Source organism: Scleropages formosus, chromosome 17 (assembly GCF_900964775.1).
Source record: "Scleropages formosus chromosome 17, fSclFor1.1, whole genome shotgun sequence".
Taxonomy (NCBI): Eukaryota; Metazoa; Chordata; class Actinopteri; order Osteoglossiformes; family Osteoglossidae; genus Scleropages; species Scleropages formosus.
The window spans coordinates 21329749-21473927 of record NC_041822.1 but is presented as its reverse complement, the minus strand read 5'-3'; the positions used below and the strand labels follow the sequence as shown (position 1 = coordinate 21473927).

Sequence of the window (144179 nt, the reverse complement as noted above, 5' to 3'; positions counted from 1 at the left end):
TCAATTAAATGGATAAAGAATAATAACAGTCTTAAATAGAAGCGTCAGTTAAATGGATATATAATAACGATGATTTTGAAGAAAAGTTTCGGATAAATGGAAAAATAAAGCAATGATCCACCTGGATGTTTCCCTGTTGACTTACAGAATTCTTTTCCCTCCGAGCTTCATACTTTGACCGAGGCCCAAAAGACGCCGGAAGTTTCCGAAAGCCTTTACCGGCACAGCCAGACACTGCAGTCAAGGCAGGCATGCTGTCATATTTCTGATTAGTGCTGACACAAAGGGCACAAGCTGATTCTTATGACAGTTCCAGTTTCATGTGATTAGAAGGAGAGGAGAGCAGAGCAACAGATTGTCTATGCAAATGAGCCTAATTGTAGGGCTGTGCCTCTATTAGATTGCGGCTCCCTTCTACAGCTCCGCGCCTACGGAGGAGGCCCGTCCCTCAGAAAAGCAGACAAAATACATTTGTAGTGACACGACTTGTAATAATGCACGTTGGCTAATTTGATTCCCCCTCAAATTCATATGCATAATCAGTTGCAATGAATTAGGGTGGCGTACGATCGGAGAGCTACACGGCGGCGGAAGTAATCGCATTAGCGGTGAAGAGTTGCTTTCATAGGAGAGAAAAATAAGCAATAACATTTTGAGCTTTTAAGCGTCTCATATTTCAGATCTATCCCCCTTCTCAATAACAATGGTAATGAGTTTTGTTTATTAATTTCTACCATTTCCGCTTTATAAGATCCCCTCCATCACTTTGAGGCCTATACCGAAGTGAGAGCTGTTCGCTTGTTCCGTTTCCATGTAAACAGGCTGCTTGAGGTGCAGCAATCCACAATGTACCGTAATGTAACAATACTGTATATCGTGCACTTCACATGGACAAATTTTGGATGAGTTTATAGCTGGATGTGTATGAGAGAGCTATTCATGGGTAAATATAGAGCAAGGAAGGCACTTTTCATCGGGCCAGGCTCTGTCCAGCAGGGTAGAATATATGGTGTTTGGATACAGACCGCTGTTTGTGGAGTGACGATTTTAAGATCCTGTCTACGTTCGGGCCGGGTTTCCTTTGAAAGCGTTTATTTGCTGAAGGTAAACATGTTCATAAAAAAACGGATATGGCGAAAGCGAACTGGACTGAGCGCGGTACCGCGGTGAGCGATGTATTTACTGCCCAGGTTTCAGTCACTGGTTTTGGCCTTGGGAAAATAATAAGTGGTGCTTCAGAAAGTGTGTTACTTATTAATGTCACACATATTTATTCATTTAGCTGATGTTTTTCTCTTAAGCAGCTTACAATTATTGACCCATTTGAGCAGCTAGGCAACTTTAGGGTAAGTATCTTGGTCAGGAGTACTACAGCTGGAGGTGGGATTCACACCAGATACCTACAGCCATTCTAACCACCACACTACCAGCAGTTCTTCTATAGCTGCTGCTGCTCTGAAGGTTGCTGGTTCATTTCTCACCTATTGCTGTAGTACCTTGTAAAAATGACCCATGTGTATCAATGGGTAAACTGATTGAGGTACTTTAACATTATATACATTTACGTTTACATTAATTCATTTAGCAGACGCTTTTCTCCAAAGCGACGTACATCTCAGAGAAAATACAATTTGTGCGTTACATTAGGAGAAAGAGACATAGTCTTAAATAAGCCTAGTTTGTTTCTTTCCACTTTATGCACCGATGTTCATCGCTCGAGTAGGTTCACAAAACTCAGAATAAACAATTCCTGATTGCCTTCCTGCATTTTTTTTTTTAAGGTACACAAACATTTACATACAATACAGGAGTAGCTGTGTAAAGGCTTATCTGGGGACGACCATGAAGTTATGGTGGATTTACACCATACATGAGCTGGAGAGATCTTGGGCGAAGTGGGTCCAGAAAAGATGAGTTTTCAGACCCTTCTTGAACGTGGACAGAGTCTCAGCAGTTCTGAGTGAGAAGGGGAGCTCATTCCACCACAACGGAGCCAGAACCGAGAACCTCCGTGCTTTACTTTTCGTGCGCGGGACACCCAAGCGAGCAGAACTAGATGAGCAAAGCGGTCTGGCTGGGGTGTAGTGGTTGATCAAGTCTTGTAGATAGCTGGGAGCAGTTCTACTGATGCATTTGAAAACAATAACCAGGGTCTTGAACTTGATCCGGGCAGCTATAGGAAGCCAGTGCAGAGAAACGAGTAGAGGAGATAGATGGGAACGCTTTGGCAAATCAAACACAACTTGTGCAGCAGAGTTCTGTATCAGCTGCAGAGGTTTGATGGCAGTAGCAGGAAGGCCACACGGGAGAGAGTTGCAGTATCCTGACGGGATATCACCATGGCCTGGGCAAGTAGTTGGGCAGAGTCAGCTATGAGGTAAATTATATGTACTTACAATGTTAGGTTTGTACACTAAGCTACTTACAGTGGTTGATGCATTTATACAGCTGGGCAATTTGTACTTGAGCAGTTCAGGGTAAGTACCTTCCTTAAGGACAATACTGCAGGATTCAAACTCTGGACCTTTCAGTGAAAGACAGTGGCTCTAAGCACTATGCCCCCTGCTGACCTAACGCAAGTATGTGAATCGCAGTGCTGATCTTTAATTCAAAGGTACTTTTCCAGGTATCTGACACAGTGAGTGACCTCTTTCCAGCTGTGTTTTGCATCTAAATCTTCAAGCAATTTCCTCTCAAATTTACATTTATTCCCTTATCCTGGCTCACTGGGCTACTTACACCAATCTACCCATTTATACAGCAGGGCAAATTTTACTGTATCAGTTCTGGGTAAGTACCTTGATCAAGGGTACTATAGCAGGAGGTAGGATTTGAATAGTGTCAGACCGCTGGTGGGTCCAATGTGATACCGTGGTACACATTTTGCTCGGTGCTGCCAAACTATAAGGAGAAGCTGGTCTCCCCCCCCCCAATGACTGTCACTCCCTGATGGATTGTGGGCTCTGAATGTTATCTGCCACGTGTTTTCCTCCAGCGCTCGGGTGCGAGTGACAGTTTGGCAGCTCCGATGAATATCTGACCTGATCCAGGTGCAGGTGGGCGAGCAGCAGGAGGACCAGAACCGCTTTGTCACCGCACGTGATCCTGACGGCGCGCCGTGTCGAACAAGCGGGCCGCGCCGTCCGCGGCGGTAAGTCTCTATTAAAAGCGACACGCCGCCGGGTACCAAGCCAAGGCGGCGCGATTAGAAACGGCTCCGCTGACCTCGGGGGGGATGATCGAGATATTGATAAAATTTCAAACAGCTTCCTAATCAAAGGCTTGCCTGTTGAAGTCTTAATCTTCAGTGAAGCAGGTCTTTGTTGCGGACTGCACCCTTCACTTGACCAAGAATTCCATCCAGGTAAGCTGAAGGCGGTGTTTGTCATGTGTGGGGGATCGGGGGGGCTCTCAGGTGGTGGTGCTTAGCAAAGGGGGGAGGCCCTTGAGCTCAGAGGTGCCTCACTGTTGCTTTTATTCCAAGTGACTTGGCAATTTCTTCCCTCCACGCCCCCTCCCTGGGTGATCTCGCCCCTTCGAGGTCTTGCTCTCAGGTATCAGTCTGTAAGAGCGGCGGCCCTCATCAAAGAACAAGAGCCTAACTTAAATCAAATTAAATATACCACTATTAAGTTGCGATCAGGTTTTCAAAATTATGATTATTACAGCCGTTCGTTTGTTATTGTTAACTGGTTATCCAATGCAGGGTCGTGGTGATCCAGAGCCTATCCCAGAACCAATAGCCATGAGGCAGGCTACACGATGGAGGGGATGCCAGTCCTTCACAGGGCAGTATGATGAAATTACGACTAAAAAACGATTTTATATTGCTTCCGATTTTTTGGGAATTCTTTCGAAACAAATATGAAAACAATCTGCAGTTAGTGAAATTGTACTGGACTGTGTTGACAGAGAATTGCTTTGTCATTGGTCTTTTCTCCTTTTTTTCCTAGATCTTCGTTATTTTGTTTAGGTAAAATTTCAGTAATGTTTGTACTGTCTTAGCAACACTAATCATAATTAATGACGGACATTTTTGGGATCCACTTACATTTCAGGGTTCAATCATTCTCACTTTAGCTGTAGTATTTGTGTAATTCTTAAATTTTATGTTTTTAATTTTGTTTCCTTTTTTGAAATTTATTCAGCTATTTATTGTCTTTGTACAACTGCAGTTTGTTACTATCTGTTATGCCTCTTATGTGTCATGCTGAGTTTCTATGTGTGAATTTCCCTGCAAGAATTAAATTGTTTTCCTAACTGTCCTATCCTATGTCTTTATCATAAAATAGCAGTAATGTAAAGGAACTAAACAGCTGTTATTATGCTGGTTGGACTACAGATAAATTATAAGATGTAACCCAAATAAACATAATTAAAATTGCTGCTTACAAACAGCATATACATTACTAAACTGGTAACTATGTAATAAAAAAAAATAGCTGATATTGAACTAAAAGCTCACAGTCCGAAGCAACGAATATGACGAAAATGAAGGCAGATGTCTATTTAAATGCAACGCTGTCGAACAAAAGGCGCCTCTGTCAGGGAAAGGATGCGCTGCCCTGAAAGGGCCACACTATGGGGATGGCGACTCGTGTTGTGACACCGGAGACAAAGGGTGGTGTTTGCACAGCTCCGGATGGAGTCGGGAGATGCAGTACAATGGCGGCCTGATTGTGCCTTCTCCGCGTGTGCTGCTGAGGCGCTCCCCCGGGTGCCCGCCACGGCGACCCCGCCGATCCGTCATCTGCGGCCATGGGCGAGTGACGCTAAGAGGCTGAGCACATAGAGAGGTAAAGAGAGCTAGCGAGGCGAGCCGGCCTTGAGGCACGACACGGCCCAGGAGCTTCGCATGTGGCCCTGCTGCGGGTTCGAAGGGGAGGGTCGGCAGGTGCAACACGGGCCGCGTCTCTCCACGCGGAGGCTGGCTCATGTGACACGCCCCCACCGAACACGGGCATCGTGCCCAAGTCCAGCTGTAGCTCACACGCCTGTGCTTTACTGGGGACACAAAAACAAGGCTGAATAGGCTAGTGAAAGGCATTATTATTATTGCTTTTGTTATTATTATTATTATTATTATTAGATGAAAGTTTTAAAATATCAACAGCTTTTCTAATGCAAATGTAAAGATATGGGAAGTTGCCCTCCTGTCTTTATTAATGATTCAGATTATAGGTGGGGTTTGTCACCTGCCAGGTAGGGAATCTTCGTGATTGGTTACCGATCAATAACTTTGTCTGTGATTGGTCACCTGACAAAAATTGCATGTGGTCACATGACAAACCTGCTGCATTTATGACTGGTTATCTGACCTGCAGAGTATGTCTGTAATTAGTCACCGACCGTAAGTCTGCATGTGTGATTGGTTGCATCTCACTCAGTCTACACTTGTGATTGGTCACATGTCAAACAGTTTCCGTAGATGATATGACATGTAATTGGTCATCTTGCTACACACACTATGTTTGTGATTGGTCATCTGTCAGTGAGGCTACATGGATGAGTGGCCACATGGCAAACTGAGTGGATGTGTGATTGGCCACCAGCCAAAAAATGCTACATCTGTCATTGGTCACTTACAAGAAGCAGACTCGCGTGATTGGTTACCTGACAAAGATCCTCAAACAAATATGATGTTGGAAAGATGAAAGATTCCGTACGATTTGTTATTTGACAAAAAGACACTTGGACAGATTATGTCTGTGATTGGTCACATCTAACATTCCACATGCTTCATTGATCACCTGGTGACGGAATACATTAGTTGTCAGACCACATCTGGTGTCATTGGTCACCAAAACACAATGTCTGTGACTGGTCACCTTATAGAGAGGGCCGGTGTCTGTGATTGGTCACGTGTCCAACGAACTGCATGTCTGATTGGTCCCCTGACAAATGAGACACTTGACAGCAATCTACGTGTTCAGTTTCGTACCCGGCAGACATTACATCAGCGATTTGACACCCGAAAGACTCATTATGTACGCGACTGGTTACTCGACAGTCAGACTATACATACGGTCGGCACACTATACATGGTCAGGATGGTTAGGAGCCCTGATCAACTTTGATCTTCACCTAATGTTACCACAGGTGACCTCCTGAAGCAGACACCACCCTTCGTGTTGAAATATAACACCTCTGCATCGGCAGAAGCCCTCAAATTCTTTTGACCTGAACTCATTTATAATAAAGTGTAAACCCTTTGTTGGTTTTGACATTTGGCCCTGGGCAGCGTGTATGTGTTTTTTACCTGCTACCTTAGGGTTGAGGGTGGGGGGGGCAGGGTTAGTGTATCAAGGTGAAGAGCTGATAAGACAGACAGGCAATAAAATGTCTTATTGTATAAGAATAAGCACAAAGTAACAATGGACAATGCATCCTATTGCAGGGACGGGGAACCTTAACTTCTTTACTTGTGTAAATAAAACCAGTATTCATAGACATAAGTGGAAATTCTGTCTGGCAGCAGAACCTGAACTTGCTGTTATTATTATTATTATTATTATTATTATTATTATTATTATTATATACTTTTAGGACCTGAAAATTCTTCTTTTTAATAAAAATAATAATAATAATAATAATTTCCATGTATAAAGGCCACATAATCTCTTCTTTTTCTCCCAAGAATGCTGAAAGAAGTCCATACAATACTTTTTTTGTCTATTCATTTTTTCCATGTTCTGTACCTGTCTGGCATAATATGGCAAAATTTAAAAAAAGCAACTTGGACATATTTTTAAGAGATTGCGCTGTCCACTGACTGCTGTGACATGAACTGGCCTTTGTTTCTATGGAAGGCGCTGGAGTCCTGAAATACTTTGGCCAGCGGTGTCCAGGGGGAACAATGGTGTCCCAGTCCTGCAAAAAAACAGGCTCGTTGATAGGGAACATATTTTCCAATAGCAGGTGTTTGAGTCTGTCAGTGCCTGTTCCTCGCCGTGGAGAGCAATGAAAGACGCAGGTCGGCCAGGTGTGCGCGCGCGCGTGCGTGTGTGTGTGTGTTTGAGCGTGTCTGTCTGCCAGGTGTGTGTCAGTGTGTGAGTAGCCGTCTTACGTTTATCAGGTTACCCCTCAGAAGACCCCCTGTTTCCAACTAGAGCAAACCCACTGGGCAAAGAAGAGATTAGAAGCGAGACAATAAAAAAAAGAAAAAATCCCAAAAAAGAAGCAGCTCAGTTTTTTCTCCCTCCATCACAGGACTCTGTGTCTTCAATAAAAAGGAAAACTTCTATGGAAAAGATTTACCAGATATTAAGAAAGTACTAGCCAGGTGGTTGCCACGGTAACAGCAGGTGGCGATATCACGGATTGAGAAAATAGAAAAAAATGCACGTTTCCCTGCGGTAATTCAGTCGTTTGGTCAGCAAAAGACAAAAACCATTAATGGATTTTTTTTAAAGTCATGGACATCCCGCTGAGATTTCATTTCAGTTAAGGAGATGCCCAACCCGTTCATCCACTTTACCATGGTAACATTTGTTGCCCTTTCGCTGTAGATAATGAAATGCCCTCTCATCCTGTCAAAAGACACACTGAATCCTACATAATGTACTTAGGTACACAAAGCTTCTGTTTCATGCGCATACGTCTGTGCCTCTCATACTCCTATTGTTTAGGCCTGGAGAACGTTCTAGAAAAACCCAGCATGCATTCAGAACACCATGAGCTCATCTGCATAAACATGCTCATGAAGTCATGTGCGGAAATTACAGCGTAATGATCGTCTTTGTGGTTGTTGTGATGCAGAAGTCCGATAACCGGCACCCCCCTCCCCACTCCCACCTTGACTTCCCCAATGCCTAATATTTGAATCCCGCATGCTTGTGCCCTTATTGAAGGAAATGAAAAGGCTAATCAGGGAATCTGCTCCTATGTCATGCTGATGAATGGCTTATTGCACCAGGATGTGATTGAGTGGGCTGGAAATTTGGAGCTGGTTGCGGTGGCGTGAAGCCCGTCATGTGGGCGCAATTAGACAAATAATGGATTGTGAAAATGATGAGGAGGCTGACACCCCCCCTCCGAATCCGGCATCATACATTTGGTAAAATATTCCGGTAAAGATCCCGTAACTGGACCAGCGAATGAAAAGCCCACGGAGTCACGGGCCTGAACCGTCGCTGTTTATTATGTTGCTCAGTAGATACATAATTTTAATAACGCTCATGTGCTAATATGAACGTGTCACAGCACTGGAGTAATAATAAATGCATCAAAGAAACATAAAAGTAAATTAATCATTGTTCAGCAAAACTCTCAGGAAGTCCATTTATCCACAATCTTGTACCATGTTCAGCTCATTATTTCACATCTGTGGTGAGATAACTGGGCACAAGTGCTCTGGGTCCTTTTTATCCAATATAATTGTCCTGCTGGAAGTGAAAAATTAAGAGAATATATTTACAGATAAATAAAAGCTCCACTTTAGATCTGAGTAATTCTTATAATTAACTCTTATTTAGCTGGTACCTTTTTCCAAGGTTATCTGCAGTGTTGGATTTGTAAGTCTATTTTGGCTTTGCTGGTGAAAACAGTGCTATATTGTATTTCTTAAATGAAATTATGAATCACGGCTTTCCCAAAAATCACAACAACACCTTTTCCTCACTCTGAGCTTCATCTTGTAGCTGGACATCCTAAATACTGTATGTGACATATCAGTTTTCATTTCATTTTTCCCTGCATTCCAGTACACACCTGCAGAAATAAAATGTGCTTTTCATACTCAAGCACAAATAAGAAGAAGAAATTCTGGCAATTATTTAGGCATTTTCATAGATACAGCTGGAGTTTGTCATTTTTTGCAATCAAATTCAAATGGCATTTCAAATAACTACCACTTCAGTGTAATTTCTGTAATGTACAGTAGCAATAACACTGTCATCAGGGAAATGAAGACTAGTGTGAGAATCTGCGTTTTTATTAGACTTCAGGAAGAGATAAGATTTCAGTCTTTTAGCAACTGTGAGGTTTACCAGGCCCGTGACCATCAGCCTCACGGATGCTCGACTCAAGAGTGTTACACTGACGACAGTGTTATGCGGCAAACACCGTTAATTACATTTATACCCTTAGCAGATTTTCTTCAAATCAACATACAACTCGGAGTAAACAAAAGTATATTTCACCAACAGATGAAGAAATGTGAATCTCAGAGTACAGTTAGCCCACAAACACCGTTTTTGCCTGTGGATCTGGAGATACCATTGATATGTAATATAGAAGGTTTTGTCTGATTTATTTGTTTCTCACACAATTTTAATTTTACATTTATTTATATAGTTTGTTTTTGTAATCCGGGATTATAGAATGGATAGGACAACGGGAAAGAGGTCAGACAGAAAGAGACGTATTTTCAGACCTTTCTGGATTTTACAAAGGATTCAGCAGTTCTGAGTAACAGAGGGTGACCCTTCCACTACATTGGAGCCAGAATTGAGAACCTCAGCTTTTGATTTTGTACCTCCTGTGCAGGGGTGTTCTTACTGGGGTGCAGGGAGCAATGAGCTCCAGTAGAATTCAAGGAGCAGGTCCCATGATGGTCCTGTAGTCCATAATCAGAGTGTTGATCCTGATTCAGGCAGCTACAGGAAGCCAATGGAGAGCGATGAGGAGAGGAGATATGTGGGACGTACAGCCAGATGGAAAGACAGAAAAATCTCAGTGCCACACATTTTTGCTTCTTGTTTGTTAAACTCCATAATGATCCGATCTTAAAGAACAATTTAGCTGTACTTGTTTGAACCAGTCTCTTCCAAAGAGACATAAAATCCCAGTATTGCTGTTTTTTTAATGTCCCATTGATGAAACATAAAATGATCTGCTGGTAAAGTCTATCCTGTTTTCATGGTGTCCCATTTGCAGAACTTACATGCATTCTGGATTCTGAGCATTAATAATTTTACATTAAATAATAATAATAATAATAATAATAATAATAATAATAATAATAAGAAGAAGAAGAAGAAGAAGAAGAAGAAGAAGAAGAAGAAATTTGACTTAATTTTAATTTTACATTTATTCATTCAGCAGGCACTTTCTCCAAAGCAAAATACAATTATTAACTGGTATTTAACCAACACCTTTGTCCAAAACAAACTATTGTTAGACATACTGTAGTAAACTACCCACAGTCCATAACAAGTTTGTACAGCAGTGTCACACATACTGAGTTATCCACCCACTGTGGGCAATTCAGAGTCACCAGTTCACCTGAAACACAAGTTCTGCGACTGCGGGAGGAAACCACACCACTCGGAGAAAACCCACACGAACACGGGGAGAACATGCAAACGCAACGCTGAATGACCCACACTGAGCCCATTCCCAGCGCACACCCTAGGATCTGTCGGCACCAGTGCTACCTGCTGTGCCGCTCTGCTGCCAAGTTTAAGGTGTGCAAACACCATGGCAAGAAATGAAGACGTATCAGGTACAACATCTTTACTCCATGTGTAACAGTTTAGCTCTGAAAAACCTGAGGTCAACCTTATGTTCTCTGAGCAATATTATGGCTTTAGGGGCTTCGTCTCAGCTACCGCAAGCTTTCCAAAGTGCAGCTGGGGTTTCATAACTGGGAGGCCCTTCGCTGCAGGTGTGCAGTGCAGGAAAGGGGGCGATGACTCCCTCATGGGCAGCTGCTGAGCTGTGGACCGCTGGTATGTGGCAGGATGCCACCTGGGACCTCGTGCCATCACCCCAGCATGCTTCGGGCTCACCCTCCCGGAGTGGTGCTTTGGAAAAATTCACATTCTGCTCATCTGCAGAAACAAAAAAATACTTGTTCTGCAGTCATTGATTATCTGCATAACCCTGTTTTCTCCCCTTTCGTGGTTATCGCATTGAAAGAGAACCGTTGTGCTGTATATCGGTGGCTGCATCCGAGAGCTCAGATATTACATTGTTTTGTTTTCAAGAAAATCATGTGAATATTGCTGTCATTCTGACACAATCGGTCTGAATGCATCTGATGAATTGTTAACTTGTTATTTTCATGTACAGTAAATGTTTGTATGCGTTAGGTGTCTATACCACAGATATTTTACAGACTTGTAAAGGTTTTATCAATTAAAGGACACATTTACTCAAAAACCCTTGTAGCACTAATCATTCCAGCAGTCAAAATTCAGAGGAATAAACCCAAATAATGAGATATGAGATAAAACATAAGCCCTGCTCTGTCAAATACCAAAAAGCAAGGAACCATAAATTCCCAGGTGTCAAAGAGATTTTCCAGGTATTTCGACAAATCTAAATCATTACTTCTATATTTCTCTTTCAAATGAAATCAAGGTTTTGAAAAATTCTTCGTACCGTAGGCTCATGTGAGGCCAACACAATAACACATGAAAATCAATTGCTAGGAAAAAAAAAAGAGGATAACTATTTAGATAAATGTGTCTCGCGGTAAATTCCCATCTTTCAATGGCCCTACATCATATTTGTTTGAGAAATTAAGCGTAATTGTGGCAGTAATGGCCAGAGCTTGAGGGAGCAGGGTGGAGCGCGGTGGATGAGCGCCGCTTGGAAAGGTATGAAGAGGCTGAGGGCGGATCGTGGAAAGCCCGACGGAGCGCACCGCAGATCAAAATGAAGAGCCGTTGGACGGTTCACCTGGGCCGCTCTTATTGATAAGTCTGTCATCCCCGCTAATATTGGCCAGTAATGGCAGCCGATGATTAGGCCGCTCCTGAGCTATTAGCTACATTTCTTATCCCTTTTGCTGGAACCCCGGAGTGCCAGCTGGGGAACAAAGGCTTCCTTTCATGGGGGCCCGGGGGCCAAACTCCAGCGCGGCATCCACCTGACCTCAAAGGCGCAACTGTTGCGTCTCTCTCCCGCCTCCGGGACTAAGAAGTCGGGGGGACGAGATAAGTGTCAAAGGTCGCGGCGCGGTGCTACCCCAAATGAAGGGGTCCTGAGTGACGGACCTGCTGAATGAGGCCCGCGGCCCGAAATTACAGAAAATTGGCTGTTTTGTCAACATTTCATCAGCAGATTTACAGAAAGCCGACCCCCTGCTGACTCCCCCTCGCCGCGAGGACAGCGCAGGGGGCTGAGACGCTCGGAGCTGACTGACAAACAAATCTCCTCATTCTCCCGCTGCTGCTTTCCCTCTCTCAAGAAGTGATATTTAATATGATCTCTTTTTAATGATCCTTAAGTGGCTGAAATTACATCCCCCACGAAAGATGCTAGATTTTATGTGAAGTTATTAATGGTGGCGCTAATATCTTTTGGCTTCGTTTCACTGGGCTGATCACAGCTAAGTGGATTTGTTTTGATATAAAGTTACAATAAAAATATGCATGACCAAAAATGCAAGAAAATGAGCGCCTAATTGTCTATTTGTCATTCAAAAATTCTTGTGCAATTCATATTCAATAATAATTGTAACATATGAATATAATAAGCAATTTACTTGATGACAAGCAGGTGGGAAAATACGTGCACTGATGCTGTGACCTTGAAAACAGCACTTAAAGTCGGTATATAACGCACCCAAATATCTAAACTGATTGTTCAAAAACCATCGAGGCATATTACTTACGTACTGTATGCATCCTTAATTGTGCAGTGATGGCATTTCAACCAGTGAAATATATAGGAAATTACTTGCATTTAAAAATCTTACATTATCTTATCAGAAGCCCAAATGTTCCTTGATTATGTCCAGTCAAAACACAAAGTTCCTCATAGGCTACTGCAGTTAAGTACAATTTCCTGAAATAATTTCGGATTGCCTATGATGGACTGGCATCCTGTCCAGGGTGTACCAGCTCTTAGCCTTGGGCGCAATGATTCTGGGATAGCCTCTGGTTCACCACGACCTTGTTCAGGACAAGCGATTATTCAAATTGAATGGATGGATGGATGGAATTTCTGATTGCAGTCAATCATTGAGCAAATATCAGTGACAAAAGGCCAGCAGGATTAATAATACAGGTGGTCCTCAATTTACGATGGGGTTACGCTCCGCGAAACCCATCATAAGTCGAAAATATTGTAAGTCAAAAATGCATTTAATACACCTAATACACACCTCTGCGTGACACACTGGGAGATACGGATCACTGCCGCTGCCCAGCATCGCGAGAGTATCGCTCTGCAAATCACTTGCCCGGGAAAAAATCTAAATTCAAAGTGCTGTTTCTACTCAATGTCTATTGCCAACTCACCATTGTGAAGTTGAAAAAAAATCGTAAGTCGAACCATCGTAAATCGGCGACCACCTGTATATCCAAATCCATTTCTATAAAGGTTAAAAATCATGAGCTGTGAGTTCTATGCATAATTTCAGTCTTTCGTCACTAAATTAGACAGTTCAATTCACAACATTTTTGATTTATGTTTTTTAGGAGAGGTTTTTCATTAATAATTATATTTATAATAATATTTTTGTTAATTATATTGTTATTAATTTGGTTGCCCAGGGTTATTTTTACCATGTCAATTCAGGGTGAGTACCTTGATCAAGGGTACTACAGCAAGGCAATTGCAGGGCAACAGTTCTAACCACTACACTGCTGGCTGATCATATACACAACAAATATATCATTTAAATGTTTTTTGACATAAACACAACACTTTTAAACTGTGAGGAATCCAATTTTAAGAGTTAAAACAGCACTTCAGTTAAAAAAAGACTCGAGTAAGAGAGAAAATACAGTGTAAAATATGCGGTACCCCTTCACATTAATGCTTTCCAGATACTGTTCCCACAATTTAGACATCAGCAATAGTGGCTACATATTAAAAATAATTAGACTGCATCCACTGTCTTCAGTCTTACTGATTTATGTATGAGCATGGCCAGAAATTTGTCAAAATGGTCACACAGATCAGCTATAGTCACTAAGGGAGGTTGAAAGGAAAAATTACCATTTGAGCCATTTATTTGTTCAGCCTAGTCCCTAGGTTGTGTCTTAATATGGATTTTTTTTTTTCAGATTCTGACAAAATAAATGCATCTGGAATTTCAAAAAAAAACAAGAAAAACTTAAAAATGTATGAAATATCTCAGAAGTTGCTATGAATTTGCTATGATGTCACTATGAAGGTAAACCACTTTTTTTTCATGTGGGAAGTGAGAGAGTGCAAATAATATTATATTCTGTGTTTGTTTCTAAGAAACATTAAGGAAGGAAACTTAGTGTCATTATTTCGAAGGGTCAGGCACTGCAAAGATCAGGTCCTGTGGGACTCTTACCTGCATCTCGTGAGGAGATTTCATTGAGATTCTTGGAAGCACTTTACCCTAATGCTACTTACATGGTTTCAAGTAGCTCGATTTATGCAGCGGAATATTAATTTTAGATTTCCCATAGATCAGGGAATGCAGCTGATTGCTGAATTAGCAGAATCCCAGAAGCAATATTTTGACATAATACACTTTAAATAATTGTAAAGAAAGGGATTTAAAAAAACTCCTTCCCCACCAATCAAAAATGAGCATGTGAAAATAAGCACACAGAGCCCAACACACACACACACACACACACGCAAACAGCTTTTGAGCAGATCCTGCCATCCACAGACCACATGTACCATTCTATGAAAATATAACTCACCACAGCCCAGCAGCAACAGCAGGATGACGCCTCCAGAAGGCTCACGGCATCCATACTGCAGTGTCAGATGTCAGGATGCCTTACCTTGGTACATATATTTACATTTATTCATTTAGCTTATGCTTTCCTCCAAAGCAACTTATGATGTTAAGCTACATACAATTATTTACCCATTGATACAGCTGGGTAATTTTACTGGAGCAATTTAGGGTAAGTACCTTACTCACAGGTACTACATGGGTACATGGGTACGGGTAAAGGGATACTACTGAAATGGTAAAGGAGACAATTTCGTTCAAAGTCACTGCGTATACAGATTTTTCACATCCATACAGATGAAGCTTTGCTGAAAAAGTTTCCTGGGAGCAGGGAAATTAACACAAAAAAGATAACATTTTTGTGTGGCGCTTGAACCTGAACATTTAATTGCAGTTGACTAACTGATCACCCGGAATCCTAGGTTTTAGTGTGACGGATAAATACGATGTGATGCGATGCAATGAAGAGAAAAGAATGGGGACTATCTGCCAGGACTGAGTCCATCATGTGAGACTCAGAAGAAGGCTCTTAGCTTCCAGTCTTCATTGGTTCTTCTCTGGAATCCCCTTGGCCTCTTGGTTGAATGTGCTCCCCAGCAAAGAACGTTAAGAACCCTGGTCTCGCTTCTCCAGCTTTCCGAGGCTGCAGGAGAGGTCAGCGAAGCATCTTTCATTAAAGTATAAAAACCCAGGAATGAGATCCAGGGCCCGTGATAAGATCTGGTAATGCGGTAACATGGAATTATAGGAAAAAAGAGAAAATTGTCATTTTGTAAATAAGCACCTGTGATCTCCCGTGAAAGCCTCCTGTATGTAGGTCGGAACAGTGCTGGGCGGGGTGCTGTGGGCGGGCAACCCAATCTGGCCCCCAGCGCAAAGGATTTGCAGTGAAGGGGCCCCTGGGGCCACGGAGGGTCAGTATGGACTTGGGAATCTAACACTTGCAAAAGGGCTGGGCATAAAAGACACAAAAATGTAAAATGTATTATAAAAGGCTGTTGTCTATCTCATTCTCCAGCAAATACCAGTACTGGTGCTTCTGGAATAGCCCGTTCAGTTGTGACTCACCTTTCTGAAAGTACTGGGATCTGAAGGTGATGCTGCCCTGACACTGGTCAACCAGCGCCAAACCCCGTCAGTCGAGATTGGAGGTGTTGCCATGGGAGGAGGTGGAGGTTTTACCATGAGAGCACGTGAGCAATGATTTGATGCCGTGCATTTCTTATTGTTATTCCTTATTCCTTCCTATTCTTCTGTCATTTTGCCTGCTTGGACAGATTTGGGCAGCATGCAAGTTTGGCGAGTTTTTTTGAGGCAAAGGAGATATTAAAGACAGGACAGTAGAGCGCATTACCTCTAACTCTGCCTCTGAACTACTCAGACACAGAAGACCAAGGGAGTGGTTTCAACAGATGTGAGGAGCGCCGGATTTCTCATCAGGGGCTGCCGGCGCAGCATCTAGGGCCTAGGAAGGAAGGAAAAAATGTAAAAGCATATTAAAGAAGGAAAAATGAACAATGAAAGGGAAAAAAAAAATCAAAGAAATTTAATGTAGCTAAAACTTCAAATTTACATAAAAAAAATTAATTTCAGAATTAGGCACTCCGAGCCTATTTCTTAGACTGTTTCATTGTGGGGCTTCTCCATCGATCTCGTTGCTCATCACTGGAGTAGTTTTAACCGCATCACATTAACTGATATAATAATTCAACTGACCTTTGCTCCTCTTTTCACACATTTTGGAGAGAAAGTGCCCAGGGGTATGGACACCAAAGCACAACCCTGAAAGTGAGGGGAGATGAGGACACATTGACTTCCACTGCCTTACACCAGGCCAGGTGTTAATGTTACTGTTACTGTTAATGAGTGCTGCTTGGAGCAGTTGCTGGAACACACCTAGGCGACAAGATTCCTCGGTGATGAGATTTCAACTGTCTGGTTTAGTGTGTAAAAAAATAAAATCTGAACGGAATGATGTGAAAAGCAGATCTCACAGTGACTGGCTTTTGACTATGTGATATATTGATTATTGCTCATTGTTAAGCTGACACCTTTGCCTGAGGTGCATTACAATGTTAAGTTTGTACATTGAGCGACTCATAGTTATTTACCCATTTATATAGCTGGGTATTCTAACTGGAGCATTTCAGAGCAGGATCCTTGCACAAGGGCATTAAAGAGAGAGTTCAGATCCAAACTGTTCCAACTGCTAACCATTATGCCACCTGTTGATCCATAGATCAGGGACCATGGAATGTAGTATTGCGTTTTTACCTTTTTGCAGCAACCATTCCCACGTCAAACTCAAAACAAGTGCAGTCACGCTCAGGACAAAAGCGTGGGAGGATCAAGTCAGAATCCTTGCTGGAGCCCTGAGGAGTTCCAGCATTTATGTTACATTTTACTCCTTCAGCTGACACCAGATGTATAAGACATCCGTACATGGGTGGTGGATAAAGAATGGCCCTGTCAGCTTTCTGGCCTGAGGGATGGCGATCCTATGGTTCACGAGAACAGCGATCATCTTTATCCTCACCGGCTGGGACGAGGAGCTCAATGCCGTGCTTTGATCGATGCGGTGGCCCAGGTGTCCCGGAAAAGTCCCCCAAGCACAGAGAGAGTCCTACACACAGGTGTTCTGTTTGTGGAAGCTCAGCAATCAGTCCTTGCAGCAAAGAAAAGGTACCAATAAATCAGAGCGACTTCAGTCCAGAGCAGCTAACACAGAAGGTGGATGATCTCACAGGAGAACACATCTTATCCCGCCTCTCAGTCACAACCCAGACGCTGTCTACGGTGTTCAAAACTAAAGGTCAAAGGTCAAGTCCCACTTACCAGTGACAGCTTTAACAAAACAATACAACAAGCACTTCACTGTAACAAATCTACTTGACCCATGACTTCATGTTTATACAACAATATCTGTGCAAGGTTAAAAGAACATCCTTTTCAAGAATTTGTCAAACCAAGTTGTTCAGTTTCACATAAAACCAGTGATGCACTGCTGAAGCTAAGACCACACCACTGGATTCACAGTATAGGTTTAACATCTACTTAGCCCCCCAGCTGTTTGCGGTGCTTGCATCCAGGCCACCCCCTCCACAGTGGTCTGCTACTTTCCCCTACGGTCTGCCATGTTTAGCTTGGCTGGACCGTGTCATATCTTTACTCTGACCGCAACATGTGTGCAATGCAAAAAAAAAAGACAAATGATAGAGTTCTGCCGGGCATGTGGTTGTCTAAGCTCCGCAGCATCTCTTAATGTCACCCAATGGACCACACATCTCTATCTTGGTGGCAGCACCAAATTCTGTGTAATTACGTTCCCTTTGCTTTGATAAATTCACAACTGCCTTTAAAAGCCGTTGTGGTATAAGGTAGTTTACCTCGGGTGGCTGGTTCCTCGTGGTTAAGACATCCTGACTTAACGGTGAAGATTTCACATCTAGAGGTTTCATGCTTTTTTCACGAATCAAATCTTCCCCACTGGTAAAGCAGATGGTGAGAAATCACCAGCACCCCCCAGCTCAACCTTGGGTCACCAGTTTTGGCCAGGTGAAATAAGGTCAGTCGAAACGGGTGTGGTGGGGGAGGTGAGGGGTGGGGCCAGAGGAAGAAAGGGAGACGTCATATTGCACTCTAGCTGATGTGTTGCGTCTCTCTTCTGGGTAGTTTCTTCATCACCTCTTTAAATTTTAATGTGTTTGGCACATAGCCCATGGCAGGTTCTCCTGAGGAGGCCGGCGGAGCAATGGGGGTCAACAGCCACCATAAATTTCACATTCCCCAGGAAAGGAATTATTCATGGATGCACTGGAGAAACACAAACAATCCAGCCCTCATGTGTCTCTCGGCATTGCGGAAACAAAGGAAAGAGCAAGCGATATCCTCCAACCATGTGGACCAACATCACTGCATCACCGGCTTGGCGGGGGTTAGATTCTTGAAGTTGTCTTAATTGAGCGTCGTAAATGTCATTCCAGTTTTTCCCCAAGACACAAGGAGGCAGAAAAGATAGACCGCCTGATTGTTTCAGAAATCGCTGACTCCTGCGAGGTTCCGGAGACTTCTTGGATTGACAGCTTTGGAAAGCCGGCAATGCTTTACATACCTTTAATAAGCAGTCCGTGGCTGCAAGCGCGTGCCAACAGCTACGTTTAATTAGCTCCCAAAAGATGTCTCTGGCATGAATATGAAGGGTTGGAAATTGAATTAAATCACTCAGATTTCCTTGGCCGTGGCTAACTAGGAGACAAGATGGAATGAAGGGAGAGGATTGTGGCGAGGTGAGGCGACTGTTCGGAATATTAATGACGAGGCAGGAGAAGGAACCTGTCGGGACGCTGATATGTGTGTCACAAGTGCAAATGGACCCAAATGAGAGCAGAGTGTGCAGACAAATTGCACTGTCCGCTGCTTCGCCTCTCCCCCGGAACCAAACGTGTGACCCGCCATAAAACTCCCCATAACTCTATTCGGGGAGGTGGGGGCGGGACTGGCAGACATTTTCTTTTCACACCTCATTCCAGAGCTTTGCAATAAGTGCCTGTGGTCTTGACCCAAGGTTGGGACTAACACTCATGGACAGGTTTTTCCTCTGCCCCTTTTGCCCCCCCTCCCATCACTTGTCAGGCCTCCTGGATTCTCCAGATAAATTCCCGCATGGGTTCAATTAAGCCAGAGCTGTATTTAGGGGTCTTGCCATTGGTGGTGTGCACTGGGGGCGGGGCCATGAGCAGACCACGATTTTGAGCACATGTGCGTGCTCCGGGGAGCCTGGGGATTGGGGGGGCTGTCAAAGTCACAAAGATCTGAAGAACACGACAGGCTGTGGGTGTTCTCCGCAGCAACCGTGCTTGTCCCGGACAAACACAGGAAAACGGTTGTGATTCTCTGCGCAGAGAACATGGAGATGAAGGATGAAAAGGGGGTGCGGCGGGGTTGGGGCTGGGGGACGGGGCAGGGCTCCAACAGGTCCGGAAGCATTTCTCAAAATGCAGTTAAATAACATTCCTCTCTGTAATTACAGTTACACAATAAGACATATGGCTTTATTCATATTGTACACTGCTGCAAAAATATATGCCATATATTTGCTGCCAGCAAATTAACACACTAAATATATTTTACCATATAACCATGATAGCCATAGTAACCATGACTGGACTTCTTTTATTTTTTTTCCATTTATTCTTTCTTTCTGTTTCTATTGTATTTCCCAATGTTCTTTTGTTTATTTTTAAATCCTTGTGTAAATTGTGATTACTTTTTTTACGATGTGATTCCAGTGTCTTCTGTCACTGTATTGTTGGGTTAGGGTGAGGGTTAGTGGTTAAGGGTGTCACTGAGGCGTTCTGTTGTCCCTTTGTTGTTATGGGTATGCTGCTGTAGATTTCTGTGATTTCCTTCGGGAACAATAAAGTTCTCATTCCTTCATTAATTTTTGGACAAGCCTAACCAGGTGATATGAGCGTGTATTTCACGGTTACATTGGACAGCAGTGATACGCTGGGGATTGGTCCCCATAGAGGGGTGCAGATTGGTGTTCTCTCCACACACCTTCTGGGATCTCGGGGCCTGTTCCCGCAGTACCACATCCAGGAAAAAACAAGATTAGTTTCCAGCTGTGTGTGTCACAATCAACATTAGCATTATTGACTTGCTTGATTCTCTTGAAGGATCTAGGATCTGTAGAGGTTTTCCTTGTCCTCTTGAGAGGTGGGTGGTGCCAACCAGGGCAGGCAAGGGCTCCTGGGTTCAAGCTGTTGTTCTGATGAGTACCAGTGCCTCTTTGTGGCAACACACCTTTGGAGGCTCAGATACCCCTGAACTGCATCCTTCCTTTTGAGTGTTTGGGCGCCTGTCCAGAATCAAAGGGTCCTGCCGTTCTGTGGACTGGAAGCACGCAAAGCATTTCTTCTACATTAATACGAACAGCTCTTTTTGGCCGATGCCTTCCTCATCCTTCACTTCTCTTGAATTTTGAGGAAATGTTCTCTAAACCCTTGCTTTTGTTGACTTTTTGGTATCAATTATCTAAAATGAACTTAGTACTTGAAAGGGGCGCAAACCACATCCCTTTGCAGTCATTTCGAGTTCCCTTCATTTTTTTCAACGCTCCAGAGCCAATGGTCAAATTCGGTTCCTTAGAGAGTGGAATGGACAATTAAAGAAAAGCAAAGAAAATGAAAAGCAGTAATTATGAAAGAACAGAAGTAAAGCAGATTCAGCGAAGGATATGATACTCGGTACCATTTTACCATTCTTACCAGTGGGAATTTTGTGCACAAAAACATGAATAATCTTCCAGTCTCTTGAGCGAACCTTCTTTATGCAGCAGTGCAGAGAAGTGTCTGTCCCAGCAATCTTTCTGGCAAGAAATCGGAGTGGCACTGAGGCGGAGAGAAGTTTGCAACAATATTTACAGGCTGTCAATGCAATTAAGAGCGTAATTTAATTAGCCGGGGATTTTTGCATGGACTGCGGGTCAAAGTTAAGGGCGAGAGCAGTGTTTATCTTAGGGGTCAGGGGTAATAAGAACACTCCTGGCTCTGCTGGCGGAATGAGCCGGAGCGGTTTGTCCTCGATGTTCACGGCTTTCTTAGGCAGAACGTAGATCCTGAGAAATACCTTCTCTGCGTGACCTGGGACTACCGGGTTAAGTCAACAAGCGGAGAGTCGACGACGTGAACGAGAGACAGTGGGAAAAGTATTAATTTGGCGGGACTTTGGAGAATGTAAGCAGGAGGACGACACAGTTCTGGCTCCCGTCCCTTTCACTTCTGGAAAAACAATGTTTCAAAAAAGCAAAACATGCTCCAAGAGAACAGCAGAGCTGACAGCAAAGTTAATCAGGCCATGCCGGTAATCTGTCACTCACTCCGTAGTGCTGTAGGGCGGCAGGTGGTGTCGTGGTTGGAACTGTTGCCTTGCAGTCGAAAAACCCACGTTGGAATCCTACCTCCTGCATTAGTACCCTCGATCAAGGTACTTCCCCTGAAAAGATAAATAAAAATCACCCAGGTGCATAAATGGGTAAATCATAGTAACCAGCTTGTAAGTCCTTACAAAAACCTTACAGTAAGCACCGAAACCCATGTCGGAAGTTGCTTTGGAGAAAAGTGTCGGCAAAGTAAATAAATAATAATAGAAAGATTCACATTTTAGAAGTACGAAACGAGGCTTTAAAGGTGGTCACTTTCTTGTAACTGTAACGAAATGCCGTAATGCCTTTAAGTGGTAGATATGTCAGCCTGTCGGGAAAAACAGCGTTTCCTTACCCTTTCTTTTCCTTTAGTCAGCCTGCTGACAAGCCTGTGGAAACGTCGCTGCTCACGTCGTTACTGTCTCCAGAGAACTCATGGAGTAGTATGTTACTCGTTCTACTGCCTGGCTGCCATGAGTGTGGTTGACAAAGAATACTCTTCCGCCATCTGCGTTGCATCGGAATGGATCCGAAGAGCTGTGGCAGGCAGCTGCACACATACAGTAGCAGTCAAAAATTTGAGTACATTTGCTGGAAACATTTTTTTCATAATTAGCATTCTATTTCCGAGTTGAGTTTCCCTTCATATTTCTTTTCAGCCCAATAGTTTCAGCATAACTTTGAGGAACGTTTATTGCTGGTATGAATGAAGGACCAACTAGTTATAACTCTGATGGAAAGGCATGTCTCTGAAGTATGCTATGACAGCCATGCCAGTTGAAATCACCATGGACTTGGTGAATATCAACAACTCAGTCACCGGAAAAGCAACTCCACACCATCACACTGTCCCCTCCATTCTGGATGATGGGAACCACGAAGACACAACTCATGTGCTCATCCTCTCTGTGCCCTACAAATACTTTCTCATCTTGAATCATCAGTCCCTAAGTCTGACTTCCATTCTCTAGACTTCCAGTTTCTGCATTTTTTGACCCTAGGAGGTCTAAGCGGGTGTACTCAAACTTATGACTAGTACTGTAGCGGTGCTAAAAAACTATTAGTCCAACATTAATCAATCTGAACTTCAGCACTTCAATGAAGTTAGAAGTTGAAAGCTATGCTTATTGTTATTGTTTCCATAAACGTTATTACTGCGCTCATCAGGAATGATACATTTATTAATTTCAAAACTCACCAAGCCAAAGCCCTCATTTAATGAAATTGTGCTTCATTTTATTAAATTTGTCCTTTATTTTTCATAATTAATTTAATCCACTCTCAGATAATTTTCCTAGGTTTCATCAAACTCGCATTACTGTAATTTGGATTGTACAAGTTAAATATTTGTGTATTCTGGTAAATTCGTTTAGCCACAGCATTATGGACAAAACTGTATCGAGCGAAAATGTGTTGTTAATATGTCTGAGTGCAGTGCACTTGACTAATGACATCAAAAATAATCCATGTTGACAAACATCCCGAGAGGTTACTTGTATTGCTGAAGAGCTGAGTAGATATTAACATTTTCAAGATGCTCAGCTACATCTGACACGAACCGCAGCTGTTTCGCTCCACGGGATGCCGTGTCTGGGAGAAAAACAAAGCGAGTTGTATGAGAATGAGGATTTATCGTGTACCGTAGGAACATATGACGGCCCAGGGAAGATGGCAAATAAATCAGCAGCCATTCGATACCCCCCCCTCCTTGAGTTTCGATGGGGTCGCACGTTGTCGAAAGCACGTGGACGCATTTCCAGCTGCTGCTCGTCAAGTCCGGCGGTAACGGTCCGGCGTCAGCGATCCGCCACAAAGCAGGCCAAGCGGCACGTCTGATGGAAAAAACCTCAAACTCCCAGAATGCCACTGGATTCCCTTGACTACACGCAGGGCTGTTTTCCCACAATGTAGCAGTAAATAATTCAACACCCCTTCCCAAATGGCTCAAGTGCATGTTTGGTACAAACAGCATTAGGCCGCTTTGGAGTGAATAATTGACTGTTAGGTTACAAACATGTCTAAAAATCATCAAAAGACAAAAAAAAGATCTTGCAGGCCTATTTGGTAAAATGATTTCCAGTTTGAACTGAATTTTTTAAGGATTCACTGGTTCAACCGCTGAAGGCACTGGTGGCCTTTGGATGCCTTCGTTAAGCCAAGATACAGAAGACAGAAAATACGGCTAAATTGAGGGCAGCATTATTATTATTTCTTTATTTATTTTACATTCAACAATAACAAAATGTGCTCCGAATGGGTTACGGGGTAGTTAGCGCTTTGCCTGGGGACGTCCACGCTAAACCCCCATCTGTTTGCACAGATGCAGCTTAGTCCTCTAGTCTGGATCCGTTATTGCGACTCCCGACGTAACAACTTCCCAAAGAAGCCTTTGAAAATTCCATTGGCAACATGTACTTAATGTTTTAATAAGCGCTGGGGCTTGCTTCCACACAGGCTGCCCTGGGATCCAGATAGGTCAGGACATATCTCCCTTTGTATCTAAATCTGGATTTCCGTACCTCGCTGACCGTCTGAGGCCTGCCCTGGACGAGCCTGTCTGAGCGATGCCGCGGCTGGATTTACAGACAACGCGAACCATGTGCGTCTCATGCCTCTGTTCCACGCATCCTCCTCCGGTTTGTTTTCATACCCCGATATCCTGCAAATAACCGAAGGTGGGGCGTTCCTCGCTCCCTCGTCCATTCATCTGTGCCTCATTTCGATGTGAAGCGGCATCCGTGGCGGAACCGCGTGAGATGGGCTCCTGGGGCCTTTACCCACAATGCACCATGGTGCCGAGTCACATGACCTCTAGACGTGGACTCACTGGACTTTTCAGAGATACGCCAACTGTAACTTCGTAATACGAAAATGAGGAATGTCATATGAATAATGTCTTTCTTTAGTTATTATCCCTCATTATTAGTCTTCAGTTCTTAGAAACAAATGATTAAATTGTTACCGTCAAAAGTGGAGACTCGATTTAAGTATTCAATTTTCGTCCAACACATACAGTAAACTGAGCTGCTGGGGGACAGAAATTAAATTTTTAAATGAAAGCTTCAGCTAATTTGAGCTCACCCTGGAAGACAATCCTTTTTTCACATTTAAGGTCCAAATGCACAGTATCACAGGTAAACCAGTGAAGACACGAAGACTACAGATACCCACTGTGCCCCTATGCCACCATGCTTACGAGCATCCTGTCAAATATTCCTGCATAGATTTCAAACTGAGATCCAAAATTCTCTTAAATTTCATCTTCCGATGTTGGCAGTCTGCAAGTGACACTTCGGTTATTTTGTTTTGACACCTGAGCCCCTAAATAAAAATAAAGACTTATATTAGAGAAACCTCTACTGTCATTTTTTCTTGGCGCATTTAAAATATAAGACCCTGTCTCATACCATTTTATTATTTTTTTTAAATCAAGATGAGTAGGGCTGTTATGTTTGCTATGATTTCACAATTTATCAGAGCAGCTGTTCTCTTTGTAGCAATCTGCCACCATATATATTACTAATGTGCGAATAATGCAAATGAACATCCAGTTTTCCCAACCAGCCCATGTCCTTTATATATGGAAACCCTCAGGCTCATGGCTTACCCTCTCATGTCAGCGGGTGTCAAAATACACCATGAATGGTGAGCCATATGGTGTTTTACTTGACATTATGAACAGTTAAATACACTACAATACAGCAGTCAGTATGTCTGTGGCCTTGTGTAAACTGGTTGTAGCCCGTTGTCATATCAATCATGAGTACAATACCGAGGGTGTCGCCACTGAAATCAATAATAGCACAGCAGGACAAATCGATAGGTAAATATCCGCTGGCGGGCTCGCTGGACGTGAAGCGGGGGAAGCAACATGGAGCGATGACTAGCGCAATTATTGGCAGGCAAGCGCCTCTGAAATGCTTTCCTGTGTGTTGATCAACCTGCGGGTCACCTGTGTCACCTTTTCCACCTTCTCAGGCTCTGTGCTCATGTGCTCATGAACTGGATTTCTGGATGTCACTGCAGTTATTGCTTACAGTGTGACCTTCCACCAAGTACACTGACTAGTGTTACTTTTGGTTTGTCAAAGTCCCATATCTATCTATCTATCTATCTATCTATCTATCTATCTATCTATCTATCTATCTATCTATCTATCTATCTATCCATTTAGGAAAACCATTGAAATTCTTACAGTTATGATTTGAAGTGGCACTCAGATCACCACGGTACAGGATATTAACAGCTTGTCAGGTACTGGAAGGGTTAAAAGGGTTATTAGCTACACATATATTTTGGGCTTAGATATTGAGGCTTGGTTGAACTATATTGTTCCACCAATATATTGGAAGCTATGACTCAAAAATGTAACTGGCTTGAAAGAAAGTGTTAACAATATGGAAACTATTAATTAATTAAAAAGCTGCATTTTTTAAAAATTATTAATTAAATGGTACCTTAGCCATTTAACTCATTAACAGAACAATAATATCATAAAAATAAACCATGATAAGCATCTTACACCAAGAGGCAGGGCCAGTTTTATAATTGGGCAAACCTAAGCAAGGCCCAGTTGTGCCAAAATTTGAGGAAGCCAATTTCAGTCCAAAATAAATAAATAAGTAAAAGCCTTGCTTAATAATGAAAAATCATGTTTACTGGAAAATTGAAAATTTGCTGCATTATATATCATGTACACCTGACATGATGCATTACCATCTTTGAAACGTTGTAAATTTCTAGGTAACATGTTCCACGTAACAAGCTGTTAGTTAGTCTGGACAGTAAATAGTATATATTTGTTCCCTTTATGAACCTCGGTCTTGAAATAAGTTTTCAGTCCATTTTATTGAAAACCATCTGTTTCTGTGCATTTATTATCTTAAATTATTTCAGAAAAAAAATCCATTTATAAATTGAAAGTTTATTTTACCTTCTTTGTAATCCGTATGTGTCTAAAACAAAATTTTTGCCACATATGTGTTAATGTAGGGATGGAAGTGTAAGGAGTGATAGGCTGATTCTTGCCTAGTGCTGCCAAAAAAACTGAGCGCCCACCCTGCAAAGAGGTAGTTGGTGCTATTTACACTGATCAACCTATTTATACAGCTGGGTAATTTTACTTGAGCAATTTAGCGAAATTTTAATTTCTCCAAAGCTTGCAGTGCAGTCGCTGAAAGAGGCACGTCGTGCAACTGCTCGCTTTGTTCCACGTGACTCCCAGGCCAGATAGAGTCACAGCAGCAGCGAGGTTCAGTTTACTCTTCCACTTTGCTGTGGCATAAGTTAAATTTATAATATCTACAGCCTCTATATTAATCCTTGACATTATCTGTTTTCTGTCAGTTTGTCTGAACCATTGATTTTTGGCGCGGGAAAAAAAAACGTGTCCCTTTTTTTTTTTATTTCCCCGACTGCTCTTTCTCACCCTGTCATTTCTGCAGCTTGAGTGGCTAATTTGTCACCTGCCATGTCGCTCACCTGCCTGTCACAGAGCCCTCAGTGGGAGGAAAGTTTAGCAGGCCTGCTTCCCATCATTGTTCTCAGGTGAAGTGGTGGATTAAGGTAGGGATGGGTGGGCAGGTAGTGGATGGAGATGGGGGGGAATGCTGGGCAATCAGGGGTCAATGCAGCCTTCAGATGTACACAGAGCTCAGTGCAGGAAAGTTGAGTATAGTTCTTGCATCAGTGAGATATTAACCATCCATCCATCCATCCATCCATCCATCCATCCATCCATCCATCCATCCATCCGTCCATCCATCCAACCACAGCCTCTTATCCTATTCAGGGTTATGTTGGTCCAGACCCTATCGTGATCTGAGTTAGGGTTCATCATAGATATTCTGCCAGTCCACTGCAGGTCATGAGATATTCTCATTATTATTATTATTATTATTATTATTATTATTATTATTGTATAAAAGGATGTGATCACAAAGACTTTGACAAACCACTGTTACACACAAAAAGACATCATTAATGGTCAGCCTCCACCTCACAACCTCCCCAAGTTTTTAGGTCCTTATCGATGTACAGTGCACTCACTGCTGCAATGCTATCACTGTGCTAAACCAGGACTTGGGTGTCTGTGACACATAAATAATATGCAAATATCCGCTGCTTCAAACGTCCACCTCGTGCCCTCTTGTAGAAGTTTTTCAGAAAGTTTCCCTGTCTCATGCGCTGAGATCTGTTTGTTGAGACCAAATAACACAGCTCTAGGCCGGATTTCTTTGACGTTCTCTCCATCTCTCTGGAGTCCAGTCTTTTCCCCATCTAATAATAAAACAATCAATAGAATGACCAAATGTAATGTCTTCATACTCTGTGCTGCCCTCAGACGTGACCTTGTTGAGCACTTGCAAAATTGCTCAAGCTGAAAAATGATTCTGATATTATGTCTTGACCCTAAACTCTAACCTTTTATCTATCATTACTTATTATTGCTAACGTGTTTCTATTATCTCATCACCGACCTTGTTAAAAGACACCGAGCTACTGATTTCAGGTACAATCCCAGCGATAGCTGACTTATTACTTGATTTAACATAGGTTATGAGTTCCCTCATTTTAAATCCTTTCATTGATTATTGTTATTTTTACTGGAACAATTCAGGCCAGCTATGCAGGAGAAAAAGTATTATTGCCATGCTGGACCCAACACCCCTCACATTACAAATATGCATCATTTACCACTTTCTTACTTATTGCACTGTTTCACTTGGCACCAATTTTATTGTACCATAACTAAATAAATACAATAAAATTGCAACTGATTTTGATCAGGTTGTTTCATCCTGCTTCACAATAACTGTGATCATTTATCTTAGAGACTCCACATTTTAATGTTGGACAGTTAGTACTCTGTCTTTATCGCTAAGGCAAGGCCCTAACATCATTGTATTATTGCACACATGGATCTGTGTGACCAAGTACACACTTGACTTTAACATCATGATATTATGATTTTAACATTAAGGTAGACTAAATCAGTCTCATTAAATGCTGCACCCATATCGTAAAACTATGATACAAATGTGTATTAAATATCCGCGTTTCAACCCAACATGAGTACATTCAGTGACATGCACATCGTTGCGACGAGTGTTGTCTGAAAGTTCCCAAACTGTGTGGAAATTGTTCTTCTTTCTTTCGTGAAAGTTTGCCAGTACGCAATGGAGGATCCTGTTTGTAGGAGAGTGTGTGTGTGTGTGTTTTTGAGTGCATGTTCTAGACTCCCTGGTGAACATGATTGGCATACAGCCGAGTGAGGCATTCCTGCCCCGCCAGCAACCCCCCATCCACCACCGGAGCAGACTCTGAGACTCGGAGTGTCTGTGGGGGATCAGTGTCTCCCGTAACCTCTCTTTTGTTTGGCGCAATAATGAGCTCCATTGTCTGCCTCTTTCCTCAGGTCATCTTGAGGAACATCTCCTAGTGTCAGCTTCAATTCCAACTGTAACCCTACCGCGGTTGGCTCCCGACTATGCGCCATTCGTCAGCTCCCCCCGTTCACCCCCTCCCAGGAGGCCAGTAGTGGCAATATCCATAACCGGCCCCGTGGGAAGGCTTGTAAACTTTGTCGCTTAAATATTTAGGCTTTGTTATAATTGGCATTTGCGGGACCTCGTGGCGAACCATCGCCCGACCCGATGGAGGGAACGCGGGCAGGACCTGGTTGGACAAACGACCCTGGAGCGCTGTCTGCTCCTCCTCTCACTTAGGAGAATGCGACAGAAGGCGGGAAAGCGAGAAAGAAAGAAGGAGAGGGAGAAAACGTTAGACGCGCGCACAGCAAACAGGGTAACCCAATACACTCCCGGTGTGGGTGAGCCAAGGACAGACGCATTTTCGCTTAATTGTTTCCGTGCGTCGCAGACAAATGGCAAGACCCAACAACGAAAACTGTCTCATGCCGTATAGCTTGTCGGCAAGCTGGGCTGAAAGTGAAGCACGCAGATTCAATCTGTAACTCGATACAATGACAATAGAAAAAAATGTCAAAAAAGCAACGATAACGCAGAACTTAAGAAATATTGCCATTGTGTATGAAACTGAAGCAGAAAACCAGGAGCAGAATCAACATCCAACTGAAAATTTACCTGAGGTTCCAAAGAGCTGGGGAGGTAACTGTGTTTTGATGTTTGACGATTATTTTTTATTGGTTATTATTGCTGTCAGACGGGATGTTGCCGGTTCGATCCCCGCCTCCAGCTGTAGTGCCCTTGATCAAGGTGCTTGCCCTGCAATTTCTCCAGTACCTTCGCCCAGCTTTGTGCCTGAGTACCTAGTTGTGGCCCTGTGATGGACTGGCATCCTGTCCAGGGTGTGCCCGTCCTGCCCCTTTAGCCTTGTGCCTAGTGTCTCCGGAATAGGCTCCGGCTCGCCGCAACCCCGCTCGGGATCAATGGTTATTAAAATTGGTTGGTTTGTTGGTTGGTAGCTATTAGAGATATGCAAACTCACCTGCACTGTTCTCTTAAAACCCGTAATGGGGAGCCGTCCTGCATTGCAGTCAAGGATTTCCCCAAGTGGCACTGGTATCTGTCCATAGCTGTGTGAAAATCTTTCTCCAGGTGGCGTAGTGGTTAGAGTCATTGGCTTATGCTCAAAGAACCCAGGTTCCAGTCCCATTTCTGCTTCAGCAGTCTTGATCAAGGTACCCCGAATGGCTGTGAGTTGCTGAACTTTGCAAATTGCTTTGAAGGAAAGAAATGTTAATGTAACATAGACTAAGTAACACCTGAGATTTACATTACATTTATTTAGCTGACACTTTTCTCCAAACCAACTCACAATGTTAAGTCACTTGCAAATATTTACCCATTTGCACAGCTGGGTAATTCTACCGGCGCAACTTACAGTTAATACCTTGCTCAAGAGTACTAGAGCTAGAGTGGGATTCAAACTTGTGATTGTTGGGTGCAAAGGCATCAACTCTCCCCTGGTGTTGGCATCAGGCTTGAGACTCGGTAGGAAGATAGATAAAAATGCAAAAAATTGACAATGACACACATGCGCGCACACACACACACACACACACACACACACACACACACACACACACCATAATAGAATCTCTACAGCTGCACTCTGTGCCCTCCTTTGATGACTTAATAAAGATGGAAGAGAAAAGACCCCCCCCCCCAACCCCCCCAGATCAGAAGGATGACTTTGTAGTTTGGCCGGTGCCCAGATTTAGAAATTTAACTAAAATTTTCGTCTTTCCTTGTGGTATTCAGGTGAAGCGGCAGTCCTCGGATGGATGCGAGGGAGAAATGTCGGAGCGCGGATCGTTTTCCCGGCATCTCGCACCCCGGTGATCAAAGTGATGCGTCCGTGCATCCACCAACGGAGCTGACAAGGTGCATGCATTGTAGTCTTCTCCCCTCAGTGGCCTCCTCATGAGTTCAGGCCACTGCCCAGAGAGCCAAGGCCACCGATGGTCTTGGAGGACTTTGAGCTCTAAGAGTCCACCTGCACTTGGACTCAATCCCACCCTTCCAGCTTCACATGTGCGTTCAGAGTCATGAAGCAAGATGGATATGTATACGTGATCAGCCGAAATTCCAGTGGATCATGGGCTGTTTGTCTCTCCTGTCCCAGTGGTCACCTCCACCTCTCTCAGAAAGCCTCTTTGACAACATTATCGCATTACATTTACCCATTTAGGTGGTGCTTTTCTCCAAAGTTACTTACACTGTTTTATCCATTTATACAACTGGGTAATTTTTAAACACTCATTCAAGTCAGACTTGTGGTGGTCTGGAGTCTATCCTGGAAACTCAGGAAACAAGGTCGAGCAGGGTACACCACGAAGGGGATGCCAGTCTGTCTCACGGTAGCCGGATCCACTCAGTTACTCACGCTGTGACTAGTTTAGAGTCGCTACTGCATCTGAAACACATCTTCCAGCCGTGGGGGGAAACCAGAGCACTCAGAGGAAACTCCACCCAAACTGAGCCTGATTTGAACCTTCAATCAAACAACCTAGACATTCTGTGGCAACAATGCTGCCCACTGTACCACCATGGAAAGATACACCAATAGATGTTAAGTACCATTCTGAGAAGCATAATGGCATCCAAGGACATGGGTTTGAATCTCACTTCCTAATGAGACAGCTGGTAGCGTAGTGCGTAGAGCTGCTGCCTTTGGATCTAAATGCTCCTGGTTCCAGCTGTAGTACTGTTGCGTAAGGTAGTAACACTAAATTACTCTAGTAAAATTACCGAGCTGTATAAACACGTAAATCAATGTAAGTAGGTTAACATTGGAGAAAGGCATCTGATAAATGTAAATATAAATAGTCCCCTTTGGGACTTTAAGTGGAAAATATAATCCTGCATGAGTACCTTGAGAAATCAGTGCTGGAGTATATGGGGGTCTGCGCACGAATTTCTAAATGTTTGGAAAAATTCTTCTCTTAAAGGTTCATTTGCTCCATCAACAGCTTCTAGAGTCAGGGGCATCGATGAATAAAACAGGCAGTATAATTCCATAGTATAAGACATTTATCACAATTAATTGGATGTTTTTTTGGAAAAGAAGTGTAAAATTCTTCCATAGCAAGTTGAAGTATTCTAAAATTAGGGACTTTTTCTGGCCATTTCTTGGGAAAGTAATGAAAGAAAACTTTCCAGGTCTAGGAAACAGAGCAGATTGTTGGGGTAATTTTGACACCGCCAGTTTAACGTGTTCCATGTAAGTCCAGCCCAGCATAACAGCGAAAGTACTGGTGGGGAACCTTATAGGGGGTTTAACACGAGCGCCGCTGGAACTCCGTCCGTGCCTCATGGGACGGACCACACAGATGTGAGACTGGCGTGTCCAGCTGGCGTCCTGCTCAGCGGCAGCTCCGAGTTGGACGCTCTGTCTTCGCTCTTCTGCGTGACTCCTAATTTATTCTAGAAACTTCAAAGCCCCAGCGCGAGTGCCAGCCAGTCGGCTGATTCCGCTTTCTCGAACCCTTTTCTTTCATTGTTTGATATTCCGCTGAAGCAGCACTGTAGAGGATTTGGGTTTTCCGATGGGCCAAAAATGTCCTTCTCTCCCTCTTTGAGGAAGCAGAGCGCTCTTCTGGTTGCTGTTTAATATTCCTCTGGGTCGGCCCTTTTCCTAAAGCTCAGAGACCGTAGTCGCCGTGCCTCTGCACAACGTGTTCCGAAAAGATATCTTACGGTCATATGAAGATTATTTTCTTGTTGGTTGGGTTTTTTTGATATAAATGGTCAAGAATGGTTTGGTGTCTCGGGGAAATGTGTTCCAAGTCGATTTCGTTTTATGTTCTCCTATTGTTCATTGTTGCTGTGTGTGTGTGTGTGTGTGTGTGTGTGTGTGTGTGTGTGTGTCGCAGGCTGTGTGCAGGCGGGATGCGGAGGAGGAAAGCACGGTCTCGCTTGACAGAGAAAGAATTTGTGTTCCTGTTGTGGGCCGACCGCGCCGCCTGCTTCCTCCTCTCATCTCCACGGTCCGGGCCGACGAGTCCCACTCCGCTGCAGCCCCAGGGATGTGTTGTTTTAGTCTCTCCTTTCCCAAAACAAGTTTGGACGGTCTGACCCATGAGCGGCAGGAAAGCCGGGCACCTCTTGACCCCCCCCCCCCTCCCCTCGGAAAACTCCGGAAGATTCGACTGTCTTTCTGGGGCTCTCCGGCTCCCTGGATGCTGCCAGTCGGGATGCACCCACCGCCACTTTGGAGTTCACATCACGGTTCTTGGGACAGCGGTGGTGGCGGGGGACCCGGTTCAGAGAGAGCAGTACGTCCGTGTATCCAGGGACACCAGTAACATGGGGGTTAGGGTCTCTGAAATGTTATCAACCCCCCCCCAACACCCCTATGGCCTCTGCCCCTGCCCCAGTCCCCGTGGCTCGGGCTGACAGAAGCGGCCATACATACCCCCGCACCGTGCCTCGCTGGCCCAGGAGCCCTCAGGGTTTCTCCCGATGTGCGCAGGAATTTCGGATGAGGAGTCAACAGGGCCTACAGCTGAGAAGGGAATTTCTCCCCTCCTCTGTCTCCTGATCTCATTGTCTGCGCGAGGTGTCCTAGTGCGGCCCGTCTCCGTTTATGATCCTTTAAATCACGCTTCTCGCTGTTGTTTTCGCAGGATGGGGGTGGGATCATTAAATATAATAGACACGGAGACACGTTCACTGGCCTGTTCTCGGGATGCCTGACGGGCACAAAGCACACGGAACCGCCACGTTTTTCTTTTTTTTTTTTTGTCACAGCATGCTGACATGCAAGAGAGAGTCGTGGAAAGTCACGGAAAGTCCTGCGGCGCGAATGCCTCCAGTGCACCGCAGGGATGTGTTTGATTTTAATTGCAGTATGTGAGAAAATGCGGTTTAAATATTAGCCTCAAAGAGCAGTTTAGTTCCGCACAAGCTATGTTGCACATAAAAGGCTTAATAAAAATTTAATAAAAATCATAAAAATTTTATTTAAACAATCTGTCAAACATAGCTAACACATTTGTTAGCTATGTTTGACAGATTGTTTAAATGAAATTTTTATGATTTTTATTAAATTTTTATTAATTATTTCAAGAATATTGAATCAGAATAACTCTGGGTATAATTATTATTTGGTTCAAAACTTTTGTTATTTTTCCATCTGTCTGCAGTTCTTTTTATTAGTTATTTTCATCCTTTTTATTTGCACTCATAAAGCTGTTTATACTGTAGTATCTATCTATCTATCTATCATCTAAATGGACAACCAAACAATTTCCCTATTCTTAAAGGTATTGTTCTTAGTGTTATTATTCTTTATTTAAGTGTTTCCTTTATGTAAAGCAAATTGTAGCATCTATGTCATGTCTGCTCTTTAGTTATTCGAGTTCCAGCAGATGCGGTATCAGCTCAACAGGTCAATAACAGGCCCTTATAATAACATGTTCTCTTACGTTTAATGCCTGTTCCAATGATACGGAATCGTCCATATCCGTTCATCAAAACCATCAACAGCGGAGATACAGCGAAGCACTGGAACTCAACAAGAGTGCCCTGATGATTCAGGTGCGTCATGCTGGTGTTCGGCGGAGCTCAAAAAACTTAAAGTGGGCGGAGAGGCAAATGGTGCCCTGGGCTCCTCCTTGTCATGGCAGGGGCCTTGGTTTCTAATGGCATGGGGTAGGAACAGATTATTTAAACAGTAACTCTAAGTTCTGAGAGCTCAATGGGACTCTGGAGAGATTTATTCTGCCTGTAATGGAGGTTTACTGCGACCGGATGAAATGCGTCCCCTTGCCCCCCCCATAAATTTAAGCGTCTTGTCAGTTTCCCTGTTCCGACGCAACACTTTGCACACTGAAAACTTAATTGCCAGTTATGGCTCTGGTTGGATAAACAATAACTGCGAATTAAATCTTTAAGTGCCAGTAATGCTGTGTTGTGAATGACGGAAATGGCACGCACGCGCGGGGAACGTACTCAGTCGGTTTGTGATCAAGATGACATTTGGAATTACAGTGATTTACCAACATAATCAAATCAGTACCAAACCATGCGTTCTTTGTGCCATAATTCTGCTCGGTGGCGTAATTTAGATACAAGAAACCCCTTTGAATCACTCGGATCCGTGGCGTCCTGGGAAATCGGCTGCGGAGCACGTGGGAGGTGCGCAAATGAATTAAATTTCAAATCCGCCTAATTTTACAAATGTGAATTCGTTTAGCAGCTTCACTGTAGAATGCCGGAATCGCACAGATGAAGGAATAAAGTGTAATAGTTATTCCAAATTGTGTCAAGTTAGAACAAGAAGATGAACAAGATTGGAATGGAAATAAAATATATTCAATGTATCACCTCAGTAGAAATGTTGGTATTTGCTATTGAGGAGCCATGGGCAGCAGTTTGAAAGGGGTGTCGTATGAGGGGCTCACTCCATGCCAAAGGGCATCACTCCTCATGTGTAGATCCTGAAACTGCACCTGGGTTCGCACCGCACCTCTTTTGCCTGCCGCTGTATGTCACCTGTGTTTTCATGTGAAAAAATTCTTAAAAAGAGCTAGGACACATGAATGACACACAATCATGACTGCAAATACAGCATATAGATAAGATAACACTTTATTGTCTGTTTACACAGAATTTTGTCTTGCTTCTCCAGCTCAGCAATCCATCCACCTTATTACACTACACATGTCATGTCATTGTCCGAAACGCTTGTCCCACACGGGGAGCCGGAGTCTAACCTGGCAACACAGTGCGTAGGGCCGGAGGGTGAGGGGAGACACCCAGGACAGGACGCTAGTCCCTTGCAAGGCACCCCAAGCAGGACTCGAACCCCAAACCCATGGAAGAGCAGGACCAGGACCAACCCACTGTGCCACTGCCCCCCCCCCCCCATTACACTGCATGTATATATATTAATATATGTGGGTTATCCTGCGACCTTGTAGACATGTTTTGTATTACACTCTCTGAAGAAACTATAATAATAATAATAATAATAATAATAATAATAATAATAATAAGTTCAAATTTTTCCATGTTTATTGGAGAAAAACGTGCAGGTGACCAGTAGATAATAGAGAGGAGCATTAAGAGACACTATGAATTACTCAGGATGTTTCGGGTGAATTGAATGCTTGAATCCTCCCCCCCAAGAATTGTAGTTACTACTTAATTACCTGAATATTTACCTGTTTTTAAGAGCTACATCATTACTGGTTGAATGATTACATTCACAGGATTTCCAGTTGTGCTGCAGTTTAGCTTGTACTGGAGTGTGTTGCAATTTCTTCCTGTGCTTTTTAAAGTGATGCTAATTTGACATTTGACATCCATCCAAAACACACCTGTCTTCAGCGGTAAATAGTGTTTGAGAATAATATGACAAGGCTTGTTGACAAAAGCTGATGGCGACAGCCGATAGGGCCCAAGTGCAGCTGATAAATGTCAGATTGCAGATGACTCTGTCAGCAATGAGGGCTGAAAGGGGACTGACAAAGCGTCGTGCATCCAGCCTTTCTACCAAGATGTACCCAGCAAAAGGGCTCTGCTTTTTACTGTCTGAACTGCCAGCGGTTTGAAGCTTCAATTTCCACATCCTAAGTAAGCGTGCCGTTTCAAATTCATGTAGTGGTCGCTGCACTTCCACGCCCGTTTCAAGTGGCACTGACCTCCTGCCTCAAATCCTCAGTTTGTAAACAGACAGTGGATCCATGAAGTATAAAATATATGGTGAAAAAAGATGCAGGAGAGAACCACACTGTGGAGGACTTCTGGATAATTCCGGGAGAGGTGCATATTTTTATATGAGTGTTTAACCAATGTTTGTATTGAGTTTGCTTCGGATGTCACCGCAGAGAACACAACACTCCGCAGTTTTAGGTAAACAACGCGGCATAAGTGCTGTTTCAAATTTTCGTAATTGGAGAGTCATGCTATTCCAAACTCATGCCGCGATGAGAGCATGACGATGAGAGCGTCTTAATCCATATTATTTGAAGTGTAAATTCACTAAACTGGCCAACAACCTGCTATGAGCCCCATAAAATTAGCTGTTATTCATTATTTATGTGGTACAGTAGAACTTTGGGGGGAAAAAAAAAAAAATTGGCGTGACATTTTTCATCAAAATTGTTGCAGTACAAAGAGCTGCTTCTAGGGGGCGCTGTTGAACAGGAAGAGAGGGTTCAGCTCCCTGAAAGTGTGTTAAAACACACCACTCACCACACAGGAAGACACTGACTTCTCTCTGATGCGGTATGATGCACAGAGCTGTCCTGCGCAGCCTTTCCCTCAATTCACCATCTTAAGCCAATTAAAGTAATCAACATATGAATATGCAGTGAGGTTTGAAAATTTATACTTTTAGGTGATTAGCTTCATAGCAGGTATAAAAATTCCAATTTAAAAACACATACTGTATGCATCTGATATATTTCACTTCAACCAAATTACACTTTTTTGATAAAAATAGACAACCAGTTTATTCCAAGAGCCTCTTTATTAATACAGACATTATTCTGAAGAAGCTATATTATTAAATCTGCTGATCCTATTGTAGGGTGTTTTAATTTAGTCGCCGAATTTAAATTAAAATGACCTGGGCAATACACAAAAAATAAATGTACAGTATGTGTTAAAACTGGTGAGGTGAAAACAATTCCCCACATCTCCATGTCATTTTCTTGCATTTCATCTGTTTGGATTAAATAATTAACCTTGACTTAATACTCAGTGTGTCTCTGGAATGAAGAGGAATTCAGCAGTGATGTCCATCATACTTAATGTCGCCGTCAGCATTATAAACCGTTTAGATTGCCCGCTTGGCGTTTGACCTTTGAGGTCATCATAAAGGTTTTAGTGCTAAAATCAGCACATTTTCTGCAACGAGGAGGTGTGTGGAATCTGCTTATTAACATTCCGAGGTTAGAAGCGCTTACCCTGGAACCAGACAGGACCACGGTTCAGCGAGACACCTCTCAGGGTCTCGTCAGGGTGCTGTCGCGACCGACCTGGAGCTGAACTTGGACCCCGGCCGTTGTGGATGTGGATCCTGCTGTACGCCAACGGGTGTCTCGTGAGGACCGCTTCATCCAAATATCTCTAACATCTTTTACCATAAACCAGTACTTCCCAACTGAATATATTACTAGAAAAAATTTGCACAGGAAATAAATCCACTGAAAAAATTTTAAGAAAAATTAATAAAAAATATACCTTATTACACTCTTGAATCACAGACATACTAAATATATAAAGGCACTTATACTAAGATATCAGCTGGAACGCAGATCTGAAGAAAGGTAGTCAGGGAGCGGTAAATAGTATAAAATTTAAATATTAAACATGTAGTTAAGCACACATTTTAAAGCCGACACTATTATACTAACAAAGCCGAACATAAATAAAACGCATTGTAACACTAATAGGCTTTTAAAGATTTTATCACTCTAAATTTACCAGTAAATACAAAATGTTTTACAGAATATGTAAATAAAAGAAAATCAGAACATTTTCATTCAAAAGTCATTCAAAGAAGGAACTTTACCTTCACATCTTTCATAATAACAAAAATTGGACTAGATATGACTACGCAAAGAATTGTGGTTACAAATGGACTGTGACCAGGTTTAAGACCTGACATTATCCTGATAATATACGTTGCAAACATAATATACATAAGAACGTAGGATGTTCCTAATATTTCTGTTTTGCTTAAATGCCAGTGTCTGATCTGACTCAACAGGCCGCTCTTGACATTAATAAACCACCCTCCCACAATGCACTGCAGTGTCCTTTTGATCTTCGGAAGAGGCCGTGTAATATTCTGCTTGGCGTTACACATATGTAAATGGCGGGACTTTATTCAAGGTTGCGCACACGAGTTGAAACAAGTCTGTCTTGTCCGACTGCTGGGGACGCGTCCATCATGCTCACGTCCAACAGCACCGCCCTGGGTAAAAAGTCCCTTCTTAGATGTCTCATCCGTCACAGTAAAGTGAGAGGCAAATTGTTGAAATAGTTTGGCCGTTACACCTGTGCTGCAGGTACATTATTTACACATGTTTGACTTGAACCAGGTGCTGCAATACAGTCTTGAACCTGACAATCATATGAAAATTTTAATCTTATCCAAATTGACTCATTCATAAGACAAAGATGACTTTACTACATACAGTATAGCACCTGCATAACCTGAAAAGGTATTTGACATTAGCCCTATAAAATACTGTGTGATTTTTTTAATGGAAAGCAGTCGAAATTACATAACAGCTTCGGAAAGATCATAAACAAGAACAAGTTTTGTCAAAAAAATTCCTTAAGTCCTAACCCTGGATTCCATTCATAAGGAGAATTAAATAAAAGAATTCAATAAAACAACCTCGATGAGCTTTTTCCAGTGATTTACAGTTTCAGTAGTTGTGCTGATCAACCAAAATGTAAATAAAAAGTTATCTGCATGTATTAAAACTTTATTATAAACTGATGTAATTCAGGGAGAACTGTGTCATAATGTGCTTATTTAAAATTTAAATTCACAAAGTAACAAACTCTTCAGTAAGGAGCAAAAAAAATGTTTTTTTTTTTAATTTTATTTATTTATTTTTTTTTTATTTAATTTGAAAGAAAAAAATGAAGGAACAGTGTTACCTATGACAGTCAATGTGAGGAATGCCACCTCGTCGACGTTGGTCCCTCTTTCACCACAATTTCAGATTTAATCCTGAACGCCGCTTATGTCATACACTATATTCAGTTTGTGATGCAACATATAATATGTGCTTTGAAGCAATTACTTTGAAATGTTTTACGTAAGAAAACAAGAGCGAATTTATACCCAGTGCACTGGTTTTTCGTTTATTAACTGTACTCTTACATCATTAATGTCAGGACTGTACAACATTATACTGAGGAGAGGAGTCTCAATAATACAGTACAATTGTACAGTCACATTGTACAACAATGTAACTACACAAACATTTTTATTACATGTATGTTCTTTTGCGGGACAAAAAGCATTTCATTGTAATGTGGAAATATTATATAATTACTGGGTGGTTCCTTCACAAATACCCAGGCAAATAATTAATGTGTTTTTTTGTTTGTGTGGAATAAAACAGCGTAAAATCCAAACATCATGATGATTTTTCCAAACGCGGTTCTTGCGGCACAGACCACTTCTGAGAACTTAGTGTCACCGAGCGTCACAAAAATGACCACAAAATTGCATTTTACAAGAACGCGAACACCACTTACGTAAACAGAAGATGCCGTGTGATCCAACGACAACCAGGGCTGAGGTACCTCGTCGTACGAAGTCCAAATCTTTGTAAATTACATCCTTGCCATGATATAATAAGACTTTTCCGTTGTACTTATGAAATGAATTAATTATAAATATAAATAAACTGGCGCAGTGGGTTGGACTGCAGTTCTGCTCTCCGGTGGGTCTGGGGTTCGAGTCCCGCTTGGGGTGCCTTGTGACGGACTGGCGTCCCGTCCTGGGTGTGTCCCCTCCCCCTCCGGCCTTACTCCCTGTGTTACCGGGTAGGCTCCGGTTCCCCGTGACCCCGTATGGGACAAGCGGTTCTGAAAATGTGTGTGTGTGTGTGTGTGTATAAATAAACCGGGGCGCACGGGATACAGTGATGCAGGGGGTTTGGCCAGGGCCTGCTCTGTGGTGGGTCTGGGGTTCGAGTCCTGCTTGGGGTGCCTTGTGGTGGATTGACATCCCCTCCTGTGTGTGTGTAAAAAATAGACCATCCATATGGTTACCTGGAAATACAGACACATACATGTACCCTCAGCTACGGTAAATGGAAAAGATGGTCACTGGGCCATTAAGGTTCCATGTAAATATACTCCATCTGGAATGTAGAAGAAATGTACAAAGTGCTCTGTGACCCCATGTCCAGCAGTTACGAAACTTCAGAATATTCATGAATAGAAAGATATCACATCTACAGTTATTTCTGCGCTTGATGCCTTTGCACAGACTGTGTTTTGTTAACTTGATCGAGGTCCTGCTGGGATCAATGACGAGAGACTCCTCTTATCTCCTCATGTCTGTCTACTCACTCCTGCAACTTGGTGGCCAGCGTGCTCAAAGTCAACAAAGTTTTGATTTCTTTGTTGGGGCTTTAGCTCAGAAAGATGTGTATTAATATCAATTAATTAATTTATTTGACACTCAGTGTCGGGATTGTATTCCAAGCTACTTCAGATTATTCACTCATTCACACCGCGGTGTAATTTTTACAGTACTAATTCAGGGTAAGTTCAGTACCTTGATGAAGAGGGCAGCACAGGGGCACAGTGAAGTGCTGCTGTCTCAGAGCACCTGGGTGGTGCGAGAGGACATGGATTCGATCCCCGCTCAGTCTGTGTGGAGTTTGCGTGTTCTCAACATGTCTGGGTGGCTTTCCTCTGGGTGCTCTGGTTTCCCTCCATAGTCCAAAGACATGCTGTTCAAGTTCCCCCATAGTGTGTGAGTGACACAGAGAGTGTGTGTGTTCCACTGATGTATGGATGAGTGACCCATTGTAAGTAGTGTATCTAGCAGTGTAAGTCACTGCGGTGAATAAGTTGCATGAGCTGATAACACTACATAGTATCCATTGGAAGTCCAGCCGTCTGCTAAATATATACATGTAAATGTTACCGACTCAATCTTTTTTTTTTGTTGGAAGTCGCTTTAGAGAAAGGTGTCTGCTAAATAAATAAATGTAAATATGTACTGCTGAAGGAGTGGGATTTAAATCTGGGTCGTCTGATAGCTTGAACCGCTATGCAAACTGCTGCTCCCAGAGTTCTAGTCACAGCTGATATGAAGTTGTATTTTTGCAGAAATGGCTGGGATTTGGTATGGGAAATGAGAAGAATTTAAAAGGATTATTGTTTTTCACTGTAGTCGCAAACGTACGGCAAAACTTTTAAGAGCAGAATCATTTTTTGCTCTCCATCCATCCATCCATCCATCCATCCATCCATCCATCCATCCATCCATCCATCATCAGTACATCTGCACCCACTGCAATTTCCCAGCGGTCTGGAACCTATCCCAGTAGCACAGGGCACAAGACATGGTACACCTTGGATGGAACCTGAGTCCGTCTCAGGACAGCTTCATGCATATGCACTGCTAATTAAGAAGAATGACATTACAAACCACTAAGCAGACATAAATAACCCCATGATGTCTTTATCACAAGTCTTTTCCAGACCTTTTCTCTCTCCTCACTGCTAGATCTGAGTTAAAGGAAATACTTTGTACTGTTAGGGTTTCTGTTACGCAGCAGGAACAATTGAGGGTAAGTACCTCACTCAGAGGTACTACAGAATACCGAGGGATTTGAACCTATGGCATCCAAGTCAAGAAAAAGTATAGGGGTTAGAGCTTCTGCCTGAGGACTGAGGTCACAGAGATCACAGGTTTGAATCTATCCTCATGCTGTAGTACCCTTGAGCAAGGTGCTTCCCTGCTCCGCTCCAGTAAAAATTACCCTACTGTATGAATGGATAAATAATTATCAGTAGTTTAACATGGTAAGTTGCTTTGGAAAAAGACATCAGCTAAATCAATATATCTAAATGTCAAGATGATGAGAGGGTAAAACAGTGTTCCAAGGTGGAGGACGAAGTGATCCAGGGCAAACTCGTGGACCCTGGGTGAGCTGACCAGACAGGCATTAATGAGAAGCAGGACTGAGCAGCTCACCAGTCTCTGTGGCTTCACTATCAAAGACGAGAGCAAAACAGTCCCCGTGGAAAGGGGCCGTAAGAAAACATCTCCCTGTTCCAGCTAAGTGTCAAAAGGCCCAAACTGGGAGTTCCCCTCTGTAATTAATCCAAGGCTGGTGAACCAAGGTTTTTTTTTTTTTTTTTTTTTAAACCACAACATGCAGAAACTGAGACCTTCAACTCACTTTTACACTTTGGATCAAAAAAAAAACATTAATACTTTTTTCTATGTCTTCATCTTGTGAAACCTTCTCTGCTAGAAGTAAATAGTTACTCACTATTCTACATTTTTTTCCAATACAAGTGGTCCTCAACTTGTGACATGTGCAAATTACGACCACGTAGACTTACGAGAGCCGCCCCATCAACCTTATTAAATGACTTTCGAGTCCTGACTTTGGTCGTAATATCTACCAGCAACCTCTCCGTCTATTGCACGACAATATCAGCTGGTAGTGCTGCCGCAGAGCACCGTGTCTGTCTGACTCTCATTCAGTGTCTGGGTGTTGAGCAGTGATTGCGTTTTATTCACAAAACTTTTTTTTTTTTTGTGATTCCTATCAGGTTAATTTTTATTTAAAATTAGGTAACAGGACAATGTATGAGTATTCCGGTGGAGCAGGAAGGAAAAAGTCAAAGACAATAGATTTCGAAAGTGAAAATAATAGTGCAACATGTAAATATAATACTGTACTATATTTATATTAATACAATTTTATTGTAATTTGTGAAAAATTATAACAAAACTTTCTTATACAACATCACATTCTAGAATGTTAATTGTTTACATATCGTAATGCTTATATGATACCGTATGACGGGGTTTGTGACTCACAACAAAGTCGAGTTATGATGAGGTTGTCACAATGAAACTTGTTGCACGGTGAGGACTGTCTGTATTTGGTTTGAAGGTCAGAAGACTCATGACCCAATTAAACCAGTTCCATGAGGTCAAATAGATACCACCACAGGAGTCCATACTGCTCTGAGTTTCTCGCTATGGTCTGATTTGGTTTGATAGGACTTGGCACACCGAGGAGATCTTACACAACCCAGAAATAAAACCTGAAAACAACAAGACATCAGTCCTGGGCAGGAGGAGATAGAAACTATGGAGTCTTCAGGGTTTAGAAACAATGCTAAGTTTGGATTTATGTGTTCACCATATGTTGGGGCAAAATCTGTAACATTTCATTGGAAAAATTAATTAAAATAATAAACCATAAATCTTAATCTTTTAATTTTACCATAAAATGTCATCTTGTGTTGATTTTAGAGCGGCAAAATTGTGAATTGGCATACAGCCTTAATACTGGCCATAAGAAATGAGTACATATTTATTTGGTTATTGAAAACTATCTGAAAAAGTGAAAAAAAATCACATATGGTTAACCATGAGAAAAATATGACAATAAACTCATTATAACACTCTTGGAAATATTCATTTGGGGCCTTTCAAAAACACCCAGTAAGAGTTTCAAACCGCACTGAGATAGACAGTGAACACTCATAAAAATAAAGACAGATGTTGAATCTGAACCATTTTTTGACAGAAACTAAAAGTGAAGCTGTCTAGACAGTTTATTGCGTGGCACCATTTTCTGACTATTAAATTCAATAATGCCAATGAAACTTTTTTTTCAACAAACACCTGAATATAATGAAAAATACAACTTTTGGAACAAGACAACTAGATCACTAAAAATATAAGGTAACTATGTATAATAGAAAATATTACAACAAAATTACGTATCACTTTATGTCTTGATTGCACTGAGAGGCACAGGTTAATTTTTATAATAAACTCCTACCTGTCAATAGGACTAAACTGTACGATTGTATTTTAAATGTAATTTGCTCATACGTATGGTTTATTTGGTGAATTTGAGCTATTTAGTTTTTTAACAGGAATTTAAATATTACAGAGTTGTAACAACAAACTCAAACTGAGTGTGTACAAACACCGGGGTGTGTGACGGCGGGATGGAGGTTGGGGTGGGGGCACATACAAATCACCGAAATCTTTTTCACGGTCCTGCCTCTGTGGTTGCCTCATGTCCACGGACCCGTCGGACTCTTTGTAGAATCTGAAAGAGCACAGCTGTGTCTCAATTCAGCTGACAAACACACACCAGCACCGGAACAAAACGGGGGCATCTGGCAGAAGAGGAAAGGCGACATTAAGGAAGGTAATGTCCCAAAGATGGATTCCGTGCAGCAATGAGCCTACGGGGTAAAGTGGAGCGCGTCCCAGGTGCTGTACCATCCCCTGTGCAGCCTTTCACAATGGCCCATGGGGGTTCTGCATCTGCTGAATATCTGGCCCCCAACCCCAGCATGGCCATTGATAATGCCAGGCTCTTTTGGAGGGCTTCTATAGCGGCACAGTGGTGTCCGCCCACCAGTGTCAGAGAGACAGGCACCTGTCCCTATGCCTCGGGTACCAATGGGACGTACTGGGTAGCCCCTCCCGTGCTCCTCAGATAGACATTGCCCTGCCCCCTGGCTAGTCCCTCCCATGCCCTCCAGCTAACCCCTCCCCATATAAAATAACGAAGGGACCTGACAGTCACTCACTTTCATGTGAATGACAGATGAGTCTCATTGACACTCCAACCCCTCACTGACACCGTCTGGTTCAGCCCAACCCATTGAACCCATGACCTTGCACCAGCCCACCCTGTTTGGCAACCATCACGCCCTCTTCGTCTTCATCCCTAATTCATCATTGGAACCTGGAACTGTCACGGGCCAAGAAGGTACATTAAGTATTTATTGAAATTTTTAACTTTTTTTTTTTGTCTTTTTCTAATTGTTTTGACACATCCAAACTCCACACATGTAGGCAAATGGGTAGTGCTGACAACACTTAAATGCAAAAAAGTACTAAAAAAGCAGTAACAGCAACAATGACAAAGATGGTAATAAAGAAAATAAAGTCTGGTGCATCCACTCCCTCCGTTACCCTCAGCCTCGCACTGTCCTGCACATCCTATTGGAGAAGGGGGGCCTGGTGGTGCGGGGGGGGAGGACCGAGACAGTGACAGAGGAGCAGTCCTGACTAATCCCCATTACAGAGCATGACGAGAGGAGCAGCACCTCGAAAATTGAGGGCCGGCGGGCAGGCCTGGCTGCGCCACCCCTTTCCCGAGACTCCCCCTTTCCGCAGGCGACCACATCAAGGAATTCTGACGGAGCCTGGCGGCGGTTCCAGTGGTAATAGGAATTCTAATAATAGGCAGACTGTAACCGCAGGGCAACAGGTCTTGGGGCACTTCTATAAATGGCAGGAAAACTGATTACTGAGCAAGAGCTACTTTGATTTGACAGTCCCGGGTAGCTGTGATTCTGATCTCTGACCCGGAATGTTGCTGCTAGCTGTCAGGGGCGACCGACATGTAGGCAGGCAGCCGAGGTGAGCTGGAATGGGAAACAGCACAAAGGTACGCTCCCAACATAGGAACGCGTGATCACCGGTCAAACGAAAGCTACGTCCAATGAACGAGCACCAAAGCATCTTTTGACAGTGGTCAACAACAGACGCAGCTATGCTCGGAGCTTCCGTTCTGTTCGCCAGGTATTTTCCGCCATATGGCAGCCTGTGGGCCCCGTGTTAAACGAAAAAACCAGGGAGGAAAATGCGGAACATAGCGGGTGCCAGTGTACACAAGGGGATCGAGGATACATTCCCATGCAGAACGGTTCAAAAGGTACAGGCTGGGTGTTTACCACATGACTGGAATTCTTTCGGCTTCACTGATTCATACTTTCAGCATTTATTCCTTTTTGATGTTTGCCCCAAGCAGTTCTGGGTAAAAGTAAACCCTTCAAAACACCTTTCCCCAGGACTGGGGCCCAGCAGTGCGCCTTTAAGGTTACTGTGCCGTTTCTGCGCTCTTGGATTCTACAGCTTCTAGGAAGCCGGGAGACCCCATCAGCTGCTTTCTGTCAGTCTGTCGGTGGCACAGGGAGAAAATTCCAGAACAGAATAGACCGTCAGTCGTTGGTACACGGGTGACACGGCCCTCAAGTGCCTGTAACGTGAGTCGTTGCAACAGCTTCATGGGCTGATTAGTTTATTGTTTCAGGCTGCTAGCCCCTCCCGGTGAGGTCATTAACAGCTTGGGATTGTTTTAGGCTAAACTCCCGTCGAAACCCAAGCTCCCAGACATTATTCATTAATTCAATTAGGGTGCAATGACATCATCCAATGGCTGAGCTCTGTCATAAACGCAAAAGACGGCTGACACCTGTCTACAGCCCTATTACAAGGCGCCCACGGTGCCATATTTGCATATTTATATCTTAATTACATTGCAGTATGCCGGCCTATTAATGAGGTTCCGTTCCAATAGCAACTGTGATTCAAATAAGCCAGAAACAGTCCTGTCATCTCCTGTCTGTGAGCCTGGCACTTTAGTGGGAATCCTACAGGAGACCTTGTAAAAGATGAGACAATATATTATGTATGTTGCCAAGCAACCAAAGCCTTCATCAAAAATGCTGCAGAATTCCGTTATTGTCAGGTCTCGTTTCTCTCTCAGTGGGGTGGCATGTAAGCAGCTCCAATTGCTGTACAGGTATTTTGTCATTAATGTTCATTGAGAAAATTGCTTAAAATTGTCTCATCAGTGACACTAGCCAAGTTGTTAATGCGAGGAGTCCTGTCAGACCAGATAGTGGGGTGAGCAGCTTTTTAATTTGAGGGTAGGTATTCTTTAAGAGTTTATACGAAGGAGTCTTCGTGGATTTGTCCTTCTCAAGACTGACACCCTTACACCTTATCCAAAGTATCACCTGCCAGGTGCTCTGAGCGCTGGTCATTGGCTCAGTAGAGGTGAACCATGCAAGAAGCAACAGGCCCCTATAAAAGGAATCGGCCATGGAAGCCTGGGCTTGTGGGTAGTATCTCCCCTGAAGCAACAGAGACCTATAGCAGCATGGCTCCTAACATGACTTCTTGTCTGAACTTGCTGGCTGCACCAGATTTTCCTCATTGGTCGTCTTTTGGCCTTCCCCTCACCCCCAGGAGTAAACCCAAATGATTCAGTCATTTGGGATTGACACCAATTACCTTGTGGGTTGGACTTCTTTGAAGTGGAGACACTGAACCTTGAACTGGGGTGGGATTACATCTTTTACCCCACCTCATACCCACCCTGCCCTTATCCAAAAGCTTCTGAAGAACCTCAGAACGAGGAAGCATGAGAAGAAACCTAACGTGGCATTCATATCTTTGACTGCACTCACAATTTCAATGATGCAAACATTATAAGAGCTCTAGAGTTGAGCTTTTCATGTGTGCACACTTTCCTATTAGAGAACAATGGAAGGAAATGAATGGTTCTTACCCAGGTTTGTATTTCCATAGCTACTGTCTCCATACATGTTACGTATTATTCAACCTGGAGAGTCGGGACCTCAGAATACATTAGGCAGAGAGACCCCGTCATTCAGATTTGACTTTGTTCAATATTGCTTTTTCTATTTAACACTGACCATGCCAGTGTTGTATGCTTTACAACCTGAATATGCTCTAAATCCACACCATATTGTACTTAACTTGACCCAAGGGTAGAGTTGAAATACATGATTATAATACGTTGTAAAATTTACATAATGCAATGTAATGTGTGATTAACATGTTTTGACAGTCAACATGGTGGCATGTACTTGACAAGCTCGGTTTGTCAAAACAAAAGGTACAAGAGATCATAAGCAGCCACAGACACTAGAAGGATAAATTTCTGAAGCTTCACAAAGCACCGCAATAAAAATATAGCTATTAATAAACCACGTGCTGTATTTTTTCTCCATTAATTGTGTAAGATGACAGTGGAAGGAAAGGAAAAGACAGGAAAGCCTACAATGATGTGTACAACACTGAGTACAATCACTGGAACCATAAGATAAACCTTCTCTTCATAAGAAATAAATCAAATTCCGAACAGATGCACATTTATTTATGCTACATCATAAATTTATTTTATATCTGATCACAGTCTTTATTCCTGAAGATTAATTGGTCAGCATTTGCGAGTCCGAAGGCAAATTCCAGATAAATCATAGAAAAAAGCATATTAATGGTTTAGGTGTTTTTGTTAGGAATATAATGGAAGAGGCTAACAGTACGTAGTGATATATTTCCCACAACCATATCACACTTGTTTTTTCTTCTTGTGCAATGTGCCTGAAGTTATGATAGGTGCACAGGGAGGAGAGAGACTTCGGTTATTAATTTCACATTTGCAGCAGCTCTGAAGGTAGCAGTTATGAAGCAAAGGGGTAGATATTCATGTTATTTACATTAGCTCAGGGTGATGCTGAATGTACGTCTGCCAAACTGGTCCTTTCATCAGAGGAAGTCAACAGTGGCCTTTCAGACTCGGGTAGGAGCTGGGAGCCCAGTGAGTGACAAGACAGGCTAGGTGTGGGGGAGGGGTGGTAGATGAGGCCGAATTGGTGTGACTCCAGAACGAGCTACTCGCTCCTGATAGGAAAGTGATCCTTTTCATGAAAAGGGATGCATCATAGGATACCGGGGGTCCGACATCATGGAACGAGGAGCAGTGGGATAGCAGAAGTGAAACCTGAACCACTCCCTACCCCTGATGCTGCAGAGCATTGCCACACCTGACTGAACACAAGCCCGGCGGACAAAACCGATTTGTGAGACTCCTCATTAGGAAGGAGAATATGAAAGGAAGGGAAATGCATGGGTGCAGCAATGTTAGCACCTTTACCATGGTAGGATTCTGCCCAATCATTGCTCCATCTGCATTCGTGGACATTAGCACATGAGGGGCATGGTAATCACTATGGTCTATGGGGATGGTGGAAGGCTGATCATCAATGGTACAACCTTTGGGGTGTCAGATTCAAAATGCTGCGATGACAAGCAGAAACTGTCTGCAGACCACAGAATCACAGACCACTTCCAGGTAAACATGAACATTTTCAACCAGCTTTCAAACTACCTTTCTTTAAAAATGTCAGATGGTTGCTGCAGCGTGTTGCTATGACAGATCGCCAAGGAGCGAAAACAAGTATAATAACAAAAGTACAAATCAGCTGAAATATGTTGGATTAGGTGTTGAAACTTTGCTTCAAGATTTATGGCTTTGGGAAGGCACGAATCTCCTTGGCACAGGCTGTGGCCCACTGAATGTACAGGTTGAACCTTTAACTCAACATGCCTCATAAATACAGGACCAAGAGCAGACCTCCTAGTCAGAAAAACGCAATGTGAGAGGAAACCGGCAGAATTCCTGAGCGGGGAAAAATTTAAAAAAAGAAAATGGCAAGATGAGGAACAATACGGAACATCCAATTAAGGGTGATTTCTGATACCTTGAAGGAGCATTTTATTGACAAGGTAGTGTTACAAAGGTAATGTGAGCCCAGGACATTGACTCCTGTAGCCTGATAATTGTTTTTATTCAGCAGCCCGGACCTAAAAGGCCACGCTTACTGTGTTTATTGCAGCGACCAGTAAATCTCCAAATCCATCTTCATTACATCGGGGTAAAGATGCCACGACTGACCGTACAGGTTTGAGTTATATTGTAAAAATGTCATCTCTCACGCCAACAGCTGCCTGGTTAATGACTAAACTCGGCATTTAGGAAAAAGCACGTCCCTCCAAAAAAATCTATATTTTCAAAGATACTAACCTTTTGGAATAGATGCACCTAGTGGCTGTTAATGTGAGGTTTATTTGGGCCATTCACAGGACAATAAAACTGCCTCTCAGAGCAGGTGGAATATAAAGTGTAGGAGCTACACTGACTTGGAAGGGGGGGCACATGATTGAGACACAACAACCACAGAAGAAACTGAGCCAGTGTGTGTCCTGCACTCGTGCAAATGATTTTGTATAATCTGGCACAGTCGTGCTGAGACATAAGATCAAGGCTCATAAACTTGCACTTTTTAAAATGGAAATTCGCTTGGTAGTTCTGGTCTTCGTCACTTAAAACTCTGTGGTTACATATAGACCGGCCAATTGGGAACCTGGCAACGCAACTCGCTCGCTACAACAAACAGCAGAGCTGATAATGTTTCAGTAATGCAGTAAATTTCGTCTAGTTGATCTACTGAACAGAGCACTAAAGGTGGGGGAAACAATTATAATGACACACAGAGATAACATAGTAAGTACCTGGCCTTGTGGAGGTAAGTTTTTTGGGTCAAGGATACACAAAGGATCTACCGAAACTTCAAGCATCAGATGGAGTCAAAGTTACTTATGTGGAAATTCTCCTATGGTTTCCAAAAGGTAATAATGCTTGGAAGGGTTGGAGGAAAAAGAAAAGGATCTGCAGCAACCAGATGGATGGACTCAATAACACTGCCATTGGACACACTCCTTTCAACACTACGGGCGCAGGCGGAGGATGGAACATTCTGGAGGGACTCTATATGTGGTCGTAAAGAGTCAACATCAACTCAACAGCACTTAACAGCAACATCCAACAGAGTAGCAGCACATGTATAAAGAAAACACAGTGTAAAGACTGCTAAAATCGACTAGAGCTAAAAAACTAAAAGAACACCACAATGGAGCCAGACCCAAGAACCAATCAACCAACGAATGTCAACACCCGCTTCTCCCGAGCGGGGTTGCAGCGAGCCAGAGCCTACCCAGCAACGCAGGGCGCAAGGCCGAAGGGGGAGGGGACACACCCATGATGGGACACCAGTCCATCACAAGAACCTTCAGGATTTAGATCTTTTGTTTTTTGGACTTCTTGTGAGGGTTAGGGTTAGGGTTATGATTAGCTCCTGTAGGTATCAAGGAGCACATCCCATGATGGTCCTATAGTCCATGACCGGAGTCTTAAACCTGATACGGACAGCTACAGCAAGCCAGTGGAGAGAGATGAAGCTGGGAGACACATGAGAGAGAGAATCAAATACAAAGTGAGAAAAACCTCAATGCCACAAGCTTTCAGTTCTTGTCTCTCAAACTCTGTAATGGCACAGTCTTGAAAACACAATTTAATTGCAGTTATTTGAAACCATCCCTTCCAATAAAAGACAAAATGCCAGTGTTGCTGGGATAAGTGGAGTTTATTCTGAAATAATAGAAATAAGCAACGGCAAATTCATTTATAGGAGGTGCAGTGTCTAAATGCTTAACTTAATTATGCCAAAAAAAAATTGTGTCGGTTACATTTACATTTATATGTATATATTTAGCAGATGGTTGGTTGGTTGGACTTCCAATGGATACTATGTAGTGTTATCAGCCCACGCACCTTATGCACCGCGGTGACTTACACTGCTAGATACATTACTTACACTGGGTCACTCATCCATACGTCAGTGGAGCACACTCTCTCTGTCACCCACACACTAGGTAATTTTTATTATAAACCGTGTGTCTGCTTCTGTATGGACATCCTCCCTGTGTATGCTTGGGTTTCCTCAATGTCTGTGACCTCGTCATCCCAGCTTGTCAGCACTACATTTTACAGAGTTACTCCCTCGGCATTAAAATGTAGAAAGAACAATAATGAAGTCCATGACCTTATAAGAAAAACAGCACAGGAAGGCATGCCAGGTGACAGAGTTAAAGGCTGATCTTTCCTCGAATGGGAAAAAACCCATCATCGGGTCAGCGGCGCAGGTCAGTGCCATACGCCCATGTTCTACGGTCAGCACAGATGTCATTTAGCGGTGCGTCGTTAAAAAAGCATTTAACAGCCTTGCTGCTTAAGTGGAGGTTAAGCACGATTCCGCAGGGACCAATAGGGGTTTAAATAATTGAGTGGTCAGCAGATTGGATCTTGGCGAAGTCATTGTTTTGGATCGATTATGTGCAGATAATCCCCTCAGTGGTCTCGGTAGAACACGGCTCAGTGGTCCTCGCAACGCTGGTGTGGATTTGATGGGGGGCTCTTCTGCCTCCCCCCCAATTCCCCCTTGTAGTACTCTGATCATCGGTGTGGCGAAGGAACTAATTCCTGCACTGGGCATCACTGAGAGACAAACATTGGTCTGTCTACTTAAGCACTGACACAACCCAGGTTATTCTGCTGTGGAGTGGAAAGTGGTCCAGGCGCAAGGAGCAAGCAGGGGATTTTACCCATCAGAAGAGTGAATTTTACCCAAAACAAGTTCTTCAAGTAATTTTGGAATAACCTCTATTCCTTCAGCTGACACTTGTCTGTAAAGCAGTTTACAGTGTTAAGCTTTCTACAATTATCTGTCCACTTGTACAGCTGGGTAGTTATTATTGGAGCAGGGTAAGGTGAGTAAGTACCTTTCTCTATGGCATTACAACAGGAGGTGGGATTTAAACCTGCAACCTCCGAGCCAAGAGGCAGCAACTTTAACGACTACACTGAACTACCATACAGGGCCACACGAAAGCATTTTCCACCTTCCTGATTTTTCTATCACTGAAAAACTCTGACTTGATGTTTTCCAGTCAGGAGGTGCGGTGGTGCAGAGAGCTTGGCCGGGTCCATAAACAGAAGATGCCGTGTGATGCAACGACAACCAGGGCTCAGGTACCTCATCATATGAAGTCCAGATCTTTGTAAATTACATCCTTGTCATGATATAATAGGGCTTTTCTGTTGTACTTGTTGAATTAATTATAAGTATAAATAAACCAGGGGTGCACGGGCTGCAGTGATGCAGTGGGTTTGGCCAGGGTCTGCTCTCTGGTGGTTCTGGGGTTCGAGTCCTGCTTGGGGTGCCTTGTGGTAGACTGGTGTCCCGTCCTGGGTGTGTCACCTCCCCCTCCAGCCTTGTGCCCTGGATTGCCAGGTTAGGCTCCAGCTTGCCATGACCCTGCTTAGGACAAGTGGCTTCAGCCTGTGTGTGTGTGTGTGTGTGTGTGTGTGTGTGTGTGTGTGTGTGTGTGTGTGTGTGTGTGTGTGTATGTGTGTTTTCCAGTCTTCAAGAAAAGCTATTAGATAAAGGGCACCCGAGTGAACAAAAAACACATTTGTTAGTGATTTAATTTATTTCATTATTTTTTTAAAATTCAATGTTAAAAATTCTTGATGACAGAAAAAATCAGGAAGGAACCAAATATTTTTTTCACTGAACTGTATATGTACTATTTATATATAAGCTATTTCAAGCTCGGTAAAATTTTTAAGAAGTTTTCATATCCTTAGGGTGGAACGGCCCAACAGGTAGCTTTGGTGCCTCGCAGCTCTCGGGTTTCGGGTTTGCCCCCATCTGTGTTTCTGTGGGTTTCCTCACAAAGGCCAAAGACAAGCTTCAAGTAAAGTGGTAACTGTTAAAGTGTGTATGTGTGAGTGAATGAGCATCTGCCTCACACCCTATGCTTCCAGGATAAATTCTGGACCCCCACGACTACCTTGGCAAAGCATTTATAAGCAACGGATGGATTTTCCTGTTTTTAACGTCCCTGTTTTCACCGGTATAGTTTTCCATGACCCCAAGGCACTCCTGACCCCTCTTGACCTTTCAAGCACCGCTGATTATCTGATCAATGTTCAGACAGATCATTTTCCCCACAATGTGACAGAGCACAAAATGAGGGCAATTTAAAATGCTAGAACACAACACGGTGTCACACTGCCCAAACGCTCCCACGAAGCATTAGAACAAAACGCCATTGGCTGCTTTCTTTACAGGGACACTTCGTCTCATTGTCTTTCGCAGGGGACACACCATTAATTTTATTTGTTTAACTGTTTTTACTTCATTCTCCCAATTTAGACACAGGCAATTACCCACTTCTTATGAGTCATCCTGAAAGCGTGACAGCCATGCCATCTTGAGAGGGGGAAGACAGGTACAGACATGGTGAGCCACTTGCTTCTTCTCATTCTGTAAAGGCTTTAGGCTTCACTGGGCAACTAACATGGTGCAAGAAGAGCCCTATTTAGGTAAATTCACCTGCATGCTGGTTGAGTGTAGGTGCTGCTGTGAGTTAATGGGGATCAACACTCCAAAACTTGTGAATTTTTGAATTTCCCAACAGAAACTAACAAAGTTCTGCCCTATCCTATCCTATCCTATCCTTAAAAAAACTTCCTTAAGCAAGGGAAGACTCTATTGCATGCTTGTATTCTTTTCTTCCCACAAGTGGGAAATTATTTAATTTTCCCACTAGTCCAGGTACCTTGCATCGCCTAGCCTCTGGGATTAGACATAGGTGCTCTGCTTTCCTCCCACAGTTCAAAGATAAGTGTTTTAGACTGTTTCTTTTACTGTCAAATTACTCATATTGTGCAAAAAGACTGATTGTGCGTAGCTGCCCTGCAGCTGACAGGCATCCCATCCATGGTGTATCCTGTTCACTGTATGCTTCTGACTTTGGCTCCAGAGCAGCAGTACCCTGACTTAAGATGAGCAGTTGTGGATATTGAGTGAATGACTGAGGATTTTCCCAACACAAACACTCTTCAAGAGTTCAGCCCCAGTTAAATACAAAACAGCATTTCACCTTCTTTACATTTACATTTATTTATGTAGCCAATGCTTTTCACCAAAGCGATGCACAACTAAGGGAAAACAAAAGTGCATTTCACCGGCAGATGGACACAGATGCAGGCACATGATTCCCAAAGCACAGTTAATTTGACAGTACCACATTTTTGCCAGTGTGCATTACACAAGTTGTTGCCTATAGAATTGATGAGGAATATACACTAGCATTCAAAAGCTTGAAATCACACAGAAATGTTCATTATTCGAAAGGAGTTAAGAATTTTATCAAGTTACCATCAAACTGATTAAAAAATATCACCAAGACATCATTACTAATGTTGCAAATGACTATTACTGCTTAAAATGCCTGCTTCACAACTGATCTATCTGGTGGCAGCAGTTGGTTGTACTATGGCTAGACTTACTCCATTTAGGCCCAAAGGTTACAAGTTCAATCCCCCCCCTAGCTCTACTACTCTTGAGAAAGCAGCTTACCTTGAGTGACTTCAGTAAAATTGCCCAGCTGTGTAAATGGGTGAAACAGTGTAAGCAGCTTAACACTGTAAGTTGCTTGGGAGAAAAGTGGCAGTGAAATGCATAGATGTGTTATTGACTTTCGACTGTAAATTCCCATTTTCAGCAGCGGTGGAAAGACGATTCCTGGGTGCTCGTCTTAGAGGCAGAATTTCAAAGAAAAAGCCATCTCTCAAAGTGCATAATAAAAAGAAAAGGTTAAAATGGACAAAAGAACACAGACGCTGGGCAGCAGATGACTGGAAAAGAGTATTATTGATGGATGAGTCTAAGTCTACGGTGGCCGCCTTAACAACTGCACTTCCTGCTGCATCAACGAAACAGTAACAATAATAACTGCAGACCTGATCTTAAAGAGATTATTAAATGTGATATGTAAGCTGCCCTTGTAACTTCATACAGCCAGTCCCTCCTTCCATGCCCCCTTGGGCCTGTGCTGGTTTATAAGTGGAAAGGATGCAATGACATTCGTTCTGCTTCATGCTTCATTTTGACAGATTCACTCCTCGTTTGACACCGCAGGTGTGTCTCAATCCATTGGAGGTTTGTGGGAGGAATATCTGCGTTGTGTATATTTGCAGAAGAGTAAAACAGGTCAGGCAATATCGGTAAGCACATAGGTATTACTTTACGACTCATGTCTCAGGTACAAAGAGATGACAGAAAGAGGTCTGTCACTTTATTTATCATACAAATAGAGAATCATGATTGTTTGCCCTGATCCCTTAAAACTATAATTGAACACACCTCACCTTGGTTTTTTCCAGTACTCATTTTAATCACACAGAATATGATCTAGCATTCTTTTCTACACGGCCTTTACAGTGCTGGTTTAATTGTGTTATACAGATTTGGAAATCCATTACAACTGAAACAAGAAGGTGAAGCAATCAGTTTTTTTGAAACACTGTGTGCAGGACCAGTCAAAAGTTTGAGTACACTTGCTTGACACCTGATTTTCCTGGGCTCAAAACACAGAATTTTGGCTTTTGAGGGCTCATTTTATGGACCAGTGAGTCCAAATGTGAAATATATGGGTCCAACCATACTTGTAAGACTTCAAAGACTTGGTATTTGTCACTGATCAACATGGAATAGGCAGTGAGATGGTATGCGGCTGCTTTGGTGTGTTTCACCCAGCCCAAACATACCTCAAAGTCATGTAGGAACTATCTTGGCAAAAAGAGAAGTGAAGGAGAACACAAACTTATGACGTCAAAATAAAATGTTCTTTATGGAAAACCTAGTGTCCAGTGATTGTACTCAAACTTCTGACTGGTACTGCATGAGAACTGAAAGATTAAATTTCACACATTATGGTGAACTTCACAGAAATGCAACTCTGCCACAGAAGATCACAAACTCTGAAGGGGTACATGTCTTCCAGGGAACCAAGGTGCTACGCAGCAGCAGGATGTGCTATTTTAGAACCACGTGAATTCAACATAAGTCATAAATGTGAGGCGAAGGTAATACCCTTAATGAACTGCCTGAACTCACAGCACTTCTCTGCTCACAGCTGTGGGCATCCAGACGGCTTTATGTTTGGATGAAATTTACTCTGGAAAGACTGTGTGAAACTGGCACCGGAGAAGCTGTTTGGTTTTCAAAGAATGACATTTACTGTCAGAAGAGGAGGACATAATAAAACTGTATAATTCACACACTGCTTTCACTGAGGTCCTGAGGGTTAACTTTATTATTTTTTGGGTCCATAAACATATAATTACAAGTATAATTTGGAAAATGCGAATTTTATATGTTCAGTTCTATGCAGGGTCACCATCTTTCAGTGCCTAGTAAAACTTTGTTATATTTATGAGGACAATGATACTGCAAAGCCCTTCACTGTAAACTATATTAATACTATTTATTTATGTTAGTAGTAATATGAGTGTCATTATTCTTTGTTTAGCTGACACCCATTCTAAGGCAACTTATAATGTCAGGTTTGTGTAGCGATATAATTACAATGACTTTATATATACAGCATGTGAACTTTTACTGTATAAATTGAAGGGAAGCACCTTGATCAAGGGTGCTGAGTTGAGGAATTCAAACCCAGGTCTTCCAATCGAAAGGCGACAGCTTGAACCGCCAAATGTACTAAAAGTGGTCATTTATCTGCTAATAATAAAAGTATAAATAATTTAAAGTAACAGAAGCCATAATTCTGCTTTAACCCAAACTACAGCTTTTCCCTCAAAACTGTTGAACCCCTTTCAACATTCAAGAAGGTTCTCAAAAACACATGTCTTCTAAACCCAACAATCTCTTGGCCTCCAAATATCTACATAAACCGATGTCATGCAGTCTGTCACGATCACCTATGTATTTCCTATCAATTTGATTTGTAGCTCCTTGTCTAATGTACACCGGCTCAGTTGGTAGTATTTGACAAACTGACTGTGCTTGTGATGGTACTTCAGGAATTACCTGTCTGCATCTATAACTCTTCACCTGTTGGTGGAATGCACTTTCGTTTGCTCCGCGTTCTAAGGTGCGTTGGAGAAAAATATCTGCAAAAGGAACTGGAAACTGCGAAAGGAATGTAAATGTTGTGTATGTTTGACCATGTTTGCTATGCTATAATACAGTACTGTTACCCCTTGACTTTTCCATCATGCCCTGCAAATAAAATTAGTTTTAAAACTGACGGACCCGGTAGGCCAAGAAATATGGGAGTGCTTTCTATAATGGTCACCCAATGCAAGCGGTGCAGTAAATGTAAGGAAAGCAGAAATGAAATCATTTTGAGACCGCAATGTGTCACCAGGTTCCCTGCTCCACCAGGAGCTGGCCCCACGGAGGAGACACAGCCAGGGTAGCAACGGCTGTGGGAAAGCATGCATGGGACCCGAGGCCGGGCATTAGGCACGGGTCCCCGGGAGGTGAGGATGTGGCCCAGCGACAGCCTCGGAGGTCACGGTAGCCACGCCCGGTGACCCCTGGTCCCACCCTCGGCCTCAGACTTCAAACGGATAGCCAGCATTCCAGAGCCGTGTACCAATACACACTAATAACGGCGAGAAAATGAAACGCTAAACAGCTGGCGTCCAATATCAGGGGAGGATTACCTCTGGGCACAAAGAGGTGAATTCAGGTCCCTTTTTTATTCCACATAAATAACAAAATGGCTCCCTGTTGCATCAAGCTTAGGGTAACAGAAGAAAGGAGCAATTCTGGTTTTCGATTAGCAGACCAAACTCAGAGTCTTCACTGGGTTTAAGGATGAGCTTCCCAACTCCCCTTGGTTCATTTCCACAGGACTTCTCGAGTGCTGTCTGATGAAAGTGGGTCTTTTACGATTCAGGGAAAGTGACTGGCTTAGAAGTGTCAGACGTTAGTTAAACCGTTGACTGCCGTGGCGGTAAACGCCCCAGCGAAAACACCAAGTCTCCACTGCTCCGTGTGTGGACTCTCGCTGAACCCTGCGGCTCTTGAGTCAAAGAAGCCAAGCAGTACCGAGCCCAAAGCAGGCAGAGTATCTTTGACGCAGCCTGTGAGTAATCGGGTTTAAAAATCTGTGGCTTTCATTCCGCTCTAATTACAGAACATGGAAACAATGCTGGCAAAACATGCCAAGGACAAGAAAACATCAAATTATTAATAATGAAAGAAGAAAAACTAAAACTATGAGAAACAGACAAACATGCTGACAAGACAATATATGCTTTCAAATGTAACAACTGTAATGTAAAAATATAACATACTTACATAAATAAAAGATATAGTCAGCTAATCTGTAATATAAAAATATAAATATTGATATGTAAAAATAATAGAAATGTATTCTCCAAATTTGAGGGAAAGTCCTTCACAACCAGAATTTATCAAATGTGAGAAGATGTCTGTGCCTGTCAGTCACTGGAAAAAGGGATGCAAAATTGTTGTCCTTCCTACTGCGTTCTTAAGAGGTGGCTGCTCAGGATTTATCTCCCCATTCATTTAATAAGTTGGACAAACACACCGGGGTACACCAGGTAATTGTTCTTGACGCGCAATAAGTGAAAGAAAATGTTTGGAAAAAAATAAATAAATAAAAGCACATTACAGGCATACAACTGTCCCGCAGGTTCAGAAAGCGTTAGTTTTCTGGAACGTAAGGAAAATATTGTCACTGGGCTAATTTCCGATACGGACCCGAGCCGCAGACTGAGGCCCACCACCAACAGCCAACAGAGCGGAGGTGTGTGCCTGTGTCGACCTGGGGTCGGCTCGTGTTACGGGGGCCTCTGTTTTCATTCCCGGGGCCACCCCGCATCCCCCCAGGCCCATCTCAGGTACCCTGAAAAGCTGAGGGTCCGCCACAGAGGCCAGCATTCACCCCCGTCTGCCATCTGCCCTGTTTGTCCTCTTTCAATTTGCTCCGGCCTAATTTCCGAAATTGGAACCCGGCGAGGAAATGTCTTTGAGTTGACGTCGGAGGGCAAGGTGGACATGCTGACGGCCACGTGGACTTTGGTGTGAAAAATCAAATGAAGAACACACACGACGAAAGGGACGTGTCAGAAAGTGAGGGCCATCGAGAGGTGAAATAAAACTTAATCTAATTACTGGAAGCCCAGGGCAGGTCAAGATCTGTGAGTTAAAAGGTTGCGTGCCCTGCCCCATGGGTTAATGTCCTTAGAGGCCTCAAAAAATAATCAGCGCTCTTTCAAGCACAATCAGTGTTCTGTTCAAGAGCCCCGTGTTAACTCTCACGCAGCTGTCACACCTTACAGAATCAGCTCGACGCTGTACAAGTGCAATAATAATTTGGCCGTAATTTGGCCAATTTGGACACTTTTCTTTAGGAAAAAAGAAACCTGGTCGCTAGCTGTTCCGTATCCTCTGCTTAAACCTGGCTTTAACATTCCACTTCGGGGGATGTTTCTGAACAGAGTTGTTTCGAAAGTTGTGGTTGGTTTTACCCTCGACCTCAAGACAATAAAACTGCATTATTTTCCTCCACAGCACTGTGGCAATTTTTAACAGTGAGATGCAAGTGTGTTGCTCACAGTTCAGAAGGCAATAGTGCACACATCACAGAACCCTCTTAAGATTCACATTGTGTTAGTAATCGTAGTGAAATATCCAATGTTGTTGCCTAACGTTCAGAATTAAGCATCATATGTTACAAAGGCTGGTCATGGCGATGACTGGAAAAATGCCTTAAACACATGGTTTCCTTCAAACTAGTCTTGTGTGCTTGTCTAATGGGACCGGGACTCAACTTGCCGCCCTCCCTCGTGATCACTTTGAAATGCCAACCTGCCCCAGGCTGACGACTTCCTCGGTGTTGACTGTAAACACCTCTCTTGGGCCACTGTGTGAAGTGGCTTTCGCAGGGTCACCCTGCATAAGAAGATCTAATTGACGTACAAATCCTAAAGTGCGTGCGGCAAAGGCGCTAATAAGGCCTATACCTAGAAGCATTCTTAGAAAGAAAAACAACAGGAAACCAACTTTGCATTACCTTACAACATGCTAAGTTAAAATTACCAAAAAAAAAAAATAAAAATCTGTTACATTATTTAACCAGGCTAAAGAAAAATGTAGCAAGCATTTACCTAATGCTAGCTTTCAACTGCTCTCCTAGGTTGTATAGCAGCCAAGAATTCTTGGTTCTGCGTGAGTCCTTGCGCAAGCTGACAAAAGTATGACAGCTATTTAACTGAAGGCAAAAAGGCAGTGAAAGGTTGCTAAGCTGATTAAGGCACTTATAATTTCCCTGTAGCACCAGAGAACAGGCGTGTGAGAGAGGGAGGACAGTCAGATCCCAGCTTGCGTCGATGATGTCAGCCGGGCTTCCTTCGGGAAAGACGAGCCATGATGGCTCTGTGGCAGCCTGAAGATGGATGGTCGTCCCTCCTCACACCTGTGATGTCAGATTGCAGGGCGATAAGGACGAGATAAGAGGGAAATATACGGTACGCTTGGAGCAACCCAACTGAAATTGCCGCCTGACCCTCTTCATGCTGTAGTGTGTCGCACCCTCCATGTAACCCCACGAAGATGCCTGTTCCTCAAGTACCCCGGAGGTATGGTGTTATTTATTACCTTTGAAAGCGAACACACACTTTGCCAAAGGTTTGGATAGCAGGGCAGCTCAACTAGCGCTCTTGTGGAATGATGGAGCTCAGAGTCCTTTTGAAGACCTACTGGTAGCTATTCGTGGAGCAGCAGATAACATGCTCTTCAAGGGCATAAGTTTCTAACCTTGGATTAGGCTACATAGGCATAGGAACAGCAGGTATCATAATGGTTACAGCTTCCTCAATTATACTTTAAGGACCTGCTTTTGAGTCCCACCTTCTACTGAAATAGTCACCTTAGCAATAAGGCCCTAAATGCTGATCAGGCTTTCACTGTCCACTATTTCTTAAAACTGCTCTGGAGAAACTGCATTAAATTTTTATTACACTGTATTCTACTGGAAGGTATGTTGAAGATGTTGTTGAGGATGGAGATCCTTGTTTTGAATGTAGATGAAAAAATATGGTATGAAAAACACCATGAGGCAGCTGGTAGTATAGTGGTTAAAGCCACTGCCTTTGGACTTAAAGGACCAAGGTTTTAGTCCCACCTCCTGCTGTAGTACCCTTGATCGATGTACTTACCCCGAACTGATGATGCAGTATAAATGAGAAAATCAATGTAAATAGCTTAATGTTGCAAACTGCGTTGGAAAAAAAACATCAGCTAAATGAACTAATTGAATTGTGTCACCTGAATTGTTGCAGTTAAATGTCCAACTTTACGGGCGAAACCTTCAGCTGCTCTCCAAAAAAAGAGCTACAAATAAAATGTTACTTTTCACATGACATCCTCAGTGTTTCCAGTGATTGCAAAGCCAGAGCCCTGAATTAATCGGCTAGATGATAATTTTCAGCATAACAAACAACTCTAATATTACATAAAAGTATATGTGTTTGGTAAAGTCTTCTGATAACCCCTGAAGCTCGATATCCGTAATTCAAAGCTAGAAACACCGTCCATGGAAAACATAAGGACATCTGTTTCCCTCCGTAACTTCCGCATGAGTGATGATGAATGATGAAGCCACCGCTTCTTGCAACTGTGCGCCCCGACTGGAGTCAGGTGGTCCCGTTTATTCGTTTGTGCAATGAGAAAGTGGCTGTTTGTGCTAACAGTGTCAACTACCGGGCGATTCTGCTTGGTCTCGCCATGGCCACAGTGTGACCTGGCAAACACCACCATTGACAGCATGTGATAATGATTAACCAGTGGGAACTGTGTGCTGTCGTCAAAGGCCTGCAGGCTGGCAATATGTGGTGCGAAGCAAATCAGTTCACACAAAGACTCATCGGTAACTTAAATATGACTTGCCCGAACCAGCCATGTAAAGCAGCCAGGAAGTTTAATATCTATGCAAATCAATGCGATTGTCTAAACAGCATTATTTTTATCTATTGACAACATAAAGAAATCAGATATAATACAGGTACTATACCAGTTAAATCTGTTGCCTTGTATTCAAAGGACCTGGGTTTGAATCCCGCATCCTTGACCGAAATACTTTCCCTGGACTGCTCCAGTAAAAATTACCCGGCTCCATAAATGGGTAAGTAATTGAAAGTAGCTTAACACTCCTTTTGGACAAAAGCATCAGCTAAACACAGAAATGTAAATGCGGAGAAAGATGAAGGGGTTAGAAGGAACTCTACTGTAACCCCTGCAGTCGGACCACCAGAGAGGAGGAGGGCAATAGTATCACACGCTACGAAAATGCCCTGCAGCTCGTATCCTCCCTGTTTGAGATGATTAGAGAAAAGTTGAGATGGTAGATAAGTGAACCCCATTCTGACAGGTTCACTGCTTGTACATTGTAAGAGTGCCAAGCTGAAGGGTTAGTGGATGAGCGGTGCATTTCTCAGCCCTCCTCACAACAATCCACATGTTCTGCACACTTCTAGAGACACATCCACCCTCCATTCATGCTCCAACTCACATTTACTCAAAACCATTGTGCAAGAACCCTTTAAAAATGGCATCACAAAGACAGCTGTGATTTACTTTTTCTAACATGTTTTCGTTTACATATATATTCAAACTCAAAGCAACTACTGTATGTATGCATATATGACAAACTTTAAACTAGGTGCTTTGAAAATCGATTAATATAGACATTTTCACAGTAAAAGGTACTTTAGATGAAGCACAGGTAAGCATGATATTTAAAGTACATTCTTTACTTGAGGGATGTACTCAAGCAACTCCTTCATAATCCATTTCCAACCTGATACATTAAGTTTACTGGAGCAACTGGCAGTGTGGTGGTTAGAGCTGCTGCCTCTGGACCGACAGGTTCGAATCCTACCTCTGGTTAATCTAGTAAACCTCTCAATTACTCTAGTAAAATTACACAGTTGTATAAATGGGTAAGTAGCTTAACATTGTAGTTTGCTTTGGAGAAAAGTGTCAGCTGAATGAACAAATGTAAGTTTGCCTGTTTGAAACGGCTACATGCACAAGTCATATTCCAGACTCTGATGTATCGGTGTAGAGTCTGACAGCTGTTCTGACCTCCAACCCCTCTTCAGGATAGAAGACAATATCCCTTAAATTTATGCTTTATTAGTACTCCTTAGTCTTCATGAACAGCTAATTATTATCTACTGAGACTGACAGTCGGTCTCGGTTACTTTCACATCACAAACACGCAGAAGGAGCCGACAGCAAACGTGAGAAATCACAGAAGATGCCCAACATGCTGCACAATGTCTTACCCCTTACAAAGCAGATTACTGTTTTTATCCTTTTGCAAACCCACATTACCATCTGAATACAGAGATCAGACAACCTCTCAGCAGCTCCCTGTGAAGAAACAAGCTTTCATTATCAAAAGCTCTCCATTCTGAAATTATTTTTCTCATTCTGCATAATGATTATTGGATTTTTACCCACAGGTAAATTCTTGATACACATAAAGCACTGCAGCATTTTTTTTATTCATAGTTTATTCATAGTACCAACAAACTTTGGTAATTTAGCAAAGTTCTGCATTAAAAATGCACTGTTAACAAAGTCTCGATGAGCTTGTAACAAATAAATAGCACGATTTTGCTGATTTTTCAGCCTAGTTGAAAAAAAAAAAAAAAAAACTAGTTTAACTGACATACAAGTGAATTATGGTGGTATGCTTTGCTGTACTACTTTACATTGTGATTTACTCCTTTTTTTTTTAAATAAAGCCTTTTCAGTTTAATTACTTTCGGGAGCATGTTATAGTTAAATAAATAGAACAATTTCCATTTCAACATGCACAACTGATTTGTGTCGGACAAATTTCCATGTATGTACACTCAGCTCACACTACATGTCCTCCAGAATTACATCTTATACCTGGCGTTTCCACACGTTCGCTTTACATCGCTGTCTCTAATTACCACACGGTCATATAAGGGCTAATACTATCCAAGTGTCCTAAAGTGATTTTGTCAAACATACTTTAAAGAGGAAACAAGATGATCCAAACACATTTTTTTTTACACCTCAAAATGTCACAATTATTTTTTTAAACTTTTTTTTTTTTTTTTTTTTTAGAAAATAATTTAGCGGTGTACGGTTCACAAGAAAAAGGTGGATTCATGCACTATGGGAGCATCTTCTGAGGCCCTGTCTTCAGAAACGGTTATTTGGTTGGTTGAGGTTTTCAGATCAGTGGCTGAGATTATACACATACACTCTTTCTCTTTATGCCGGCGTGATGAGGCAGGAGCGCTACAGCGGGGAAACGTCCTACTGATGCCTCACTGGTTTAAAAAAAAACAAAAAAAAAACCAACAACTCTGCTTCCCTCCATCGTGTTCACAGCAGGATAAAGAAAAAAGAGGTTTGTCGTATTCAAGTCCGTTTTCAAAGTCAGCGCTTTGGCTAGAAGTCACTGGAAGAGGTCATACTTGTATGCTTGTCTGTATTTCTGGCAGTTTATGTTTTTCCTTTACCCTTGCGGCGCAATGATTCGGGAGGTACGGCTCTCGGGTGCAAAGCGTCGCTGTTCATGTTCCTGCGGAGCTCCGTTGCTGCACCCGTCCCTCTGTTGTCCGGGGATATTTTTCAGGAGGTGAAATAGGAGCTCTGCATCGAATAGAGCCGGTCGATGGGGTTTCCCACCCTCGCCTGCATGGATCCCACGTCGGACGACGCCATGAAGCAGTCGCTGAGGCTGGTTAAAGATGTGTCGCTGTCGACGTCGTGGAAAATGGAGTCGTTTCCTGTTGAGAGTAGGCCAGGAGAGCAGGGTTAGCGGGTCACTATGTTCAAACTGACGGCGGTAAAGCATGCCATGTTTAAAAAAAAAATTAAAAAAACATGATCTGGGGTTATTAAGTCCTTGGGCAGCAGCCGCCCAAAATTCCAACTGTTGTAAAAAAAAAAAGGAAAACAAAACATTGTTTATTACTGTGTCAGGCAACAATATGATCATCCGGGATTTTCTCGATGCCATATTTGTGGTCTGAGGATTCTAATTGCGCGTCACTGAACTCCGAAAGAATGTTTCACCAAACAAGCCCATAACAGGGCGCAGATAATGTGCTTGGAGCTGTAATGTTCGGATGGGACCGTGTGGTTGGGGGCTGGGGGCTGGGGGCTGGGGGTGGTGCGGAGCTGGTGTCTCTCGGTGGCTCTCCAAGCGACTGCTTAATTGCAACTGTTTGCCTCCCCGGAAACTTTAATTCCGCCCTTTTCTCTGGCAGGGACTGTTAGTTTTATAGGGCTCCTTGGGTCTAAATGACACCGTTACATCAGGGAAGTGACAGTTTGATGGAGCATACATTTTTAATGAGTTGTCAATGTTATTGGTTTCTCCTCTGCACTCGTGAAATGAGCGCAGAAGCGAGATAAGGCCAGGGATCCGGCCTTTACGGCAGGAGAGAGAGAAATAACGGCTGTCGCGGCAACGGGAGGCAGAGGCGATGCTCTGCAAAGCAAAGCCTTCTCCAGGGTTACTAATATCCCGCTCCTCCATAGATGCTAGTGGTCCTCCTGCGGTCATACCCCAGGCTCGGTATTTATAACAGGGTCACACACACGCAGTGCCCTCTGCGTTCAGGCAGATCACAGTTATTAATAATTCACTGCTCATAGGCCACTGGGAAATCTCACCACTTTATAGAGCCCTATTGAAATGCTTTGTCCTGAACTCTAGAAAAAGGAGTGATTTAAGGGCATGTGAGTTAACTTAGATATTTTTTCCCCATTTCAATTAATTTAATAGAGTTCTTTAAAACCTATGTTGCCATTTTTGCCAATTTATGTAGCACTTTGACACTTTGATTGGGTTTTTTTGCTTAACTGCTGCACCATCCCTCTTCCCAGCAAGTGTTGATAATATGAGAATTCAACCTACAAGCTTAAAAATACTATAAATATCTCAACAAGTAATTTTTTAAAACAACTCTAAAATTACTGCAAAAAGACATATTTTGCAATTTGGTATTTGAAAAACAGAAGGGGAAAATACTGATATTCAGGAGTGGAATTTAAGTAGTACTAAATTTTTGCTTAAAAATTAGTAATTACTGTACATCTGAAGCGCAGATAAAATATGTGAAAAATACATAAACTTCTTAAAAAAAGACATTAGAAGCAGAGAAATGCTCAGTTTGCTATGTACTCCTGCACAATGTGTACCTTAACTGACTGTGAATCAACAAATCAAATAGTCACTGAGGGTCAAAAAGGACTGTAATTTTCCACATTTTGTGCTTGTGATTCTGCCCGGCCTTGACCGCGACCGAACACACATTTATGTACGTTGCCCGTAGTGCCTTATTTCACTTTTCATGGTTTACCATTGTTTATCGAGCTTTCGCCGCAGTGTCTTAGGCTCATCCCAACTGAGGACTGTCACAAAGCACAACACGGCATACCACAGAACCACACGCACAGGCGGAAACCATATACGGGGGTGAGAGGGAGGGGAAAAAAATGTCGAACATGTTGGACTGATTTGAAAGAAAACTTCAAAATAAACCCGGGGTCTGTAAGTGTGTTTGTGTCGGCTTATGAGGGGGTTGGAGGAGGGGGTGGCACTTCTGTCGAGGCCATCTTTACTAAGCACATGTCCTGGATGTTCAAGGAGAGTGGGGGGGATCACTCACCATATGGGTTCATGTGGTCGCCGGGCATCTGGGGTGGGGTGAGGCCCTGCTGGAATGGGTCTGTGCTGTAGCCGTTCTGGTCCATGGCCACCAGCGGCTGCTGTGGGGGGGCCAGGGGTGTGTATGAGCCCATCATTCCCTCCATCCGATTGGACATCACCTCTGTGGAAACGGAACACAACACCAGGGTCCTGAGTGATGCCAGCGATCGGAACCATACCGGTGAGTCCTTGCCTCCGATGAGTCTTGCACGCAGGTCTCTGCGGGTTCAAAACCGCATCCCAGCATGTTGCGCTTCCTTTTACATGGCTGTTATTAATTTCTGCTGGTTATGGTGCAGTTACATTACTGTGCATGTGCCTGCATTTGAATGCAAGGCTTCCTTGTTCAAAGCTCCCCCAGATGGGTAAACACCAAGAGTTACACATAAAGACACAAAAATACATGTGATTTAATGTATAAGTATGTAATCAATATGTAATCCATAGTACTAAAACATGCACACACTGCCATGCAATATAAAGTGAGCACACACTGAACTGGTGACCCTTCTTGGACAAGTAGGATCCGAACTGATGGGTACTGACCACCAACGATTCAGCGCTGGGTTCGACAAGTAGGGAAGCTCCAGGTTAAAGCACATACTAATGGCTACCTATGTATTGTTCTACTCACAGCACCAAACACAGGACATTTTAGCCACATTAGTGCATCAGTTGATTTTTTACACTAATTTACATTCTACAAGGATGCAGAGAGTTGAACCGTAGCTGCAGAAAACCTCCACAACTCCGCAAGTGTGATGAATTTACAAACAAAGTGGTGTGTTTGCATGACTGTGCTGCACAAACTCCAGGACATAAATTACAAGTGTGTATATGTGTGTGTGTGTGTGTGTGTGTGTGTGTGCTATGTCTTAGTCTTACCATAGAAAATTCATATCAGGCTCTCTTTAGGAGCAAAATGCTGTTGATCCTCACAGCATCCCGATGTTGTTAAAACCCAAGTTTATCATCATTTTCCACACATCTGTTTTCACTGGATGAAGCACAGCTTTGAGCTGAAAGCTACGGACAGAAATTTATGAAGATCCAGCACTTTTGAGCTGTTGTGGCATTAACAGCTACTCAAAGTGGCAAATGAAGGAGACATTCTAGGAAAGAAGTAGGCAGAAGGTGGTGGGAGGCATCGAACTTGGAATTTGCAGGGGAAGACTCAGCTGGAATGGGAGGGGTGAGAATGAGGGTTGGTGATTGACAAATAAAGGAAGGGGTTTCTTGAGTTGGGCATTCCCGTCTCGTAAATTTCCCCACCTACACAGAGTTGCCTGCCTCCCAGACACTTTGTCTTTCTACCTGGGGCCATGATGGTGCCTCTTTCGTTCTGACTGGAGACCAGAGTAAGAAAGCAATGGTCATCAGACAGGGCACACCTCAGTCTCATTTAGATCTGCCCATCACAGTAGGATCTCTTTAGAATCATATTATCCCATCCAAATACATTACATGTAAATAATAAACGATGTTGGGAGTAAATTTTCAAATTTATCAAATTTATCAAATTTTCAAATTTCAAATTTTCAAATTTAGAGTTTACTCTATAGTCATTTGCAGAGGCTGTCCACAGTTGTACAGTCATGCGTGTTTTACACCTGCAGATGCACACATGCCAGATGTCACATATGACAGTTAATGACCCCATCAATGAGGTCCGTCTGCCTGATTTTGGAAGCCTGCTTGTCTTACCTTGACCGAGCCGTTGGGAGTTCTGTTGCTCCTGCTGCTGTTGCTGTCTCCGTGCCAGCTTCTTCATCTGGGAGGGGAAAAAAGTATTCTAGAAATCCCCCAAAACGAACATGTTCTGTTTTAATATGAAAACAAATGGACATCTCCTTAATGCTCACCTCAGAGTGAACTAGAGGATCACATATCTAACAACTATTCATAACCTAAACCCGTTTGAAGATATAATCAAATGAAGGAGGTGGACCACAGACAGTCAATGGCACAGATTAGTGTGCGAGGCATGCCTTGAGCATGATAGAACTTTCATGGAATGTGGTGAGAGGTTAGAAAGAGAAAATTGCTAAGATTTGATAATTATGATGGTGTTTCTTTCCCTTTTCTTAAAAAACACAAAAAAGTAAGTAATTGTTTGGTTCACCCTATGTAATGGATACATAAATATCTGAACCAAACATATTTCGTCCTCACCTTGGCTCTCTGGTTCTGGAACCACACCTGGACCACGCGAACACTCAGACCCGTCTCAGCAGCCAACGTCTCTCGCACCTAGGGAAGGTCACAGTGTTTCACCATGGTATGAAGAGTTGCTAATCCCAGCAAGCTGGACTGCTCTGAGCCTCAATTCCAGGCTTTTCATTCAAGTGTCCCCTATGACATTACCTATAAGCCCTCCAGCCCAGAATACTTCCTGGGAACATCATGAAGAACCCAGTAGCCCCCTGGTCTTTGAAAATGTTCAGAAAATGCAGTTCTTTTCAGTTAAGAATCTACATTCAAGACCTCAGCAATAGGAAGGCAATCTGCCAGATTGTTTGGATAGATCTTTCTTAAGATGCAAAGTGTACAAATATAGCAGGCTATATCTGAGGCAAAATATTGCAGTCCATCCACTCATCAAAATCAATATTGTAATTTTCCTAGATCTGATTCATAGAACATAGGGTCAGTAACAATTGCCTTTTCCTTCACTTTCTGCACATTATTGGCTGGCGCCAAGGGGCCAGCCATTCCCTCTGGTGGGAGTGGCCAAGGCGGAGCCTCACCTTCCGACAAGGCTTGGAGGACACCTCGAAGGAAGCCTTGAAGGCGCGTCGCTGCTGTGTGGTCAGGATGGTCCGTGGCCGCTTGGGCCTCCGGGGGTCCTTCCCGTCGTCGCCCTTCCCCTGACCTCCCGACCCCTTCTCTGGCTTGACGTCCAGGTCCTCATCGTCACTTTTCTCTGAGGACACATCCAAGCTTTCTTTTCCACTGACACGGAAATGGGCATGTTTTTAAACTGCAAAGTTTCGACAATCAAATGATAAATTGGTTTTTTTTTTCTTTCTACATTTCAGATTGCCGGAAAGCTGGACTCCACAGAAAGTGCAGTATGCAAGCATGTGGTTTTAATACTTTGTTATCAATCTATTACAGAGAGAGTGGCCCACATACATGATTAGGCCTCCAGAAGACTGTGGCCTATGCACACAAAGTCCAGCAAAACACGTCCATTTGTCACAGGACTGGACACTGTGTCACTAATAATTTATTGTGCAATATTTTAGCTGTTTTGCACAAAATAAATCTTTTGATAAGAATCACGCGAGTCATGAGCCCACCTTGATTGTGAATGCTTTCAAAAGGCTAGCTGAGTACATATGGAAAATGTGAAGAGGGTTTCTGCGGAGAAGAATACACGGAATATGAAAACCACAAAACCATGCCATCTAAATGAAGGGACGGGGCAGGAACATACAATATGCACCCCCCACACCCATCTCTGCGCTTGAGCTGCAGTAGTGGTTGTCAGCATTAAACAATTGTTCTCTTAGGTTTAAAGATTTGTTTGTTCTCCCTCAGAGAGGTGAAGAAAAACAGAGTTTTCTCCTTGCTAGCTATAATCCCCCAGCAAACAAACACCTCCATTTTGTCAGCAACCTCGTTTAACTTCCTGATGAAAACATTCCCGCGTCACGCTAATGTCTCTCCTTTGACTCTCCTAATGTGCCACTTCAACTAAATGGCTCTCCACTTTCATAATTATTATGACCCCGCAGGGGATCGCAGTTATTGTCCATCGGACAGAAAAATTTCATCTGGTAGGAAGCGATAAACGTTCGTGTAATGGAATAGTAATTATAATAAAAAAAACTCCATGACTTTGCAAAGTTCTCATGGTAAAAAACACAGCTTCTATTAATTTCTCCCCGGAGTGTTAATTACAAGACTCGGGGTTAAGAAGGCTCAAGTGTGGAAACTCGCAGGGCCATCAGTTCCCTTTCGCTGTCAATTAAATCGGCAAATTGTTTGGGGTTTCCGCAAATATCAGGAGATGCAAACAAGATGGGAGCGGTTTCCATCTGCTGTCATCTGTTTCCAATACCACTGTCAGATCGCCGAGTGGCGTATTCCCGCTGACTGACACACAAGCTCAACCGACACGACGACGTTTCAAGGTCAGAATCCTTAACGATTGCTCTTCTTTACATTTCATTGACGATGGAGGGAAAAAAGGTTTCGTTTTAGGCTTTGCTGTGGGGTGGGAGGGAGGAATGGATGTAAAACAAATATTCCGAAAAGTTGACATAGGCTCACACAGATGCGTTTGACAAATTTCCTGACATTTGTCTCTGGCCAAATATGAACCAGATGGGGCTGAACATAAAGGGTTGGCGTGGCGCCCTGTCGTGAAGAAGTAAAGAACCTAGAGGAGTAGATAAGGAATGCCGGCCCTGCTGCGGAACAGGCCGGAACGCCAGTCACTCAGTGTGATACACACAGATTTAATTCTTTCCAGCTAGAGTCCACCCACTCTGAGCTCTTCTGTTTGCAAAGTGTGGCCTCCAAGAGGCCCCTGTCTGTCATACCAGCATGGTAACACACAAACGGTAGAAGCATCCAGCACGATCTTCTGCCAGTCTTGTAATCTGCGGAGGCACGGGATACTCACCTGAGTCGGAGTCGTCGTGACTCAGGGAGCCGAGCAGCTCCTTCTCCTTCTCGTAGTCACTTTTGCAGAGTAGCTGGCCCTCCTTGAGCACAAACTCATCGCCCTTGCGCAGTTGTCGCTCGCACACGCAGCAGCAGAAGCAGCCCAAGTGGTAGACGCACTGCAGCGCCCGCATCACGAACTCGGTGGGTGCGATCTTCTCCAGGCAGCCACTGCACTTGGTGGCAAACAGCCTGTGGAGAAGACAGGGGGCAGGATGAGACGTCACTCAGTTGCAGGAGAGGGGTGAAGACACCATCGCTTTGGTGGATGATATTCAGACAGTGGCACATTCTGAATCAGGAGGATTTTATATCACATTACATTTTGTGATGGATGTCCACTCTGTATCTTTTCACATGGCTTTCCCTGCTTTTTCGACACTGCTAGTCTGAAATAATGTTGTTTCAGACTAGCACTGTCAAAAAAGGAGGGAAAGCCACGTGAAAAGCTCTGGAGTGGAACTTGTAGGTATGACAGTATTCGTAGATCCTAAAATAATTACGCATCGATAGCTACGATAATGATACTTTAAACCAACACTTGGCCGCAAAGTGATATTTAGAACTGTGCTCTCTTGTGTTATTATTAAGGCCTTAATTATTTGGTACCTTTATCGAAGGCAGTTTACAATGTTATATGTCTACAATAAGCTACTTACAATGATTTACCCATGTATACAGCTAGGTAACTTTTACTGTATCAATTTAGGGTATGTACCTTGATCAAGGGTTTAACAGATTGAAATCCAGGTCCTTTAGATTAGAACGTGACAGCTTTAAACATTTCACTACCCGCTGCCCACCTCACTTTTGTCTAGTTTAACTTAATTTTCTCAACACAGTTCTCAAGGAAGGTTCAATACAGATGAACCAGGGAAAAAAGTGACAAACAAGTAACGACAGTAACAAAGCAGTGAAACTGTGAATTGGACCCCATAACATTCTGGCACAGTTATACTGAAGTGACTGACCCAGGGGCCTCAGAGGCAACAGACCTTTACAACAACACTAAGTGAACTGAGTTGGTCAATTTGCATAGCAGCAAGAACTCCCTGAAGGGTGACATTGGCCCTTGTCACTTTCACCTCAGTTTACCTCTAATTAAGTCTCAAAGTCAATCGGAAATTAAAGGTGAAGAAAACTACAGATAAAAGAACAACAGTTTTTCCCAATTTCTAATGACAAATGTGCTACAAGGAGCTGAATGCTCAAATAAAGCAGAAGCTATGGATGGAGAACAATGGAATATTATGGCTGACAAATCAGAGAATATACAGTACGTAACAATACAATCAGCATCCCACCCTCCTCTGTGGCTTTTCATGGGCATTCCACTTTGCCCATCATTTGTGTGTGGGGAGAAGCAACAGGCTGGAGCCACTGGCAGGGCCCCAGCACTGTGGGTTCGACTACTGAGGTAGGTCCTTTTTCGATTATCAACACCAACAGAGACCACATGGTAATCCAGCCCAATGGTTCAAATGTCAGTTGGACTGTCCACTTGAGGTTAACACTTCTTCTACTCCCAGCTAACACCATTGTAGCTGTGGATTGCAAAGTGATTTAAAAATGTTCAAGATGCCACAAAAAACTACTGTAGAATTAAAGAGCAAGAGTCCATCCATCCATCCATCCATCCATCCATCCATCCAGTGGTCTGGATTCTATCCTGGTAGTATGGCATACAAGACACAGCTGTCCATGGTCCATCTTCTCTTCTGATTTTCAGGTTATGTCCAGCCATAGGGGTAAATTCAGTTAACGCAAAATCCATATATAAATTCTAATCATTCTTCAAAAATGTAAAGTTATTTCTTTGTAAGATACAAGAATAAAGTATGCTGATGTCTTAGAGACATGTATTGCTGGCAAACCCAATTTAATTCACAAAGCTGTGAATTACTGTTAAGAAGCCTACACATCTGAAGACAGGAAATGTTCTAGCTTCTAAAAAATTAAAAAAAAAGAATTGTTAAGCTGAGCAAAAGGCAGGACAAAAAGGGGGCTGTACATATTGCCAAGCTCAGCATTTATGAAAGCCCGTAATCTCAGATTTATTATAACAGTTTAAAGAGATTAGGGCTTTGCTATGGAAACGGCTAAGAAGTAATGCCTTAGCACCCTTGGCATGCTATGCAAACAGATCAAGCCACGAGGGAAGGGGCTCTGGCTGAGATCTGTCAATCAAATCAGTCAAGACCGCCCCATCCTCCCTCAAAACATGTTGGTTATTAACCCAAATGAGCAGCAAATAGTCCCCTCTCACATACGACCGTTACTGATTTCAAAACGCAGCAGGGAGTATTAAGTCATTCGAAGGAAATTGGAAAGAATACTAGGTATTAAAAGTGGTGAAGCTGGCATCAGTCATGATATTCTGGCTCACACCTGATGCTGGTTTGTATCCATAATATCCACTGCAGGTGTCCATGGCTGGAAGCACACAGTGGGGTACAATTTGCTGGGCCTCCATCCTTCAAGAGATATTGCAGAGTCTCACTGAATAGGAAGCCTGGGACGCTGCTGCCGCCGCCGCTCAGCACTCTTCATTGCTGAGCAGAGAGGCAGTTAGTGCGTCAGCGCAACACAGTGCACGATGTTTCCACGGGTATTAACCACTGATGCCCCATTTGCCAGACCCCAATGCTACATTAAAGGTCCTTAGATGCACCTTCGGGTGGCTGAGAGAGGAAGCCGACATGTTTAGAGTCTAGTGGCAAATCTTAGGAACATAACAGTTAATACCTTAAGAGGAATTATAAGCTTACCTTCCCATCAGCTTTTCTAATACGAGCATTAGCACTAATGCTTCTTTACTAAAACTTTTTCCGCTGTTGTTCACCAGTTCAGCCGACACCTTTGCGTTTGGGTGCAGAGCATTTGTTTAACTCAAAAACTTGCATTTATGCAAGGATTTTCCAAAATCTTTCCTCAAATAGCTAGGCAAATAATATCATAAAACACAAAACAAAAGTGTCAAACATAGAGCATGGTGGAAAAAATTAACTGAAAAAACATCTCTACGAACTGCACTGTCTCTACGGAGACAGTCTCATTCAGCTGAATAAGAATTGCTGCTTTTTCTGTCAGTTCAAGTCCGGTAATGCCTGTGTGCAGAAGTACAGTGTTGTATGTTGGATTCAATGGATCTGGTGGGCAAGCCAGTGATAAATCTATCACGATCAATAGAGGCAGAAAGGCCAGATAAAATGTTTATTTAATGATGACCATCTTGACCATGCAAAGGCCTGGATGAAGAGGGAGCGAACAGAGGAAGTGACTCTTCACTGAAGCCCTACCGTTAATTTCTTCAGCCACCTGTATAACTTCCTCTAATTTACACCATCTTCTCATCTTCTCTGAAAACATTTTTTAATCCCCCTTTCAAAATTCTCATCTTTCTCCCCCCCCAACAATGTTAATCTTGTAAGCCATTATTTTTCTATTTCCACTCTCTGTCACTTTGCATTATTTTGCTGCCTGTAATTCCTATTTGTTCCTTCTGGAATCTTCCTGTCCGTCTTTGTCCTGGACCCTAATCCGGACTTTTTCCTGGCTGCAGACTGCTGCCCCGCGGTCTCTGCGGGGTTCAGATGGAATGCCCATGCGTGACGCCCCTGCCATGGCAACCGAGCCTCCCCAGGAAAGCAACGGGCGCCGTGCGGATGAGCAGAGAGAGCTTTTCACAAGCTGGCAGCAGAAGTAAATCCTCCTCTGGGGAACAAGAGGAATTAGCAGGGGAGCATCGGACTAGGGTTTAAGTCGTTCCCTCCACTTTGAAAGCGGCAGTCACTCAGACCCCCGCCGCTCACAACAATCAGACTGGGGACTCCATGGGGAAGGAGGCTGAGAGGAGGGAGGCGTCGCAGGGGGGTGGAAGGAGAAGGGAAAACAACTCTCTGAATGACACAGGCACTGGATTGTGGAATAGCCTAATCCCAGCTTTAATACCATTCCAAGTTCAGCTCTCAAAGAATGCTCTTTAAAACAGCATGGTAGGGTGTGCAGTGGTTACCGACGTGGAGGAGGAGGAGGAGGTGGGGGGGTGGTTCACTAGCACAGCCTGATGAGTGTACAGGATCTCCCCCGCCTTGCACAATGCTGATGATGCTCCTTTCAGACTCCCAGCTGTAATTTCATGCCGAACAAGGAGGAGAACAATAACAAGGGAAGTGCTGACTCTGGTGGCAAAGAGAAGAAAGGTGTCACCTCTCCTACTCCCTTGCCTCCACACTCCTCCTGGGAACTGAAATGGTCACTCGGCGGTGGCAGCAACATGTCAGTGGGGCTCTCATCTGCCACAGCTTATGTTTCTTATGTTTCTTTTTAGTATTCCAGAAAAAATTCTTACTCAATACTTGAAAAATTTTTCCTCCTTGATGTTTGGGATTGTCTAGAAAGTTGGGTATAGAGGTTTTGACCAGCAAGAAAATGAAACTGGCAAATTTCCATAGTGCAACCTATGACCTCTAAATCGATTCATTTAGCTGTCACATTTCTCCAACGAAAAAGAGACTTAGGACATTGAGTTGATTTGCACAATAATTTACCCAGTGAGACAGCTGGGTAACTTTTCTTTGAGAAATTCAGGATAAGGACCTTGATCAAGGGTACAACAGTAGGAGATGGGATTCAAACCTGGAATTTATGATTCCAAAGGGAGCAGCTCTAACTTCTTCACTACCAGCTACCTCCTGCTGTTTTTCATACTTTGATCTACATTAAAAGCAAGAAGTTACACTTTCAGTGGTTTCTTCGGCACACATGAAATACCATGTAATAAAAATTCAAGGCAATTTCTGCTTCTAGCACAAAATCAGAGTTGCGCTAAATTCCTTTAAGAAATACTAGAAAATGAGAACCCGATTGGCAGCTAGAGCCTTACTGCTCAGATTACACGATTCCAGGCACTGAGGAATGTCAGAACGTCAGCTTTGGCCCAATGACAGCACTTGGACATAGCACCCAGTATGCAGGACCTTTGACCTTATCTATTTGATTAGGGAACAGGATAATGGGTAAGGGGTGTAGAACCTGATAACGGAGTCTTGCTGGGGGCTGTGTGTTTGCTCTGAGGACCTATGTTCCTCTGGTCCTCGCACACCTGTACGCGCAGCTTTACTGATAAGAACCCAGGTCTGGACCCACCAGGGTGGTTTGGACAGCAAAAGTTCAATATTGATTTAGACCTTCCCTACATGTACTCCCATGTCTCTCTCAGAAGGCTAAGGACCTTGGTGGATGGATAATCTCTTCAGATGACTGTGAGAAGACCTCCTGACACAATTACAAAACTCTCAATCACTTGTAAGCGTTCTTCCTAAGGCTTCCTTTGTTTATTTGCACACTGTTCCTCTCAGATTTACATAGTTCCTGAGATATTCAAGAGCTCTAAGTCGTTCAATATGTAGCAGCAGTCACATGAATCGAGGAATGAGGACTCATGGAAACAGACTAAGCTAGGAGCTTTATTCAGTAAAAATTGAAAAAAACACAGGGTTGACAAAACGCTTTCCCAGAAAAGGTATAGTATACAGCATCAGACAGACCTTAAAATGAAAAGATAAGTAGGAGGAGTTGATGTTAATCTAGTATTTCTTGAGAAGAGCATTATGCAGATCTTTATGGAGCTTCTGAAGTACTGTAAGATTTTCACCTGAAGTTCATGATACCCCAGAGATATGACAGTTATGAGTTCTTCCTCAAAATTGCTAGCCAACTTGTGTGACCTTTTTTGCATTCTTCCCCACCAGTCAAAACTTGGATTACATCTACTCAATTTGGGCAATATGTGAAAGCATGAACTGGATGGAAGAGTCAAAGTAAAGTAGTCCATTTTAGTCTCAGCAAACCTCTTAGCAGAAACAATGGGTGAGTCTGTAGTGACTTTAGCTACACACAGCTGTTATCGTTGTGTGGGTTAGACCCTCTCCTAAGTGGTCTCACTGATCCCTGCAATAACATTTGATGCCCAGATGTGGCTGTGTGAATGAGTGCATGTTCTCTAACACTTTATGGTTGGTTTTCCACACCATTAATGCAACTCCTAGCATGGTTTCCCCACGTGGAGGCTTCATGGTGACACAGTCCTGCAATCCCCTCATATATGTGGAGATATTTCTACTTTTAATTGCTCATTTGGCAAGTGGTTTCTTTAGGCTCAGCAGCATGCTCCAGTTTTCCTTTTTTTTCCTAGAAATTCATTGTAATTTTTTTTTCAGCCTGATTCATCATCACCTTTCAAATCTTTCTAATATCTTGTGCATGAAAAGGTGTAAAATCACTTTGATTTACATTTATTAATTTAGCTGACACCTTTCTCAGAGGCAACTTACAGTGTTAGGTTTATATGAAAAGCGACTTTAAATGACTTTCCCATTTATACAGCAGGGTAACTTTACTCTGTCAGTTCAGGGTAGGCAGCTTGCCAGTGGTTCTAGAGTGGGAGCTAGGATTTGTACATGAAATTATCGGACTTCAATATAATAGCAGTAACCACTACAACACCTACTTTTCCAACGTAGCTTCTTGGAATGCCTTTTTCATTATTTACAATCACAGAAGTAGACTCAAAAAAATGTCAAAATTCTCTTTTAATTTAGATCACCCATGACTGCTGTAGGCAATTGAAAGGAGGTGAACATGTAACCAGGAACCGGGAATGACTGTCTCCTGAACGAAGACCCCAGATAGAAACATTTCCTGTGGATTACCCCCCTTGGCCACATCGTGTCAGGATGAGAAATGTACAAACAACCATATTCCCCACTGGCTCAAGAGGACAAACACTGTGGACTGGAGCAGCACTTTCATTATCCCCTCAGCTCTGTCATGAAGAGTTGCTCAAAGAAAAGGATCTCCTGTCCACAGGTAGCCCTTGACAATCACATAGGAATCAAGAGGACCTTCTGCAGTCCAGTCCATAGCACTTCCCAAAGGTCCAACCTGAATGAGTTCATATGAGTAAACATTCAGAAGCAGCTTTTACAAGCACTGGTGGTTATTCCTACCCATCAGAGACCACAGCAAATATGTCCTGTTCACCCATTTGCAATCCTGTAATGCAATCAATTTCCAAAAGGTACACATGGTTTGGAATGCATCCCCCAGCAGACTTAGATATCAAAGAGACTCATAAGTTCAATCATTCTTTTGCAAGGAAGCTTTATTTTCATAACAGAAATGATAATGTAATAAATGATAAAAAATGAACTTAATAATGTATGAGGAGAAATGTTTTTAATACTGCTTAGGCTCTGCATTTCTCCTGGGCGTGAAGATAATCGGGGAAGGTAATGAAGCCAAATAAAAAGTGCCTTCCGTAGAGTCCCTCGAGCAAGCTCAAGTCATCTCTTAAAGCTGCTTAATCACCACCCAGTTCTTACCAAATTAGCATAGTAATGGCCTTTAAATTGAGGCTCTTTGTTTTTTAATTAAGCTCCCAGCAGGTAAAAGTAAAACACATTAGTGGGGAACAGGCACGGTGTTATCAGCCCAGAGGAACATTTTCAATCAGAACAATCTGGAAACATTCACTCTTATACTCTCATGTAAGATGCTCTGGCCATTGCAGCAGCCCTTCCTCTAGGGATTTTAACCAACAACTTATTTCCACATTGCCCCCCGGATCCCTATCTAAGGACAGGTGAAAAAGTGTTCAGGATTTTGACAGGTGTTCTGTTGATTGTCCGAGTGCTGTTTCCTAACATGGGGTAGAATGTCTTTATAACCCTGAGGATAATAATCATAATAACCCTTACATCGCCTTGCAGTAATGTATCTTGCTGGGGGGAATAGGATGCTTTGTTCCTCTGAGCAGCAGCTTACGCAGTTTTAATGGTCTCTGATGTCAGGCCTTCTGATACAAACACATAGCCTGTCATTGAGAATTTAAAAGAAACCATCCAAAGCCAAGGTTGCTGAATATAATAACATATTTCATATTCACATTGCGGTATTCCATTTGGAAGAAACAGACACAAACATGTCATCTTATTCAGCCATATTTAACTTCTCAATCAATGCTAGAGTGGTCTACATGTGTTCATTCAGTTTTTTCTCTCTTGCCACAATGGCAGGGATGGAGACCAGATTCTGTGTTTGTAGAGTTACCTTACTTGGCAACATCACATGTATTGTAGGCATATGTGGGCAGAGTGAGATGGACCTCTCCAGCACCAGTCAAATGTCTGCGTAAACATGCTGGAAACTGTTTTCCATGAGTTAATTAGTTAAGAAGTTTGACCGAGAAAGGAGCTGTTATGTCTTCCCTGCTCTTCTGCATAAATTTCCCAGAGATGTGGGACATTTATGTGTTGCTTTGCTTTAACTCTTGTTTCTAGTTTGTCCCATAAAAGTATTGCACAGGTAGCACAGTACCACCTGAAAAAATTATCAAGATGTTTCAGGGATTGCTGGGCAGCATAACATTAATAGGAAGTTTCCTTTGTGGAGGATAACAACCAGAGGGGCTGCTGGTGGTTGTAAGTGAGGCTTTGGGATTGCAGGGAGCTTAGTCTTTCACCACTTTCCAAGAGGCACCTGGTGTGTGCCACATCATTCTCACAAAGCACTTTACTTAAGAACCCCAATCTCCTCCAAGAAGACCCTCAACAATCACTTCCCTGAGTATGAAACAAGGTGACTATCTTTTATGAAGAAAAAACCAACGGCCAGTCATATCAGATGCCCTATCTCACTCCGTCAGAAAAGGAACCGTGTTAGAGCAGAGAACTAAAACAAAGAAAGGAGAGTTTCCCTAAAGCGGCTGCAAACCTGAAGGCGAAGCAATGCACAGTTATGGATTTACAGCTGAGGAACTGTGTCATAGTTGTGCTGCAGAGCAAATAGTGTGAGTTAAACCACTGTTTCACTGACAGGCACTGAGACAAGCTTGTCTGAACAATAAAAATCTGAACATGTTCCCATAGCTTGAAGCAAGACAGCACACCTGGGTAAAGGACACACAGCTCGGGCACCAACTCGTTTGTCACAGAAACCCCAAACAAGTCTACTATCACTCTGCTTGATGTACATCAGCCAAACATCAGAACATGTGATGGGTCCATGCGGTACAGTACATAGAACATTTTGCAAACCTGTGGAGGAGGGGCAGCCAGTGACTGAAACAGTGAGGTGATCTCTCTCCCGGGAAACTGTGCCAGCTGAGGCGAGTGAAGCATCCTTACCAAGGTGATGGGAAGGTAGGGTAAGGTGCCGCACCATTTTTCTCTCTGTATGATTATTTTTAAGGTATTCAACAGAACTAACAAAACAAGAATTATGGGGGAGATATCCTGTCATCCCTGGAGTCTCAGCAACTTTCAGTTCAAGCTAAACATCAACTTCTTGTGAGTCTTGCTCTGACTGTAAGCAGTCAAAACAGTAGAAAACAGAGCTTAATAAAATTTAAGAAAAGTTGTGATGGAGTCTTATAGCCTACAACATTTCACACTAACTATCAGTAGTTCCAGTTAGACCTTTGAAACCCGTAATATAATATAAAACAACATGTATTATATGTGTATTGTTATTTTTGTAATTATCTGTCAGTACACACAAATTGTAGAGTCTGTATTCCCTTCTTCATCTCTTGTATTTCTCTGCCAAATCAGCAGTCATAGACACACAACCCACCCCAGTAAGCCATCTCTCTGGAACTTCTTTGTGCACAGGCAGGCGTGGATGTGAAGGGATGTTTCGTGAGATTTCCAGTGAATGAAAAGATTTAGTAAATTATAATGTCCCAAGCGGAACAGATGGCAGAGGCTTTCGCAATTTGAGGACCAACCAAGACAAGGACCAAAGAGATGGTGTGGAAAACTTTAGAACCATTGTAATATATCTTGGTTTGTATGTTCTGCCATGCATTTGGCTCCGTAGGCTCAGCTTTGAGTAACACCACTGACAAAAATGCTGCAATAAAGAGTGAGCTCTGTTCCTGATTCTTATCAGCACTGCCCAAGAAGGAGAATCCTGGGCAGATAATTGCTTGCTCAAATCCATGACAGCTTGCAGTTAAACACTGGAGTAAACTAGGGGCATTTCATAGAAATAATGGAGAGGACAGAAGTTTGGGCGCAAAACCTTGCCATCAAAGTCGACTTCCGGCACCTGGCTGGTTGAGTGTGGATGAAAAAGCATCATCAAAAACATTCATGATTAATTTGAACAATTACAGTGTCTCCAGGGTGAAACTCATGGCCTTACTGCCTTGTGCAATAACTGGTTTATAGTCTCTTAGACTCTTTTAGCCATTTAGTACCAAATACCAATAAAAAGACTCATCATTACTAGCTAAATGGCTCTAACAAACTGAGGTATGTCACAAAGGCCTCTGGGAAACCTGATCAGGGCACCAAGCCCTGAGCGGTCCTTGTTTTCATTTCACGGGAGCCCTTGTTCCCTGCCAGCTTCCAGCTTCCTCCTTCTTGCCCACAGCTGTGCCACAAGGTCTTTGTTTTCATGCAGTTTTTATTCAGCAGTAAATGAGGTAGGAGATGGTGTCCTGTGAAACCCTGATACCTTATATAAAAGCATCTCTGCTTCTTATAATTTATCCTACTTGGCAGTAACCTAGGCTGCCTGTGTGCGCAGTCTGCTCAGCTGGAGACATGACATCTTTATGGTACATGCTCCACAGCGGGAAGTCTCAGCAGGGCTGAGTATGGCCTCCGTTTAGCCCATAGTAAATTCCCTAGCACCCATTTCATGTCCTTAATGAGCCTGTTGTTGGGCCATGTGCTGCTTCCAAACCTAACCCTGTTGAAGAACTGCAGGCCTCCTAGCTGCAAGGACCCTGCGGTCCTGATCGGGCCCTATGGGGCCCCTGCCTCTGCCTCTGAGACTGTCACATATCAAGTGCAGCACTTTTCCATGCATATGAGGCTCATCACCAAGGTGGGGCTGGGGGGGTGGGGCAGGTCACTGGCACTGGAGCAGATAGGTGAACAAATTTCTTATAACTCCTTCACTTTGAAAAACACCCTCATTATTTAGTTCCTTGGGAAGAGTTATGTATGATTTTCAACTTCCCTTCCCACTCTCTTTGCCTTCCTCAGTCTTCAACACCACAGAAGCATGGCATTGAGAAGCATCCTCTACTTCAGGTCAAGATCAAGGCTGGTACCAGCCAGCGGCAAACACTCCACCAAACTGGTTCAGCAGCGCAGAACACAGAAACAAAGTTAAAAGCAATAAGTCAAATAAGTTCTTTAATCAGTGACAAGTGACCGTGTCTGCAGCAGAGAAGTCTGCTCACCCTGATCAGTCAGCATTGGCTGATCTCCGCTTCTCTGTTGCCTTTCATTTCCTGGTTCCTCGCTGTGATCACGATTAAAAAGAAAGTGATCGAGGGTGAGAGAGACAGAGCGCAGGCTTCTCAATGACCTTTAAAACCTTCAAACAGCTGTGACATCTGCATTTTCCAAACCCACCCCCCGAAATGTTTAAAAGGTAAGCCAGCATCGAAGCAAGTCGCTCCATAATTATAGTTGACCTCAGCGCTAAGGAGTAAAACAAACAGCAATATGAGGTGTTTTTGAAGCTGGGGTTCTGCAAATATGTAGAGGTGGGATTTGGTGGAGAGCACGGGGTCCTGGGCTTCCTTTCACTGGCTCTAATCTAGGGGCCTACACAATATTAAGACAGCTTTGGAGCCCCTTGTGACCCAGCTGTTCCCTAATGAAAAATTCCACTGCTCCGCACAAAGGCCAAGAGAGCTTGTCCCCCCAACCGACCTGGGCCCGTCCATCTTGAGTAGTTTACCAAAGCTGAAAAGATACTGGATTAAAGGACGGGTGGGGGCAGAGGGGGGGTAGACTCTGAAGAACCTGTGTTTTTTTCTCTCTCTCATCCGCCTTGTTCCTCTCATCTTTAGGACATTGGTGTGAAGAGGAGTGTTTGTCGAAGTTTTAATTAGTGCGAATGATCTCCCGGATTATTGCCAGGGTGGGCTGGTGCGACTGGGGGCCGCTGTTTACTCAGCAAAGATTTTGGCCTAAACCCGGGATCGAAATGCGTCCGGGAGGTGGATCCGAGAGAGCGCTGTGGCTCGGCCCATTGTCCGGGAGAGCTGCACTCGTCTGTTTGCCTTCCCTCCTTTCAATTCCCCCACGCCCCCTTCTCTCAACCAAATAAACCTCTTAACTCCAACCAGGCTTGCCCTTTATATCGATGTCCACTCCTCTCCTCTCCTCGATTTGAAACGGAGATTACCTCGGCTAATCCCCTCTTATTATCTTCATTTAAAATTATCTCTGCAAACGAGGAATCAAAGCTAACGTCTCCTGGTTTCTGGTTGCATGAGGTAAATTGATCGTATCGATTGCTTTCAGCGGTTGTAAGCACGCGGTTGGTAAGATAAAAACATCATAAAATGTTACGGTGACATGGCTCAGCTGCTTACAACGATGCGATCAGAAGCAACCAGTAGGTGGTCTCTGCATAGAAGTGCCGAAGCAAGTGCGGCTAGGCTGCGCCATTTCGCTCTTCCATATCTTTAGCATTTGATATTTTACCTATGTCAAATTTAACACTAATTAAAGCTTCACTAACAGTAAAAGAAATTACTAGAGATGCTTTTCAAAATAACAGAAATGGTCACTAATCCAGGACAGTGGACAAATCTACTGAAGGGAGTTTTGAGGCTAGTTGGCAACACGTTGTTTATGACCTTGTTCAGCACCTCTGCTGACAGAACCCCGCTTCACTCCGTCACCTTCGGCCTGCGCAGCAACAAACACCCTTTCATCAGGCCTTCGACAGGTGGGGATATTGCTGTAAGCGGTGTGGAGCTTGTGGGCCCACTCTACCAGCTGGTAGCACTAGCAACAAGGGATAGCGTAGCATTTAGACGCAGGGGAAAAGGACCAACCTTCCAGGCAGCTCAAACTGTGCTGAATCTGAGATAATCTTACTAACGCTCTTCTATAAAGAAACTAAATATTAAAATAGGTTAGACACAGTTCAGGGAAGACATGTTACTACCGCGGCCATGGCGGTCACTTTAAAATGAAGCATTCCTGTCTGATGGAGCTGACGAACAAGGGGTACACAGTAAATAGGCTGTGGGGGACAGCGATCGCAGTTGTGGGCAAACCCTCGGACCAGCTGCTGCAGGATCTTGGGTCAAAGATCAGGGAGCCTCTCACAAGTTTTCACTTCCATAGTGCTACGGCAGGTCACTGCAGGGCAAACAGGTTGCTCCGCCAGAGCTACGCACATAGCGCTGTACATGGCAGACATTCTGCATAGCGCTGCTTCACTGTTGGGAAAACTTGCTAAGGGAAATATGTATAAGATTAGGTTGAAAAAACTCTTCATGGTATTGTTAGTGGATCATACAGGCTAATGACAATAAAATAAAAAATTGACAAAAAAAAAATAAAAAAAAATATATATATATATATATATATATATATATATATATATATTTTTTTTTTTTCTACAAAGACTTTTGGCAGCGGTGAAATGTTTGTGTCACCAGATCACAGAAAAAGCACAAAAATGCAGTCTGCTGTCATGCTTTGGACATTTTCCAGAAAAATTTGTGTGATAGGGAAAAGGAGTCCAGAGGAATTAAAAAAAAAAAAAAGCCATTGTTTGCAAGATGTTTCAGGACCCCAAGACCAGGGATTACTGCTGAGATTAGCATGCCAAAAAATATATTTGAATTTCTGATCAGCGGACATCTTCAAAGGGGACAATCCCAGATTAGCAGGTGTTATGCAAAGAAGGATTTTTGTGTGTGAGACATAGTTACACTTGCCAAACAAACATGTCTTTTGAGTGTGAAACGCTGGCACCAAATGTGTGGCCGTTGCTGTGGAGACGGCGTGGGCACTCCCCAGTGTCGGAATGCAGAGGGGAGACGGAGGGCTGTGCACCCCCGATGCAAACCCCCAACACTCACCCCCTCAAAAGAAAAAAAAAACCTGCTGTTGCGCAGAGAGAAAAATGGTGTACGTCTGTCTTTTACAGACCACCTTCGAGCGCCGGGTACCTCCAGCTGAAGCTAATAAAAACGTTAGCAAAGCGATAACTAAGCTTTATAGCACTTGCTTATCTCATTCTGTCTGTGCTGACAGGTCGCTTCCACCAAGAGTGGGCCATCCAGTTGGTCCGGAGGAGACACACATCAACTCCCCTCTCACCAATAACGGGGAATATTCAGGCAATAAACATCAAGAACATGAAGAGTAACACACCAAACGCAATGCGTCTCCATGCATTGTCTATGTGAGCTCGGCCTAAGGGGGTCGGAAGTCGGACAGTGGGGGTCCGCCTTGGGGAGGCACAAGAGCAGGAACCGAGGGCGTGGATGTGTTTCGCTCCTACACCCCATGCAGATGAACGGGAGTGCTGATTGGGCCCTCTGCTGGGTTCCAGACACATCGCCAAGAGCCCAAAGATAGGACACAAAAACTTTAGGGTCATCAAAAGAGTTCTTGCTCGTATTAATAGCCTCAGAAGCTACTTCAGCATTACTAAAAGTATTGCAATTATTCAATAAATAATATTATTGAAAACTGCCATATGTGTCGCTTTTCAGGTTTATGCTTTACCCTTTCAGCCAGATGCTTTATTTGCAAAAGCCATTCAGTACTTTGCTCCAGGGTTCAACAGCAGTTTTCCTTCCTGGAACTTTAACCTATAATTCTTTTGGCGTTGTTGCTCAGTAGGTATACAAAGACACATAAACACATGGATGGATGCACACACCGCCACACACACTCATGCTCCAGCTCCATTCTCTGACAGAGAGACAAGCCAAGGAGCAGCTGGCACTGTCCGGAGCTCGGCACTGGAACACAACACCACTGTCCCTCTGGGAGTCTGGCCAAGGAGTATTTTATGACCTGAGGGGGGCTGGACACTGCCAGGTCAGCTGAGTGGCACAGTGCCCCCTTTCTTGACAGTGGCGGTGTGCCACAGACCTCCTCGAACAGCTCCTCAAGTGCAGGGGTACAAACTGAGTTCTGTTAACACCCAGTAGGTCCACAAAATCAACACAGTTTTGCATCACCTTTGTGTTTTAGGAGGAGGGATTCGAACTCTGGACCTTCAGCCTGCAGCTATACAGTTCAAACCACTAAAGCACTTGTTGAATATGACAAACATACTTAAAAATAAGAATCAGCAGAAATTTCCTTCTTCCACTGATGATTCCTGAAATGCCTTGATCCCGAGCACCAAATTTCCCAAGTGCTAAAAGTAGAAGAGAGGAAAACACTGAGATATTTGGTTTTAGGATATCTAAGAAAAAATATGGAATGGGAAAAAAAAGCGAGCCTAGAAAATCAACATTAAAAAGTGTTATAGTTAATGTAATCGATGTTGCCACAGTTTCTCAGATTGTATGAAAAGCAGTTCTGCTGTTTTCTTGAATTCACATTGACATAATATTTCTAAGTGAAATAAAAATTCAGTTTTCGTTTGCAGTAAAGTGTCTCTGAGACTTTACCTCATCTAGAGATTAATTAAGCAGAGGACAACGGTGGACTGGTTTAAGCACATTCGGTGTTGCAAAATTAGCTCACGTGTTTAGGAGCAAGTGGAGTTAAACTATTCTGGCATTTTCTATTCGCTTCTGACTTTTGAGTTTGCTTCTTCCTCATCAAATGTCAAAAGGGATTTTTTATTTTTTTTTTTTTGCCATTTTCATCTTTCCGGCCATCTTGTTTACCTGTCACGTCTCTCAGCTCCCTGTGGCTTGCCAGTGGAGAATACAATATGGCCACACGGGAGGCCAGTGCCAGAGGCCAAGGGGTTATGTTCGTAAGATGGAGCGTGCGATAGAGGCCGTTTCCATGGCAACGAGGCCAGGGAAGCAAAATCTGTCCACCGCAATGTTCAGAGAGCCTCCGACCAAGAAATGCGCATCGCAGCGTCTCCGAGGTGGGGCGGTGGCGCTGAGAAAAACACACGGTAATGTCTAGACAAGGCACCATAAAGCGAGCACGAAAACGAACAACAGGAGAGGAAAAAAGAACAATAAAGGAATTGTCTGAAACACTGCTTGCTTGCCGAAACATGTATTATATGTCTTTGGTGGAGATATTTCCACGAGGTCTATTGCAATGGGGAAATTTCCCACCCCAAACCTCCCCCCGAAAATCTAATGTTACCATGGGGCTATTCTATTCATGTCTTCCAAGTGTTCAAGTATGTATTTTGCCCCGAGAAATCTGGCAGGAGAGTCGTCTGATGCCCCATCTCCCTTGCTCTCTCCCCCTTCACGCACACGCTCAAACAGACTCTTGTTTTGCGTGGCGGGGGGAGGTGGCATACGAGTCACGCCAGTCGGTGGGGAACAGGTTCCACAGAAACCCTCCCACCCTGCGCATGGACTTCCCATATCCATCTGCCCCTCCCATATCCCCTCCTCCCCCCCACCACTGCCTGGCCCTCTGTGTTGTCACCAGTTAGGTGTGGAAGAAAAGTGGCCTGCCAGATGCCAACACATGAAAAATGCAGACACAATAAAGTATTTAAAGGCAGAACAGAAGTTAAACATTTGAATTCATAACCTGCAGGTTATGATACTAGGTTCTATGATAGTGGTGCAGATACTAGGGAGAGTTGCTTTTGTTATGCTCTTGAATAAGGCATCCAACATCAATTTCTTTCACAAAGGATACGGCTGTATAAACAATGAATATTTTGAAAATGGGAATTATTTAACTGTTGTTTAACACAAACTGAATTCAGACAGTCTCCTCTTCTCTGCATGAAAATGTAAAAAAATACTAATCAGAGTGTATTTATATGTGCTGGGATGTGGCGCACAATAATAAATAAGAGTATAAACTATATAAATAAATTACATACATATATATATATATATATATATATATATACATAAGCTAAAAAAGAGGGGGGCGAGGATGAGTGACTGTCAAAGCCACTATCCAGGATGAAACAAGGAGCATCCAAGAGTACATAAAGAAGATGGACCCCCAGGACAAACCACTAAGTGAGCACCTCAGGTAGCATAAGACAGAGGGTAATGAGGAAGAAGAGGAAACATCATGAAGACCAAGCCCCTCCACGGGCTCTACCGTCGACAGATAGACGGAGTGGCTGACATCAACAAATCCTACCAGTGGCTGCTCTGAAGGACAGCACAGAAGCTCTGATCACGGCAGCACAAGAACAGACTCTAAGCACCAGGTCCACAGAGGCCGGGGTCTACCATAGCAGACAGGACCCAAGGTGCAGATGCAAGCTGGGACAGCGTACACTAAGAGGCATACCCAAGTGGCTGGGATAGTGGGCTGGAGCATCTGTGCAGAACACGGGCTGGAAGTCCCCAAGTCCAAATCGGAGATACCACCAAAGGTGGTTGAAAGCAGCAGAGCTACACTCCTGTGGGACTTCAAGTTCCAGACTGACAAGCGGTTGCTGGCCAGCCAACCAGACGCAATGATGGTCGACAAGGAGGAAAAGAGGGCAACTGTGAAAGATGTAGCGACCTCAAGTGACAGCAACATCAGGAAGAAGGAGCATGAGAAGATCGAGAAGTAGCAAGGGCTGAAGGAAGAATTGGAACGGATGTGGAAGGTGAAGTCCAGAGTGGTCCCGGTGGTAATACGAGCACTCGGGGCTGTGACCCCCAGACTGGGAAAGTGGCTCCAGTAGATTCCGGGAACAACATCTGAAGTCTCTGTCCAGAAGAGTGCGGTCCTAGGAACAGCTAAGATACCGCGCAGAACCCTCAAACTCCCAAGGCCTCTGGTAGAGGATCTGAGCTTGAGGAAGACACATATACCACTCCATGTGGGGGTGAGAGGGATATTTTTATATAAATAAAAGCCACAGTTTACACTCAGTAATTATTGTATGTCACCATTATTATTATTATTATTATTATACAGAGATGCACACATATATATATATATATATATATATATATATATATGAATATTCCACTAGAAGGATCTAGGTTCAAATTGCACTTCCTCCTATAGTCCCCTTGAGCAAGATACTAACCCTGAGTTGACACAATAAATGGTAGACAGCTGTATGAATGGCCATGCTCTTCTGCCGCAATTCCCAGAGATAGAGAACACCCGTGGCCCAGCTCGTCCCATACGGGCATTCCCCAGGTTGCTCACGTTCACTCGCACTTTCCACCACTACAGCACACAAGAAAGGGTTTCGCTCCTGAAGCCACAGGGACCTTAACACACAATGTGACTGCAAGTAGCTGAACACACGGCGTCGGCCGAGAGCAAATCTGCATGCAGATGGGTTCGCGTTGCTCTGCATGTTCTCCTGTTCAACCACGACGCCTCACTGCTGTCATCGGCCCTTTCAGCTGGAGAATGGAGGTGCTTTCATTGTGCCCCCCCAACCATCAGGCACCCATTGTGTGTCCTCATGCGGCCCACTTGCCTCCCGCTCACAGAGAAGCAGCTGTTTATATAGTGTCTTGGCAGAGCTTTATGTTGAATGGTGATAAATGGAGGCCAAGTCACAAGGCTGTCAGGCCTGGGGACAGAGATGGAGGGACATGCAACACACACACTACTATGGAAACACACATGTACACTCATATCCATATAGACAGTAGTTAAATTATTTTTGTTAATTTATTTGCTTGCTTATTACATCTATCATGTAAATGATCGGAACAGGTCACATATTATTATCTATGCATCTAAACAAATACTTCACATACTTACAACTGCATGCTATCATGCACACACTCACAAGAGCATGCTCAATCACTACAAGCATACACTCCCACACAGACATGGAAACATGGATACACACGGGGCACACATTTCAAGCATACACCAGCAACAAAGTATTGTCATACACATACAGGCAGCGACAGCAGCAGGCTGGAGCGGGCGGTGGGATAACGCTAACGCATCCCACCAGTCGGGACCAGTGTCACGGGTGCGTGGGTCTCGCCCTGCCCTACTGGGACCCGCAGTTCTTCTGTCCCCAGGCTGGGTATAATCCCATCGACTCACTTCTACCCCCTTGTCCCTGTAATGACGGGGCCCGAGGGTGCTCCCAGGTGCCTGTCAGAGGGTGTCTGCCTCAGGACTGGTGTCACTCGCCACATAATGGACCACCCCCCCCCCCCCCCCCCCCCCCCCCCCCCGCTGCTGCGTGAGCCTGCGACCCATGGCATTGTATTCGTGCTGAAAAGGGCCATTATTTCAACTCAATTCACTGTGAGTAAACACTGAATGATGAACCTTCCCCTTTCTATCATTCACACATGCCGCATGGTGCCCCCCCCCCCCCATCACCACCACAAAATTTAATATATGGCTCTTACAAATCACCTCTTCGTATTACTGGTCTCAGACCGTTCTCTTTATTTCACATTTGCCACAAAGCGAAGGACAAGAGCCATGTGCTCCGAGACTCCTGTCATGCTGGGGGGCAATCGAAAGACTTTCTGCCATATTGAGAGATACTCTAGTTAATGCATCAGACACAAACAGTACCCCTGGATCTTACATAAATTACAATTTTACTTTAGTGTAGCTAGCATTATAAATTACCTTGGATAAAACTGACAGCTAAATACTACATAATAATAACTGTCCATCACTTTGGAGGAAAGCATCTGCTAAATGAATAAATGAAATGGCACATTTAAATTTGAAATTAGCCACTAATAAACTTTTAGGGACAGCAGGTAGAAGTCAGTTACAGCTGTCTCCTTCCACTCAAATGTGCTAGTTTCAGATCCCACCTCCTGCCGTAGTACCCTCGAGAAACGTAATTACACTAAATCAATACTGTTAAAATTAAAATGGTATTTCATGGGTGAATCACTGTAAGTAGCTTAATATTATAAGTTTCTTTGGAAAAAAGCATTAAAAAATCTAACTTATTATTTTAATATTTTACAAAGTAAACAAGGAATGATTTATGAGCTGTTACTATGCATTAAACATGACAATAGTGAAAGGTGGAATTGAGTCTGCTGAAAACTGAAGGAGGGACATGTTCTTCCATGGTCCTTTCATAGTGCACTTTCAACACACCGCTAAAGACTTGGAGAGGGGCACATGTGTGCATTTGAGTAATTCAGTTAATGTGGTTCAGGCCACCATGATGGAAAGAGATCAAGCGCCGGGAGGTCCTCGGTCATAGAGGAACCACACAATGGCGACTTGAGTACAAGAGTGATGTGAGGAGGAGGTCTGAACGTAGGTAAGTGGGCAAAGGGCTGGTAGCTGGTGAACGTGTCACCATATGGGCCGACTACACCTTTTGTGCTGTCCGTTGACTGAGAGCCACTCGGCGAGGGTTGCCTGCTTTAGCAAAGTGGAAGGTCGTAGCTGAAAGGAACTCTCCGGAGGGAAAATGTGACGAGCGAAACGCAAGCGGATCATTATTCTGCTGCAGCACACCCAGCCACGTCGCCGTTTTAAAGTCTTTATTTGGAAAAGGCTACTACAGTTTGTCTTAATTACGGCGAATTATCAGTCGGCTTTAAGTGCCGGTCGTTTACACTGTGTGTCTATGCTCGGCGTTGGTAATATGATTATTCGCTGTGTGCTTTATCTTAGGCAGAAAGGGGCTGACACAGAAGCAGAAACTAATGCGATAAAAGCCGCCGCCGTCAGTGCTTGAGTCAAGGATTTTAAGGGTAACTGGTTATGACAAGGCAATAACGCAGCATGCAAAAGCTAGCGCTGTAAATTGGTTAGTTAAGGCATGATGGATGAGGTGAGGCCTAACCTTATTTCCAAAAGTGCCTCTTGATTTCTGTTGCTGCGGATAACGATTTAGATTTAATTAACCGGTCCCTCATCTAATTAAGAGATTAAGAAATTTGACCTCGAGAGCAAGCGCACACACACACACACACACACACACACACACAAGCGCACATCAAAAAAGCCAGAATTTGCTGCTAATTTTGTTGCGAGAATAGCTATGACACGAATGTGTAACATTTTTCTGTCGCCCTTTGACAACCGAGGGGCGTTTCTGCTACAGCAAAGCAAAAGGAGCATCTACCATCAGGCAGGTGTTCAAATCAGCGTAAAAGTGCAACGCTGCCTTTGTGTATGTTTAACCAAGGTTTGGATGAGCGGTTAAGACTCACCTGAGTAGGGAATCGGTAAGACACATAGGCAAACAGCAGCCTGGGATGCAGGGCATAGTAGCTCAACTCTGTCTTTGTGAAAAAGGAGCTTCCAAAATATTTCTGTATGCGCAGTGATATTCGAAACACATGAGTCATGGTCTCGGGGTTTGTACTGTGACAACAGAATGCGACAGATGTCGAAGTGAGGTATGGTGAGCCTTCCGAGACCCGTCGCATCGGCTGAGTGTTTTCCCAGCCCGTGCTACATACTCGATCAGCATTTTGTCATCAGCCAGATAAAAGACTCTCTCAGAACAGTCTGTGACTTCCGAGTGTCTGGCTAGCTATCCCTGGGACTGTGCGTGCTGTGTGGTGACATGAATTGTCATCATGACCCGAGTATTAATATTTTCTTATTTCCTGTCGTTTCCCATTTTATAACAAAGGAGTTTAAGGTACAGGATGTGGGATTACAAACATGTAATAAAAACCAAATTCAAATGTAAATTTACGTGAGCCTAGATGTGAGTTTAATATGTATTTGTGACTTTTGTGAATTCTTACTTATCTAAACTTCAGTGTGTGTAAGTGTGCTGTAAGTATATTTATGTGTTGTGTGGGGTGATAACCATGGTTCGATTCCCTGTGCCCCTGTTCATCTGTTCTTGACAGGATTTGGGGAGTTGTATTCCACAAAGTCATTCCCTGCCTAGGGCCCAGTCTGGAGTGACCATGGGGTGTTCCGAGGCATCCCCCCCTCGCTGGCATTTTCGTTGTCACCCCTGTCTTGGGGGTTCCCTCCATTTTTCTTACAATTCGCCATTTTTCTGCAGTAGACGTTTGACCTAGTAGCTTCTGATGTACATCCAAAAAAAAAAAGACAACTAAGCAAGCACGCAAAGAAAACACAACAAACAAATAACAGCCCCTATTGCTTTCGTAAAGAACGGTCTCTTTTCCACAAACCACAAACCATCGCACAAACCCATAGTCGTAGGGTCAGTGTAGCTTAAGCCAGATGTGATTCGCCTCTAGTCGTGCTTACATCCGTTACCATCAGCCCCCGTTCAGAAGCTGTCAGCGGGGGTCAATCTCATGGTGTGGAGAAACAGAGAGCCCTGCTTGTCGTCGAGGGTCCATTTCAAGCCCCTTCGTATTAGCCGGGAACACCGGCAACGAGACATGGCCTCTAGAAGCTTAAGAGCAGTTGCCGCAGTGCAGATCCAATTACCGGCAATACACACTTCAGTTTATCTCCCTTGCTATCGTTATCTAAATTGCCGACGTATCATTAGGCTACCTGCTTGTGTGTTTTATCTCCTTACCCCATCTCCTAATGGGGCCCAAAGGGACTCCGCTGCTTTGTAATTAACCCTCTATAGGCTATAAACACACGTGTTTATAACAGTTTAAGACCTACAGCGGTGATGTCAGGGTGCACCTCGCCTCTCACAGTAAACCAAAAGTGCCGTGAGACCGGGCAAGCGCTCCCCAGATTTTAAACACACAACATTCATTACTTCATTCCTGAAAAAGTAAAAAAATAAATAAATAAATAAATAATACACCCAAACTTCAGTAGAACACCTTCATTGCATTATGGAAGCCCCTGGAGGCCTGCAATTGAGTTGAGGAACATGAAGCCACCATGCTTTGGAGACAATGGGAAGATGTCTGCATTACAGTTTACACACTGGGCACATTTTAAAAGTCCACTTTGACTGTTCCAGTGACGTTTTTGTTGCAGTGAAAATCCACAGACCGCTGGTAAAGTGCGTAAAGTTGCTTTTATTGTGGAATTTGAGTGGAGGTTATAAAATTGTTTCACACACTTGCTTGCATATTCACAGATTTATTATATATATGGCTAAGCTGGGCTTCAACCTTACATAATAATGAATGGATAAATGGGACTTTTGGAAAACATTACTTAGAGGGGAAAAAAAAAGATCTAATTCCGACTATATCACCATGTTGCAGTATTGAACCTTTTGCAAAAGTGAACTGCAGGATGAAAGTAAGCTAAAAATTGATCCATCAGTTAAATCACAGTCACAGCACAAAATCACAGAATTTTTTTCCCCCAAAATTGGCAAAGTTGCTTTAACTTCTATAACTTTGGTTAGTTGATCACTTCACTGAAACATACAAAATTTCAACTTTTTGATATACAGCTATACAGCTTAGAATATAGAACTTAGAAGCCACAACATTTTTGACTTCTATTGCACATTTAATTCAGTATTTTTTGTCCACTGCACCAGTCCTTCAGTCAACAGCCATGATCACAATTAGGTGAACAAATTTAATTATTTTATTTCTAGATTCTACAAATATGGTCACATGAACACAAGAGCCCTTCTAAAAACAGCAGCTAGTACTATAACCGTTTCACAACAAAGCCACAATGCATTGTTTATACCGTGGCTTTACACCACTGTGTGCTCATCTTTTCACTGCTCTTAGAAAATGGTGCTTATAGTGATGAGCTGCACAGAGGAAGAAACATCTGCAGTCCCACGTGTGAAGAAACAAAACAGAATTTGTTACAGGAAATCCACATATTTATATAAAATTGCCAGCTATCACCCATCTGCCATTACTGATGTGTTTCTTATTTTAATCAGGAGGCTGATGTATATCAGCAGAGAGCAAACTGAATGCTTTGACCTATGAATAAAAACTGTAGTGCACCTGCCATGCTTAACCCACCAAAATGCAACATGTATCTTCAGTAATATGTAGAAAAATATACTGGAATAATTTTAGAGCATCTTGAAGGATTCCAAACGTGAAGTTTATCTTGAGAAATAAATATTCTTTAGAACAAGGCAAATATTTTATGACATAAATAAAACAACGGATAGAAAGATACTTGGCTACAGCATGCATTCATCTTTCAGCAAAATAATAAATACAAATGTTGCGATGTTTAAGTTTTTGCAAATTATAACTTGATTCATATATATGTATGTATATATGTATATATATATAGTATATGTAGTTCCTAAAACCTATTTATACTGCAATATAATAAGAAAATTGTCAAACTAAAAGTGAAAATCCAAATATACAATTATAGCCTTCGCAATTTAAATCGAAAATGCAGTTGTTATAAAACCATAAATCCAAAAATAATCATTTCATAAAAATGTTTCAAAGAGTGACACTTAAATATATAGTACCCTGTTTGCACTGCCACAAATATGATATTTAAGAACATAATAGCTAAAAAAAATGAAATTACGGCACATTTTTAAGCTGATGAAATGGAGGGAAATGACTACTCAGCTAAAGGGAAAGTAACAGACCAGAACACCATATCAGAGATGAAACGAGATAAAAGCTTTTTTTTGCTGCATGTCAGAGCTAAAAACCATTCCGCTACGGATTTGAAAATGGGCCCTTTCCACACAAGGCATCTTGTGAAGTTCACTTCAGTAGCCATGCGGCGGTTAGCCAGAGGCTGCTGTTTTCAGAAAAGGCTGTATTTACTTAGGATCTGAGGTGGATTTTGCCCAGAACGTGGCAGCAGAACTACGAACCAGCCCGCAAGCGTCTGCCTCTGTCCTGAGCCGTCACAGTCGAAGTGGCCGTGCCCTTGCAGCTTGGGCCTATTTGGACTGACAGCACCGTGAGACGTTTGTAAAAATACAGCGAGCTGCTGTCGACCGATCCCCTTCTGCAGGGCGAGCTTTTTATCAGACGGTGCTGTGAGTCCGGCATGTTGACTCGCTTTATTAAAGAGCCTGGAAGGTAAATGTCTCCTCGCCCGTGGAGTTGGAGGCACCAGAGGTGGGGCACATTGCCAACATTAACAACAGTATTAGTGTGTGCGATAATGTCAGTGGTCCCTGGTAGACCCTGAGAACTGCTGATCGCTACGACCAATACTGAAGACATGCTGAATCCATGAGCCCGGAGGATTGCAGGCAATAATGGGCCATGTGGTTGATCGGCAGCTAGATTAGACGGGAAGACAGTCAGACAGGCAAAGATCAAGCGCCAGACCTCTCATTCTGCCTCTCCATCGCCTCTCCGCCTTGGGGGTAATATCATTCCTGTGGGCCTTGGGGAAAGAAAGTGCCACTCGAGGTATGAGGCCCAAGAGCGCAAGGGGGGGTTGTTGGGGGCGGGGTGGTTGAGAGTCAAAAGTGAATAATTATGAATCATGGCGCATCGCCTTTTGGGGGAGTTAATTTGAAGGGTGTTGGAAACCAAAGCGGGTGGACGCTTATTTCCCAGGGGGATGCAGGGGTGGGTAAGGGGGGTGGACACTATTGTGCGGGAATGAAGAGATCAAGGAGCGACGCAATATCGCCTCTGTTAGCAGCCATATGATGGGGCCTGACCCTGGGCAGCCGCGACCACCGGCCGGCCCCACCTGCCGTCATCACGGCTAATTTGTTAAACAAATCAATAGCACTCCATTGCTCGGGGGCTTCACTGACGCACCGATGGGCTCCGTGGCTCATCCGTCCGTAACTCTGTCAGACGCCTGGGGAGATTTCAGGGTCGACAGCAGAGCCCTCCAGGCCCTCTTAAAGCAAGAAGACGCTTCCTAATCCACACTCTTCAGCTGCTTAGTTCGCCGCTGGTGTAGCTAATTAGATTTGTTTTTAATTTTAAAAATCCTTTCTGATGTCAATAAAACTACAATTATACAAAAAAATGAACAATCCCCAAACAGTATGTTTTATATACATCACTTCAGATTTATATAAACAAAAGTTTATATGTAAATTACATCCATATATTATGCATAAATTATATTCAAGCTTATCTAGTCAAGATTTAGACTCCATTGTGGAACTTTCCCTGAACTGATAACGAAAAAAAGGCCCAGCTGTACAAATGGGTAGATAATTGTAAGTGGTTTATTGTAGAAATGTAACAGTGTAAACTGCCTTGGAGAAAAGTGCCAGATAATTTAAAGCCTTAATAATAATAGAAGAGAGCACATTTCTGTATTTCGCTTTGCTGTCAAATGTTGCTCAATTTCTCTTTGATTACGTAGGTTTCACAAATACTGTCATAACTACAGATTCCACTCTATGTTTTTTCAAATGGCTTTTCCTCCGTTATCAACCATGCTAGTCTGAAATGTGAACCAGGCCTTCTGTCTGAGGAACAGGACAAATCGTAGGGTTAAATGCGGCACACAGGACTCTGAAACAAATCCAAAGTCATATAAATCTTAAAGGATGACTTTTTTCTCCCTTTTTTTTACTTAGTACAAGAAAAATTGTTTTAGTTCTTATTATGTTCCCCGCAGGGTTCCTTTGCCTTGCGGGCAAAGTCATGAAAACCAGAAGAAAAGCAGAAGAAATGACTAAAGCAATACTCCAGTCGCTCACGCTGCCGCTTGGAGCTGCGGGTGCGCCGCCACGCTCCACAATGCCTCTTATTCTTCAACGATAATAATAAACCAGACAATATTTTCATATGAAACCTTTACGCTCTTTGTTTTAATAAAAGTGGATTGTTTCGCCCCCGTTTATTACATTTTCTCATTCTTCCTGCTTAGGTTTTGTGCTGGCACCAGATTCCCTCACGTCTCTGTGTGTATATGTGTGTGAATGGATAAACATACAAGCGTATGGCGAGGGTTAGATAAAGCACAGCATGGGCAGAAATGATACGCGGCGACCCTGTGGCTTCCAAGGAATGATGGGACTTTTTGTTTCACTCGTAGGCCTGGGGCCCCCCTCTCTCTCGGGGAGAGGCTCCTGTCATGTACAGCGCACAGGGGCTGAAAGATTGGATCTGAGACCGGCAGAAAGACCCCGTTGTGAGGTTCTGGCAGCGTCCCGGGTTCGCGATGGAGCCGGGCCCGACATCTGGTCCGAGTTTTCTGCGAGCGCGCTCAGACAGGGCCGCCTCTGCCAGGGGGGAATTCGAGCCCTTTGATTCCCGATCCCTGGGCTCGCTCTAATTGTCATCCCTCATTATTTTGTCAAAGGTGCGCAGATGAATCATAAACCATTAAGTACAAATGGTGTTTTTTCAGAAGGAGATAACTCCCTCCTTCCCCATCTGACACCCACCTCGCCCCCTCTCGCTCTCAGAGCTGATAATGCTGGCACGTTCTGTAGGAAGGCCGAATAGCTACGTAGCACCCCCCTCAACCCTCCACCCACCCGGTCCATAGAGACTTTAGAGAGCACTCTGGTCTGGCAGCAAGAGCAGAAAGAAAATCTGCACAGCAGTTTCTTCCCAAACCACAACTGACAAAAGATGAGAAGAGTGGAAGCCCGGGATGATTTAATGTGAGTGGCTCAATTAGAGGGGGACTTTATCAATTGTCAGGAATGTCTAAACACAATTAGGGGAATAATTACCCACGCTGCCCATCCTTAACCAGTAGCAATTGTGGCGATTACTGCAAATGAATTCAATGTGTTTACTGTTTCCCTTTTGTGTTTTTGTTGTTGTTTTGCTCTCCTTGTGTCTCATAAGCAAATTTCACATTGAATATTTTCCTTTTTTCTACTTTTAATATATCGCCAATGCATGAAAAGCTAAGTTTGCATGGACGATTTTTCTTTCTTAATTTATTGCCTGCGAGTGAAATTTCACTGTTAAAAGAAAACTTCACATGGGTGATTCTTTTTTTTTTTTTATGTAATGTCTGCAAATTAAATTTCACTGTTAAAAGCTAAGTTCACATGGACGATTATCCTTTTTATAAATTTACAAATGTTCAAAGGTGTTAATGGTCACAGTGTTTTCCTTTTAAAGCTCACAGCTGAGAAAGAATAGTAAAAAAGGAGGCAAGATGTGCAAATGAACATGTACAGATTCCAGAATTTTCCTGGGCATCAGACCAGGAGCCGTAATGCAAACCCCCTGCGAAATGTTGGCCATTTTGCATTTGCTGCTGCACAGATGAGACATAAAATTTTTTTCAAAATTAGATTAAGGAGTGCCATCTCACCCCTCACCCCTGCATCCCCCAGGCGAAGTAAGGCTCGCCTTTGTGCAGGCCTACACACACACAACCCCCCCCCCGAGGGTCACACGTGGCAAAAATGTGGCCAAGGTGCCGCAGCGGGTATTCGGGAAAGGAGCAGAACGACATAACACAGAGGCTTCCTGTGAACCCTATAATCTGCCCAAAAATGTGTGGCATGCTGTGCAGAGCATGTCAGGTGAGGTAAGAACAGGTCTGGGCGTGGCATCGCTTTTAATGTGCGGCCAGGTGTTTGGAAATAAGGTCACACGTTCACACACCAACCGACCGACCGACCGTATATCCCCAACACCTGGCTGCTCCCGTTGACTCTTCAGCTTAAATATCTTCGACATTAAATTCATATAACACATTCCTCCCTCTGTGTGGTTGCTAATAAATAATCCCTGTCAGTTTTGAATGCAGAGGTGTTGTTCACACACAACTTCAGTGCCTGAAGGATATACTGACTCCACAGCACACGCTTGCACAATTCAGGTGTTCTCTTAAAGGCAAAATGCTGAATTCACCTTTAGTTCCGCGTGTGTGTGTGTGTCTGAAGGACGAGTACAGTGTCATACTGTTTTTTTGGGACGGATGGAATGAAAGGCCTCACTCAGGCTCAATTCTGAAGTCAGAGACTTTGCACGGTGTGAAGATGTTTATCGCCGTTCTCCGTCTGAAGAAAGGTTCCTTCACCGCTCCGTGGAGGGTGGGGGCTCGGCTCGCTCCTCGGTTTTTCTCGCATGCCGCCGGATTAGCCGGGCTCCCATTTTGCTGCTAATTGCAGCCCTCCACTTAAGCCCCTGACAGATCCTCTGGCGAGGCGGCAGGTCTGGGTGGAAGAGCCCTCATCCGTCATCAGCTAACAGGTCGCTAACGGCACAGCGGCCAATTTAACGTTCCCTGTATGTTGTACATATGCTGCTGTGATCCCCTTTCGGCTAGCATAAACGCTAACGGCGTCTTCCGCTGTTTTCAAGCGCGTGACCAGATCTAAAGTCTTCAATATTAAATCAAGATGGTAACACCTGTCACGCTACAATCAAAGGACCCGGGTTCGAATCCTGCCTCCTGCTGTAATACCCTTGTTAAAGGTACATAACTGAAACAGTAAAAATCACCCAGCTACATAAATAGGCAAATTATTGTAATATCTGATTTAGTGCCCATGTAACAGTTAAAGAAATAAATGTGTCAGGTACTAAAGAAATTAATACTATGTTTTTAAAATCTCTTTCATTTTCAAGCTTTTCATGCCTTTGTTTTATTTCTAAACAGATTTCCTGTTGAGTTATCCCTTTTTTGTTAACCCCCAGACATTTCAGACAGTTCCACAAATTATCGTTCTTAACATTCATAAATGACACTTTAAAAAAGTTCTTAAGCCAAAGCAGAATGGGCAGAAAGAAAAGGGGAAATAAAGAAAATCACTTGAGTTTATTCAAAATCGGTGCCAATATGCTAACAGCATTAATGACGTTATAAAGAATTATGAAGGGAAATTAAATTTTTGTCAGCACTTGAGTGGCACTAAAATGCCAAACAATAAACTACCAGATTGCAAATTAGATCAGTAAAAATATCAAACACATTGCGGTGGAAAATCCATAATTGCGTTTAAGCGGCTGGACCCCAGGGAGACGGGCTACTAAAGATCATCAGCGAGCTACGCGGGGGTCGCTATTGACAGAACGCTAAAAATCGACAGGCTAACTGAATAAACACCACAGGCTTCATTAAATATTCAGCAGCTGAAATTTGACTAACGCTCTCTGCAATTCCCCATCTCCTTCGACCGTGTCCCTACCATCAATCCGAACCCCCCCATCATGCACTGTTTTTCTTTTTCCCTTGTTTTTTTTTTGTTTTCGAGTGACTATACCAGTGGCAACAATAAGCGATGAGCTGCCCCTAGGGGCAGGGCACTCACACACGAAAGCTGGGATGACAGGGCTCGGTGGCTAAAGCAATGGAGAAACAGCAGCAGATGACCAGCATCCATCAACCGCGGGGGCCTCAGGCGCCGCTCGGGGACTTTGATTGAGACTGTTCACCATCCGCGTACCAAGAGGAATGGACCTCTGCTCTGCACATGCACAAAAAACAGGATATTCTTCTTCACTGGCCTTCTTAGCCTATCACTTGTTTCTCTGCCTGGGTTTGAAACCTTCAAGCACTGAAGGTTTATATACCTTTATACTTTCTCCCACACTATAATCATATCAGTATTTTCAACAAAATTTCATAATGCTCAGAACCATACAATTAAAAAAAAAATCATTAAAAAATCATTAAAAACTCATAAAAGACACATTACAGAAAACAAAATGGTTGACTCCTTTAATTTTGAAGACTTCTACAACAGGCTGATCATCATAGACCTTCACATAACCTGCTGGAAGAGGCCGGCATTAGGAATATTTCCCAGGATGGGCTCTCGACCTGTAAACTCGTATAAAAAACAACCCTGCTGCATGTATGGATTCTGTAAATATGTATAGTGTGGACGATCTGAACATGTCGCCCAACTTCCCAAAAACAAAACTTTTCATTAAAAAATGGGACCACAGAGGTGACCGGCAAATTTCACATGCTGAAAGAATGAAAGAGCCATTCTCGATACCGAAAGACAAGGATGGCAATAAAATTTACTCCACACAATCCGACTCAGCGTCAATCACTTGTGATGACACATCCCATGTGTTTAAAGGAGAACAGAGCGAAATAAAGTATAAAAAAAATCCTTCCATAAATAATGCATGCTCTGGAAGCACCCGACAAGATCGCCGGCATCCGTCGGCCCCCCGCGGTGGGAGCGGCCTTATGCAAATGAGCGGTGACAGCGTTATTGTGCGAGGAATATCAATGGAGTAATTACTGTTACACGGCGAGCCGCTGCGCCTGTGCTCCCTGCCTCTCCTCATTTCTCAGCTCGACACTCCCAGGGGGGCTGGTGCTAGTGGTGGGGGTTTGAGGGGAGGTGAGGCACTCGCACTCTCCTAAGAGCAGAGCTAATAATGACGGCTCAGATGCAGGCACTGAACAGGCCACCCCTGGGGTCCTCCGCTGCAGACTACTAAACGCCGCCCCCGGGGTCTCAAGAGAGTGGCGCAGCAAGGATAAAATGATTAAAAAACTGCCAAACCGGCCCAGCGATCGCACCCCCCCGCCCCACACACCAACCCACCCACCTGCCTCCCTGTCAGGTCGACCAGTCGTCACCTAAGTGATTTTGTGTGGGGTTTGAAACCTTGGCACTGAAATAATATTACAGGGCCTGGTCAAAAGCCTCTCTGTCAAATCAAATGCGGACAGAGGTCTCACCCCCCCCCTCCCAGCACCACAGGGTTCTCACTCAGATATTACCACCCTTCAGGCTATCCTGTCAGGCCACCAAATGAGCCCTGTCATTGTCCATTTTAAAACTTAAAAATGTATTTGTCAATATCCATTAATTCAATCAATATACTGCTCTTTCAGCCACAAGCACAGAATATACAGAAAAAATATAGTTTCTGTATATAGTTCAACACAATCATCATAAAGTAAATTGGTGTAGACTGTATTTCCTGTTCCTATTAATGTATTTACTAATTTATTTAAACGTTTGCTTCTTCTTAGCTTTTCTTACATGCTTATAGAAGTTCTTCTGCAAGAATGAAATATATGTTTGTCATTTTTTGTGTCTGTAATTCATGACAGTGCTCTCTCTATCTTGAGGATAGAGTCCTTTGTAAGAATAAATGGTATTGTGTTATATTTGGTACACAAGAACACTCGTATTTGGATTCAGTCCAAAATCCTGGGTGAAAGTATTTACTCTGAAGTGATAGAGTAAAAATTACCCTTCTATTTAAATGGAAAAGTGAATTTAAGTAGCTTAAATTACAATCTTAACGTGTCAGAAAAAAAGATAAATTATACCAGCATGTATTGGGTGTATATGCAGATTCAGGTCAGGAGCTTCAGTTAATGTTCACGTCAAACACCAGAATGGGGAAAAAATGTGATCGCTGTGATTTTGACCCTGCCATGATTGTTGGTGCCAGACGGGCTGGTTTGAGTATTTCTGTAACTGCTGATCTCCTGTGATTTTCTCTATAGTTTACTCGAAATGGTGCGAAAAACAAAAAAGCATCCAGTGAGCGGCAGTTCTGCGGATGGAAACGCCTTGCTGATGAGAAAGGTCAGAGGAGAACGGTCAGACTGGTTTGAGCTGACAGAAAGGCTACGGCAACTCAGATAACCACTCTTGAGAACTGTGGTGAGCAGAAAAACATCTCAGAATGTGCAACACGTCAAACCTTGAGATCTATGGGCTACAACAGCAGAAGACCACATAGGGCAGAAAGCTAAGGCTGCAGTGGACATAGGCTCACCAAAACTGGACAGTTGAAGACGAGAAAAACGTAGCCTGGTCTGATGAATGTCAACTTCCTGCTGAGGCAGACAAACGGTAGCGTCAACAACATGAATCCATGGACCCAACCAAAGCAAAAGTTGTCTCAAACGGGTTTCATGAACATGAAAATGAGTTCAGTGTTCTTCAGTGGCCTTCCCAGTCACCGGATCTGAATCCAAAAGAACACCTTTGGGATGTGGTAGAACTGGAGAGCAGCAGCATGAAAGTACAGCTGACAAATTTGCAGAAATTGTGTATTACAATCATGTCAACATGGACCAGAATACCAAAGGAATATTTCCAACATCTTGTGAAATCCATGCCACAAAGGGTTTAGGCTGTTTTGAGAGCAAAGGGAACCCCTAACAGTGTTAGTATAGTACTCCTAAGAAAGTGTTCGGTGTGTGTATGTACCAAATGTATGATGCATGCATACATTATATATTTATGGTATCGGTATATATGCATATGTATAGTATATGTATGTACATACATATATGTATATATTTGTATGCTACATACATCAGAGGGGCATGTTGGCGCAGTGGGGCCAGGTCCTAGTCTCTGGGGGTCTGGGGTTCAAGTCTTGCTTGGGGTGACTTGCGATGGACTGGTGTTCCCTCCTGTGTTGCCAGGTTAGGCTCTAGGTTTTTGCAACCTTGCTTGAGGCAAGTAGTTTCACTCAGTGTGTGTGTTGCATATAACGTATTTATACGTAAAAAATTATTTTTGTACATTCCAGTGGGGGTGTGGCAGCGTAGCAGGTTTGGCCAGAGCCCACTGTGGGGCGGGTCCAGAGTTCAAGTCCTGCTTGGGGTGCCCTGCAATGGACTGTCCCTTGCACCCTGTGTTTCCGGGATAGGCTCCGGCTCGCCTCGGGACAAACGGTTGTTTACGTTGGTCACATTTTAATCTTATATTTAAAAATAAAATCAAGTAAGTTCCTTCACCTAGACATTGTCTCACTGTATTTCCGCGTGAATCTCATGCGACAACAGGTTTTACCTGCAGCTTCCAAGGAAAGTGCACTCATCACTTTGGTGCTGTGCCAGCTTGCTCTGCTTTTAAATCGGCAACAAGGAAGAGCAAAAATATGCCACGGGCCATCCCCTAGACATTGTGTCATAAGCGACATGTCTGATTGGGTGAGGCTTTTCGGTAAGTCACTATTTGTGTTTTTGTCTTGCCTTGCTGAAAGCCCCACCCGCATCATTGACACACCTGATACTTGGCCAATATGCAAAATCAGAGAGCATTTAAGGTTAGGCTTATTCAACACTCTGCTTGGTTTCTTTGCACTTAAATATGTTACCCACATCGCAATTAAGGTCACGCATAGCAACCAGGTGCCGAGGGAGACAGGCTCCGAAGCGTTTTTCTTACAGGCGAAAGGACAGGAAGAGAATGAAGGGAAGAGATACAGACACTTCAAACAGCCTCAGTGCTCACATTCGGCCCCTCCAGCTGTTAACTGACACGCCACATTAAGGAACGCACCCCCAAGATTCTCCTCCCACCAAGCAAGGGGAGCCTTGCCAAATATCACCATGGTAAACATCTCAAAAGCTTCACTGCTCCAACGAGCGACCACTTGAACTGACATAGTTTTCAGTAATTATTTTTTTCACTGCTTTTTTTCTCCATACAATAGCTTTTTTGCTTTATGAAAAGCCTAAACAAAGAAGTTATGGCTCTAGTGTCAGAAAATGTTTGGTTTCGGTAAAGAAACAAAACAGAAAACATGATATATGAATCAGCATAAAGATTATTTGTAATTATTTGTAAATCGCTTTGGAGAAAAGCGTCTGCTAAATAAATAAACGTAAATGTAAATGAATTCCAAAACTACGTATCAGTCGGGATGCATTGCTTGGATAAGGTGAAATATGAAATCCGAAATGTGAAGGTCACATTTTTGAATCCCAGTGTTGCTGTTGCATCCTTGATCAAGGTGCTTAACATGAATTAATACAGTAAGACACCCTGCTGTATAAATAGGAAAAACATTGTTAAGTTGTTTATCTAGTACCATTAGGTTTAGGTAAGATAAAGGTGTCAGGACAGAGATAGATAGATAGATAGATAGATAATGGACTTTGATAAGAATGTCAAACAAGGCATTAAGAAATATCTTGCCATGTTGTGTCGAACTGCCTTGCATTGTGAAATAAAGCTTTAACATTCATCCAAAAGTATATTGCAGGCCAGGTGTACCTCTCAGAGTGCCCAAGTACCTCATTTGTCACGCAGAGTTGAAAGCAACCCTATTTCCCTCCTGTTCTTGCGCGTGGTTAAAACACTTGGGTCGAGACACTTCAACCGAAGGCTCTACAGCAGCCTGACTGCAAGGGGGAATTCAGGCTCCCAAGCAGTTCCTACCGCCTGGCTTGGGCGCTCATACTGTAGGCCATTTCTGCGGCATGTGGGACTCGCACCCATCTTCCAACCACACAGTGGCCCACAAATCCGTGACAAAATGAAGACAAAACACATTCCAAAGTGATCCGCATATACAATTAAAAGCTGATTAGAAATAAATGTCCAAACTACTTTCGACAAACACTTAGTCGCTTCTGTAATAAATCAAAACAGATCCTCACATACATTACAATTAAGTTTTAAGACCACTCTTTCTATGTCATTTTCAAATATTTATCACAGATTTCAACTTAACGTAACTGTGATTCCCGCTAATGAGCTAATACCACAAACTCGAAAGATGAGTACCGGAATGGCTAAGCACATCACTGAAAGCAGAAACGAAGATGGATAGTGGAAAAGAATAAATAAATAAATAAATAAATAAATAAATAAATAAATAAATACAATGAAGTCGGTTAAATGAGAATGTTCCTGGGCCGCAGGCGAAGGAGGACTGCGGTCGTCTCCGGGGGAGTTACACAGGCCGCTCGTACGCAACTCTGGCCAACCATTAAAGTGCTTTATTCACACAGTATGTCTCACAATGTTCCCCTCAGACTCCCGAGTTTGCTGGATCTGGGAAGAAAAAGCTGTCAAACATGATTTTTGTCCCACAAGCCAATCAGTGGTCTCTTTCAGCCTTGGCCAGTGAAAAGAAAATATTACGGCACAATAAAAGATGGAAGGGAAAACAAAAAAAGTGACCGCGGTGCGATGTGTTTTTTTTCTCCCCCTCCCGTTTTTACTACTATTGTTCTTAAGTTTACAGAGTCTGTTCCTTATTTTCTCTTCTTATTCCTTTACAGCAATAAAAACAGTTAATTCGGCAAACTGCTTCTCGGCGACGTGGTTTCCCACCGTGGGGCCGTGCCGTAAATCCCATGGTTACACGATAACCAACGCGTGATGAACTGCATTTTCTGACATTTTGTTTTTTGCCCCTTACTACTTGTAATTCGAGGTGGGCTTTGAGCCGTTGAGCCTTGTGGATCTTCCATGCAAAGGTTTGTCTGCGGGGGCCTTTTTAGTGCCACTTTCCCCTCTGTTAGGCATCTCTCCAAAAGTACAAGTACCATTTACCTAGCAGATGCTTTTCTCCAAAGGAACTTCCAATGAGCTCCATGCAGTATTATCAGCACACACACCTTATTCACCACGGTGACTTACACTGCTAGATACACTACTTACACTGGGTCACTCATCCATACATCAGCGGAACACACTCTCTCTCAGACGCTATGGGTGAACCTGAACAACATGTCCTTGGACTGTAGGAAGAAACCCACACAGACAGAGGGAGAACATGTAAACTCCACACAGACTGAGTAGGGATTGAACCCATGTCTTCTCACACCACCCAACCACTGTGAGACAGCAGAACTACTCACTGTGCCACCATGCATAAGACCTCAATGTTTCATCTCAGTTCAACACTGCGCTTTCAAAATGACATCTGGAAAGTTCTTCATGTAAAGAAGCAGGTCAATTTGGCTACTTGTCTGACACTACGTTGCGATAAATGCCATCGGCTTGTGGGACCAGCAAATTTCACACTGTCAAACGTCAATAGATTATTTGTGCTATCATTACTTAGAAATAGTGCCCAGGCACTTTTTGGGGACTGTATACTCTTTTATTATTTATGAAAATGCCCACATGCACCAGTCCTTCCTTACATGTTATGGATATTATACATTAATCAAACCCTCCTCTAACAAGGACAAAGTGTATAAAACGGTTCTCTTCTATCATGAAACCCCCATTCACATTTTACGTTAGTCCTTCTGTGTTATCTGCATGAAATATCTTTTATCACAATAGATATGTTCCATGACATTGTTTCAAAAATATAAATGTCCTTCTGAAATTTAAAAATAAAAAATAACGTGTTTGTAGATTTGCACAAATTAGTGGAATGCTCACAAGAGATTTAAGTAATATTTAATAATAATAGCAATAAATCACAAAAAACATACACAGAAATAGCTTTCCTTCATTTTCAGCTGCATGTCCTGTGCAGGGCCATGGTGTAATAATAATAATAATTTTTTTTCTTTGCAATATCTGCAACTGCTTGCCCCGAGCGGGGTTGCGGCAAGCCGGTGCCAACTTGGCAACACAGGGCACAGGGCTGAAGGGAGAGGGGACACACCCTGGACAGGACGCCAGTTTGCCCTAAGGCACCCCGGGTGGGACTCGAGCCCCAGACCTGCAACATAGCAGGCACAGGCAAAACCTGCCGTGCCACTGCGTCCCCCGTAATAATAATAATAATAATAAGAAGAAGAAGAAGAAGAAGAAGAAGAAGAAGAAAGTTGGAGAAATTGAGATTCAAAGTATTCTTTGCTGCATGATGCATTCTTACAGTTATTTTTTGTAAAAATCTATCAAATAGTCACAGTTCTCTTCTTTCAAGCTAGTGATATCGAAACCTGTGCATTCAAAAAACTTTCACTTTTGGTTATTTGATTTATATATGGATGATTGTAACACAACTTGGTGCCGTTGACAAAACCAGCAGCTGATCGGTGTTGCTGAGCGCCGGGTGGCGCATTCTGAAATGACCTCACAAAAACACCTTTGGTGGTTTGATTCTGCTGAAATGACATTACAAGAGAAACACACACGTTTCTGGAGGCCTGCTTAGCCACTGCTGACATCCTCCTGGCAGTCAGCGGAAAGGGTTCGCACGCGTCTCACTGCTGGATGTTTATATTATCTCTTAGGTGTACACAACTGATGGGTGTCACTGGTAGCTAAATTAAATGTTTCATGTTCCACTTTTGGCAGAACGAATATTTAACTCAGGAATGTTTCTATGGTAATTTGCTATTTGTAGGATTAGTTTTTATTTACTTTGCAGTGGTTGGCTCACTTCTGTCAATCGTTTAGTAGTCACCTGCCTCCACAACTGACACATGCACCAGTTTGCCCAGTCGAACCTGAGTGTTCAAAAGGTTCTGGGTCACATCCAGACACAAAAATATGGGTTATTTCCTTGTTAAAAAATGGAACAAATGTCTGCCCCACCCCTCCTTTCAAAGACTATCCCAGCACAGTGACAATGGATTTCTTACTTTCCCAAATGAATCTGTCTGTGATCCCTACCTGTGGCAAACCCGAATTTGAAATGCCCTTAAGTTAACCTGCCAATTAGACTGTTGAAATTGCCCTTTTCCTCTCTGGAAACTGCCAGGTCTAATCCCACGTACGTACAGTACGGAAGCTTTCCAGCCAAAAACTTGGACGCAGCGCAAAAAAGGAATGGCCAACTTTTATTATAAGGAGGCTGCATTTCGTATTTGATTAGGAAGAGACACACAAACACGCAAGCGCAGAAGCACAAACTTCGGCCCAAGCATTTTCATATAGAAGCACATCCAGAGAGCCGCGAGAGAAAAGAGACATTGATCCCTGCGGATATTCTGACCTGCAAGCAGCTCCAGCGGAGACCACAGGAATTGTTTATCGCGGGGGAATCTCGATAGCTAATCCGAAGCAGGCCTTGACATCTCAACATGTTCGAAGTTAAGAAAGGCTCGAGTGTCCATTGCCCCTGGAAGAGACACGGGTCATCCTACGCCCTGCGCCCATCTCGCTTCTTCTCGGAGAGGCATCCTGCATTGGCCCCCAAGGTCAACGTGTGCATTGTCCCATACCTTATGCAGGAAAAATGTTCTCTTTGGTTCTGGAGTATTTACGACTTCAGTGGCCTTAATAATTAACAGATCGGGCTTCCCTGTTTTCCTTTTCTCTTTCAAAGCCATGTGTCTGTGCCTGTGTATCAAAGGCTTTGGGAGAATAATTGTTGAAATAAAAAGAAAGCAACCAGAGACGAGTGGGCGATCAGTGTTTGTAGGGTGGAGTAAGACTTTCCACTGCTGCTTGCCAAAAGTCCATTAAATGTTATGGGCACGTCAGGGTGCAGGGGGAGTGGCGCTGGTCAGCTTGGAGGTGGAGACGTGACATCTGTAACGCTGCACAGGGCCCTGTTTTGGAATAAGGGAGCCAGTTTCAAAAGAGGCCATCGAAGTTGACAGCCAAGACAGCTTCTGCAAGGTTAGCAAACAATCAAGGTCCGGGAACCTTGATCTGAGTTGCTGCGGAGAGGAAACTGCAATTACATGCGAGTGGATGAGCACGGAATAGCGGTCAAAGTGGCTGAAGACTGTGTACACTGCAGTGACCAGAGGACAGTGTCTCCATACAAACACTGGGTTCTGCCTGCCAATGAAGTTCATTTTGAGAAAAAAATGCACATTGAGGAAATTTAGAGCAGTTAGTCTCCGGTGAACACCAACACCTGATGCTGACTGAAGCTGATGACCGCCTGCCATGACAGATGAGATGTACCTATGTGAACTGGGACATCAAGTTAACACTCAGCTACAATGTTATGATGAGTTGTAAATTGACTTTACAGTCTTTTTTTAATCTAGAATGCCCAAGAGGGGTGGGCAGCCACTGGCACTTGGACCCCCAGAGGTTTTTTTCTCTCTTGACTTTCAGTTGGGAATTTTTTGTTCCGTTCCTCCATGGCCAGTAGGCATACTTATAGCTTTAGTAACTGTATGGATTATGTATTACTCTGGAATGCAGTCAACTGTCTTATTTGTTTACTTGTCTTATCCCACACCCAAAGTCCTGATTATGAGACAATGCATAGGAATCTTTTTATTTACATCCGTTGACACGGCCACATTCTTTTCAGTGATATTGACAGCTTGATTTAGTACTTGAGTATCTCAGCAGGCTTGTGTTTCACATTCCCTTCATCCAGTTTTTCTGTCATTATTTGGTACATTTTTTTGCAATGCTAAAAATAACCAAATATATTTTTTGAATGTTTAATTTAATTCAATAACTTTTAAAGTTTTCATAATCTATTTTACATAACCTGGATTTCCTATAAGCATTATCGCTCAGGACAGATCCTGAAGAACATTACATGAAAGGGTTTCTTTGCATTTCAGAATACACACATGGAACTGAAGACAAATTCATTTGGAATGTTTGATGATTTCACCCGACAAGCTGTGTTCAAACAAAACACATATTTCAGGTATGGTTGGCAAAGCCACACATTCACTCCACAAGGGCTCAGCTTGGGAGCTGTCTCCACTGTTCTGATGAGATGATCCACTTCTCAGTAGGGAGTGTTCTAAGCAAGTTGACCTTCGATCTCCCTGCAGGACACTGTCTGCTGCTTGTTCATCAGCATCCTACTTCATAGTCCCAACAATGTAAAATGATACAGTACATGTGGGTCAACCACAAAACATTGAAGCGGCAACTCTGAATCCTGTCCATGTAGTATAATGTTCTGCTCCTATGTCCTCCTGATTTGAGAGGGTGAATCCCTGCATTTAAAACATAGCTGAATCCCTGGTACTGCACTGTAGTGTAAGGTACAGTATTGCTTATAAAATTGTGCTATGTATATTTTAAAAATGTTGAAGGTATACTAAACGATACATTCCCCTAGCTATAGCCCAATGTCTTGCCTACCTGTAGACAGCAACATTAAAAACATTGAAAAGTCAGTGTGTACTCTGTGCACTTTAATAATTGTGAAAATTAACATGTAAAAATGATTCAGTTCTATCATTAATTTAAATGTTAATAATTCTCAGATATTTGTCACTGAACAAAAAACTTTAATTCATTTCTCTTTTCCTCTTTTGTTATTTTTAACCACTGTTTACTACGGCAACGAAAATAGTTCCCAGATGAGAGAACAGACGATGACAAAATAACTTTATAAATAATTATAACATTAAATATAAACAGCTGCACCTGAAATGTGGAGCAAACACGATCTCTTACATTGATTTGTTATTTTCTAAATGTAAAATTAAAACGGCAATGGCACGGTACATCTGGGAAGCTGACAAAAAAGACCAGAAATTACATAGTGAGCTTTGTGCTGCGGTTAGTTTGGATCTCTTGTAACCTGGTCCAACTTTCTGAGTACGGAGAGGACTTACTAAGCATTTTCAGTCCAACTGTAAAAATCAATACATCTGCTTAAATGATGACACAAATGCAAGAGAGAAGCATAGGGATTTCAAAAACAGCTGAGACGAGACAACTGTGGAGAAACGAGGGTCGATTTTGGGAAGTAAGGACAGGGAAAAAAAAAATGTTCTTCGGTGCCATAGATCCCCTCCTCAGGTTGCGGTAAACTAAAAAATCCCCCTAATAAAATAATGGATGGCAGCATGCGCTGAAGGCCGCTTCTTTAAGGAAAGGAAAAACACATGCCGCGGAGTGTGGCACAAAAACTCATATTTCATGCATGAAATACAGGAATGTTAATAAGGATTAGAAACATACTTCAACCAGGCTGCTTTTCCTCTATATGGCCAGTGGTGATTTCCACTTCCGGTAGACGATAAGACTCAATTTTACTTCTGACAGCGGTAACATCAGAAAGATGGACGGGTTTGCAGGTGATGCCTGTCTAAGCATATGTTTTCGTTATTTTGCTACAGTACGTATGTGTATACATTAACAGTATATTTACTGTACCTTACTGAAGAAATCATATTTTGAATGCACCCCATTTTTTTAATCTTTACCCCATGAGTAGCGACTCGTCAAGTAGGCCTCGACATGGCCTCACACTCTGTGTAGTGCTTCTGGTTACTGTAATGCAGATACAACCATAACAGAAAAAAATCCCACTGACTGAATGTTTTGTTTCCTGGAAAAGATAGGCCAATTAATCGGCTTGCATTCTCAAATGCGACAACATGTGTAAGCCTGCACTCACGCATGTGCGGCACAGATGTCTGTGCAATTTGTGTGTAACCGATAGAGGCGGTCGACTGGATGTGTGTTTGACCTTCCAGAATCTTTCACGGGAAAAATCACAGACGCACGAGGCTGCCTGTAACTCGCAACCCCCTCCTTCCAAAACTGCCTCTACCCCTTGCCACCCCAGCGGCTCACACCTCCTTGCGGAAACCAGTCACTCAAACACCCACAGCTGTAAAGTTATATTCCTTTAGGCAAAACAGCTCAGTGTGTACATTTATCATTCACATCATGGAGATGGAACCATCAATACATAGGAAGGGGGTCAAAGCCAAGTTTGCAACTGTATGCAAATAGGGGGTCATGGATGAATTCATCCCAGAAGGAGAGGATAGATAGAGCACTTGAGAAGAAAGCAGCTGAAACAGTAGACCGCCTGTTAAGCCTCTTCGGTCCGCTTGCAAACACAACACGGAGGCACTTAGAGATCGAAGCGGGCCGCCTTACACTGACACCCTGATGAATACAGCCATTCTGAGCAGCAGAGTTTCATTTTCATTTGCGGGGCTCGGCGTGTCACTTGGCTTGACACCCTTGCGCCTCCGTGTCCCGTGGGCACTGGGGTGAAAGAAAGGCAAACGAGGAGCTGACAGATACGGGATGGACTGGACCTCCAACGGATGGGGCCGGGTGCAGAACCCATGCCCAAAATTCCCTCTGTAGAAAAGTCAGGATGTAGCACTCATCTGAGTCCCAGCCGTGGCTGGAGGGGCCAAGAGGGGATGTGTGGTTACAGTGGCATGTACCGCCTGCTGCCTCGAGGGAAGAGCGGCTGGGCTGGGGTTCTGTCCAACAGCTGGCAGGACCTAAGACCAACTCCACAAACACACACCCTCGGCCCAGCGCTGTGGTCACCCAGGCAGCTATTTTCCTCTTCACAAAAAACAAAATCCTCACTTGCAACAGTACCCTCCAGAGGCATGAAGAAGAAGAGCCTAACTTTCGGCTCTTCTTCATGGGATATTCCAGCATGCACCACGTAGGTATCACAATGTGTAATGTTACTTTGATTAAAAAGGACTGTGCGGAGAAGCAAGTCGCATAGTGGCTACAGTCACCGCCACTTCACTCAAGAGACATAGGCTTGAATCCCACTTTCTGCTGTAGTACCCTTGTTCAAGGTACTTAACCTGCTTAACACAGTGGTATAAGGGAGTAAGTCAGTGCAAGTAACCCAACACTTTCAACTGCTTTGGAGAATCGCATCAGCTAAATGAATAAAGGTGTGTGCTGTGATTACAGCCCAAGAACATGGGTCTTACCCAAAAAAGCATGCCTCGGAAATCTCATGCTACTTTGAAAAACTGCCAACCATCGTTTCAGCTCAGAAGCTGGGCTCTTACAAGGAAATTCAATTATCAGTCCAGGGGTTTTGCACATCTTGAGAACCTCAGGGATCTCACAAACACACCGAAGAAAGGAATCCTGCTCGTCAGTTTTTTTTGCAAAGTATTTTTGATTAAAAAGCCAGCCCCCCTGGCCCAAAAAAGGCAACCCGTAGACTCTGTGGAAGCAGCGAGGCCTTCCCTGCTGGGTCCACATCGCTAGACTGCAGCTTGGGTTTCAACACAGAGCAGATTTGCCCCGTGCCTACAACTCACCCACTGCGGAGCAGCAACAAACCCTCACGGCTGACATCAGACAGACAACCCTCCCTGGGGGGGGGTTGGGGGTTGCCTGCTTAGGTAAACCCTAATTCCTCCCCCCCCACAGCTACCAGCAGGGGGCAGTTAAGAGTACAGCCCACCGAGATGGATGGCCTGTGCTCTCCTTCACAGTGCTCAGTCTGCGGACAGACACATACCTCATTCACACGCCTGTTTCTCTTATATTCAGAGCCAGACTCTCATGGATACAATGCTGTCAGGCCTTGCTAAAGCAGGCCCTTTCCAAGAATGCAAAAACTGTGACAGTCCCTGCCCCCTCCCTTGCAGGTTCATGCAAAGCTAGACTATACATTTATCTGATGCTTTTCTCCAAAGGGGCTTACAATTATTTACCCATTTATACAGCTGGGTAATTTTACTGGAGCAATTTAGGGTAAGCACCTTGCTCAAGGGTTCTACAGCTGGAGGTAAGGCTCAAACCTGCAACCTTTGGGTTCAAACTATTACTATGCTATCCACTGCTTGAAATATAATCACATAATATACTTAGAAGATTGTCAATCAAAGTCGTATGAAGTGCTGAACCAATTATAAAAAAAGTATGTCAATAAGAATCTTGAGTCACTAATGAGATGATTTAACAATAATAGAATGTAAAAATAATTCTTGGAAGCGATAATGACTTAAATGTGAAAGAATGCGGATGAAACACAATTCAGCAAAAATAATATGCCCGCATGCATTTTTTACCACTTAAGGACTATGAAATTCCAATTAAATATTTATAATGCATTTCATGCCTTTGAACTCCACCTCTTAAAAACATTCATACGAATCCAAGCACAACAAAGCAGAAAAGTACGTGAACTAAACTTCCTGCATCCTCCCATTTCTTTTGAAGAGGGCTTTGTCCAGCACTGGGAGTGCTGCTCCTGTACACATATTTTGCCTCCAGGTAAACACACCTCGAACTTTCACATTGACAGAAAGACACGCACAAGAAAGCTTACTTCCTTGTTTCTGGGGACCAAGGAACCTTCCACAGCGGCAGGACTTTGTATAGCTGGTTAATAACGGAGTCAAATCCAGCCCGGTCTGATCCGTCTTACATCAAGTACTCAGAATCCTAAGCATGCAATATCGGTGGCCCTATGCAACCCCACCCCCAAAAGGGAATGGCCTAAAGGCTGGCCAAGAGGATGTCATGTATGACTTCAGTTTCTAACATACTTAACAATTTCCACAAGCAATCTTCATATCTAACAGAAAAGAACCAGATCGCTATTTATAGAAATCCCAGCCACAGATCTATGTTGTCCCTCAACCTTTTTTCATAGGGAACCAGAGGTGCTCGAAGGAGACGGGAAAAAAGAGAAGACCTTTCAGACAATGAGACAGCTGAGCTTCTGTTCAATGTGGAGTTTCGGTACATGCATCATATAACTGGAATACATGATAATAGGCTTATGATCATGAGCTTACTCAAACCTGTCTTATGTGGCAAACAGAAAAGCATCTGTCCTGTTTGTATTACTCAAGGGTGAGAAACAGGAGCCATACTATAGATACTGACACACCACCCATTCCGTATATCTTCACGACTTCTTCACAAAATCAAAAACAGCTGAAACATCCACAAGATGAAAACTGCTACTAAAAAATTGAGATTCTTGTATTATTTAGTATTCAAGGCATGTGCAAATAATACTAAAGGGTTGCGCAGTTCAGTTCAACACTTATGTTCTCTCTTATTTTGCATTGAAAACATCCGCCTCCGGAGACATGAATCTCCTTAAAAATCACATTACAAATAAATCAGAATCCCTGTTTTAAGTCATTCCTGATATGTTCCCATAATTCACTCCTTTATTCTGCCTTTCCAGCAGGTGGGATCATTCCACTGTGTGAGAGAGCAGCAGAATTCCCCAGGAAAATGTATCTTGGCTGTTTTCGGGAAAACATTAAAATTCGGGATGGTCGAGGCGGTAGGGAGGGAAAAAAGTAACAGGCAAGCGATCGGTATCATCATCCTGATGGAATACCTTTTATATATGAGCTCTCCAGCCTCCCACTACCCCCCACTCTCTCCACTTCCACGCTAGCGCTAACATAGCCCTCGTGTCCTGTGGATTCCTTAAGAAATCTGGGAGTCTAGCTCCTACTGAGGCTGGTGTCATACTCCTTCCTGTCATCGCCAAAAGCCCTGCAGATCCCCAACATCAAACTCCCACCACCAATGTAACCCTGTCTCCACCCCCTGCACTCACACACTCTACCTCCACTATATATCTTCCAAATATTTCCCTTTGTCTCTTTCTGAAGCTTTCATGGGTCAGGAAACCCTGAGCACAAATCATATGAGATGGATCTGTGGGGGTGGCTAGGGAGGCAAAGGATGAGGTGAAACTCAATCGGCAACGTTTTCTGCTAAATGTCCCTTTCCTTTGCCAAGGCAGCGATCAGCTGGAAGATTCGGGCAGAGCAAGGTTAAATGAGCTAAATGCTGTTCTTTTAGTTTACTTAAACCTTTCCCTATCCATCCACCGCAGCAGCTCCATGGGGGCAAAGAATATTCAGAGTTCCTGAGAACCTGTTGTGCCCAGGCTCAGGCTGTATCCCAATGGCTTGGCCAAGCCTTCTCCTTGACAGACAGGGAACACACTAGATCTTGTGGTCTCTAATAAAAGAGAACTGTTGGTTTCACCCTGCTAGGTGTCCTCTCTCTGACAGAAGCACAGCCACTTTGTCAAGGAAGGCCGAAATATCCAGAACACTGGATAGTTTTTGCTGCTTGTTCAGAAGCCACATTTGTGCTGGCTGTGTGGTACACAGAAAAAACCAAGAAAGCGTCTAATGATCTGGAGGGTTCAAGGACTCTCACCACAGAGGATGACATCATTTGCTAAAGACAAGACCCAAAGTGCTGGGTTAATGTTCCCTTGTGAATAAACTGAAACCACGCATGAAGTTGCTAGAGGAAGACATACAAAAACACATCAGACAATACACTAAACCTGCAGCCTTCATTTATTTATTTTCTTTTATATTTATTCATTTAGCTGATTCTTTTTTTAAAGTAAATTAATGTGTCAAGTTACTTATTTTATTTACTGTTTTATACAGCAGTGAGACCTTGATCAAGGGTACAACAGTAATAGACTTGATTTGAACCTGCGACCTTGGAGCGCTAAAGCAGCAACCCTAGCCACTATGCCACCTACTGCTCAGTAGCATGCTGCAGCCGGGTTCATGATGATCAGCACTTTGTGGAATTGGACACAGGTGAAAGTGCACACTGTATTTCTGAGCTGTTTCATGGCAGTGCCTGTAACAGTTGCTGATATGTTGTTGCTCAAGAAGCACTTCCCTAACCCTAAAGCTAGCCACCCAAATCATGTCATGTGATGGGAGAGTTGTATGGGGCACAGGGCCTACCCAGTTCGGGGACCCACCTGCCAGCTCCACATTAGTTCTGACTGAGGAGAGGTCAATGAACAGAATGGCTGGGGAGGGCTTGGCGAGGCACGGTCAGAGTAACAAGATTTGTTTCAGTGCATCTGATCTTCAGTCTAACAGACTTCCAAACAGTTGGACAAGTAAATAAAGCCCCCCAGGGGACTATCGCTTGTCATGGATTACTCACAGGGTCTTCGTGGTGGGGGTGTGGAATTCAGACACTGGTGGTGTCTGGCCAGCATGGCAGAAGAGGGCATACAGGGGCGGGTGTTGGGGGGAGGAGGGGGCTCTCGAGCAACTGACAAAGTTTATTCATTTCATCCAGGGCTACACCCCCAAACCAAAGCGAGGGAGCTTTCCTTTGGCATTCTTGGAGACCACAGAGGATCTGCTTTCTGTCTCCATTCCCTGATACCCCCACCCCCCCCGTCCACCGGTAAACCCCCTTGGCCCGACTCTTCCCCTTTGCCTCGTTAATTTTCTCATTATTCCATTTTTTGTACGATCAGCCGTGCCCCCGTGCCTGTCCTCCGCCACTTGGCCGGGTGAGTCTAGGTACAACTCCCTGCTCTCAGGAGTTGGCTCCTGTCCACTCAGAGGTATTCATCAGAAGGTTCTACATGCAAGGCTGAGCCTGCAAATGGGTAGAAGAAGAAGAATAAGAAGAAGAAGTTGAAGAACAAGAAAAAGACAAAGAAGAAGAAGAAGAAGCCCTGCAGGCATCACAAGTGCTACAAAGTGTGCGTACAAATACCTGAAATCGCAACAAAGCAAAACGTAAATGGCGTATGATTTCTTAAGCGAAGGTGCTAATGCCTCTAATCTTTGCCGCAATGTTTTTCATTCCGGGTTTAAAAAAAAAAAAAAAGATTAATCTCTCTAGTGTGAAAGGAATATCAGAAGAGTGGCAAACTGGATATGTCACTGAAATAAAAGAAACCGGCTGCTTGCAGCGAACTCCAACAAACAAAGCCTGCAGCTAACTACCAACTTGGCGTGAAAAGGTGCAAATTCTTGACACAACATGATGTTTTGCCTATTAAAAAGGGGAGGGGGGCTGCCCCATGAGATCAGTCTCATGCTCACTTGGCTGTGGAGGAGTGCCGGGGAGCGGGTGGGGGTGCTGTCAGTGGCAGTGGCATTATAGAGCTCCATGCAATTCCACACCATTCTTCCCTTTTTTCTGCGCTTGACACGAATAAGGGGATTAGGGCCTGCGGTTTCCGCTGACCCTTCATTGGGGACAAAGCAGCGGAGAGCTTAGTGTCACAGTCCGTGATAAAAGTGCGGCTTTCTGTCGATCATCCCGTGTGGAAATGCTGCTGTTTGCAGCCTAATCTCATTATGGGATAAAGAGGAGGCAGTCGAGGGGCGAAAGAAGACTTGGGGGCATTTTCTCCACTGTCTTTCAAAGTGTGACTGTCAAGCCGTCCTGTTACCAAACATGCAGAAGAAATTACGTTAACGCAAGACACCTCCAGCAGGCAATGCGGTCACATGCTGAACGTAGCAGGAGTTTTAGACTGGCTATCTTATTTCTACATGTAAAATTGCACAAATTCAAACAATCCTGCAGTTGCGTGATTTTTGACAATGGAAAAAATAACTAAGTTGGTTGTATTGTGTATTTCCTTAAGACTCTTGCCCAGTGCTGCTGAGGACACTAGACTGGGGTTGGTTTGATGGGTAAATACGATGCTGCATCTGCTTCCCCATGCCTGGGTGGAATGTGAAGCCTACATGTAAGAGCGTGCTGCGGGTACCTGGTCCTCGGGCAGCAATGCTTGGCACATGGGTGCCACCCCGCTCTCACGTTCCTGAGAAAAGACAATGTTCCTCCCAACTGCGAGTCCCATTCCACACGCTCTCTCGTGACAAACTTAGAACTCATTCCATGTGCTTTCTCAGTCACTTAAATCCTTTTGAATTGAATAAATAAATGTCCTTTTCCTTAAGGATGCACAGAAAAGGGAATAAAATGGACTTTTTTTCCATTGGTAGCTGTTAGAAGTCAGAAAATATTTTTCTAATCTCATCACTACATCACTAGCGGACCCCATTCTCATTCACCTCCATACTAAAGCCACCACTCATTTAGCCTATGAGATATTTTTCTTCCTCATAGCGTCAAGTGTAACTTGCAGCTATTTACACATATTATTATCTGTAATTAACGTAAGGAATGAGATGCTTTAATTGTAATTTTCCATTTATTTTCGCTGCAACCACATAACTGCAGTACATCACTGATCATCACAGTAAAACCAAAAGAGGATGAAAACATGTCAGTGGCATTTCTAAGCTTGTAACTAGACATGATTTTCATATTGCATTTTTGGTTATCTCTTGCTTGGGTGATACATCACGGTAGCTCTATGAAGGTAGGATTTAGGAAATCAACGTAAACACCACATATCAAATCTTTGAGCTCCGCTGGTTGCTCGGTGAAGTTTCTGCGATGGGCCTAAAGAGCCCTGGTTGCCATCCTATGCAGGGTAAATCAAGGTCCCATGTGCAAAAACAAGCAACAGAGCTCTGTAACTGGTCCACCTGGCAGCGAAAGATTTGTTCGCATATAAACAAAAGCGGTCTTGTCATAAAGTGCTTAAGCCAAGGGCTGGCCCAGTCCTTAAAAGAGCAGATGCCTCTAATAAATGCAGCGAAATGAACTGAACTGGATTTCTCTCCAGCCAGTGCCTGAGTAAGGCTGAAGAAAGAGTAGTTAGCACACTGGATATTGCGCTGGTTAGAATTCTGGTTAGCATGCTGCTAATGCTAGTTAGCCTACAGCCACACGTGACGGAAAGAGTTGTGACAAAGGTGATCCAAAGATGACAGCACTATACATAGCACAACATTTAACATGACTTAGTCACTCCCTTGCCTCGTTAGGGCTAGAGAACGACTTTTTAGCACGCGAGTTAGCATGCTGGATAGCACATTAGTTAGCATGCGACAAGCATTGAGCAAAGCACTGTTACCTACATGATAATGCTGTAGCTATCAGCACAGTACCTTATTACAGGAAAGCAATATGCCATAGCTGAAGCTCTATTACCTTCCAGTTTTTACGCATATTATATATCATTAAAGTATATCATTAGCATGCAGAAACAGAGTCAGTTCTACACCTATCCTAACTGTAGGAAGGTCTTGGCAAGTTATATACTGTATAGTGAAAGAAAAAAAACTGTTACATGATCTATACATACATGTACATGCATAATTGATAGAGTTCTCTTTTCCTAATCTTGATTTGGCTGATTTCTTTATTTGTGTTACAGCATGTTTGGCTAATCAGAATTTTAACAGTAATGCAGAAGAGGAAGACATCACTGGAAACACTCAAAGCGCGACAGAAGTGGGCTTTCTGAAATATAAGCAGTGTACCAATAGCCGCAAGCTCCACATGAACTCATAAAGTAAACGTAAGTAAAACAAAGCATGAGTTTTCCAGGGTCAAAAATGGTCTGACACACAAACAAACATTAAAAAAACCCAAAAGACTTATATTTCTAAGAAAAACCCCCAGTGATGGTATGTGTGTGACTGAGATGACGAATGAATGCTTCACACAGGGGACTGCTGGGACAGGGAAGGCCGTGTTGATCTAGAACCCAATACTTCCTTGCAGAGGAACCGGTCCAGCTGTGGGGCTGTACTGTAGTTGACGCAACACGATCCCCTGTATAGGGCTGTCGCACCTCGGATGCGTTGCTCTGCAGTGGCCCCACAATATACTCTGGATGTTCCCTCTGTTGTTCTTCCGTCAGAAAGCAAACTCTTTCGCTCAAAGTAAAAGCACAATTTTACAACTGCTCACTTTCGTTTTTACACCCTTTTTTGGAAGCTGAGCCAGTTAGGTTTGTGTCTTACCAAAGGGTCCAACAGGAGAGACCCAGCAATGGCTGAATCCAGCTTCCTTTTGCTGATAAGACCACAACTGCTCTTTCATCTGTGACGTTCCTTTTCTTCAACTCAACACCCATTTATGAGAAAAAGAAATCAAACAACCTGGTATCAACCAGTGACCAGTGTGTGTGTACGGGGGCGGGGGGTTAATACGCAAGTGAACAGGGAGTGCTTTTGAGAATGGCACTGGAGCTGAACGGATCCACCACTCCCACTATGTGACCCGGCGAAGGAGAAGCGGAGGATTAGGGCCACATGACAAGGCACTGCCCATGCGGAGCGTGGATGCCTCCCCCCAACACCAGCGCTCCTGCTCACACAGTGTGACCTGTGGATGGGGGAGGGGGCAGGTTGGAATCAGAGTCCCTGCACAGTGATCCCTCGCTCATGTAGCCGGCACCGAAAAAGCATGTCAGCATTAATCCAGCCAGGTCCCCAGCACACCTAATTAAAAAACAACACATCACACGAGGACACACTAATGGTCCGAAAAAGAAACCCATCAGCACTGCTGGGAACCGGCCCGCGGTCAGGATTACAGGTAAATTAGAGTGCTTTTGGGAATTTCAGAGGCAAAAATGCCTGACTTCCCTAACTTATGACAAGAGCATAAAAGTCACATAATCCTCACAGAAACCACTTACTCTGCCATGCTAAAAGAAAGCCTCTCGGGCCACAACCAGGGAGCTTCGAGAGCCTTCTGGACTGAACCAGTGCATTCTCCACCTGCTCACCTGCCATACAGCTAAACAAGTGAGATGAAAAAAATATCAACTCGACACACAGCTCTGAGTGCGAGAACAACGATTCCAATCACTATGTACTATTGGAGGAGCCCAGTACATAAGTATGAGTCTTATAAATTCAGCTCAGGGTGGCTGTCATTGTGTACCTTGTCACCACAGTGTCCACTGGGATACCTTAATCCAGCATTATTAATACCTCCAAAACCTTTCCTTTTTCTTTGAACCGAGACACACTTTAGAAGTGACAGCGATCTAAACACGTAAGTTAATTTTGCAAGGGCTTCTCTGAACTGGCCTCGGGGCAGAGGACAGGGGTGTTGCCTTGAACTCCCAGGTTCTGGTCATGTCCACGGTGTCATTTTTTTCCTGCGTTTTGCAATGTTAGGCAAAAGAATGTCTGATATTGTTTCATAACCAATGTTCTTGCTCCCTACACGACCAAACCAAAAAGTGGACTTTTAACATTTAAAAACCAGTCAGTAATTTGAATTGTAGTCGGTTTAAGACAATAATGATCTCTTAAACTGACAACAAATAACAAAAAAAAAACAGTACAGATTTTTCACACATTAAAATTACTGACTTTTTTCATAAAATTTCAATAATGGGTTAATTCTCATGTCCCTATTATGAAAAGGAAATAGTGACACATTGGACAAGAATTCCATGTGGAGAGGAAGTGCAGTTCCAGTTGGGCCTCTACACAGCATCTTCCCCACCATTTCTTGGTTGCTAAGGTAACACAACCGCCCACCACAACGATATCCATATCCGCTTACCTAGTCTGACCTGGTTTTACTTTTTCAGGACTTTCATTATGTGACCTACTGACTTGATCTGATTTCTGAGTATGTGCTTTTGAGGAAGCATGGCTCCAGACAAAACAACGCACAACCTGGCATTTGCAAGGTTGTGTCTGTGAAATTTTTCGCTTCTGCATGTTTGCAGTGCCTTGCAAACAGGCCATATAACTGCTGAACAGAATTTAGCTCACACAAATAACTCAGTTTGGTTACACCTATGAAAAGAAAATGCTTTGCATGACATGGGAATGTTGAGTACACCTCGGGAAATAAAATACTTGTTTATTTTAAAAACAAAATTATCAGTCTGAGCGTGAGGTAAACTAACACCAAACAGAAAAGGAGTGATTGGTGGCAAAATCTGAAAGTTATTCATTAAAATATAACCAAATATAATGACTACACTTGCGTTTCAGTTGCAGTGCAAAAAAATCTGATTTTTTTGTTGTCTCTCAATTGTTTTCCTTGTCTTTGATTGAAAAAAATCCTATCCAGGCATCAGAAGAAAATTTTAGGATTCATAATATCCGAACAATACCTATAAAATGTCATTAATTCATTAGCAAAACATATATGCTTCATTTGCAAGTTATAAACAGAGCTGAACACACATTAAGGGTTTCATACTATCCTGATTCTCATCCTGTTCCACAAGCTGATCCTTTAAATTACAAAAAGCGAATTGCGTTGGGAAGCCCTATGGGACGCAGTTCGAGGAACCTCGACAAAAATGAAACAACCCTTTGGAAACGGCATGCAGCAGACAGTGGGAAGCCAGTGAAGCACAAAGTGTGTCAATTCTGTGATTTACGGTGCGGGTAATTACAGGGTACGTCTCCCTTGTTTTTGCAATGTAATTGGGTACAGCCCCCATCAAGGCCAGGAGCCTCTCCCCTCGCCAGCAGCACTTTGTGGGTTGACTAATGTGTCCTAAATGAATGCCATAAAAGTCAGAAAGGTGTGAATTACATTAGGAAGCATCTTCAAATAGATTGAACACATTTCTGGTCACCCATTTGGTAATTTTTCCATTTAAAAAAAAAAAAAGAAAAATCTATTCAGAGAGATCCCCTATTGGGCTTTTCCTAAACTGTTTGCCTACACAAGTCAAGTGAGGATCTCTAATGTGTGGCTAATTAGAGCCTGGCTGTGATCACTGGGCCACTCGGCCATGAGGCAGCTGGGACACCCTCTGTGCCAAAGCCCACAAAGGGTTAAACATCGCTAACGGACCGCGTGCAGCCAGGGCACACGGAAGCCACCAGGAAAGCCACGGGCAGGCGAACACCAATTCAGCATCAGTACAAGACCAATTTTTTTTCTGACATATATTAATGACACGAGTGAGGACTCCTCCATACCGTTCAAGTTTGCACTCCTTAAAAAATTAATGGCCCAAAACTGCATTCCGTGATCTTTATAAATATTTCACACTGACTTCACGTCTGTGAAAAACTTACAAAACACTTGTCATGCTACTTGCATGGTTAGTGCCGTGTGGTCTTGGAAATGTCAGAAATGCAGCCTGTCATTTGCATATATACCTCATACTTTCTAAAAACTGATGAGGACTTTAGAATAGGGCTGGGAAAAGGTTTTTAAAAAGCTGAGAAAAGGAGGTGATTTTATAGTCCTCCCTCTGGAGTGGCTCTGGTAAATCCACATGCAGCAAACTGTGATGGAGGACCTCCCATATCTCTTTTTCACATCCTATAGCATGAGTTCTATACACACACACACACACACACACACACACATACAAACATGGGCATGAATGTAAAACTGCACAGAGAACATAAATGAGGCCAAACGTGAAAAAAAGACAGAAATGCTCTGAGCTGTTCGATCTGAGCACCATTTGCCCCCCACCCCCCACCCCATGTGAGCGGCGGTCGGCGTCGCCAGGGCAATGGAATCCAGCGAGCCTCAGCTATGAAATTCACATTGTTACCACAAACTGCTCACGGTCATGTCGCGGAGGTCGGTTGAATGGTGAGGAGAAACGGGCTGCAAACGCATTACATGTTTCCCTTTGTTTGTGTCCAGGAGTCATAATGTTCCCTCGAACCCCTGACACAAAAAGCCCCTGAAATGCCCATGCAGAGAAAGGCAATGTGAGGAGACCCCTGCGGCCCACAGACTACCCACAGTCCTGTGTGGAGATTTAGACCGTCCACCCGGAGAGCACACCTTGATTTATTATTGTTATTATGTCCAGTGTTTCCACAACCATCAGACAGCGACCTGCGGTCCTTTGGAACTTAAATGTATTTTTACCTTTGCACTTGTTGATATTGCACACCCACAGTAGGGGGAGGGGGGGTGCACAGTAACTCACTTAAGATCTGTGGAAACAATAACACGTCAGGCCCCGGGTAATGACACACGGCCACTGGAGGAGTGAAGGAGCGATGGAGATGGAGGAGAGATGGAGGAACCCATAGAGTCTGGACCAGGCCTGCAGCTGCCTGACACCCCTGAGTTCAGTTCTCTATACGTCTCTCCTGTTTTATCCCCATGTTTCCATTCCATAAATAAAAAGTCTGAAAAGCATAATCTGTTTTTTTTTTTTAAGATAAACACGATAATTTATAGATACATTACCTAGTTAGAGTGACGGTATGGTATACCATGGTAGGAATACATAATTATGGTGGTTTCACCCCTAAATTATAATAGTAAGTGTAATAATAATAATAATAATAATAATAATATTATTATTATTATAAATGTACCATTGGAAGTAGTAGAAGTAATCATATTTGGAAATAATATGACATATTCATAAGAGTACAGAAATAGTAACAGTAAATAGAAACAGTAAACAGTAAAATCACATTTATCTAAACATATATTATCTATAATGCTTTCACGCGCGGTATGTATTATGCATGTTTAAACGTTATATATTGCCCGTTATGCACTTTTGCTGCAATTATTGTATTTATGTACAAAATCAAGGAGATTTATTCTATAACATGCATATTTAAGTACATAAATTCTTAAACAAGAGGAAAAAGAATGTAGATTAAACGAATCCAGGTGTTAAGAAAGAAACTGCCATCTGGGTTTGTTAAATTGTTGTCACAGTAACTGTGAAGATAATTATGATCATGACGATCATATCAATAACTCACGCAACCACCTGCCTACATGGTTTAAAAAAAAAAATAAAATGTAGAACATCAAAGTTATATTTTCCCAAATTCCTAAAAGTTATGTAGAAAATAAAAACGTGAATCAGTTTGTGTTAAATAGAAAAAGACTAAATAATAAGCTACGTATTTCCAAAAAAAAACCTTTAATATTTAAAAATAATTGTTTGAAAAAATCGAAAAATATATACTAATTAAATTAACTTTTTAGCTTCTTAAATACATCCCAAAAAGTATTCCTTCAATCAAATGTGAAGATGAAGTGTATATTTACTAGCATACATTACTCTGAAATGTACGTGCTTCCATGGAACTTTAGTAATAATAATAATAATAATAATAATAATTGATACCTAAAACTGTGGGGGAATATTACTATATATTAGAGGACATGGCAATAACCATTGGAAAAATGGTTTGCCTTTAATTATTAGTTAAAAATACGGAATGTTGTATTAATGATGAATCAATGGCACTGCGTTCAGGAGGGAAAACGGTTGTCTTGTTCATGGTCACCGATGACACGTCAGTGTCAGGAAACAATGCGACACACTGAGTCCTGGACAGATGATGGAACCATCCCACACCTCCACTGTCCAAGTGTCCAACACCACGGTGGAGGAGAACACAACAGCAATGCATAATAGTCCGCGTAGACATACCAAAAAATAATTTACTCTGCCACTTAACACACCTCTTTTTTAAAATGAGTATTTCTAGGGCTCTTGCAATTCAATTGATTTTGTATAAATGAAGACCTAACATTTTAACACACTGAGAACGCGACAGAATTGATTGGAAAAGGGCTACATGAAATCTTGAATCGAATGTGATACACGATAGTTAAAGACGCATAATTACAAATTGTTTACAGAAAGAAGTAGAGTAAAAATAAAAATTAAAAAATTAAATACTCGGATGAAAGCAGATTCGTATTCTGTTTGTGTTCATGGATAAACATATTAGGGCCTAATTTGCTTCAAACGAATGATCCGATTTTATTTCTCCGAAAGTTATTCAAATATGAGAGGTTTAAGGGCACAAAAAGGGCAAGAAAGGGGTGCACTTTGCCAGTGAATTCTATCTCTGTGTTTGTGTGTGCGCGTGTGTGTGCGCGCGTGAGCGCGCGTGCGTTTTACGCGGAGACCTCAGAATTCAGAGTTAATTTTGATGTTACCCAACCCAACCCGCCCTATTTTAAAATCTAATTTATTGTCTCAGCTTGTTATGATAAAGAATAAAATGCTTGAAATTACTGATCGCTTTGTTTCCAAAACTTCCAAAATACAGTGTTTGAACACAAGCAAAAGGTCCCATAAGAAAACACTAAATCATACACATCTGCTTCTTTTAATATAATAAGAATCATAATAAAGCGTATGTCTGTAATAAAAATTTACTCCGAATAACTACTGCAGATGTTTGTATCAGGGGTGTTTTTACCTAAAATGACAGTTTCCAAATTCCTCCGCATAAAATTGTGCAAATGAATCACGGAATGGATGATCAGTTCATGTTTCCCTTTGAAAAACACCAGCGTGCACAAGAAGAAGAAGCGGCTGCGACCCAACATCCACCTGTCCACCTGTGACATGAACCACGGGGCGCTCTTACTGTTGGTAGTCGTGCTTGCAGTAGAGCTTCCTGTCCCGCAGATAGCAGCTCGTGCTGAGCGGCTGCCGACACACCGCGCACTGCAGACACTCCTCGTGCCACGAGGACTCGTTCACGCGCATCAGGAAGCGGTCCGAGATGGGTCTCTGGCACCCCTCGCACACCGCCTGGTGCATACACTCCGTGCCTGTCAAAGAGGCATAAAACAAAACCTTTAGATGGACCCTAAAAGCATAAAGTAATAATAATAATAATAATAATAATAATAAGAAGAAGAAGAAGGACAATGGCAATTCAAAAATAATTCACACCTGTAAATTAACTAAACAAAATGGCAAACTAATCTGACTTTTCAACTGCATTCTAATCTCAACGGGGATGGAAGATATCCTGTATTAAAGGACAATTAAATTGTTTTGTTGTGTTAAACATAAATGATGCTGCATAATTGTGGTCTACTATAAAATCAAAAAAAAAAAAAAATGCTGTAGTGGGACGCAGTTGTGGACAGCTGGAGATAAATAAACATAAGTGTCTTTTCGAAGAGAAGCGGGGGACAGGTTGGGAAGTTTGTGGGACGTGACATTCCCTGAAAACTGGAAAAGTGACACGCGTGAAACGTGTAAAAGAATTTTAAAAATCTGGAGGAATTGGAGCGGCATATTACAACTACATAATGTGTTTACAGATTAAGGTAAATCTAAAAATAGGCTACCTGCAGAGGAGGAATAAGGAAGACTTCGCAAGGTGGGCGTTTGAGTCTCGCGATTCTTAAACGTGTTATATATTAATTGAAAAGGGATATTATTAATGTAAAATCCATTTTTTTGTGAGTAGCCCGCAAGAACCAGAGGGACGTGCGTGGAAAAACTAAAAAAGCGAAATCGCTTCCCTGCCTGTATTGCCACTAGAAACGCCAGCACAACCTATTTTAGCGATGCGTTCTATTTTGGTGTTTTTCAGTTTTGGGAGCTGCACGCGCGCGACAGCCGCCACTCACCGAGCATGACCCCCAGGGCGGCCGCTCCGGGACGCAGGGGATGATCTTCCATTTTAATTCCGTCCAACATCTTGCTCGAGTCGGGCTGCTGCCTTGCCGTGAAACACTTCTCCACACACTCCGGACCTGTTGCAATATCCATATAAGAGCGCACAGTCACAAAACCCGTCTGGCCCGTCCGCGTCCTCCCCAGCGCGCGCCGCGGCGTGCGCACACGCGCGTCCCTCACAAACACCAACAGTTACACCGAGCACCGCACACACACAAAGTAGCTGGAGGACCGGTCCGGTCCGAAGCGCTGCGCGTAGTCACCTGTTAGATCGAGCGACACCGATATGTCCTTCTTTTATTTTTCTTTTCTCTTTTTAACCCGGTCGAAGCGGTGTGCGCGCGCGCAGCGCGAGAGGCGATCGGGTCACTCGAACGGCGCGGTAAATCCAGGGGGCTGGTGGGGCGCGAAGATGCTCCGGAGTGGACTCTCAGATCACTGTGCCATAGAGAGTCCCGAGCTCAGATTGAGCCGAGTCCGCGCGCCTTCCCTCCCCCTCCCCCCCCCCCCCCCCCACCACCAGACCGCCTCGCGTTTTTTTTTTTTGCCCAGTTTCCTGACATTTGGACGCTATTGGTGCGCGGCTCCTCGGTCCGCCTCCAAAAAGTCTGCAAAGTGTTCAAGATGTGCAAACACTGCAGACACTCACTCGTGCCGCAATCTGGCGAGTGATTCAGGCGTTATCTAAAGCATTATTATTATTATTATTATTATTATTATTATTGCAAATAGTGAAAGACCAAACAGGAAGTACCCACTTGGGGAAAAAAATGTGCATTTAAGCAATTTATTATATAACTGCAGCCCCTTAATTTAAAATAAAGTTGAATGTCGGAAAAATGTCCGTTTGAAGACAAAAAGTTTTGAAGCGTCCCTGTTTTTGACAGTGAAAAACAGTGATTGTTTCGTGTTGTGAAAATTAACTATTTTGTGTGAAACTTTGGCTCTAGGTATTTGTCTCCTAAATGTGACATTTTCAACGTGATGCAACAATTTTCGGGAGTTAATAAGTCACAGGGTAAATTTTTACATTTGAATTTACTACAAAAGGACACTGGTTTTACATATTGAAGACATCGTCTTGCAGTCCAAGGTTGCGGCTTCGAAACTCTGCTGCAGTACCCTTGACAAAGGTAGCCTACTGAGCCCGGAATACTGCGGTAAAAATTACCCTGCTTTGCAAATGGGTATATGATTGGCAGTAGGAACAAGGAACAGCATGCAGCATGGGGTCGCAGAGTGAACTGTTTCCTTTGCAGTCGAAGTACCTTGGTAAGTTCGAATCCCACTTCCTGCTGTAGTACCTTCGAGCAAGTACCTACCCTGAAATGCTCCATTAAAAATTACCCAGCTGTAAAAAAAACAGGTCACTTAAGTATCTTAGAATATATATGCACCTCTAATATTGGAGAAAAGCGCCAAATCAATCAATAAATGGATTAAATGCCTCGCTTCAAATCTGTAGGGCATTGATTGGGTGTTGTGGGAATTATTATTATCCTCCATAAATTCAGTGGCATCCAAACTTTTTTTTTTTTTTTTTAAAGTTCCAGAAAAAGTTAGGGACAAACACCATGTTTGCTCTTTTTTTGCAGCAAGGTCCGCGAGAAGATGTCATCTACATCTGTTCAAATAGGTTTGGTGTCTCTGCTCAAACAAAGAATTAGATTTAAAAAAAAAAAAAGAAAAAAAAACAACAGAAGACGTCACGTGGGCTATTTTAAAAATTATTGCAGTGAATGCGTACATGCATTTGTTGTTTTCGCATCGGGCCATTATATGACAGTCCGGGGTTTAATAAGAAGCACCGCGTATTTTTCAACATTTTTACTGACAATTCCGAGCAGTGGCGTTACAATGACGTAAATTTCCTTCTCCTTTTCTTTCTGCTTTCGGGCTTTGAACCCAGGTATTGGAGCGTGCTTGTCGACGCTTCCAGCCTTTGTGGCATTGTGTGCGCTTACAAAGGCCTGACCCCCCCCACACACACACACACACACACACACACACACACACACACACACACACACACACACACACACACACACACACACACACACACCCCTCCCTCGGACGGCGCACCTGGCGATGGGTGGCGATAACGGGCGAGCGGAGCGCGGCTCGCGCACAAGCGGCCGAGAGGCGCGCGCGACCGGCCCCCGGCGCGGCGCGAGACTTCCCGCTTCCATAATAAATGCGTCGATAAAACGTTAGATACTATTGAGCTTCCAGCGAGACGATTCAGCCCCCCGCCGCCTACCCTTTAATCTCAGACACAATATATCCGTTTTTAGAAAGTTGCCTGAAATTCATAAGCGTCTATTTTCATTTAACTTCGTTTAAATTCATTTCGGAGATATAAATCGGTAGTTTGGGGTTCTATCACTTTGTGAATGGCTGCCTTTTTATTGCTTTCTTCTGTTGTATTTCCGTTTTAATTAAAGTCAATAAAGAAAACTGTGCCTCCACGCATATTGTGCTTTTCCTACCAAACAGGGTGTCAGGTAAATCGCTGCACTTTAGAGGACTAATTTTAATGCGCTCTCCGCGGCATTTGCTCCGAAATCAGTTATCTTATTTTACAACAAAATAGGAAGACAAATGAGCTCTCAGACATCCAGAGTTTCCCTGTGATTTTCATTCACGACACAACGAAAAAAGTTGGAAATTAGCAATATCATTCAGGCCGTTATTAATTTCCGCTCTCGCATTGCTTTTTTATCCTCAGTGTTTTACGTGGGATAAAAATTACTTTTTTGATCAAATCTTGTGAAATATGCTTTTGTATTTTATGATTTATACATGTATTTATATGTATATGTGAGTATATATAATATAATATCATATGTATGAATAGAGTGTTTATTTCTGTACATGTGGGCGAATGCAATTCTTGCATTTTGTGCTTTGTATCTTATTTGTAAATGTACAAATATTTGTATACTGTGCACGTATAATAATACATAATTAAATAGCATATAAGTTATTAGCCATGGAATGAGCAGGTTTAATCTTTTTCAGGTCGTCACACAGGGACCAGGAAAATAATAACGGGACTGGGAATGCAAAAAAAAAAAAAAAAAAAAAAAAAAAAATTCAAAGCCACAGCCACGAGGCTGCAGCTCAAAGGCCACTCGAGTCCTGCGTGAATCCAGTGGAAACGCATGAAGCGCCTCGCGGTCCCTTTCATCTGCGGGCTCTTTATGAATTGCACGTGTCCTCAGCTGCGCGTGAGATGCGATGGACCCTCGGCCACATTCCCCCAGACCTTGATGTCCAGAAAAACGAACCCGCTCGCTGAGATAATTAACAACTCACTTGTTACATAACAAGCTATTGCTTTCTGTCTGCATTATTATTATTATTATTATTATTATTATTATTGTTGTTGTTGTTGTTGTTGTTGTTTATTTTTTAAAACAAGTAAAGGATGTTTTGTTTCAGCTTAAAATAATTAAAGCAATTAAAAAAAAGAGATAAATGAAGACATTCAGGTGTAAAAATGAGGGAGAACGCGAGGTAAATCGTGTACACGTCATTACCGCTCGGGGAATTACGAATAACCACTAAAAGTCGGACACACACTAATAGTCCTCGCAGCCGTAAGTCATTAAAAGACACCACGACTTTTGCTCATGAGCGCAGAAGAATGTTTTATTCCAGTGGCGCAATGTTTCACTTTATTTACCAATAAGAATGAAAGATGAGCGCATCAGCGTCTCGTGAAGGTTTGATTTCAGGGCGCAAAACGGGGATCAGCTATATTTGTGGCCCCCCGCGCAGCTCAGTTGCTCGGATCAATGTGTCCATCACTGAGGATTCAAGCAGTCAACACTTCTTCACTCCATTGCGTTTCAGCGCGTCGCCAATCTCGGGCAAATAGAGCCTTTAAAAATGTATTATTTCATTTTTTATTGTGGGAGCCCAAGTTGGAGGAAGGAAGCCGGGATGAAGCGCAAGGCCCCCATCAAACCGAGTTACTCGGGTCGACTGTTATTTATCCCTCTGGGTCAAAATCCAGCGGATAAAACGTCCACGAGCCCAAAAAAACCTCCCGTGAAACAAAAACCAACCTGTCAGCGCATTAGAGGAGAAGCGAACACAGAAACTATTCCATAAACTGTTCAAATTGCTTAAAACAGCCCCATGAATGTGCCACTAACTGCTTGTTATTTTTAGTGCGATTTCAGAAACGACGGCTGCATGGAATGTAATATGAACAGAACAATTTTTTTACATTATTAACGCAAAGAACATAACGATTGGAATAGTAAGTGAAGCAAATAAAAACGATTTAAACGCATTTTTTTCCCCAGAAACACCTCTAAAAATACACCAGGATCTGCAACAGTCAGTTTTATATGAATAAGTACAACAGCAGAAAAAAAAAAAATCCATGCAATTTCATATTTTGAAAACAAAGGAAAATGAGCAGCAAACAATATTTGCAAGAAAAACAAAACGAAAAAACAGCCATTGCATTAGATACTCACAGTTTTGCCGATACGTTGGGTAAGATAAAAGTTTTCTTTAAAAAACACAGGTAATAATAATAAGAAGAATACGAATTTTATTATTATTATTATTATTATTATTATTATTATTATTATTATTATTATTAATAATAATAATAATAATAATAATAATAATAATAATAATAATAATAATAAACGAGGTTACCACGATTTTGCACAAATATGTATTAAATGCAGATGAGACGTTTTTAAACGATGAGAAACATTACTTTAATAGATTACAGAGAGAAGATCCGTTATTCAAAGTAATTAAATATTTCTAAGAGATGCAATATGAGAAGCAGCAACATTTTAATACACTCTGCCATCCAATAATCATTGTCCATTGAAAACAACAGTGTATTACTTACATCAGTAACAGCAGAATGATAAATAAAGCACACAGAGACGCGGTTTTAGGTGGTATGAAAATAACAAAAAAGAAAAGAAAAGAAAAAAAAAAAGAAAAGAAAAGTTTAATATGAAAAGGCTGAATGAGGGAGAGCTCCGGCTTCGGGTCACCTTGCACACTGTCAGAAAGGCTGACCGCTTATCCGGAGTGTGTGTGCAGAACCAAGGCACCAAACACACTCCTCACCGAGCACGGCTGCTCGGCCGAGGAACGCCACCTAGTGTTCATTCGGTGAATGACAGCGCGGCGGATGGGAGATCAGCTCTGCAGACAGAACAGCAGCAGCACCGTTACCATAAAGATGCTGTGAAACAAATCACAGTTCATACAGATTCAACAACTGTAGCTGTTTTCAAAAACTCCATAGCAGTACAAATATTTTTAGAACAGGACAGATATTTCAAAAGATAAACAGGCTCCTCAGTACAAATAAGATTGCGTATTTATGCAATATACAGAAAGAAATATCCGAATCACACCGCATGAAATCCCCAGAATGAAAGGAAACACTTGGCCCTGTTACAATGGCACCTTTTAAAACACATATTTGAGGTCCAAGTGAAATCGTTAGGACATGTCACCTAATACTTAACATTTCTGGCGATTTGTATTTCGGTCACACTTCATTTTCATCTCAGCGTAATAACACTGCAGCGCTGAATAAAGGTCCTTTAATAGAGTCCAGTTCAGAATGAGTGTGCTGCGCTCCTTATTGCAGGAGAATTAAGAAAATCTCCAACTATTTCATAGTAATAATAATAATTTCATTATTACAATTAAAACAAAGAGCGCAGTTACTGAGAAATATCAGCTTTGTATAACTCACTATTTCTGTGTACTGCACAGTAAAAAAAGTGTACCTTGTATGCTAAATATATTGTATATTATTTTGACTAGGTGCAGGTTTCTTTAACTGTGATATTTCCCACCCTAGTATAATAATAATAATAATAATAATAATAATAATAATAATAATAATAATAATGTATTCTTTCTTACTTGCCTCTATCTCTTCCGTCTCTCGTTTTTTTCATGCACACGCACACACACGCACGCGCACACACATAACTCTAACGATGTTAATTTCTCTCTCAATAAGGGTCCAATGACACCACATAAGTCAGTCCCTCCGCGTTTGGTTCTGCTCCCCGAACCGGGAACAGGGATCCGCCACATCTGTGTTCTCTCCATGAATTATAAGCTGGGACTTCATTGGCTCGCGAAGTGTTTCATAAAAGCGGCGCTGTTACACACCAATAAAAGCCACGGAGCCATAATTAAATACATGTTAATGGTTAGTAATTGGGAGGGAAGAAGAAAAGAAAGAAATATCATCAAAAGTGAGATCCTTAAGTTCACGCAGCTGTAGGTTCTCACCAGGACAAACTACAATGGAGCAAATTCCTTCATTTCATGGTCACTCGTATATATGGAATTGAATAAAACCAAAGAAAAGCGCGCGCCTATGTCTAAATTGTGGGAAAGCAGCTCATAAATAAGACAAGGTCACACTGGATGAGAGATGGAAATAATTGAGTCTCGCTGCCCAAATCATGGAGCAAAATGGCATGCGATGGATAGGAGGTCCGGACTGCAGAGCCCCGGGTCCCCGGCCGCCTAATAGAGACCTTCAGCAGCAGGTGCGAGGCACGCGCCGCCTCGAGACAGGGCGGCGATCCTCTGTATTACCGCGTTTTACAGATCCGAGCGTTCACTTAGGGTTAGGGTTAGGGTTTCCGGATAGGCTAAGGTTTAGGACTTGGGTTAGGGCTGGGGTTATGACTTTAGTTACGGTTATGGTTAGGGTTAAGGTTCTGGATGGGGTTATGGTTAGGGTCAGGGTTACAAAAGGGGCTATGGTTAGGTTTAAGGTTAGGGTTATGGTTAAGGTTCCGGATGGGGTTAGGGTTAGGGTTGGGGTTATGACTATAGCTACGGTTATGGTTATGGTTAGGGTTCCGGATAGGGTTATGATTATTGTTAGGGTTATGGTTACAGTTAGGGTTCCTGAGGGGGTTATGGTTATGGTTAGGGTTAGGGTTCCAGATAGAGTTATGGTTATGGTTAGGGTTAAGGTTCCGGATGGTGTTATGTTTAGGACTAGGGTTAGGGTTCGGGTTATGAATATAGTTACAGTTACGGTTATGGTTAGGGTTACGGTTAGGGTTCCCTATGGGGTTATAGCTCTGGTTAAGGTTAGGGTTAGATCTGGGGTTACGGTTAAGGTTCTTAGCTGTGTTTTTTTGCAGCATCCAGGAAAACTGGAGTTCATGTCACGTTACCAAGCGTGCATTGTGTATGCAGTTCTAAAAAAATTAAAATTTCATATGTCATTATTTTTTTCAGCTGCTGCAGCCACTGTGCTCGTGTCTGATATCTGACATAAAGGTAAGATTAAAAAAACAAATTTAAGTCATTATAAACAAGTAAAAAAATGCAACAGAAAAAGAAAAAAAAAACACTACGTTGACGGTTTGAAACCCTCTTGCTGAGGTGCTGTTAGTGAAGGTGTTTACCTGGAATGGACGGTAACATTACCCTGCTGTGTGAAACGGAAAACCGAACTCGTGTGAAAAGTGTCACGTCATTAAAGATTAATATGAGAATCTTGCGAGGTTTTTCAGTGATCTCACTACTTACCTGCCACTTGATTTTTTCTCTCTACTCTTTCTAAAAAATTATATGGTATAAAATGGTGATAATTACAGAGATGTGCAGTAAAAAAGATACACTGCTGTTTGTTGTGCGGAAAGGACTGAATATTTATAAAGATTGACGGCTATAATGACATATTTCACGGCCGTTTGAGCCCTCTGCGCACCAGGTGCCCCAAGTAATGAGATTGTCTGCATTTATCCGAGAAGGAAAAAAAAAAACGGTTTAAGTAAAACAAGAAGAACAAAAGTACTTGTAAGAAAGGCTTTCTGATAATTAGAAAAAAATAAAATATTAAAATACTTTCTAAATTAAGCAATCTCATTAAAGAAAATAATTTTCTTTTAAAAATCACAAATAACAAAACTGAAGCACTTGCTTAATTTTATATATCTAAATATATAGTTTTTTCACCAAAACAGACCGTTTCATCAAAGCACGCATTTCAGTCATATCGAATGAAAGAAACATTAAAATAATTATAACAGTAATTTAAAACAACACATTTAACCTCAGAAGAAATAATAACGATAAAAAGAAGAACAACAATAACCACAACAGCATACAACAACAACAACAATAATAATAATAATAATAATAATAATAATAATAATAATAATAGCGATTTTAAAATGTTTTTAAAAACATTTAATTAGTAAAACAGCTAAATTAGTTTGGTTATTATTATTATTATTATTATTATTATTATTATTATTATTATTTGCACTTAGGAACCCTTGACCTGGACCAACAAATAGAACAAACACAACTGGCTTCTTAGCATTTTTTTCTCTCTCCTATTTCTAAAGCAAACCCTGAAACACAATAAAGAAAACCGAAATCACGATTTTTTTTAACCCTAAAAGACAGTAACTCTAATTGTAAACGACACAGGTCACGTGGTTCAATAATTAATGTTAATGCAGTCGATTCTGTTCGCCGTGAAACTGTCTCGTCCTCGCGCACTCGGTGTTAGCGCTCGCGGAAGCGGACCTGAAAAAGAGCAACGTAATATGTGTGTTTTTTTTTTTTTTCAAGAATTCAGATAAGATCAAACGGGGAAGATAATTTGCATCTTAATTTGAGTGGAGCTCGTGCATCAGCTCTACTGCGGGGTCTTTATCGTTTCGTACTCGGAATAACATAATTTTTACTTTAATTTTTACTTTCTTCACTAAATAATTATTAAGGAAATAATACTCAGATTGCAAACGTTTATGTTTATTCACATCGCTTCCTCTGGATAAAGACAAAATACAAAAAAATAAAAAACATTTCACTCTACATTATATCATGTCCAACAATTCAATACAATAGTACCTCTAACAGTAGAAAACAGCAAACAGGTACATTTAATGTGACTTAATAGACCAGCAGTAGAAAATCTTTACACTGAACCCCAGTTTCAGAAAAATAACAGGCAACATTTCACACACAAACACACACAAATATATATGCACATATATTTAAACTGATTATAACAGTCGTATAGTTTACTTGCAGTCGTGGTCGTGGTTTTTTTTTTTTTTTTGAGACAGAATAACAATTGATTAAACTCATGGGTTAATTTTGAATTGAGTTTTACAGCAAATTAGTTTAAATGGCAACCTAAATTCAACTAAAATAATTTAAACTGGAATGGCTGTTGAATGTTTAGAAAAGCAAACAGGAAAACTGTGTAAAAAATACTTCTTGCCCGTTTAAACGAGAAACTGTATAGTGCAATTCTAAAAAACAAATAAATATCAAAATCAGAACGAGCTTTATCGCCAAGTATGTTCGCACATACAAGGAATTTGTCTTGGTGACAGAAACTTCCACAGCACAGACAGAATGACAGTGACAAGACACAGATGAGAAGATAGAATATGTGAATAAAGGATAAAAAATATATAAAAAATATAAAGTACATATGTGTTTTTCAGTTACTTAATTTTAGATCAATTCAAAACATAAACCTTTAGCAATTATTAACTACTGTAGTATTTAGTTTTAGTTTGTCAGCAAACCCCAATCAGCGAGTATATAGAAGTATAATATAGTATACTATAGTATAGTATAGTAATGGGGTATCAGGAACAGGTCCATGCACTTTGCTCCAACGACACAAAATGCTGTCGCTGCAGGAAACGGGTCAGATGACACACACCGGGAAAATGCACTGCGCTTCGACGGTTTGACAGCAACCGTGGGTCATGTCCTCAAAAAAAAAGTGAAAAAAAAAAATGCTCGAGGGGAAAGGAGCAAACAACAAGTACAAAATTGTCCTGTCTCACGGGGCCTTGTCAGACATCATGTTTGGACTTAAAACTGTCTTTAAACCCCCCCCTGAAAAACACACCTTCCAATGACAGCGCATTTCACCAACATGCTCTAAGTTCAGGCAAGTTGGTCTTTAATGTTTAAATTTACTTTGATCTTTTAATGAGGGTCCCTCCGACCTTCAACCCTCCCCCCAACCGGTGGTCTCCCTCCAAAGCTCTCCCATAATCCTCTTTCCTCCTGCACACCTCGCCCCTCCAGGCTGGCAGCGTTTATGGCTCAAGGTGAGGATCCATCAAGGCGAGTTGGACCGTAGGGCGACCATCCAAACCTGTTTGGTGTCGCAGCCCGAAAGGAGGTTCTGACACCAGTGGTGAAGGAAAATTGGTTTAAATGAAATGAAAACACACACACAAAAAAAGTTTTAATTAAAGTTTTCCAGGGCTGTTGAACATTAGGGCCGAACCCCGTGATTCCGAGAGGAGGGGACAAGATCAACTCCAACCACCGTTCACGACGTAACCTGGAAGTGCAATCGCAGGTAAGAGGAAATCCAACCCTCGCGAAAAGATGGAGCCGAATCCTGCAAGCCCACGGGTGGAGGTGGACAGGGCTGCTCTGGCAGGTGACCCGATGTGACCTCCTGCATCCTGCCGACCACCGACGGACCTCCACTCCACGCAGCTGCACCGGTTGTCGTCTTGGACATTTGCAGTGGGAAGAGACAAGGACTCACACTGTGGTGAAGAGACCCTTCCGTTGTACTGTTGAGGTGAGTCTTAATCGTAATTGCTCCACTAAAAGGCATCTAAAATATTAAAATGTTTTCTTGAGAAAGCCTAAGGTGTTAGCTGTGCGAGTAATTTTGATGAATGAAAAAATAAAAATATGGTGCTTCAAGAAAGGTTCTCCAGTTCCAAACTATGTGTTGTGAACAGTTAATTGCATTAATTAATTTGTGTTTGTAAAACCAAACTAATCCAGGCTGGTACAATTATGAAGATGGTATTTTGTGACGATATTTAGATTACATTTAACTGATCTAATCAAGTTGGGGGGTGCGGTGGCGCAGTGGGTTGGACTGCAGTCCTGCTCTCTGGTGGGTCTGGGGTTCAAGCCCCGCTTGGGGTGCCTTGCGGCGGACTAGCGTCCTGTCCTGGGTGTGTCCCCTTCCCTCTCCGGCCTTACGCCCTGTGTTGCTGGGTAGGCTCCGGTTCCCCGTGACCCCGTATGGGACAAGCGGTTCTGAAAATGTGTGTGTGTGTGTAATCAAGTTGGAGAATTTGTTTGTAACAAATGACAAAAACTGTCACCCTTTGTAGATGTGTGAAAAAAAAATATGCGTATTTCTCTGCAAAAAAAACTATTTAAATTCAACTGTGAAATTCTATAAACATTGGCTACCAGTTTATAAAATGAATATAATCACATTCATACACTTCAATATGTAACAGGGCTCATTAAAAAAGAACTTAGGAGCCTGTTTTCTTTATGACACAATGGCGCCATCTGCTGTCAGACGAAGGAACTGCAGCGCCGTGGCGAAGAAACAGGCGCTTAAATCAGTGGCGGGCAGTGTGCGCTTTACTTCACCTCGGATCCAACCGCTTTACTGAAGTAATTATTTAAAAAATAAATCAATTCATTTGGAATTTCTGGGCTGAATTAAGCAATAACGTATAATCTTTTCTCCTAAAACTTATGGACTGCAGACTTCCAAAACCATGACTGACCACTTCTCAAAATCACTAGTCATATTTAAGGTAAAAACTTCTATACAGGCTATAATATACACACACACACATATTTTCAGAACCGCTTGTCCCATACGGGGTCACGGAGCCTACCCGGTAACACAGGGCGGAAGGCCGGAGGGGGAGGGGACACACCCAGGACGGGACGCCAGTCCGTCACAAGGCACCCCAAGCGGGACTCGAACCCCAGACCCACCGGAGAGTAGGACTGCGGTCCAACCCACTGCGCCACTGCACCACTGCATCCCCCTGGCTATAATATAGTAAACCATAAATAAATTAGAATTATAATCATTCTTTAAAAGATGAACATTGAACATCTTAAGACCTGACATTGAAAAACGGGAAGAAGGTGTGAGACAGATAACCTTTAGTAGTGATGAGACACACTGTAGGGTTAAGGGGAAAGGCAGACCATTGCTGAAAACAAGTCCTCATTTTACATTATAAACTGTATGTTTTGCACTTGCAAATACATGGTGGGTAAATTATTATGAAGCAAATTACATAACCATCAGGTTCCCTTCAGTTAATTAATTTGTCTAATTAGGCAGCAGGATACATACCTTCCTTAATTTTTTTAAAGATTTATTGGTTAACCACATCAAGATCAGACCCTTCACAAAATGAGGCAACACCATGAGCCTAATGCCAGAAGCAAATTTGTCCTGAGAGTAAACGACTATCAGAATTCATCTAAAGTTTTATTATTATTTTTTTTTTCCCTAAACTTTGTATACGTCATACTGCTGAGTGTTTGTGGAAGCAGTCCCAGCTCCTGAAGGAGCCAAGCAGCGAGTGCCAAATATCACGTTCCAGAGTATGACAGGACATAAGTTCAACTTCCATCTTAATCTAGAAAAAGACCTATTAAAGCTGTATTAATGGAAAGTGAACAATTTAAATCAAAGTGATACTTAACAAAAGAAAAATCAAACAAATATAATTATAAAATAATATATAACAGTACACATATTTATATTAGGTATCTGATCTTTCCCAGAAACAGCGAGACCGCAAATAACAGCATATTGACAGACTTCTGCAACCTGTGTTGCTGACAAGAAAGGAAAAAAAACTGAGATGATTACATCTGTGTGTGTCTTCCATGGATAGAATAGCTTGTGTCCTAAAGCACTTGATAGCGGTGAACATCTGATGGCTCTGGAGTGCCCTGGGCAATCTGCCCTGTAGTCTGAGACCCCCTACAAGAGCAGAAATGGTAAGTGGGATGGCATTTTCACCAAGTGTGAACTGCACTACAGTTCTTGTCTGCAGTTCATTCTGCAGAGAGAGACAGAAAAAAACATATACCTATATATACATACACACCCATTTATATATAAGTGTGTATATTGATAGACGGAGAAAATTTTCATTGAGCAGAACTGGAGTTGAGCCACCATTCAGATCTTGTTGAAGAGCAGGGAGATGGTGGTCCAGGGTCTATCCTGGAGGTATAGTGTGAGTATGTAGATCCCTGGACACACACACACACAAAAAGGGCAATTTGCAGTAACAAAAATTCAGCCAAAATTTTGACTGTGGGAGAAAACCAGAGCACCCAGAGTGGAACCCACATGAACTTGATGCTTTCATTATCGATCACAGACACTCAGTAACACTAGACACAAGCTGTAAACCCTGCAGAAATTAATTATATTAATCTGGTTTATTCTTTACTGCCACCTATCAGCTCTCACCGTAAACACAGGTCGCACTGGGAGATTTCAGGATATTGATAAATACAGTAAATGCATACAACAACAAATAAAATTTAAAATCTTTGTGCCTTTGAGCTTGACTGTTTAAATAAAATGATCCACCACGGTGTATTATTCATCTCATGCCTTTCATGCATGTATTATCAAGAAATCACAACAGGGAGCTGCCTTTGTCTAAGAACACTAGAAAGTACTTTGGGACCATTCAGAAATAGCTGGGGTACTTTGGAAAATTTCCAGAGGGTTTAGAACTTTTCAGGTACATTTAGGGTATCTGAAGACTGTTCTGGACCGTTTTGGACCGTTTTGGACTCTTGACACTGTT

General features: G+C 42.9%; 1 protein-coding gene across 2 annotated transcripts; it reads right to left on the bottom strand.

Moving 5' to 3' along the window:
• Positions 1-65256: 65256 nt before the first annotated feature.
• On the bottom strand, positions 65257-130998 carry lmx1bb (LIM homeobox transcription factor 1, beta b). Of its 2 annotated transcripts, XM_029259537.1 has the most exons (9): positions 130797-130998; positions 130485-130610; positions 129485-129671; positions 72487-72719; positions 70601-70776; positions 70026-70103; positions 69558-69624; positions 67813-67974; positions 65257-65922 (listed from the first exon to the last, which is right to left on the bottom strand). In XM_029259537.1, exons 2-9 carry the CDS (start codon positions 130552-130554, stop codon positions 65765-65767), a joined length of 1131 nt encoding a protein of 376 aa, XP_029115370.1. In that variant the 5' UTR covers positions 130555-130610; positions 130797-130998; the 3' UTR covers positions 65257-65764. The 2 variants fall into 2 exon arrangements, with proteins under 2 accessions (XP_029115370.1, XP_029115369.1); XM_029259536.1 differs by lacking the exon at positions 130797-130998 and having other exon boundaries at positions 130485-130626.
• Positions 130999-144179: the final 13181 nt, after the last annotated feature.

Bases quoted from the DNA above. Each gene is read 5' to 3' on its own strand.
- lmx1bb (XM_029259536.1), bottom strand. From the start codon at position 130,626: ATGGATATTGCAACAGGTCCGGAGTGTGTGGAGAAGTGTTTCACGGCA. The intron at 129,672-130,484 runs GTGAGTGGCGGC...CCTCTTTGACAG, and splicing joins CGCCCTGGGGGTCATGCTCG to GCACGGAGTGTATGCACCAG. The intron at 70,777-72,486 runs GTGAGTATCCCG...ATGTGTCCTCAG, and splicing joins TCACGACGACTCCGACTCAG to AGAAAAGTGACGATGAGGAC.